The sequence below is a fragment of the Taudactylus pleione genome, unplaced genomic scaffold, assembly GCF_031769625.1.
Source record: "Taudactylus pleione unplaced genomic scaffold, aTauple2 ptg000082l, whole genome shotgun sequence".
NCBI lineage: Eukaryota > Metazoa > Chordata > Amphibia > Anura > Myobatrachidae > Taudactylus > Taudactylus pleione.
Window position 1 is genome coordinate 7,537,669 of NW_028284484.1, and position 144,179 is coordinate 7,681,847.

At 42.4% G+C, this 144,179-nt stretch overlaps 1 protein-coding gene across 2 annotated transcripts; it reads right to left on the reverse strand.

Annotated features, from left to right (window-relative positions):
• Positions 1–17,992: 17,992 nt before the first annotated feature.
• Positions 17,993–105,809, reverse strand: SKI (SKI proto-oncogene). Of its 2 annotated transcripts, none has more exons than XM_088468201.1 (7): positions 104,332–105,809; positions 33,910–34,029; positions 32,945–33,060; positions 32,449–32,714; positions 29,724–30,025; positions 27,122–27,352; positions 17,993–25,321 (listed from the first exon to the last, which is right to left on the reverse strand). In XM_088468201.1, exons 1-7 carry the CDS (start codon positions 105,235–105,237, stop codon positions 25,133–25,135), a joined length of 2,130 nt encoding a protein of 709 aa, XP_088324327.1. In that variant the 5' UTR covers positions 105,238–105,809; the 3' UTR covers positions 17,993–25,132. The 2 variants fall into 2 exon arrangements, with proteins under 2 accessions (XP_088324327.1, XP_088324326.1); XM_088468200.1 differs by having other exon boundaries at positions 32,443–32,714.
• Positions 105,810–144,179: the final 38,370 nt, after the last annotated feature.

Consider the following 144,179-nt stretch of genomic DNA (forward strand, 5'->3'; position numbering starts at 1 on the left):
TTAAAAGCAAGGACAAAGCACAAGGTTTTATCTAAGATTATAACAGGCAGTTTTTTAATTCCTGTCTAAGAGAGGGGCACTATAATATCCTGCAGACCCCACTGGCAGCCAAGGAGCTGACCCCTGTGTGACTTAGTTAAGGATGAGTTACTATGGAAAGCTATAGAAAAACAGACATATTTCTTTGCTTGTTCTTCATGTGAACTTTGGATTCATCCAGACATTATATTATGTTAGCTAGACAACCTCAATAACCTGTTACTTCAGCAGCAGATCTCTGATAGGGCTGGGAATGAAATCCCGGCTGTCGGGATGCCGCTGGTCAGAATACTGACAGCGGCATCCCGACAGCCAGAATCCCGACACCCATAGGGAGAAAAGGTAAGTGTTTTCCTAACCCCTACCCTGACCCGCCTTCCCCAGTGCCTAACCCTAACCTCCATCCCATTGCCTAAGCCTAACCTCCCCCTCCCCGCACCCTAAACCTAACACCCCCTCCCCAGTGTCTAAACCTAACCTCCCCCCTAGTGCCTAAACCTAACCTCCCCATCCCTGCACCCTAATCCTAACACTCCCTCCCCGGTACCTAACCCTGACCCTCCCCCTAGTGCCTAACCCTGCACCCTAACCTCCCCCTAACACCCCGATACTTACCTAAATAAAAAATATTTCAGGAGTTTGAAAAAATATAATTTTTACATTGCCTCAGTTTAATACAGCCAGGTATGATAAAACATATTATATATATATATATATATATATATATATATATATATATGCATTATTGTTATTATTAATCTTTTCAAATATTATATTCAATCTGTGTGGAAATGCACAATTTTTTTGTACCAAAATGGTTATGTTTCCTAAGCTATGCCAACTGAGTCACATTTCACACTTATGACCCCTTGTGCCAGGGTGTACGGGAGGGAACATGTAAGTGTGACGAAAGTACAATAAGGGCATGTTCACCCAAAATGAGTCCCATGCTGAACATTAAAAAGAGTCATATGCTTGTCCCTTGGTGCATAATATGAAATGACAATGATAACAATCGGCTGCCACAAGATCTGGAGAGCACATATTTTTTATTCTCTTGTAGGGGGCGTAGCCACGTCTACACTATTTGGTTCTTGTGCCTTCCAGTACCCAGGCCTGTCCCCGATCTCTACTCCCCTGGTCACATCTGATTATTTGTGGGGGATATCGCCTGAAAACCGCTGCTTGGAAATATTATGGATCCCCATATGTAACAAGGACGGACTGCAGCAGATATCTTTGATATTTGCCGCCGTCCCACCAATTTCATTGGATTCTATGGGGGCTACTTTACATTTGGATTTACCAAGTTCAGTAATGCCCTCATTCAGCTCAACCATTGCAAAGGAGTGGCCACTCTTGAGAACTGTGATTGCGCTATACAGTAGATTACAAATTGTGTATGCAGACTATTGAGTCATGCATGCCCAGAACCAGCATGTGCGGGGGAGGAGCTGCATCTGCAGGGGGAAGTGGGTTAGCCAGCAGGGGCGGAGAAGGTGGGAAGTTCATGGGGTTGAGATGGGAAATGGGGAGCTCCCCAGAGGAAAGGTCGAAAAGATGTATCTTATCATCTATACTTATTTCACTGTGTTGAAGATGGAGAGAGCTACTTCTCAAACTCCATATTGAAACCTCCAGGGAGGCTTCACTCCCTTACCAAGATGGCCTCCGAACCTGCTCGGTGAATACAGAAATACACAGCGCATAAAGTAGGATAATAAAAAAACACAATTGGTTAAATCAAATTGACTGAGTTACTAATTAAGTCACCTGTGCTCCACCATGGTTATCTCTAAAACCTGAACTGTTGGGGAGAATTCAGGAACCTCATTCTTTAGTGCAGTAGTAATATTACGTTACAATTCAAACCTTTTTTGCAAAGGTTCCCAAATTCCACCATTACAGTCCACAATTTAAGGATATCCATGCTTGTGCACAGGTGACTTAATTAGTACCTCAGTCAATTTGATTTAACCATCTGGACTCAAGTATGGATATCCTTAAAAACTGCACTGTAATGTCGATTTTGGGAACCTCTGCTTTATTGTATAAAAAAAAGGACTTAAATCACATACAGAACATGCAGATGTTGCAATTATCAAAGAATAATTATTGGTCTTCCAGATTAATTGTACCTGATCAATGGTGAATACTTATGTTGGGGGTACACCTATATACTAGAAGTATTTAGAATGTTTAAAATTAAAAAGGGTAATTGTTGTCAAAGTTTGACAGCAATATGAAAGATAGACACCTCTATATCCTGCACAGACTCCTACACTTTGGGGTAGATGTATTAAGTGTCAATATGGGGAAAAAGTGTATGTATTAATGAGGGGTTGGACTATAATTGACAGGGGTGCTACGTGGCCCGGTTATTATCAGTGCTGCTATCTAGAAGGTGCAGCTATCGATATTGACAGCTGCAACTGTCATTGTCCTATCACCACTGCAGGGACAGCACTGTCCCTGCTGCAGCGGCTGCCGGCCCCGAGGGCTGCACACGGGACTTTGCGATGTTTGCGAGATCTTGCGCATGCCCAGTTGAGCCGGCTGGGAATAAGCCACAGTGCTTCAGTACTAGGCTATTGCGCTGTGAGCTCAGCCGGGGATTGCTGCAGGGGGGAGCTGTAGATTCACTCCTCCACTCCGGCAGATGAAATGTTCTTACATCTCATCGCAGGTGCTTCCTGCTTCACCTCGGTAAAGAGGCGAAGCAGGAAGAGTTATAGCGGCACGATCTGTGCTCCCATAATACATATACCCCTCTGTCCTAAACTGCACTTCATTACTGACCCCTAAATATGTTTCAGCACCTCCCTACGCTACATCACTACACTACTTCACTAACTCCTATATACACTGCACAACTTCCCAAACCTATAATACTGCATTACATGCCTAACATTGTATACCTTGAACTAAAGTTGGGTACACACTATACGATATATATCAGATCGTATAAGCTAAAGGTGCCTACACATGGTACGATGTTGTTAGCGATCCAGTCTCATAAACGGTCTCCCTAGAACTCTCCCTGGCAGCTCCAGTGCACGAAGTACACAAGGATGGTTCTAGGGGCAGGCTAACAGGGCCGTCGCCCGGATTGACGGCTCCTGGAGGGCGCTGTTGAGTCTCCTCCCATAAAAAAAAACCTGTCTCTAAAAGACAATCTTTATCACAGTATTGGCGGCAGCAGCAGGCCCTAGCCGCAGCCGCCACCCGCTGTTCCCGACCCCACTGTGCCTTATCCAAAGTTAGATTAAGGGGGCACAAGGGGGCTAAGTTGCTCCCATCCCTCCTCCCTGACAGGAAGAGTGCATTCATTGCACTGATTAGGTCCGGGCTCCCCTGTGCTTGTACTGCTGCACTGCAGTAATGATGAGGCACAGATCACGTGACCCGGCACAATAAAGGGTTTTTGTTTTTTTTCCGAGCCTGCACTGCGCGTGTGACGTCATGAGCGCGCTGAAGAAAAAAGCCAGTGAGAAGCCTGCAGCCGTGAGGAGGAATAAAGATAAAGAGAAGATTCAGGTGAGGAAATGACACAGGGAGGTTCTGGAGATTATGGAGACAGAAAGATGGTGATCTGACACTATAAAGACACACAGAGGGGGAGGGCTGACACTATAGAGACACACAGAGGGGGAGAGCTGACACTATAGAGACACACAGAGGGGGAGGGCTGACATTATAGAGACACACAGAGGGGGAGGGCTGACACTATAGAGACACACAGAGGGGGAGGGCTGACACTATAGAGACACACAGAGGGGGAGGGCTGACACTATAGAGACACACAGAGGGGGAGGGCTGACACTATAGAGACACACAGAGGGGGAGGGCTGACACTATAGAGACACACAGAGGGGGAGGGCTGACACTATAGAGACACACAGAGGGGGAGGGCTGACACTATAGAGACACACAGAGGGGGAGGGCTGACACTATAGAGACACACACAGGGGGAGGGCTGACACTGTAGAGACCAGGGCCGGCTCTAGGGGTGTTCGACCAGTGCGGTCGCACAGGGGCGGCACCCCTCCCCAGCATCCCAATTTCAGCGGAAGTGGCCCGCGTTTGGTCAAATCGGGAGGCTGGGGACCCCCAACACCGCAGCTGTGCGGCGGTGCCAGACCCCTGGAGAGTGGATGGATGCCGCCGCGCAGCAACCATTCACTGATGGGAGAGGCTGGGGGAAGCCCAGCCAGTGACGGAGTGCTGGGCTTTACCCCCAGCCTGACGTTATTTGGAGGTGTGCCATGCGGGCACGCCTCCAAATAACGTCACATAGGGGGTGTGGCCTAGGGTAATTAGGTCACGCCCCAAAATTCGGGTGCACGCGGCTTCGCCGTGCGCGATGTTAGGGCGCCAACTCGAGGGCCAGCACAGGGGGCTCCAAATCCTGGAGCCAGCCCTTATAGAGACACACACAGGGGTAGGGCTAGCACTATAGAGACACACAGAGGGGGAGAGCTGACACTATAGGGACACACACAGGGGAAGAGCTGACACTATAGAGACACAGAGGGGGAGAGCTGGCACTACAGACACACACACAGGGGGAGGGCTGACACTATAGAGATATACACAAGGGGAAGGCTGACACTATAGACACACAGGGGGAGGGCTGAACCTATGGAGAGATAGAGGGGGAAGGCTGACACTATAGAGCAGGGGTCTTCAAGCTTGGCCCTCCAGCTGCTGTGGAACTACACATCCCAGCATGCACTGCTGTAGTTTTATCATGCTGTTATATCAAAAAGGTGGCAGTGCATGCTGGGATGTGTAGTTCCACAGCAGCTGGAGGACCAAGGTTGAAGACCTCTGCTATAGAGAGACACAGGGAGGGCTGACACTATAGAGAGACACAGAGGGGGAGTGCTGAACCTATGGAGAGACACAGGCTGAGCTGACACTATAGAGAGAAGCGGGGGGGCTGACACTATATGCTCTATAATTCAGGCTATGGAGGCACAAAGGGGGGCTAGCTGAGGCTATAGAGATACATTGTGGTGTTGAGGCTTCTGGAGAGACACAGGAGGGAGTGGAGGCAAGCTGATGATGCTAAAAAAGACAAAGGGCGGAACTGAGGTTATGGAATATGTGGCAGGATGAGACCTGATGGGAAGAGACTGTTGGAGAGACACAATGGGGGAAGGGGCTGGAGATTTTCCACAATCTTCACAATATAAGTAGGAACCGACTGGGGCACAAAATCTTCATTAGGACACAAATTCTCAAAAAAAATAAAATATATATATATATAACCTCCGTTATATGATGATGACATTGGTTATATTCCTAAATAAACAGGCATCTCCTGGACCATATGATTTCCTACATGAAGAGTGAATACAGACTTAAGCTATCGTCTGGCCAGGGAGGATCAGATTGTTCATAGGTTCCCCATTGCAAAGTAATCACAAATTAGGTAAGGCCGACTGGCCTGTAACTAGCAGGGAGGGATGGGGGCCCCCGAGAAACATTAGTGTACTCGGCCCAAAGATTTTTATTGCTGGCCCTGCTACTGTCTGGGGACGTTTCTGTTAGTCTCCAGCTTCCGTCCTTCGCAGTAGTTGCCGTGCTGCTGCTAGAAGTGCTGCTGCTGGCAGTGGAGGCTGGAGATATTCAGAATTGGTTCCCACACTGCCCGAAAAGAGGTTCTGGAGTCTGTTTTCTCCCCAAACACCTCCCTCCACTCCCCAGCTGCAGAAGAGCAGGTGGAACGATGCTGCTGCCTCATGGAGATGCAGAGGGGGAAGCACACACAGCAGGCAAAGTCAAGGAGCAGTCCTTGTAACTATATATGAATATATATGTACCTATGGATATGAGTGTATGTGTGCATATGGGGCATTACAGTGTGGCATAATGTGTAAGGGGCATTACAGTGTGGCATAATGTATAAGGGGCACACAGATGCACGCACAGGTCTCCCTGATCCGTGCGTACATCTGTGTCAGCCATCACATTGTTCACCGTGCATACACACGGAACAATGTGTGACATATCGTGAAAGACAGGTTGCTGTTCTTTCTGCATGTAGAAGAGATCAGCGACCAACGACCCACAGGAGTGCGCATCGTATCGTTGTCGGACCCACACACTGCACATTTTTAAACAAAATGTTGTTCCAATCAGTTGGAAACGGCCATATCATTTATAAATCGTACCGTGTGTGGGGGCCTTAAGACTAGTAGTGCCACTGAAAAACATTGATTTCTGACATTTAATAAATTGTTACTACAATACCCACTAGAAATGGTGTTAGGATGAGTCCCAATGCTTTCAACATAGGGCTGTTTTTTCCTAGGGAAGAGACACACATCCCCGTGGAGAACAGGCTGGGACTGTGTAACATTGTGACAGGGGGACCCGGCACTGTGGGTTTTCCTGTTATAGTGTCAACAGCACAGGATCATAATGTTGAGCAGTTGCCTTGAAGGCTTGTCAAACTCAATGAGGCGTCTTGTGAGCCAATTATGTGATTTTTAATCCATTCATAATGGCTTCCTCTTTTGCATGTACACCCCACTGCTTCAGAGTCTCCAGGATGATAGTATTACATAATGCAATTGGACAGGGTATCCAACCTCTTTAAGGAAAGCCTAAAATTCAATTCTAAATAGTTGCCATTTTTAAGGGCCAGTAACCTTCCAAATTTTCTTTGCTTTATTTTGTCTAGCACAATATAGTATACAGGTTAGATAAAATGTTATATTATCACTATATTACCTGTTCTTTAATTTTATTGTTTATATGCCTGACTTTAACACAGCCCCAATGACATCATATATACCACCTCTATATCCCACACATTGCCATTAGGCCACAGCCCCAAGCTACTATATAATGAGAAGATAATCAAGTCTTAATTAAATTTACAGGATAGCTCTGGGTAAAAGTTAGCAGAACAATGGAAGTTTAGCAAATTTATATAAGAAAACAAATACACTGTTGGAGTCCCTTTAAAATATTGATCCTAATCGTACACACACAAAGTGTTTGTCATTGGGACGCTTACCACAGCCCAAAGTTATGACATCACTCCTGAGGTGTCAGTACTCTGTGTGGGCTTCATACAAATATTTCATGTAATTCTGAATACAATGCTTTTAATGATTTGTGAGTGTCTCGAAAATTAACATAACAGTTTTGTTTTTATTTTATGTTCTTATTTTTCAGTCAGATTTTGTTTCTTAAACAGTTGCAACACGTCACTGGATCCTCTGTTGATATTTTCCATTCAACTAATTTTAAAATTGTTGTAAAGGAATACAAAAGTTGGTAACAGCAAGTACAGAATAACACCATATTTTAGATTTTTAAGCAGATATAGTTTATCATAAACATCCTATTTTTAAATTATCATCAAATTGTACTCTAGTACCCATTCTATGTACTGTATATAGCATAATTGTCATATTTTCAGCCTCCGAACTACTGTATTATTTCCCATAACCCACTCTCCTCTCACTGACCTTGCTAGACCTCACAGGCTCTTCATCTTATGAGGGCCTCCATTCATAAAACAAAGATCACATCAAGAAAATCTATTTTAAAACACATTTATTAAACGTTTTTACCACAAGTAAAATTACACTTTTTTTTACTCTGCAATATACAATAGGAAATTATTGGCCAAGATTAGCCGGAGGCTCTTACAAGCTTGTCCTATAAGAGGACCAAGATGGTGGAAGCCTCATGACTCACAAAGAATCATCCTTCAAGCACTCAGGAGAGGAAAAACCCCCTGTGGAGGAAACCTCTGGGGACCCTTGGCATGAAGGACTGCCCCTCCCTCTAGGCACTAGGCACTAGGAGGCTATGCAGAGTAACATTATCAAACGTAATCAAATATGAATATGTGAAATTGAAATGTACAACACACCATACTAATAGCTAACATTGGCTGATGTCATTAATATAGCTCCTGTCTACATCTCCTGACATTACCCAATTTACATTCCTCGCAAAGCTGCGCAATTTGCTGAAGAGGATGGTCATCCCCTTTTGAGAAGCACCAAATTTACCCCAATGGCTAAGATACAGCGATAGCTGCGCTGTCCTGCTAGAATCTCACATGATAGAAGTAAACAAGCTCAAGGTCATATTTTAGGGTAGTCAGGCTCCAAGTCTGCAGGCACATCCAAGTGAGGCACATTTGTCTCTGACAAGATACTTACCTCACCCGGGCATCTTTCACTCAGTGGTCTGGGTCTATATGAGGAATATATCAGGTTGCAGAATATGTATAGTGAGTATGTTAATGACAGCAATAATTAAGCTATGTCAGTGTCCTGGGTGTGTGAGAGAGGCAGCAACAGCCAAGAGTTACCATTATGATATCACATCATGACCTCACTGATGTTCTATATTTCATAAAGGAGACCACATAATAATCGCTACTGATGTGTGATTTGTTATTATTCCTCCATCACCACTGCTTCCCACCAAAAGTCTCTTTTACTACATTCGATCACCTCTTTCTTATTTAATTTATCTGATGGTTTTTCTACTTTCAAATTTTCAAGACTGCTACTTGGTCAGAAAACAATCACAGAGAAAAATAATACAAAAAAACACAATTAAAATACTGTTTTATGCTGTTTATATATTGAATTCACATTAGCCACTTAACTGACGCTTATTCCGGCAAAACCGGTCAGAACTTGCCGGGTCTACAGGAGAGGCCGGGGAGTCAGAGAAGACCCATCCTGCACATGTGTAGAACGGATTTCCTCTTTAAAAACACATCGGGGTGGTGCGTTCGCATCCCATGCTACCACGTCATTTAAGTGGTTAATAGTGAGGCAAGACTTGCTATTTTAGCACCTCTATTCGGTGTGAACATAAATAAGTGAGTTTTTTTGGCAGATAACCAGTGTTAGTTCAGTGTGCGATGTTCTGACTGATACTAGCTGCAAATTGAATCTCCCCCATAGTCTCTGCGCAGTGGTGGTTCTAGGTGCGGGCAAGCAGGGCTATTGCCCGGGGCGCTGCAGCCTAAGGGCGCAGCCGAGGTGTCCCCGCTGGTACCATTTAATTAGATTGCACCCGTCTGTGCTTGCCTGAGTCCCAGAATGCCAGGCGCGGCCGGCAGATGCGATGACATCACAGAATACGCAGGGGAGAGGCAGGCAACCAACCGGGACACACAGAGCAGCAGCGCAGCGGTGAGTGTCACCTGAGGTCACCACCGGCCACTGATAAATGTGCTTGATCAGGCAGTGAGGTGACATTTACCTAAATCCCGGCTGAACAGAGGTGACGGAGGCGCATGATAGTGTGTAGTGTCCAGGAATCCCTTTTCAGTGGGTATACAATCGGGAAACCTGCTGCCTTAATACCGACAGCCGGCTTCCCGACTGTCATATCCCGGCGAGGGTGAAATGCCGGGCGTCTAGATGTAGACGCTTGACATTTTCCCGATGCCGGGAGACCGGTGCTCGGCATCCCGATCGAAGGGATGCCGGGCGCCGCGAGCGGACAGCCGCGGGGGGGAAGGTTGGGTTTAGGGCACCCGGGGGGGACTTAGGGTTAGACACCCCCCCGGGAGGGTTAGGGTTAGGCTAGGGGGAGGGAGGGTTAGGGTTAGGCACCCCCGGGGGGGACTTAGGGTTAGGCACCCCCCCGGGGGACTTAGGTTTAGGCAGCGGGGAAGGGGGGGTTAGGGTTAGGCACTTAGAGGGGGGATTAGGGTTAGGCACTTGGGGGGAGGTTAGGGTTAGGCACCCCTAAGGAGGGTTAGGGTTAAGGGGTTAGGTTAGGTTAGTTTATACTTACCTTAGCGACGATTGGGATTTCCAGCGCTGTTGGGATTCCGCTGCCGGGAACTCTGCTTTTGTCGGTCAGGTGCTGCTGGGAATCGAACCGCCGCCTGTATTTCATACCAATTCCATTCAGTGCGTCACCAGCTGGCCCTTTTTTCTGCTAAAGCCCGCCCTGCATATTGTGTTCCCCGCAGTTTTAACTCCGTGAGTTACTGGTGGAATGGAGTCACTCAGGCCGTGCTAGAGAAGCTAGTTACCAGATGGTGAGTACATCTTCAAGTTCTTCATACATATGATATGATGCACCATTTGGAAGGGTTGATTAACCGAGGACAATTATTTAGTCTATTTCATCAACAATTATTATACAGACTTTGGAATAGTCTGTAATACAGCAAAATTCACCGCTAAGATTCATCACTGATTGCATTATTTCGGAGGATGTTTTATTTGCTGTTTGTCATGTATACTGGTATTAACCTATTTTAGTTTAATTTTGCTGCTATTATGTAACTGCCCCCCCCCCCTGTGTGTCTAGGACTCACTAGTATATGTGTGCACTCCACCCACCTCCCTGTGTTTGTGTCACCCTCCCCCTTGTTGCTATTTAATCAGTATCTGGGTGCCCCCCTCTCCACGTGTCTCCCCTTACTCCTGATATCAGTCTATCCCCTGTGCCCATCATGACACACTCTCCCTTTTGCTCCGCATCCTTCTGCCATGTATGCCCTTTTCGTCCCTTACCTCCATCCTCCTCATCAATAGAGCCAAAGAATCTAACCGCCATCTATAAAACTGATGGCAGTAAGATTCACCATGCAATCTGTGGATCCTTTTGATCCATCCCTGGCCACTTTGTGGTAAGAAGCCTATAGGCTTCTATATGAAATGCCATCTGTAGGCAATGCCGTTTTTTACATTGATACCGTATGTCCTGCCCTATGAAACATCACTTTTGTAAGTGAAGTATGGGGAAGGGGCGCCGTAGCATGCACATGCTCAGGGCGCCATGGCTCCACGATACGCTTCTGAGTGCTGCACACTGTTCGCCATTTCCTCACTCCCTGCAGCTGCAGCGTCTGCCCACTGTGACCGGGCTGCCTGTCAGTGTCAGAGAGCTGACAAGCCAACTTGCTTTCACTTGTTTACAAGTGAACTATGAACTAATCAATCATCCCTGTGGTGCCTGCCCTCAGGCCTCCTCTTTGCTCCTCCTCTTCCTCTTGGGTTGAGAGACTGAGAAGAGACAGTCACAAGTGTCAGTAAGTAATGGTGTTGTGGTCTATACCCCATCTTTCTCTATAACGTGTCTGTGTCCCACCCTACACTACTACCTGCCTGGGGGTTCCCAAAAATGTTGCACACAGTGTTTTTTTACATAGTCGTTACGGGAGGGGGCATTTCTCTATTTGACAGTGGAGGGGGAAGGGGGGGCAGGCAGAAGATTTGCCTAGGGTGCCGCGATACCTTGCATCGGCCCTGGCGAGACCACCAACACCTGCACCCGAGTCATTCAAACTACAGCAGCATGACTAGGCACCGGGTCATTCACACTATAGCAGCATGCCAGGGCACCGGATCATTCACACTAGGGCCGCATGCCAATGCAGATGGGTTATTTACATTAGGGGCAGCATACCAAGGCTCTCAGGTTATCCCACTTGGTGAGCACCCTGGTCATGCACACTAGGGGCAGCATGGCATAATACTGCATGGCATAATGTGTTCTAAGGGGCACTACTACAGTGTGGCATAATGTGTATAAGGAGTACTACTGTGTGGCACAACGTGAATGGGCTCTGTGTTGCATGACATACAAACTCTGACGTGGTGCCATATTCACAAACTGTGGTGCTATTCCCAATCCCTCCCAGTCTTCCAGAATGCTGGTGGTGCTGGGCGTGACGTCGTCGCACATGGCATTCTGAGAGTGTCCTGGGGAGCAGATGGAGCAGCGGTGCATCCACCTTGTGCTAGGTGTGTTTCCTAAAGTGATGAACGGGGCGTGTCACAAAGCCACACCCCCTATTCGGGAACACGGCGCGGGTCATGTTTTCAAGGTCACCCAGCAGTTGCACAGGTGTACTCATTACTCACTGACACTTTTAAAGATCCACAGGTGCAACTACTTATTTCACCTGTGATTCTGTGAGGAGACTTGGAGTTTGGAAAACATGCACTGTTTGGGGTCCTGAGGACCGAGTTTGAGAACCTGTGATCTACACCACTGGTTCTCAACTCCAGTTCTCAGGTGAACTTGAAGAAAGGCACAGTTCCCATGCAGGATGTGCCAAGTTGCCTCCGGCCTGCCTTAACAACTGCATTAGGAGGGGAATCGAGAGTGTGATTCCTCAGAGAGGCCCCTCAGGTGCCCCCCTCTACATTTGGCCCACAGATGCAAACACTTCAGTTGCCTCTGGGAGTTCTGCCACTGTACTATACACTGTAATGCATCAAAAAGTAATTTACAAGACTCAATAAGACAATCACATCTGATCTGTCCAGGTGTGGACTCCTGACCAGGTGTGGGGCTCTCAGTGTGACGCTAAAGCTCTTACAGATCAGTCAGTCTCCAGTCACAGGTACAGTAGGTGCAGCAGGCCCCTCTGCCTCTCACACACACTCAGGGGTCTATTTACAAAGCTTTGTTAGGAGATAAAGTGAACGGAGAAACGGTACCAGCCAATCAGCTCCTAACTGCCATTTTTCAAACACAGCCTGTGACACGGCAGTTAGGAGCTGATTGGCTAATACCATATCTCCGTTCACTTTATCTCCTAACAAAGCTTAGTAAATAGACCCCACAGTCACATATGGACCTTACTGACGCTCCCTCTCTCTGCACTCTCTGTTGTTTTGCCCATTTTGAAAAGACCTTCGGGGAGAACAGTCTCCCATTGGTCCAATCTCTTGCATTGCTGATCTCCGAGTTAAGCTACAGCTGGGTCCTAGCTCCTGCACTGTTTAGTGGAGGAGTTCATTTACTGCAGGGGTGGCCAGACTTTTGGACTCAGTGATCTAAATATAAAGCTAAAAACCTTTTGCGATCTAGCGAGCCCAAAAAATGGGGCATGGTGTTTAAAAAATGAGAGTGACCTCGCAGCAAGGGGAGTGGGGTCTGTCCTGCCAAAATAACACATAGTATCCCCTATTCAAATGACGCCACTCAGTAGCACAATCTTATTCACATTACACCACATAGTAGTGTCCCTTATACACATAATGCCCACAGTAGTAGTTATCCTTATACTATGTCCACTGTAGTAGTGCCTATTATGCAGGGCCACCATCAGGGGTGGACTGCAGGGACTCCAGTCCCGGGCCCGAAGAGAGAGGGGGCTCGGGTACCAGAGGTGTGGAATGCAGTGATATGCGGTACTGCACGTCACTGGTGAAATGCACCAGGGGTAGCCAAACAAGAAAAGCGTTTCGGTGGCATTTAAACATGGAGCCGGCCGCGAGCCAATCACTGCTCGCTGAACGGCAGCCAGCCAATCAGCAGCGGCCGCTGCTGACTGGCTGGCTGCTGTTCCATGAGCTGATTGGCTCGCGGAACTGCAGCAGCCGCTGCTGATTGGCTGGCTGCCGTTCCACGAGCTGTGATTGGCTTGCAACCGGCTCCATATATTAAATGCCACCTAGACTCCTCTTCTCCTCTTCCCTGGCTGCTGCCGATGCATTCCACCAGTGACATGCGGTACCGCAATCACTCTGCGCTGGCTGTCCTCTGAGCTCCCAGAGTCACGGAGATGGCTGAGTGTCCAGGTGAGTTTGGAATCTGTTGTAGGGAGGGGGTGTCTAATTTATGTATTTATATATATATATATTCACACACATACATGTGGGTAAGTGCTGTTACATTACTTGCTGACACTTACATATAATTTACTTTTAATTTAATATAGCTAAGCACCAGAGGCTATATATATATATATATATATATATATATATATATATATATATTCACACATACAAAATATCTTGTGCTTAGATATATTACATTAAAAGCATGAAAATAGAAATGTCAGCACAGCAAGTAATATAACAGCACTTACGAACAAATAGTCTGTGCCCCCAATAGGTCCAGCCCTCCTTGTCTCTCACCCCCGAAGTAGCTCCACCCAGATTCACAGTTCCGCCCACCTCTGCCCAATATCCAGGGGCAGGGGGCCCTGCCTAATTTGTCAGTACCGGGCCCCATAATTTCTGATGGCAGCCCTGCGTTTATGCAGTGCCCCCAGTAGTAGTGCCCCTTATCCAATTCCCCCTGTAGTAGTACCCCTTATGCCGTGCCCACAGTAGTAGTGCCCCTTATGCAGTGCCCCCAGTGGTAGTCCCCACTCCCTTGTGCAGAACTTATATGTCTTCACGCTGGGCAGGCTGCTTCACTGCACCATGCTGTCACTCTCGCTGCCGCTTACTGAATCCAGCAGGCGCACAGGCTACTCTGATCTCTTCAGAGGCGCATGTTCAGTGGGAGCGCTGGCCTCTGAAGTGACCAGAGGCTAAATCCAGGTAAGTTGGTCGCGATCTACTGGCAGTAGCTCGCGATCGACGTTTTGGCCAGGTCTGATTTACTGCATCTGGACAGATTATAGCCAGAAGCACCACGTGTAGCCACACTTCCACAGTGACGTAGGTGGAAGCCACCAGGAGGTTAAGAATCCTGTAGTCTGCTGCTTTCTGATCCTCCTTGCCAGCAGCCACCTCCAACACTGCCAGTGCGGCAGACGGCCACTTCTGCCTGCCGCAATGATGCTTCCCTCACAGTTAAAGTGGTCGGATGCAGGCCCAAATAATTCCATAGTGCACTCTGGGCCTGATTCAGAGCCGGACGCTCTGACAGGGCGCTCGCTCTGAATCAGGGCCGGCCCTCTGTTTTTTTTAGAGCGACCTCCTGGCCGCTCGCATAGCTGTGGGTGACCACCCACAGCTATAGCGAGCAGTCAGGAAGTTGGTCGCGATGGTCAAGACCATCGGGCTTGCGACGAGACCCTTGTGGTAGGGTCTCGTTGCCGCAAGCCCAAGAGTGCTTTCGGCTTAAACAGAGCCGAAAGCACTCCCACTGACATCACTTGTGATGTCAGTGGGGCCGGCCCCAGACGGTAGGTGTTCCCATGGGAACGCCTCCGTCTGGGCAGCCACGTCCCCGGCCTGCCCACCAAAGGGGGCGTGCTGTCACTCAACATCGACAGCACGCCCCCTTTGGTACAAGAACCGGAGCGACGGCTTGGCCCTCACTATCCGGGTCTCGCGCATGCGCACTGGGCCATCGACCCGCTTGCGAGCCGGTCTGAATCAGGCCCTCTGTACTAGAATTATCTGTAGACCAAGACTGGTTGCTTACGTGCAATATCCCCTTTTTCCCATGCTACATTATTTTTTTTCATTTTACTACACGTCCCCATTCCCTGAAAAAAAAAAAAAAACTCTTAAGGCAACGTTTTTACTTTTACTAGGGGAGACGTTTTCTGGAGTAAAATCAGCAATGCTCTAAAGCAGGCCTGGCCAACCTTTGGCTCTCCAAGTTAGCCAGGCTTGCTCTAAAGTAACTTTGAACTGGGTGATCTTTTCTAAAGGACAAAAATATTTTTACGTAGACGCACACCCAAAAAAAAAAAAAGATAGTGGTTAGTCTGAGAAGAGGACGTGGCCTCACGGCCAGGTGGCGTGGGGACTGTCCTATCACAATCGGGACGTATGCCACTTAGAGCTTTGAGCCAATGACACATAAGCTAACAAAACGTATACATTTTAACATGGTTAAAGGGTGTTATGAATCTCGATAATGTACCAATTACCCCCAGATACTCTACATCTGCTCTTCATTCACATGGAACCACTGCCCACCAGCCTATCACTCACATGCCACCCTTGCCCACCAACCTGTCACTAAATGTTATCCCTGTCCAACAACCTGTCACTCACATGTCATCCCTGCCCACCAACCTGTCACTAAATGTTATCCCTGTCCAACAACCTGTCACTCACATGCCACCCCTGCACACTACCCTATCGTTACTATACATGCCCCCTGCCCTGTAGTTTCCTCTCAAATGCCGCCTCCTGTCCATCAGTGTGCCCTATAATGTCCATCACAGTTGCCTGAATACCTGCTCAGGATTGGCTGTAATAACTCTACAGATTAGCTCCTCACAGCTGTGATGTTACTTTCACTGGAGAAATTCCAAGTGGCAATTCCTGGGTCTGGCTGGCCCCCTTAATCTAGCTCTGGCACCAGCACAATGGAGGCTACCACCTCACCCATTAAGAATTAGCCAGATTCTTACTGGCTATTGCTATCACTTTTTATAACCAACAGGGACAGCTGCAGTTTCAGCAAGCAAATAAGAATTGTCCAGATTCTTATTTGTTGCTGCTGTTGGATGTCACCACGATCTACGGTCGAGTGTCTGCTGTCAACCACAATCTACCAGACGAGCGTCCACGAATGATGCTTTGGCAACCCCTGCTCTAAAGTGATCAAATCCTCTAGCAATTCAATACTAAATTGGAATAGGGATCGATGTCAATATCACACTAGAGAGCATTAGAACATTGCCAGGCATTGTTTCTATTCATCTTTTTGTGACATTGAGGGAGTATTTCATCACTTTAGAATATCTTGGATCTCTGGTTGGAAAGCCACAGCATTCTAAAGGTGGCCATACACTGTGAGATTCAAAAGTTGGTCAGATCAGTTATACGATTTCCCTTGAAAATTCTTCCCTTCAAATACAGGACGATTTGTATTTAAAATGCAACTATTTCACATAAGACCATACGAATTGATCAATCACATAATGTGTGTCAATTCCTACACGATCAGTTGAGATCTCTCTGCAAAAACATCTGATCTGCTATCCAACTAGACGGCGACGGGGACGCGCATCGGGGTCGCAGAATACTCAAAACACAACTATTTTCAAATAATTGGTCTGTCCAACCTGTAGAAACTGCCAAATCGTGTGATCAATCATCCAGTGTATGGCCAGCATAAAGGACCCTGTGATACAGTCCTAAGAATATCAATGTATACTAAGAATTTTCATAAAATTTATGTTTTGCATAGTTACAGCCCAAATAACGCACATACTAATAAATATATATATATATTTATTAGTAACAAGTAGCAATTTTGCTATATAGAAATTTTGATGTGCACTATTATTTTAGTCTTTATTAACTTACCAGTTTATCTCTCCACTTTCAGTGGACTTCTTAGTTTTCCTTTTTTTTTTTTTTAATGCTTCCTCGAACTTTAAACTCGTTTCAGGGAGTCTGCAATGCCAGACGCAGAAGTGCTTGGAAAGTTTTAATGTTTCTGAAACACTGGTTGCATGCCAATCGAACAGGACAAAAAGGATTTACAGATGTGCACGGAGGATTGCACAGAAGGCCTTGAAAGATTGAATTTATATTGTGAAGACTATTATTTCTATCACAAAGGACTCACACACTGGCGTTTGACCATACATCCGCCTGAGGGGTGAAGCCTTGCGTTCACTGCATGGTGAACACAGCTTGACGTGTAGTTAAAATAGGGATAATTGATATATGGCCAATCAAAAATAATACAAGCAGTGTTCATGATCGGTCATGTTTGGAAAAAAAGAAAGCGTCATATAGAGATAAATTATTCTTATTTTAACCCATGTATAACCTCAATTCACCATGTGAGGAACAACGCAGGGCAATGTGACATGTGGAGTTGCTGAAACGCCAGGGTCTATGCACCCTAATAGCAGGCAGCCTTGGAGCATCTCATGTACACCAAGCTTATCCCCCTTTGTATTCTATGCATTCATAAAGAGGACAGAGGCGGGGGGCACACTGAAGGATGAGATAAGTTCCATGGAGATTAACCTCCATCATTTAATAGGTCAAGAAGGAATTCGCATTTCCCAGCTGTGTAACAGAGTGAGTGATTTTTATTGCCACACTTCTTTATTACCATAAACCTCTGGTCTTCACTGTCCGTTGTTCAGCTGTTGTTTAACCACAACAAGATGACTTAGGGGCAAGTATGGATTGACAAAGTGTAGTCAGACATCTACAAAACCCAACAACAAAAAACAATTTCTAGCAAACAACCATCCTGCTCTTTCAATGTCCCCTAATATAAAAAAAAAAAAAAAAAAAAAAAAAACACACATGCAACCTTCTTTTCTGGACAAACATTTTATTTTAGGTAATGCATCTATACACTGTACATTCAGTCACTGTGGTATATAAGCATAGCTATTTTCATACATAATCTCATAAAGTCCTTTATTTTACAATATTAACTGTGTGTGATGGAAAAAGATTTAAAAAAAAAAAAAAAGGGTAAAAAAAGGAAAAAAAAAAAAAAAAGGAACCAACGGTACACAGCGAAATAGATAAATATGCTAAGCTTTCTTACTTTTTTAATCAGGCATTTATAAACAAGAGCGCATACAATAATTACATAAAAATAGTTCTAGAATAGTCGAGTAAGTTTTTTTTAATATTGTCATTAGCAGCAGCATAGGATAAAAATAAAAAAGAAATAAAAAAAGATAATGTGTTGAAATGATATTGGCTATAACATATGTAGATGTTTTTCTTCCTCATTGGAAAAAAAAAATGTAATTCTTGTGAATTTTTCTGATACAAAAAAACTCCCTCTAAAATGTGAGAAATGATGGGGGGGGGAAGCAGTTTTATAATACAAATACTTTACAATGAAAATATGGACAAAAAAATGTGATGAAAAAAAAAAAAAAGTTAAAACTACATTTAGAAATTGCAAAAATGTAATTTTGTTTTCTAATAGATTCTTCATAGTTAAAACACAACCAATTAAAACCAGACAATTAGCAAGTAATAAAGAGCATTTGGAAAGGGGGAGGAAAAAAACACCATAAACACTAATAATACAACAGTGTAAAATTAAAAACAGAAAATAAAAAAAAATATTTACAAATAGGGTTTTTTTTGTACAATTGGCTAGTTTGATGTTTAAAAGTAGATTATGATTAAGAATTATCTGTTGGATAGATATGAATGTTATTGCTGTTGGTTTATGTTTCCCTTTATATTTTTTCAGTATAGAAACATTGTTATTAAATTGAATGTACATTTATCAAAGTAATGCTTTTTAAGTAGGGAGAGAGTCGCAGGGTCCGCATGAATGGGTAAAGCGGTTATAAGTGTTAAAGAAAATAATTCACGGCAGAGCTGCAAACAGTACATAGGAATTACACAAATCCCTGTGCTGATAACAAAACACCCCTACAGATTTGCGGTTCACCTTCTCTTGAATGGAAGCATGCTCTGGACAGAACAGTTTTCATTCAATGTACAGGCCCCTAACTTGTATGATATTTGCCTGCTGGTTTCCTCAGTTCTACGCCACCGGAAGAGTTTGTCCTGATCTAGAATACAAATCCTCAGAGCATTCTAGATACTTTGTAAAGTTAAAATGCGAGTCTAACATTGTAAACACATTTTCTGAGGACATATCTGAGCAACTAATAACAAACAATGTGGGTAGCAGCAAAACTGTTAGTAAGGCAAACAAGAGTATATGGTATTTTAATAAAACTTTACAATGGCTTTACATATCATATGTAGATCAGATAGTGAATGTGATTTGCAGATGTCTTCAACTTTTTGTAGGCGTCGCCTATGAACCTCAGAATAGTGTAGTAAGATTTAAAAAAACAAAAACATCTATATATAGGTGTATTACACTGGGGTAAAACAAATTCTGGACGACTGTAATTAAACGAAAAAAAAAAAGTTTGTAGCATAAAATAAAAATAAGCACAGCTCTGTCATCGTGCGTTTCAGAGGGTTACACCACAACTTTATAAAAATAAAAAAAAACACTGGTAAAGCAAAAGAAAAGCTAGTATCTTACATACACATGTATATATTAGCAATAATGTAAAAAGATCTGGCCGGCCGTAGAGATGGCCTGCCTAGTGAAACAAATAATGGCATTTTGACAAGAAAACATCCTGTTTAAATCCAAATGTATCTTGCAGGAATTCAAGTGTTTTGTAAGCTGCTGATGATTACAGCAAGATTATGGCTTTTGATTTATTTTAAGTGAGATTCCCCCCACCCCTTCCACTACCACCACATCCCAGATAAATGCTGTTTTTAAGTATTTAAGAATACTGCTGCCCTGTAATGAGGACCCATGCAACGTCAGACATGTAGAACGATCCAACAAAAGAGGCGTTTTTCTTGCGCCTTTTATTGGCGTAACTTGCCCTGACACTGGTGGGAAAGATTATCTGAGAACTGATGCTATAAACGGATTTAAAGGCACAAACATCCACAAGGAAAGAAGGCACGTTATATAGTGTCCTGTGGGTATGAAAAGTCAAACTGATGTCAAAACTCAAAATAGTGGCTTTATGGAGAATACAAGTAACTTGAAACAAAGCGGCCACTTTAGCAAAAATAGCTCAGATTGTAGGCTCAATACCCAGTTCCGATAATGCTAAACCAGCACATATACAACTTGGAAAGGCGCTCATATTTGAAAAGTATATATCACATACATACATAAAATATATATATATTTTATTACACACACACACAGGGTCATATCCAACTAGCCGCGGTAAATTACCACTGCTAATTAGCTCGCTCTGGGCTGATGTGTCCCGAAAAATAATCCACGATAAGTGCCGTTTTCTCGCCCAAAAAAGGGGCGAGAACACACGTCCGTGAGCTTATCACGGCTCCTGTGTGTTAACGGGCGAACTATCCTATTATTTCACCCAAAATAATAGGATAGGGAAATAAAAAAATACAGGCGAAAAATCTCAGTTTTTCGCCAATCATGGGGATCAATTAGCGCACGAACAGTGTTCGGGGCTAATTGGATATGGCCCATAGGCATTGTTAAACCAACAGCATGGGTCTGCCTGTGTAATCTCTATACTCTGCTGAATATGTGCACTGCATAGCGGAAACGTACTATAAAAACAAGACCAAACAGCTGAGCTACCAAACAACTTCACTCCCCCTTGAAAACCAAAAAGTCAGTGTAGTGGTACAGCTGAAAAACCAAAAAGGTGGTATGATAAGATGTACTATTTAAAAAAAAAGCCTTTATATACAAAACATTACTAATGCCCATACTAGATTTATAAATGTGGCAGAAATATCCATCTCATGCATTGTTTTAACTCCCCATTTTAGTTATCGGAAAAAAAAAAAATATATATATAAAAATGTAACCCCCAAGTTAAAAAAAAAAAAATGCAGACACCATAATCACTTTTTTTCTGCATTGCACTTTATAAAGGAGAAAGCATTAACAGCTGCAGGATTTAATACATGCAAATGTGATGCAGGACCCTCCAGTACCAACGGCATCAAGAAAGCTGCTCAGAGGACTGTACAATGAACCTTATTGTAAAGAGGTTACTTGTTGGGGAAACATGACCTGTAGCGCAGCCTTTATGTAAATACATTCTATATGTTGAGGAACCCACTAGCAGCAAAAGGGCGAGTCCCACATAGATAGTGAAATATAGGTAAAAAAAAATCAAAAAAAAAAAAAAAACACTTGAGACACTGCTTCATTGCATTGTGTGTGCAGTAATAGGTCACTAACCCAAGACAAATCAGTGGATATTATCAAAGGTGCAATGACAGAGGAGGCATAAAAAAGTAAATAGCCATGTTAGTGTACTCTAGTAGAGTTTAAGAATGGCTAAGAAAATGTACACCTCCATAGAGTTTGAAAAAAACACTGGACTGTCAGGCGACATTGTGCTGCTATTACCAAGGCAAGTAGGGCATCCATTTTGGTGCCCATCTGGAAATACTTGCATTAAAATGGCCGTCCTGAAAGTAAACAAGACAATCTGTTGGTCTCTCTCCTAAGATACTTCCTATTTTAAATGTTGGTTATACCATTTTTATATGTCTCGAGGCCCTCCATTCAACAAGACAATCTAAAAAACGTAATATACTTTTAGGGATCATGTAAGGAGATTCTCACGTCTGAGTTGCACTGCACCTTTGAAATGAGGCAAAGGGTCGTTTGTCTACCTACAAAAAGGTGCACAAATAGCCTCCAAAGATTAATTTAGAAAATAAGTCTGCTAAAAAGACGAGGGATGAAAAGAAAATGGGTTTGGTGATAATTAAGACCATACCTTTGCAGTCTCTTAAGCAATGCATCAGTTACTTAAGTCTTTTTTATTATTATTAGTTATATGTATTGTTTATTTTGACTTTTTTTCATTAAAGAATAGTTTGTTTTTATTACACTTTTTAAAAGAATTGTTAGTAAACTTTACAATAGAGTATAAATATTTCCTGTACATATGTAGCGTGAAAGCCCATTAGGTATTTAAACAACTGTTAAAATGAAGCCTGAGGACGCCTCATGGACACACTATTAAAAACAAAATAAAGCAGAGGAACCTGAAGTGGTAAACAAGAGATGTTTTAGTAAGACGTTTGATCAGATAATGGTTATCCGATTACAAGAGCTGGACCAGACAGAGCAAAGGTTGGCAACCTATGGTCCTCCAGCTGGTGTTGAAGTACAAGTAACAACATGACCTGTGTACTACTGTGAGACTAAAGAGCCATTTGTTAGCAGGGCATTCTGAAATTAGTAGTTCCCCAGCTGCTGGAGATGCCTATGTCCCGGTCCATGTTATAGAACGATTGCAGATGAAGCCCTAACATCCACAAATCACAACTTGGCCACTTTTCTGGGTTATATCTTTCATACACAGATGGCACCTTCAAACGTTCAGATTGGAACCTTTTCATAGACACTAAAGAGAAGAAGTGTCCTTCCTTACACAATCACTTTCCAAATCACACCCTAACATTAATTTAATTACAAGAACAGTTACCCTTTCATAAAACAGTCCAATACAACACATGTCAAACACCCAGTATGGTTTAGTTGGCCAAGTCAGTACCTAAACTCTTCAACAGGCTTTAATTGCAATAGGGTGAATCAGCCAGTGAATGAACACTACCAGTGAATTAACATTTTCAGGTTTAATACAGTAACCTTAAATTTTAGTGTATATAATCTTAGATTAGCTCTATTGACTATGTTTTATTGATTAAAGTCATATTATTCATTTACTGGACTTGTCTGTTCATTTGCTAGCATGTTCATTCACTGGTAATTTCTACACCTGTTTTTTTTTTTTTTTTTGTAAAATTGTAACTATTCCACTTAAACTTTATAACAAAAATGTATTTTGAAAGTCTACATAAAAAATATTTTGAGACATGTGTCATCAATATTACTATGTTGTATCTTCTACATACACCATTCCACTGAATATGAGAATTCCCTTGACCGGTCATTCACTGGATGATTCACCCAATAATTAAATACTCCTAGAACCATAGCTGTAACTTGAGTATAGCACACTCTCTTTTAATGTATTTTTTTAAATAAAACAAAATTATGCACAATGATACTTGCAATGCATCTTGCCCTTTGTGTATATACTTTGGGCACCACATCACAACACAGAGCAGTAATATTGATAGACATTACTGATTTGTGTGTTATCTTGAACGGGGTATAATTTATGACAAGCACTTAGAAAGGTGATTTCACTATTGCACGGTTATTGTTGGAATATGCAATTGCCTTTGTAAAATGCAGCAGTGAGTGTCAGCAAAGTTATAATGTATATTTTGTGCATTCTAACGCTAACATACTGTATACCCGTCACAAAGTGGTGTCTGTCAATGTGAGCTGAATGAGTATCCACGGAACTTACATCTCGGTAACTTCAATGCTACATAAAAAGGTATGCCTATACTTAAGATGTGAGGGCAAAGACATATTGCATAATGTTTATTGTGCTTAATGTGACTTTCTACATTGAGTGCAATATAGATCAGCAACAACTGGAATGAAGAAGACAGTGTAACCAGTCCAATAATCTGCATTTAAACATAAAAATGTATGAAGCTCAGACAATAAATGAAGGTTTTGATGCCAAAAACAAAACAAAAATTATAAATCCTTACACTGGAAAATGAGATTTAATGTGTGCAGATATACCCAAATTACAGCCATTAGTATGGGATAGTTATCTTCAGCAGCAAACAGGTCTTTGCATCACCTTAGTAGCTGTGTTAGCAAACAGTTGAAAAACATCAACACATACATGAACTTGAAGATTAAATACTGAGTCACGCCAAAAAAAAATAAAAAAAAAAGTAAAATATATATATGTATAAAACAAACAAGTTGTAACAAAATTTCTGAACCCGAAAAACTGTTTAGATTACTCACTGCTCTTTTCACAAACATTTTACCTTGTGTGTGTAAATTCTTTGTTCCAATCTCGCTTTGCAAAGAGCCATAGGAGCACTATGTATTCTCAGATATCTCTTACCAATGTGGCGGGATTTAAAAACACTGGTCAATACTGCTAAACAGTTTTATATATACATACATATACTGTATTTATGCATGTATATATACACACACACACAATATTATATATATATCTTCAGTTTATGTAAATATATATATATATTTCCAGACAACAAAATCTGATAGAGAAGCTACTTTATGCAGTTGAGTCTATAATTAACAGGGTTCAAAATTAATGGCTTTTGCTACCAATGCATTGCACAGGCGACATGAATATGGCGTTGAGACTGAGGGTGGGTGGGTGGGTTGGTTCCAGCGTACGGAGGGAGGATTTATAGAGTCGTAATAAACCCCAAAAAGCTTGTAACAAGTCAGTTAAAATTGTGCATTAAAGTTTCAGTTTCGTTATACAAAAATCAGATCCCCCCCTTCTGTTTTCAATATCGAGTCTTCACAATGTCCTCATCATTTTAATATATTTTTTTTTTATATTAAATAGCTTATAAGAAAATGTAAATCTCAAAGTGTTCCAGGCAAGCTTAAGAATGATTTTAAAAAAAGGACTGATCATGCTTGCTTTTATATTTTAATCTTCGACTGTCGTAAGCTGCTGTTCCATCTTGTAGTTGATGTGTAGAAAAAGAAAAAAATTGCGAACCTAAACGGCTCTATTTATAAACACTCTGTCTGAGGCACAGTAAGATGTTGTGCTGTGTGGGTTCAAACGAGGCATAGTTCAGTGCTTCTGTTGTATAGGGTAACTCTCATTCCCCTCCGATTCTGGATAAAGTTTATATTTATGTGTGTGCGCTCAATGCACACACTCCATACACTCACACATGCACCTATTCATGCATACATCGGGCAACCTCCTCCTCTTCCTGTGCATATACGTAGAATTTTGTATATGAATAGATAAGGTGTGTTTTCTTTTCATTTGAGTCTTTTTGCTTTAGTTTTCAATGTCTTTTCGTGTGTGTTCGCTGCTGGAAAAGTTGCCGGGCTTGACCCAAAGTTGTTCCTGTAGATCTTTCACAACTTTTTCTAAGTGTTCTCGGGCCTCCCGCTCGTGTACGAGATCTGTCCGCAGCTTATCTCTGTCGCTATCTGCATGCTGTAGTTTTGCTTGCAGTTCTTCTATCTGAAATGGGCAAGATGGAAAAAAATGAAATATTAAAATGTCAATCACTGATAAAGATGTAATATGCAAGCATGAGATATTTCTACGTAACATTATAACAACTGTTTGTTCTAGTAACCTTAAAAAACAAGGTCTTTCAAATCACCAGTTGAAAGAAAATCTTAGGACATTACAATTAATGCTATATTGAGTATGTTGTAGGCTCAACCAGTGCTCATAAAATGCAGTCTATAAACTTATCGAATAATTTGTAAATTATTTAAGGAAAAAAAGAAACAAAAATAAAACAAATAAAAAAAAAACCTGACAACTTATTTCTTAACCTAGAGTTGCAAATAACTCAAATATTTTAAAATTGTATTCCTTCAATGGAATATATATAGTACCAGTATCTGGACTCCTTGGTTCTCTTATCTTGCCATACCGTTTACCAGGCAAATAGTAAATGTTTTTGCTTCTCCTTTCACTCATGCCCTGCTCAGGCCGGGCTTGCCCCACCCCCACTCCCTCTACCTTCTTTCTAACCCCTCCTCCTTCCTCTTTTCCTCCTCCCCACCCATACCCCTCCTGTACACCCCTCTTTACCACCCCATACAAGATCTATTAATTTCTTCTCGTCATCTTGGACCAGCCCCTTTTCCCATTGGTTCCTCCCATTTGTTGTAAGCAAGTTGATTTGTATTTTGTTCTCTTGTCTCAAGCATGCCACCATACTGTTACTGGACATGTATATCCACAATCTTGGTCTGTTCTTGTATATTACATACTGCTCATTTTCAAAATAAAATTAAAAAAAAAAAAAAAAAAAAGTATTTAATACTAATTATTCAAGCATGACCTTTATAAGCAAAGGAAGCAAACTGAAGGACGCTGCAATGTGGTAATAAATACAGCCTGCTTATCTTTGGCCTCTTTCTCTATCCGTTATAAAAGGATGCTGGTTAAGTGACCCTCTTCTGACCTTGACGGAGGAAGCTGCGTGTCCCTGACTGCAGCCTGTCAAGTAACATGGAGATAATTCTTTCACAGGGTAAACTGGGAGAAAGATACACTTCACTTGTTTTCCAGTTTTCATTTGCAGTATTGTGCCGTGCTCCCATTGGCACTGAAACCTTATTCTAATTTTGGTGCATGTGGGTCGGAGACACAGTGGTGCTTTAAGCTGTCAGGGTCTCACTTGCCTGAGCATGTGCTCTGCTCCCTGCTTTATGGCTTAGACAGAAATAGCATGTACTGGGGAAGCATATGAAAAGGTAATGAATATAACCTGCCTGAGAACAACTGGGTTAGAGTTTTTAGAAAGCTGGAGGCTAGGTTAGAGAGTGTACCTTGAGGCAGTGTCACCAGGGAGACAGGCAAGGCTGAACTCCCCAAGGTGATTGCAAGCTAGAAAAACACTGTTAACAAGCCAGGATTTACAATCAGCACCCAGTTAAGGCTTGGCATTTTATACTCTGTAGGAGCGAGCTGCTGGCAACACCCATTGTACAGTTCTCACTCTAGTAATGTTTAGTCTGGAGGCTTCTTATCAGCTTGACGCTGGGGAGGAAGTATACATCATTTCCTGGTTTGGCATCTATCACATCAGCAGAATCAGTCTACTCCCCTTCCCGTCATTGACTAAGTATTTTCAAAGAAACGCAAATGTTCTCTTTTCGTCACCCTATTTTCACTGCTGGGGTCTGGTTATATCATGAAAAACAATTGTTTTTGCAAACAGATAGCTCATGTTAATATGTACTCTAACACGGACAATCAAAAATAAAATACAATAAATCGAAATTTAAATGCTCTGATTACCTGGGCAGAGTATTTAGTCCGTATCCGGCCTGCCTCGCAGCCCTTGTCACACACTCTAATCTGTCTGGCCTGTTCCAACTCCCGTTTAAGACGTAAACGTGACTCATTGGCTTCTTTCATTTTCTTCTCGTTCTCTGCTCTTAAACGTTCAATTTCCTTTCTTAAATTGCGTTTTGCTTCTGTTGCTTCTCTCAACTTCTCTTTCTTGGCAACGCGGAGGAACTCCAGCTCCTGAATGACACAGAAGGAATGAGGAAAGATACTTAGTACGGACTAAGAAACAGCCAATAGGGTAAACATCTAAAAGGATATAATAGGAGCTCAAATTGTAACCTACAAAAAAAAAAATTTATATATATGAGCTTACAGAAAAATAATACTATGAAACAGTAATGAGATTTAAAGGTAACAACTTAGTACAAAAAAAGTAATACATAAATGTAAAAAAAAAAAAAAAAGCCATATTTGGTTAATACACTTTAATCCCTACATACTGTAAAGCCTTAGGCAATCAGTGGCTCTTGAGCTTATGTGAAATTCCAAGGGGGTCAATTTAGTCAATATATGCCACAATTATTGGGGTTTAGGACTTTTGGATTTTTGTATGCTGTCCTATGGGCCTGCAAACATAAATCTGCAAGTACAGGGCGAGATCAGGCCGTGATGGGGCAGAGTTGAGGTGCCACTGGCGTCGTGGCCACAACGATACAATGGCAACTCGCCCCCTCATGGCTAATTGACACCTCAAGCTTCAATATAAGCTGGACTGTTCACTGGGACATGTAGTTTTACAAGCTCTGCAGAGAACAGGGCTTGCCTACCTTCAACATACATCTGTAATCGAACTCTACGGAGAGCAGGATAAAGATACCATAAAGGTATCCAGTGCTAAAGTATTGATTACATGGGGAGATAACTCAATTGAAACTGTGCCAGCAAGAACAACAAATGACGAAGTTTGACTCTTCCCAATATATCATCAGGTTCCAAAAGAATTCAGAGAAAAGAGAAAAATAAGGGGAGGATATAAACAAAACCAGAAATGAGACTTCCTCTCACTCACTGTTACCAATATGCACAGCAACATATTTCTGTTAAGCAACACCCTGCAGCTAGGTCATGGGAAATCCTTTTCCCTTTACAATAATCTGACATCCCAGCCAAGTCATTGTTAACTTCACTGCACTCTTGACTTTCTCTCCACCAAAATTAGGAACTCGGCAGCATGGGGAAGGAAACTGCAACGATTCATCTTGCAGACAGCAGGGAACAGAACAGTCTCCTGTCTGGGGCGCAATCATCGTATCTCACAGGTGGACAATGTACAACAATATAATAATAAAAAAAAAAAAAAAGGAGGAAAATTAAAAAAGATGCAACATCTGGTCCCAGCTGTGATTCAAAATGTGCCACTGCCTCCAGCTCATCCTACCAGGCAATGGTTTCCATGGTGGCTTCCTTCCCCCTTCGTATTGGCTACCCCAGAAGGGAATGGACAGGGACGAGTCATAAATGTGTAAGCCTTCGGCATCCCGCTGGTATGGATACCGAAGGCAAGGGGCGGGGGGAGGAGGAGTTTGATGGGAGGGTTAGACACTAAGGGGAGTGTTAGGCACTAAGGGGGGAGGGTTAGGTTTAGGGTGTGGGGAGAGGGTATCGGTATGATATCCCGGCTGCCGCATGGCCGGGAGTTGGAATCCCAGCAGCGGCAGCCCGACAAACCAGCAGAGCCCGGCAGTGGAAGCCCGACAGCGCTGGAAATCCCGATCGTCCTAAGGTAAGTATCTACTAACCTAACCCACCTTAGGGGTGCCTAACCCTAACTCCCCCCTTCCCGCTGCCTAAACCTAAGTCCCCCTGGGGGGGTGCCTAACCCTAAGTCCCACCCGGGGGTGCCTAACCCTAACCCTCCCTCCCCCTAGCCTAACCCATACCTCCCGGGGGGGTGCCTAACCCTAAGTCCCCCCCGGGTGCCCTAAACCTAACCCTCCCCTCCCGCAGCTGTCCGCTCACGGCGCCCGGCATCCCTTTGATAGGGATGCCAGGCGCCTGTCTCCCAGCGTCGGGGAAATGACAAGCGTCTAGATATAGACGCCCGGCATTTCACCCACGCTGGGATATGACAGTCGGGAAGCCGGCCGCCAGTATTAAGGCAGCCGGCTTCCAGATTGTATACCGGGGAGGGGGAGGTTAGGTTTAGGCAACAGGGAAGGTGGGTTAGGATAAAAAGGGGGAGGATTAGCATACCGACCACCAAGTGACGGTATGTTAACCCTGTCGGGATCCAGGCATCGGGATTCTGACCGCCTGGATCCAGTCTATCTGTATTTCATACCAATTGCATATAAATGGATTGGAAGATAAAATCTTCAGAAGGGGACACCGCTTCAGGTTAAATTAAATATGTTTTAAAAAGTATATTTGATATTTGGAGATTTTTCTCTGGGGAGAAGGGATTTATGCAGGTGAAAATCAAAGGCAATATTACAAAACAAGCAGAGAGGATCCCAATCAGCAGAATCAATTTTACCACCAGATCTAAAGTGAGACCAGAAAATTTCAATCACCAGATGGCATTATCTGGTAATGCAATATTTATTACCTGTTGAAGGCTCCGCTTGGCCTGTAAAGCAGCATTCAGTTTCTCTTCCTGTTTCACTCTCATTTTGACTACTTCGTGAAGGAACTTCTCTTTGGCTTCCTTGGAATCCAAACCACTGTCCAGGGCTTGCCTTAGGTGCTCCAACTCTGCCTCGAGTCCGCTGCTGTGGAAGTCACTGTGAGGCGTCACCTCAAATGAAGGGTTGATCACAGTGGGGGCTAACATGCCTGGGGAACTTAACTCCTTGGCTGAACTTGAGGATGTGAAGGAAGGAGAAGAGAGCGAGGAGAGTGAAGAGGTAACTATAAGGAAAAATAAAAACAAAAATATCACCAAGTGATCCTTGCATACTTAAATTCAACAGGAGTTGATCAGTTACATATACCTTGCATCTGTACTTTGTAAACTGTGACAGCAATTAAAAAGCAGCTCTTAAAAATATTTTATAATTATATATACACAGTACTAGTCAAAAGTTTAGACACACCTTCTCATTCAATGGTTTTTGTTTATTTAAATTATTTTCAACATAGTAGATTAATACTGAAGACATCAAAACTATGAAAGAACACATATGGAATTATGTTGTAAACAACAAAGAGTTAAACAAATCAAAATGTTTTTATAGTTTAGATTCCTCAAAGTAGCCCCTTGGAATGGTTTTCCAACAGTCTTGAAGGAGAGTTCCCAGAGGTGCTGAGCACTTGTTGGCTGCTTTTCCTTCACTCTGCGGTCCAACTCATCCCAAACCAGCTCAATTGGGTTTAAGTTGGGTGATTGTGGAGGCCAGGTCATCTGACACAGCACTCCATCACTTTCCTTCTTGGTCAATTAGCCCTTACATAGCCTGGAGGTGTGTTTGGGGTCATTGTCTTGTTGAAAAACAAATGATGGTCCCAGTAAGCGCAAATCAGATGGGATGGCATGCCGCTGCAGAATGCTGTGGTAGCCATGCTGGTAAGTGTGCCTTGAATTTTGAATAAATCACCAACAGTGTCACCAGCAAAGCACCCCCACACCATCACACCTCCTCTTTCATGCTTCACAGTGGGAACCACACATGCAGAAACCATCCACTCACCTTCTCTGCGTCTCACAAAGACACGGCGGTTGGAAGAAAAAAATCTCAAATTTGGACTCATCAGACCAAAGTACAGATTTCCACTGGTCTAACGTCCATTCCTGGTATTTCTTGGCCCAAACAATTCTCTTATTCTTGTTGTTCATCCTCAGTAGTGGCTTCTTCGCAGCAATACGACCATGAAGGCCTGATTCACGCAGTCTCCCCTGAACAGTTGATGTTGAGATTTGTCTGCTACTTGAACTCTGTGAAGACTATGTGGTCTCTAATCTGAGGTGCTGTTAAGTAACGGTTTCTGAGGCTGGTAACTCTAATGAACTTATCCTCTGCAGCTGAGGTAACTCTTGGTCTTCCTTTCATGGGGCGGTCCTCATGAGAGCCAGTTTCATCATAGCGTTTGATGGTTTTTGCAACTGCACTTGAGGATACATTCAAAGTTCTTGAAATTTTCCGTATCGACTGACCTTCAGGTCTTAAAGTAATAATTGACTGTTGCTTCTCTTTACTGAGTTGAGTGGTTGGTGCCATAATATGGATTACAACGGTAGTCAAATAGTGGTGTCCACTGTGTACTAACTCTACATCTGCACAACACAACTGATGGTCTCAAAAACATTAAGGCGGCAAGTAATTCCACAGATTGACTCTTGACAAGGCACACCTGTTAATTCAAAACCATTCCAGGAGACTACCTCATGAAGCTGATTGAGAGAATGTTAAGAGTGTGCAAAGCTGTCATCCAAGCAAAAGGGGGCTACTTTGAGGAATCTAACATATAAAACATATTGTGATTTGTTTACAACATAATTCCATGTGTGTTATTTCATAGTTTTTATGCCCTCAGTATTAATCTATATTGAAAATAATTAAAATAAACAAAAACCACTGAATGAGGTGTGCCATTAGAATATATATATATATATATATATATATATATATATATATATATATATATATATATATATATATATATATATATATATTCCGCAACCAACTAGAAATATATATATATTTTCTATCCTGCAGACAAGGAGTACATTATATCCAGAGAAAGCACTCTAGGGAGTGCCTATGGTTTATAAACAGGGGAGGCAATATGCATGCATCTAAGCAATGTACACAAACATCACAGAGCATTACAATATTATTAGTACTGTCAAAATATAATCTTGTATGATGTGCAAATCTGCTCCTAAAATATGGGCAATAAAAATTCATCACCAGTTCCTCCATATACTACAACAACCTATCATAGGGCAAACATTAGGCAAAGTGGGATGACCTGCATTTGACCTAAAATGATTAATCTCCCAGGCAAGGTGATACGGCTGTAGAACAACAGCATAGATTAAGTGTTGGAACTCAACTCGTAAACATAAGCCATTTAATCTTTGATCTGTAACTTTAATTTCATCACCCACACTCCATGTTGTGTAAAGCAAATATTTATAAGATTGCTTTTTACGACGTTCCCCAAGATGATGCCTGTACAGCAAGATCAGCATGCCAGTTTGGGTGAAAGGTCAACTTCAGACAGAAAAGAGGTCAGCACACATAAGGGCTTCATGCCTGTTAAAACTTTGGACAACAACTGAAAAAGTAAAAAAATAAAAGTAAATAAAAATAAATTCAACTCACACTTACATTCTTCTCTACTTTCCACTTCAATCTCTGTTTCAGATTCTTTCTCTTCCTCCCGGACTGTTGAGGGAGGCGCTGGTGCCTCAGGAGCTGGGGGCAGTTCTGCTGTGGGCCTCCGTTTCCGGGACTGGGCAGGGCTTCCAGATGCTGGAGTGCTTCTTGGCACAGCTGGGGCACATAGTGGGCTTGTGATGACTTTTTGTTGGGCGGGGGGTGTCAGAGCAACATTTGGGGCAACCAGGTTCTCAAAGCTCTTGTAATTATAAAAACTGGCAGAAAAAAAAAAAATATATATATATAATTTTATAATTCATGCTGACTGCATCAAAAAGCGCATATATTATACAGAGAACGTTTATGTAGGGTAAGTAGCAGTAAGCAACAATGTGATACTGTATTATTGTTGTAAACATGCATACACTAGGTAAGTAATCAGAGATGCTGGGGTAACAACAACAAAAATAAAAAAGAACAAAGTAAATAAAATAAATGCCTTTACCTATCTCTGATCAGGGCAGGTAGATGAGTTGAGAGCTCCTTCTCATTTGCTGAAATGGCGGGGGACCAGGGCCGGAAAGCCGAGAGACGCTGGCGTTGGTGCACATATCCCGTATTCTATGGGGGACAAAAAAAAAAAAAGACCATCAAACAAAGCATATAAAAACATCGCTACCAACAAGTGAACAATAGGAGCGCGCTATTAGCACAAATGTAAAAAAAAAAAAAGATCACCGTCACTGCTAAATATTCCTCTTAAAAATATAAGTTCAAGCTGTTTTCAACAAGGAACAAGACAATTTTTGCAACAACTCCACAAAAAGGAAGAAAGACAAATTAAATGTTCACAATATGAAGAGGATACCACGCACTCTGCATTGATCGTGTGTTACGGCACTAGACGTTCAAGTGGCAGCCATGGGACATTAAAAAGAAATGGTGATGTTATTTGGCCGGCTGGCTTTTTCACCTGTGCCTTACACCTGGCTGGACACATGACAGCCTTTCATTTTTGGCTGTGACTTGTATCCACATTTATTATAATCAGTCTCTGTTTTATGTCCCTTGATCCCTCCTTAGGTTGCCGTGTTGGCCCTAATTGCTTAGCAACTTGCACTGGAGAGGATGAGCCGGATTACATTTAAAACCCTGTGCAGTTGTTGCCTGCCAATAAATAATATGAAATTTGCAAAAGATCCTGTCGGATTTATGGGATGGGGACTTTGGAGCGTGCAGAGTCCCTGAGGCACTGGACAGTCACTTACCTCATCCCCTACATGTGCCAAAACACTTTAACAGAGCAGGAAAGACGCTTTCCAGAGCTAGGTAGACATGGCGTATCAAAGGCACACTAGAGCATTGTTTCTATGACAGCTAGAGAAAACACCTAATGGCACAACTCTCTTTTCCTTCCTCATGGTGCAAAATCATGTTACATAAGAGTGTGAAACAGCAACACACACTTACTTTACTGGAGTTTGACAAATTCCGCAACCAACTAGATGATTTGTCTTTCTCGGTGAAGCTTGGGGAGTGGATGATTGAGTCATCGACTTTTGTCTTTTTAGCGGCAGGCTCAGAAGAAAGCTGAAAGAAAAAACACGTACCATTTCTGATTAGAATACCTCAACTGTGCTTAGACGAAACTACATAACAAGTTTGACGTTCTATTAAGATTTAAATTTTTTCAAGTTGTATTTCTATAGAACCTACATATTACGAGTTCCTACAACAGATTTTCAATCATTATTAGGCCCCTTCCCAAGTAAAAGTAAAGACTAAGGGAGCGAATCAATTGTTATTTGGGAGCGCAAACGCAGTAGGTGCCAATTCAATTGTTGCTCCGTTTGGACACCCGTGCCACGTGTGCCTGCCAAAAAGCACGGGTTTTCCCTTGTATAGTAGCTAACCCTGTCTAAAGTCCTGTTTTGGGTGCCCAAACTGTGTAGAAGAAACCCCTGTGCTATGCCAATGTAACAGCCAAGCTGGTTACATATTTCAATGTTCAGTCAACAAAAAGATAAAATGGGCAGCCTTTTATAACAGACTTTTTTTGTAAAGCTGGCCACACACTAGACCAACTTTCATCCAACCATCCAACTAGTTGATTGGTTGGAATGAAAATCTGGTAACGTATGGGAGTAACTGATGATCAGCAATTTGCTCCTAAATGCCAGAAAACAGATGAAAATGGTCGTCAGACAAGTTTGTTAAATGTTTGATCTACACAATTTGTTCACACAAGTTTGTCTGTTTTCTGGCATTTGGGAGGAAATTGCTGATTGTCATTTGCTTTCATACCTTACCAGATTTTCATACCTTACCAGATTTTCATTCCAACCAATCAACTAGTTGGCTGGTTGGATGTAAGTTGGTCTAGTGTGTGGCCAGCTTAAGACACTATTTCAGCTCACCTGTCCAACCATATTTATTAAATTCACAAGCCACACCCAGATAATTGACTACCTAACATTTTTATACATAGCAAAGCTACAGAAAGATAACATATCCAAAATACCCACAGATGATTGGACAAAGCAAACAAAATTTCCTGTAGGAAGGTCTTGACAAAATTTTACGGTTTCTCTAGACAAGAGCTGAATCTCCCCAACTAAAATCATATGGTGCTGTAAGCTAATTGTGTAACCATTAAAGGGTTAAATATCCTTTGCTGGCAGTATGATTTTTCACCTAACAGAAATAATTTTTCCAAAAAGAGTGGTGACCTTACAAGACGCCAAATATGACTTCACTGTGCTACCGATTTTAGCAATGACGGAAATGGAACTGGTCAGAACAAGTGCCCCCTCTAAACCCGCCCTAAAAATGACAAATGTCTGATTTTGCCTGCACATAGAAGGAATATTTTATGTGGTGTCAATCAGGAACAGCATGAACAGCGAAGACCGTGTTTATTTGTAATGGTTGTTATGCAGATGACTTCACTCTACCACAGCTGCACTGGATTCTGGGTAACATGCCAAAACCTGCTTTGACTTTTCCACAAGTGGTTTGACGCTTGGACTGTAAATCACCCTAAAGCATAGAAAAGACCTCTTGGCAAGAGCAGCGTTCTCTTCAACACACACTGAGGTAAAACTACATGGTGACTTCAGCAGGTGCGGAATTTTTTTTAAAACTCTTAGAGCATTTATTAATGAACCTCAATACCAGCTGCATATTTCATATAGTAATGCAGTGATACAAACGAATACGCCGCTGGTATTCATTACTTACCTCGTCCATTAGGTCCAGCGACGCCCCCCTCCTCGGTGGCATCCCTTGCTCACATACTGATAGCCTATCGCTGCCAGCGATGGGCTTCTATGTCACGTGCGGCGATCAGTCTGCGCATGGCTTTCACCCAGCAGTGCCTGAAAGGCTTAACTGAAGCCAGAAAGACTCCTGCCAGTTCCCCATCTAAAGATGGCGAGATAGTTACAGTGACAAACAGCGGTAATCTTAGAATTAATCTGTTTCAGAGATGGCCGCAAGTGTCCGATGTTTTCAGTCTGCGCATGTGTACGAGTTGTACTGCACATGCACCTCGATGATTACAGCCAGAGACGCAGAGCAAATCTGGATGCAGAGAGGTGGACCAGTAATGGGTGTTTTCTGGCGTTAACAGGTGGGCGGCTGGCCAGACACGCTCGTGTCGTTGTTAGCGACTTTTTCGACAGTTGCACTGATTCCAGCAGGCCTGTTCAGGCGGGCATTCTGTGCCTCAATAGGGCAGGCGCAATGTTCAATGATGCGACTTTTTATGCAAATCAGCGGATTAGTGCCGCAGCTGGTGGACTCTCTGTACAAATTCCATCGACTGTGCATTAGCATAAAGAAAGTGGTGGCGGCATTAGCGGTTACCTGCTGAATAAGGCCCACTGTGTGAAGTTGGAGCAAGACAGGATAATCAGACTTGAAGGCCATGCGGGATGCTATTTGGAAATACCTAGGAGCTTTTAAGAGTAAAAGAACATGCTAGAGCAAGCAGACGCAGGGATTTTAGGAAGCAAGCCTAAACAAGCTACAAGAAGAGCCTCTTCACCAGAGGAAGCCTGATATGAAATGGTTGGGGTCAAATAAGTTTACAAGTCTTGGTTACTGGCTTCTCAACGCCAACTATAATTACGTCTGCGTTGTAGATAATAGCCATGCAGACCACAGCGAGCGAACCCACATTTGAACCAATGACCTCGAAGTGGAAATCTCTATATTCACAATGGCAGATATTCACTTTCAAGGGAACCCTGTTATTAAACCAGAAACAAGTCTTGTGTTGGCATTGATGGGGACAACAGTTTTAAAAATCAGCAAAAGTGGTTAATGATCCAGCCATCTTCAAATTCAAAATTTCTGCTAGGAATTATCAAGCTTTTGGATCAGAAAGGATTGGAATGAAAAGTGAATAACATACTTTTACCTAATTCAAACCTAAATCAAAGCAAAAAAAAGAAAATAAAAATGTAAAATCGGATCCACTCCTCTCAATTTGCAGGGGCAAAGCTGCTGACTGCTGTCATAGGGCACTGATGAAAATGAAGACACTGTACCGGTGAGTCACTCGTTTAGCACCCCCAAAAGCCTGTCACCCACCTAGGTTCTCCTAGTAGTAGTGCCCTGGCAGAAGGTCTTAAAATGTTACTATACATCTCTAGCTATCTCTATAACCATTTGTTACATATACTCTTTCATAAACCCACTTTTGGGCGATTCAATTCTTTTATAGGACACATTAACTAATGGGTGCCCAAACGAGTAATTCAATTGTTACTCTGTTCGTGTGCGCATAGATACATTTTTGCTCGCCGTCTCAAGGGGGTGGCAAGCAGAAATGTGTGAGAAGTCGGAAATCCATTTTGGCGCCCAAAACGGTACTTTAAACGGGTTTAGCAGTTTTGCCCAGCTAAACCCGGTGCTGTCGGGTACACACACGTTGCATGGGCGTCCTAACAGAGCAACAATTGAATTGCTCCATCGGATGCCCATTAGTTAAGGCGCCCGATAAATGAATTGATTCGCCCCCTTTGGGTGTATCCTGCCCTTTTTGCACACAAGTCCAAAAATTTATCCTGAAATTGCACCAATATGCACGAAGCATTATGGTTTGAAGTTACCAACATGGAAGGGAAAAAATCCTACAGCTGATGTAAAACCTGTAAGAATATCAAAACAATTAACCAAAAAAGTTCAGCAACAGCTTCTGCGCCGTCACATGCTAAAAGAATGAGCCCCAAAAAATATTTCCAGCTAAAGCGGTTATATAGACACAGATCACATTTTTGTTACACCATTGCTGCAGTTGGTACAAGAAATTTGAGGTAACTTTCTTTTTTGTAGACTTAGGGTGAGGTCTTCCTGTTTCGGTACAATCTCATGAGCAGTGAAAAACTAAGAGGTTCTCACGAATAGAAAAAAACCCACAATGCCAGGCGCCTGTCTGATACAGTTTTTTCATTTATTTGCTTAATGCAAACCTCAGAATTGTAGACTTTATTTTTCTTCCTCTTAAAGTGTCAAAAAAGTGCTAGACAAAATACTAGTTGGGTAAGTCAGCATTTTTTCAGGGAAGGAGTCCAACAACTGTGACAGATTGACGGAGAAGGTACTCCTGTTATCTGGAGTACAGGTTTTGTAGCCCGCAGTTGCCGCCATCTGTGTGATATTTCATAGCACACGGGAATCAGATTCCCGGGTCTACAAAAATAAAAAAGGAATCTAATTGAAAAGAAAACACAAAAAAACAACCTATGGTTTTGAATATACTTTTGTTCTTTGAGAAATTAATGATAAACTCCACAGGGAGTAAGAACAAGTAATCAAATGAGAAAAATCCAGGAATCTGCCTCTCTGAGGAAGACACAACATAGCATGCAGCTGCTTCCAGGCAAGCAGTGTCTGGATACCATTGTACTAGACAAAACAGACTTCACCACTAAACTTTGAGAGGCAGTATGTGTAATCAGAGACACTCGGTGTCTGAAGTGTGGATGAGACAGTGAGAGAAAACAATGGCCCTATTTAAAATGATGTTTCCTGATCTAGAGCCCCCTCACGCACTTTGTGCTCCACTCCTGGTTCTTTTGTAGAGATGTATGTGTAGAGAATGTATGTATGTATATAATGCAACTGTAAGCTGGCAGCATTCCTTTTCCACTGCTCTAGCTTAAATGAAATATTCATCCATAGTCAAGTGTGACTCAAAACAGTACAGTTTCTAATCAGTCAAGGGAGTTTCTGGCATTAAGCAGTTCCACTAAAGCAAAATATACCAAAGCATACAGAAGAAGTCAATAACCTATGAATGCAATTTCCCTTAAAGTAATGGAGGCCTAAAAATAAAAATGATGCAGCAAAACTGGAATAGTTCAATGTCTTCTAGGAATTTACCACACTGGAACAACTTGTAAAATGAAACATTTTTATTTGCTTATTTACCAGTATGTTTTCCGAGAACAGATGTGCTGCATAATTGTAAGCCATGTCCTAGGTTACAACGAGTAAACAAAAGAACAATTCAACTTTCTCATTGGACAAAGTGAACCGTGACCCCTTTAACTCACAGATTAAAGTGCACCTATCACTTACTCAAAGCAGACAGTGACGGAAGTTATTTTAGGACGAGTGTTATTTCTTTGAGAAACTGTACAAATACAGCAGAGTATTGTTTTCATAGAGGAAGCCATTTATTGATTAAAAAAAAAAAAGGTTTCATCTTGAAGTTGAGGTGCAGTGTGCAGTCTGTTTTCACCAGGCACATTAATGCCTGCTACCTGAACTGCCCTGATTCACACACTGCGGAACTGCAGACGATTCGTAGTCGCTTGCAACTGATTACACCTCTACTTGCGTGAGTGTAACTGGAGAGGTTGAGGTGTGGCAATGGGGCATTTGCGCATAGGATGAGAGCCACGGGAGTGCAGACAGTATTGCGGCTGTTTAGAGCACATATTCTCAAACTCAGTCCTCAGGACCCCAAGCAGTGCATGTTTTCCAGGTCTTTTCAGAGAATCACAAGGGAAATAATTAGCTCCACCCGTGGATCTTTAAAATGTGTCAGTGAGTAATGAATACACCTGTGCTCCTGCTGTGACCTGGAAAACATGACCTGTGTGGGGTCCTGAGGACAGAGTTTGAGAACCACTGGTTTAGAGGTTGAGCATACGACTTCCGGCTGATCTCAGACAGATATCTTGAACCAAGGATAGGACTGGTTTAAACGTATGGTGTTAAAGATGACTGCTACTGATTTATTGGGTGGCGCAGCCACCCCTATAGATGTGTGACTCCCTAGTTCTACGGCTGCATTAATACTGCTGCAAGTACGTTTGTGTGATGTTTTAAGTAAAGTCACCAGTAAAAGCACCAAACCAGACTCACAAGGCGCCCAAGGTGCTCACAGCCACAAGACTAGAATAATCTGCACAAATCTGAATTCTATTCCACCCACTTCTTTATTGTGACTCTCCCCTGGCTCAGCACTGGATCTCTCTACAATACAATATATTTTTTTTTTTTTACATAAAAGGAAGGAAATAACAGCCTCTGAGTAAGCTGGAGAAAATGTGTGATCTCGGTTGTTTAAGTTGAGTCACCATTGCTAAATCATAACCGGGTCAGGCAGAGCAACCACCAGAAATAGTTAGCTGGTGAGCTGGTATGATTGCTGGCATCAACTAGGTTCAGTAGTTTCAACCCACGCAGGGAGGCTATGCAAACCTAACCCATGTCCCTTGTACCGAACACACTGATTCTTGAAACACATATGCAGAAACATTAAGTTCATGCAATTTTGGATCTTTAAAAAAAAAAAAAAGATGAGCTGCAACTCCCAGCATTAATGTAGTGATGTCTGCAATTTGGACGTTGTTAGATAGCATAAGAGACAAGTTGCCTTTCCCCTGGTATAAACGCACAGTATGCATACAATTTAGTGCTGTGAATGCTAGAAGTGCAGCAGTGAAGGACCAATTTACACACAGCAGTGATGTGATCCACGTCTAACCTAAAAACATTTAGCTTGAATTGGAGGACAGACATCCCAAACTAATCCTGCATTACTGTAGAGATGTGGCGCCCATCTTCACTGCAGTCAAGGAGACCTGATGGTATCATCTTTGGGAAGTTAGAGTTGTAAAGTGATACAATCATTCTGTTCTGCAGTAGGAAAAAATAATATCCCCAAACAGAACTGCTGAGAAGCCCTGCATTTAATTTGTTTTACCTGGTTGTACAGCTAATGGACATTAAAATGTATTGATTTGGGATCAACAGAAGCCAGTTTAACCTGCATTACAATCTTGTGCCTTCCCGAAAGCATTAACAAATTACACACTAAACTTCATGCTTCATATATTTACTCTTCCCTCTGCTTCTGGTCAATCAATACATTTCCACAGCTCAAAACCAAAGCAGCGGTTTACATTTAAGAAAAGAAAAAAATAATAAAAAACTTTTGTGGTTGGAACTTATTTTAGCTCTTAGTGACCACCCAAGGAAAACATTCCATCATCTAGATTGGTTATACTGGGGCCTTTTACGTAAGGCCCGTGTGGCATTTTTTTTTTTTTTTGGCCAATGCTGGCCATCTGACACTGTGATGGGACAATAAGCAAAGTGCCTCCAAACACTGCATTATGTATAGAGGCCCTATCCATTCATAGCATATAGATGGGTGAACGACAGTCGGGTGGATCGGACAGGTTTGATAACTAAACCAAAGGATTCACAACATTTTTCAGCCATTTTCATGCTGCGAACGATTATGGTTCAGGTCCAGAAATCGAACAATAATCCTTTAAACCAGTTGTTTGGTCAGCTGGTTTGCGCAATTATCATGCAGTGTATGACCCGCTTACAGCGTATTACCCAAGAATGCCATCTCAGACCTTATATTCATAATAAAAATCACCATACTAATGTAAAGTCAGGTATTTTCTTTTTGCCAGGCTGTATGAATTCCATATGGGAATCGTTATGCAAGCGAGAGGAGACAGTGCATGGAGTATATAAAATGCAAATGAACGGTAGTATGTGTTGGACAATAAAGAGGTGTAATAACCTATTGATAATGAGAGATCGCTTGCAAACTCTACAAATGCATTGAAAAAAAATGTTTATTTTCTCCTCTTATTTGACATTATTTTGAATTGCAATATTTCACTGCTAATTAATCAACAAACAAAAATTTTTTGACAAATTTGGTGAAAAAAGAAGTCGTCATTTTTGCTAGAAGATATGGAGTATAACGCGGATTGGGGGGAGCAACAACAACAGGTGCATAAGCAGAGCAGGAAAATCGCAGCAAGCTTAATTACTTTAAATTGTCATGACTTCAGAAAACTCCATGTGGCTCTGACAAAGCTGGTCAACCAATTACAGTCTTAGACTTCCAAAGCCTCTTTGGCTGTCTTCTGGAACATCACGTGTGCACTGTGCAAGATGCTATACCCAGGGGGGCGGGGCAGGGGGGGGTTAACAGAAGAAGCCTAGCTGCTAGTCTCCATGCAATTATCCTGTGTAGCACGGAAGGATTTCATTTTGCCCTGTGCTTAAAGGGATGTAACTTGTCTTAACAGGGCTGTGGGAAAGCATTTAGGTGCTCACTGCATGTTCTTAAGAGACACATTGAACAGCTTCTTAAAAACATACAGCATGCTGAGGCTCGTGGGGGATTTAAATGGCAGTCTTGCAGGCGCCTGGATAGACTAAAGACTTAACTAGTTTATTTCAGAGGGGGACATTTAACCAAGAAGCTGCCAGTGAGAACGCTCTCATGTAGAACGAAGACAGTCTAGTGTAAAATCATATGTAGTTTCGGGATAGTACATAATCATACAAGCTGTAATAATTTTGAGCTATTTTTCTCGTCAGATTTTGAATGGTCAATAGCATACTGATGCAGTGTTGGAGAAGCCCAGAGAGACTACATGCTCATCTGTAGAAAGGGTTAATCTCCTACATGGACAAAAGCAGTCTCCGGTCACTTCCATAGGGCCATGTGATGCTTTCTGGTCGCTTGCTTACAGGTTCTCTTGATGCTTTTATTACGGAAAATAATGCTAGGGAATGTCATTCCAAGGTTCAAGGGGAAACACGATTGTTAAGCAGATTTCTCCGCGATGAAAGGATTTGCTCAGGTCAATGTGGTGATGAAATCCCAGACAGATCGTTCAGTCCTTGCAGGTCTGCCTGCCGTATTAAGCCTCTCTTTTCAAGACCAATTACATTTAATGTCTGCTTCCAGGGCCAGCGGAAGGGGGCTGATAATGCCAGGGAGGTTTCTAAGTCTTTTACAGCAGACATATGCTTGCAGAAGGGAGATTCATTAAAAAAAAAAAAAAAAAACAGGGACAACTGGAGGCCATTCGTGACATCCCAACTGTTCCTGGACCTGCAGCTAAAAAGATACGTGCTCTATTCTCGGGAGTCACAAATTGTGTTCTTGTGCTGTCATAGGAACGACAGCTAATATTACCTCTGGTGCAAAGGCTTCAACTTTGCCAAGACTTTTTTTTATGTACTATAATTAAGAGGGTGATGCCCAGGTAAATGTGTTTTTTTTCCACTCTTCACGATTTGAATAAAAAAAGCTGTCACTATGCAGCCAAATCAGCACTGCAGCAATACACACAACTAGGGGTATATTTACTAAAGTGCAGATTTTTAGAAGTGGAGATGTTGCCCCTAGCAACCAGTCAGATTCTACCGATTATTTTCTAGAAGGTGCTAGAGAAATAAGTAGAATCTGATTGGTTGCTATAGGCGACATCTCCACTTCTAAAAACCCGCACTTTAGTAAATATACCAAACGTCAGTTTCTCTAAAAGCTCATTTGTAAAACGCACATATGCTAGATAGTGTGGACTTTTTGAAATAACAATTTAAAAATATCTGCAACCAAGGGGCAGATGTATTAAGCTCTGGGAAGTGATAAAGTGGAAAAATTATAAACGACCAACCAATCAGCTCCTAACGGTCATTTTTCAAACACAGCCTGTAACATGACAGTTAGGAGCTGAGTTGCTGGTAGTTTATCACTCTCCACTTTATCACTTTCCAGAGCTTAATACAAAATCAGTCTCTGGTCTGCCTGAACTGTAGACTGTACTCTATGTACCACCAAATCAAACTAGGAAATAAACTACAACCACCATTCTCCTCAATGAGCAGAGATCCTGAGTGGAAGGCATGCATTACTGCACTTGGAACAGAGTCAAGTCTGAATATTTGTAGAATTATTAATACTACATCAGAGCCTCTCTCACACTTGTGCGTGTTTCACGAGGAATGCGTTCACCAAGTGGCTTGTAGTACAACAGCTAATAATTTCTCTGAGCGCAAACCTCAGGGGAAATATGCTGTGCGTGTTTACATATGACCACCTTGAACTTGGGAGCCAGAGATGCTCAACAAACAGACCCACCCTATGTGCAACTGCAAACATGACTTCACAAACTTGCTGAATGGTCAGGACAGTGTAACATTCACTGTCCTGCAGAATTTCTACCTGAAAAAAAAAAAAATTAGAAAAAGGGGATTCAGTTAAAAAGGTCCAAGATCCCTTATCTGGCATTTCTCTAAATCTGAAAAAAAATAAATTCTTGTTGAGCATAAATGCCGGAAAACCTGCAAACAAATCAAAGTTAGCCTAGAACAAAAATGTCACGTGTAATATGTTCTACTGCGACGAACCTTAAATGCATACAAGAGTGACCTTCTTTGGCAACTACAGTACAGAGTGATCAGACAGCTAAAAAAAAAATAAAAACCAGCAGAGTCTGGTGAACTCGTACCAGACAGCTACGTGTCTGCAGTAGCACAATCCAGCTCAGCGTCAGCAAGCCTGGTGGGTTTATTTGTACAGCGCTCTTAATAAGGGCTGATTGTAATCGACCAGCATTAAACATGTTGCCCAACGTGTGATCTCAACAAAATCTGTTCTAGTCTTAATGTGGGGGCTTCTCTCAATAAACCCACAGTGTCTCCTAGACTATAGAGGCACCATTCATCCTAATATTACTGGAGGTTCCTCTGACCCCCTTTTTGGTAAGGGCTGTGTAAATGCATTTCCTGAGGAGAAATGGGCCAGCCATAAATTCTCTCACATCAATGCCGCTCTGCTAATGCAGTGCTGAGGTTGTAGCTTCTCCCTGTCCTCTCTTTCCACTTTGCCTTATGTCAAATCAAATTACATGAACAATCAATTTTTCTGTCTAGCCATTTTTTTCCCGTACGCTCGCGCCTCGCGGGGGGTGAGGAGGAGGGAGCTGGGTGCCTGGACACTTGCCAGAGATTTATCAATAGGCAGTCTCCACGTGTGGTGGAACTGCATGGCGACAATCTGTCCCCTCTCTACTTACTACCTGGCTGACGTCCAAGCCTCACACCTGCTTGGCTACAGTGAACCACACTCAAAAGTTTAGTATGGGGAGTGAAAGAAAATTAGGCAGAGGTGCACCGAATGAGCGGAGGAGTCCAGCGGTCAAGAGGTACATTATGCAGAGGAGTCACAGACCGCGTTCTCTGCAAACATCGAAGCTCCATGTGCTTCAATTAAGCCATAGGGAAAGTACAAACTGGAAAATCTATAATTATGTGGGAGTTTCCAGGCAGACCAACAACGGTAAACCAGGAAAGCAAAATAGTGTTGAATTAGCTTATGAAAGGGAAAAATTATCCATTGTATTCTGCTATTTGGTTACTTCTGATCATTTATAACCGTGTTTCCCAACCTCGGTCCTCAAGGCACACTAACAGTCCAGGTTTTAGTGATATCCATGATTGAGCACAGATGATTTAATCAAAATAACTAAGGTACTAATTAACACACCTGTGCTCAAGCAGGGCTATCCTTAAAATCTGGACTGTTAGTGTGCCTTGAGGACCATGGTTGGGAACCCCTGATTTATTAGAACAGACCTCAATGTACATGTGCATACAGTGGCAGGGGTAATGGGGCAGCAGTGTACCACACTTATAAAAGGACATTGAGCAAAGTAAAAACACAAATATCAAAGTTGTCTACAAAAGAAAATGAAATAGAAGGGTTAATGTGTGTATGTAAAACCAAATATACAGAAGGAAAAAAAGGAAAAGTTAAAGTGCTTCCCTTAGGGAAATTATAAAATATAAAGAGAAATTATGAGTTAGAAATACAACGAACCATGGAGACAGAGGGGTGAGCAGAGGTCAGAGCCTTTCAGGAGCACTCTAGTGGGTGTGCAAGGGCCTACAGAGACCGTTCAAACTCATCAGGGTCACCGCAACCGTGTTTTCCAGGCTGGAGTTCAGCCTGAGGTAAATGGCTAGACAAGGGCCAATAAACACCGCCGCTCTTTTACTAAAGGAGGACCCTGATTCTTAAGTCTTTGTTCAAGTTGATGACCAGACACAATATGCTTGGTGGGGAAATTGGGCCTTACAAAAGGCCCTGTGCAGGATTAGTGCTCGATTGCTCATTCACCGGGCATATTTCTAGCCATTCCAGAAGGTGGAGTGTGGGGCTCTGTGAGAAACCTTTATTTATATGTTCAAAGGATTTAAAAATAAGACTAGGCTCCCAAAATACTTTTATTTTATTTCCTTTGAATATGGAATCACAAGATAGATAAGTTTTTGACCTGAGGAAGCCAAAATTAATGACATATCCAAAGATTTTTTTAATTGTTATTTCTCCTGGGAGAATAAATTAAAAAAAAGTGTGCCCTTGTAGAATATTAACAAATATATATTAGATCAGTGGTTCCCAAACTCTGCCATTACAGTCCACGTTATAAGGATACCATACTTGAGCACAGGTGACTTAACTAGCACCTCAGTCAATTTGATTTAACTATCTGAACTCAAACATGGATATCCTTAAACCCTGGACTGTAATAGGGGAGTCTGGGAACCTCAGTATGAAAGTCGTGTGGCTTATTAGCATAAAATGTAACCTTTTTCTTGACCAATCCAGACATTAGTTAAAGTGCTGGATTCAAAGTTGCATGCAAACTAGATGATTTATGTACATATCGGATGTCTTGAGATCTGCACATGATCTGTACTGCGCAATGGTGGTCGCGGGGTTTTGGGGTGCAAACCTCAGAAAACCCCTCCTACACCCTTCGGTCAGACCCCTAAAAGGTAAACTGCGTCACAAAAACGTTTAAAAAATCCTTTAGATCACCCAAAAAAGTACTTTCATTTTAGAGGCGAAAAAGTCCAAAGATAGGGGACAAATTTAAAAACTCGTGAAATAGACTACAGAGGGGTCCCCAAGTATGCCCCAGGTTAAGTTTGCAGGTGTTTTTTTTTTTTTGCATTTTTTAAAACTTCACTTTAGCAACTTAAATATGCTTGCACCCATTTTCGTGTACCCCAAATTTGCTGGGACTAATTATTTTCTGCAAAAAAAAAAAAAAAAAAACTGCTAAATGCTATTCACCACTTATGCAAAGATGCTAATTAGCAGCTATTGAGAGCATTTAAGTACCCCAAATACCCCTGAATAGGCCTGCTGAATGTATCTATAGTGATCCCCAATGTCAGTGCATTTTTTGGGGGGTGTCAGGCTGATTTCCACAAATCTGACAGCACTTTTCACATGTTACAATTTTGCCGGATCCCGTTATCACAAATTTCTAATTGAATACGGCAATAAGCAGGGAGGCACGCGATACTTTTTCGCATTGAAAAGCAGCGATGTCAGCGAAAAGTCCAGCATGTGAAAAGTATGGGACTTTTCGCATGGAATTGAATATGCCCCTATATATTATAACAAACTAGACTAGGAAGCCAGAAAAGGGGGATGCACTAAATTAAGCAACAAGGGCAACTGAGCAACACACACTTTAGAACAGAGGGGTGATCAATGTGAAGGGCTCATTTAATGTGGTGGAATCCATAACTTCGAGGCCATCGTTCTTCTAGTGCAAGCATCTAACTGGATGGTAAAGGGTTACAGCAGATTTCTGCACATAACACCAGTATATTAATTAAGTCCCTACAATTTTTTTTGTTTTTTTTGTTTTACAGCCACAACAAAAAGGAACCTTTTATTTTCAGCAATCCCAGTGGAGCCGGTGGCTGTTCTTTCAAGCTTCTGAGGCTGTTTCACATCAGACATTCCAGTGACATTACTTGCCAAAGTTGTGGGGTGTACAAGTTAATAGAGTTTTGGCACGGTGCCCTTCCTCACAAAAGGATCAATATGCAACAAGCAAGCTTTTCCATTCAGGATTAAAGGAAATGTTGCCCAAAATGAGAACGGCAGAATGAAATACAGGATGTTGTGGTCACAGCACTTGGAAGATTTATATACTAGGAATCCAAGTTAATTAAAAGAGAATGTTTAAATATGAACATCAAGGAAGCGCGACTCTTGTTTATGCTCTGCTGCTTAATATATATTTTGTAAGACAAAAATACAATAAAAACAGACACAAGACCATCAAAACTGGTTGACCAGTATCACATACCATGACCAGCATGCCACCTTTTTATGCGTTAAAAAGGAAAAAAAATTGTAAAGCACACAGGGATGGTTATGTGATCATTTCCACTGTAGAATGTTGCTGTATCTATTCCAAGAAGTTGGTCTCATGAGATTGTTCCAGATCTCGCAGAATAGACCACAAAGAGGAAAACTGCACACAAAAAAAAGCAAAATCGGTCTTTTCCCACCACAATCAACTCATTTCGCCCCTTGTTGCAGTAGGATTTCTTAACACATGGACCAATCTGGCATCAGCAACATTCCTGACCCAATTCGAAGGGTTTATAAAGATGTATTTCTCAGACAGAAGTCTTTCCTATTTTAGAATATTTCTGCAACGTGTGACTTTAGACTCTAGGGTGTCTACAGACATAAATATGTACACTCATACATACCCCAGGTGTTTAAAATACCTTATTAAATTATAGAGAAAATACACAGCTGGGTGCTAGACAGCGGTTGTAGGACATTTCGTCAAGGTAAAAATATTGCCACATGCCTTTTCATGTGGGAGAACAGTAAATTCTTACTACAGCCTTAACAACTCTTCAACTCAGACTTAAAAAATGTTGTAGACAAAAAAAAAAAAAAAAAAATTCCACCATACAATCATCTCTGAATTTACATTCAAGATTTATCACTTAATATCCTAACCCCAGTATGCTGCAAGCTCTTTCAATTATCTGATACAATAATAAAAAAAAAAAAATCCTCAGAAAACAGCAGAAAAATTACTTGAGATTTGTTTTTTCTTTTTTGTAAAATAATAAAATTATACATAATTTGTGGAAAGGACAGGGATGTGTTTCTTTTTTCTCAAAATTGTTAATGAAACAGAATTTAAGGCTATGAAGTGAGAGTGAGTTTTCAATGCAGACGATATAAGGGAAAAAATATAAAGATCAAGAGAAGATCTACAGATTAAAGAACGCGTTTAGTTGCAGAGGATATCCACCACTCTTCTGAATACCGTATATCTGAAGTCAGACAGAGGACAGAGAATGACCATAATGATTATCAGTAGTTGAAATGTCAATGCATTGCAAATAATCATGTATGTGGCTCCAATTGGATAGACACCAAGGCTGAACCAATAGGATGCCACAGACCCTGCAGACCCCTTATTGCAGTATTTCACTAGCTAATATACTGTAGATCGAATGCTGTCCTCTTCATGCTATCACCCAGACCAGTATTCAATACAAGTAACGTACATGTAATTATAGAAATTTTCCATATAACAGTATTGGTTAGCCGTAAAGTGATGTCTATGACAAAATAGAAGCCCATGTTATGCAAATACTAAATGTGAGGCTAGAATATAAAAAAAATGAAAAAGAACCTTCAAGAATGTATGGGTCTGAGGTTTGGTTCAGGGAGGGTTGATGAAAAATACATTGTAAGCCAATTATAGTGAAATATTGGGATTCCAAATTAAAGAATGGAAAAAAAGCATAAAAAAAAATAAAAAAATCAGTGTTCAAAAAAAAAGTTGGTATGATAACAACTGTTCAAATAGTGCAGGTACACATAAAAATGCTTCAAGCTCTTCTTTGACTTTCACTTCTGCACACAGCCATGAATATTATATGTGCTTAGTTCTACCCGTTAGGATTTGTAATTAAATTAGACTAAAAACAGGAGATGAATTTAAGCACTGCAGGAAGCATTTGTTGGGCAGTGATTAGAGCAGACTTCATTCATGAAAGTAGATTAGAATACCATTTTAAAATATCTAAATTAGAAGGTGTAAAGGGTGTTAAGTCAATAATCTATGCAAACAACTGTTTTACAATACACACAAATACAAGTCCCATTAGTCTACAATGTACAAATAGACATTTGCATAACCAGCCACCACAATGTATAGAAGAGGAGGGAATGGAGAGCATGACAGCCACCGAGACCAAATGCAAGTAAAAAACTGGCATGACAACATTAGACGTGCCAAAAGCACCCTAGAAACAATTACTGCTCACAGTATAAGCCTGAATAGCAGCACAACTTTGACAGCACACATTTATTTACCAAATAAAAGCAGTATTATTGGTCGGACAATAATTCGAGGTTTGACAATGAGAGCACCATCAGCAACAAGAGCAATGAGAAGGAAGTACATAATGAGAGGGGTAGCATGGGCCGTTCCTATTAATTTCATTACGCACGACTAGTACAGATAGGACTAAGAATAATAAATTCTAGTGCCGGACAAAAAAACGCAACTCAATACTTCAAAATACTGGCAGATATATTCATAAATTGAGGAAATAATAGCTTTCACGGCTGACTAGTAGTAAGGAGGTACATTTTCACTTCATTACCCTTGCTTAATGTAGGAACTGCAAGGAAATGTAATGTTCATGATCAGGTTTGTCAGGAGGTGTTTAGCATAGACTATGCTTTCATGTGACACTTCCCTAATGGGCTGTTCAAGGAAACCACATTCATCAGGTCAGGGCCACTCTGAGCAGCGTTCACACCTTGGATGTAGTGAGTGGGCTGTCCACTAAATCATGTGGGCCCACTCAACACTGCAGGTTCTCCACAAATTCCTCATGTGGATTCAACACTACAAATAACAAAGTGAACAAAAACACACATTCAAACACTAACAGAAAGATAACACCATTATGAGAAAATATATCTATATATAATCAGCTGACGTGTACCAGTTTGCTTGTATACAGCTTGTGTTTATGAGCAGACTTAGGGGTCTATTTACTAAGCAGTTAGGAGAAAGTGATAAGGCCAATCAGCTCCTAACTGCCATCTCACGGCTGTGTTTGAAAAATGACAGTTGAGAGCGGATTGGCTGGCACCTTATCACTTTTTCTCCTAACACTGCTTAGTAAATAGACCCCTGAAAGCTTATTGTTACCCACTCGCTAGTAAAAACACTGGTATCCCCGGTAACTTAATAGGCAACACTGTCAAGTTTGCCTATAAAGTTAGCATTGGTGCCACACAGTAAAGGGGCCAAGGGTTTAATGTCTGAAGTTTTTTGTTTATCCTTGTGTTCCCTATGGGGATTCAATTCCAACCAGAGCAGTGTGTTGATTTTACATCTTCTCCCTACATTTGAGTTGATTTCCGCCCACAGTTCAACAACATACTGGAAGGCTAACTGGCTGCTGACTAAAAAGGACACTCATATAGTATGTGTGTGTCTGTGTAGGAGAATTGTTTTAGAAATGTATATAGAAAAACACATATACAAATGCAAAACTTGTCAACGGCAATTAATAGTCAGAAAACCTAGTGGGTATCCGCTTACATTCAACAAATAGCACAAATTCATCAAGAGAACTTTTCCGCCTAGTGACACATTGTCGTTGTCCTTGACTTTGAAATGGGTAATGAACATCCATAAAAAGCGCGTATTTGAGTCAATGGTTCCTACTTGATAAAGAATCCCTGTAAGATTTTTCAAGTAGACACACAATACAAAAGTGGAGGCCTCCATCAGCTTGAAGTTTTTGAATAAAGCTGGAATGAATAGAACAAATGAATAGTTGTTCAACCTGTCTGCCCGATTTTACGCCCCATGTCGGATTTGCTAAAAAGAGGCGCTGGTCAGCTTTGCCTGGGGAGAACATGAGAAAAGAGGAGCCAGAGGTGAAGAAACACAGGGGGATAAAACATAAAATAAGGCCTAGAAGTAAAAAGTGTATTTTTTATGAAAGAAAAGAATATAAAGCCTATAAATCAAATCAGCGTTTTCTGTTCTTCATAATCCCTTCTCAATCATCTACTACACCCCCCCTCTCTCCCCTCGACGTCTCTGCCTCCACCGCAGCAGCAGAATGCTGATCTGTGCGTCTTTTGAAACATTAACATTTAACAGAGATTTTGTGTCTGCTGAATTCCAAGAAATCAAAATAAACTGCAGTCTTGCAAAGCTTGCCAGGCAGAGGCCTCTGTTTACCAAAGGGAATGTTTGCTCTCGCTCTTCAGTGACGGCCTCTCTGGGGTCTTCAGTACACCTTGGTACATGACGCAGCTGCTTCAAATCACAGGATGCAAGTGAAATTTTTACACCTTCTGGAAACAGGACGTGACTGTGAAACATTTAACCGGAGAACAGATTCCAAACTGCCCATGTACATCTTTTAGCCACTTATCAATAACATGCAATGGTTGGCTCAGTTTAGTAAGAGAATTTTTGGTACACTGTGTTTATAGTACCAGAAACTTCCATATATGAAGAACGGTACAAAAAAAAATTAAAATAAAAAAAATGCCTCATTGTTATACTAGGTACACACTATATGATCTATCGGCTGATATATCCTCCCAATGCAGATAGGAACGATATATTGTACACATTGTACAGTGCGCACACCCGATCACTGCCATCGTTCATTAATTCGTCCCATCTACTGTCCTGCACATCCGATGGCAGGCGCGGTGCTGTTACATGCATGTATCGATACACTGCGCCGTCGTACACCGGATTATGTAGTTTGTACAGCGACGCAAAGTATTGTTGCATCGGATCACACCATTGAATAGTGGGTATCCATCTTGATTATCATAAGCCCTTTTAATAAGCGTGTCCAATGAAGGTCTTTGAGTCGTTTCCCTCCAAGGGCGGAATTCAATTGATTACGCAGTCCGGATCTCCCGTCTAAAGTGGCCATTCAATTGCTGCCGTTCTTCGTGCTGATCGCGCCCATAGAGGTCAGGTTTAGCCGCGTAAAGCAGCTAAACCCGACCAAAGTGCTGGGCGCGATCGCGAAAAGTGATGTTTGGGCGCCCAAACGTCACTTTTCGCACATTTCAGCTCTCATCTCCCAGGGGCTGCGAGCTGAAATGTAGCGCTTGGCAGCTGATCGCGCCCGACAGGAGCAAGAATAGAATAGCTCCGTAGGGCGCGATAGGGGATGAAAACAAATGAATTCCGCCCCAAGTCCTTAAACTGTGTGAAATGATGTTCTCCCCGTGTTTGCGTGGGTATCCTCCGGTTTCCTCCCGCGATCAAAAACATAGTTATAGTTTAATTAACAAAAATTTACAGTAGTGTGCGTGTGTGTCCATGTGATAGGGAATAAAGATGCTAGGCTTCACTGGGACAGGGACTGTTGTGAATGACAAGTATTCTCTGTAAAGTGCTGCAAAATATCTATGTGCTATAGAAATAATAATAATAATAATATTTTATTTAAGTTATTATTATTATTAATAATAATAATAATAATAATAATAATAATGCATTGTGGATTTGTTTTTCTGTTTTTGCCAAGATTTTTTTTTTTAAATATGCTGTTTATAAAGATTCATCTGCCTAACAGTCTATTTTTCATGTGAAACTCTAAAAAGGATTTCCAGAAATGATCAGAGGGCATATGGGAACCATGTAAGCATCTTATTTGGCTAGGTAAGGGAGTTAGCTAAGGGGGCTGTGAGGGGCTCAGGAAGTGTTCTGGGTAATAAGAATGATGTATATGAGATCTGCAGGAGCATCTGGCTCCAAGACCAGAGGAATATATTGAACCCTACGTTTGCTGCTAATCCATCACCTTTTTATGGCCAAAATAAATCCTCTCATCTCCCTGAAATGCTCAGCAACACACATCATGGAAACGTTCTAGAAAATGAAAGATCATTTAATGACGAGAAACTATCCAAGCCGTTGGATTGCTGTAGAAGTGGGGGAAAAATTGATTTTGGACATGGATCTAGGGAAAGTGCATGCTGCGGCGACTATTCTTACATCCAAATATAAATAAATGTTATTTAACGTACTAGCTCAGCTGCAAATTTACTGGTTCTTGGGAACAGCATATAGCAGAATAGAGGGAGAGTGTAATAAAAACAAGTACAGATGAATATCTTTAAAATTCAACATCTGAAACCGAGGAACAGTGTGTTCTTAGCCAAAAAAAAAAGCACAGAGACAAAAAAAAAAAAAAAAGGAATTGAAAGACAACATTGATTCAAGGAAGAAATAATTCTACATTTGTTCCCACCACAGAGCCATAATTTATAACATGCTAGGTTCCAAGGGACAAAATTACAGAATTATTTTTCAGAAAATCGTTTAAGCAGCAGTATTTCATGTGGTATATACAGTCGTTCTGAATAGGTCACAAGTGGAAGTATGTTTTTACTGTTTATATTGCACATGTATATTTAATGCATGACTATGGCTCTTAAGAGGTAAGGAAGACAATCTAATGATTAAGTTCGGCACACGTGCTATGCAGCTTTGCTGGCATGGAGTCGAGCACAGGGTGTCTCATTGCACGGAAGGTGGCGCCTCTTGAGTGCTGACGGCTTCGGCAATGTGACGCAATACAAACTTCTGCAAACTCTGCAGAGGATTAAACATATTGACCCCAAAAGGCAATGAATCTGGAGCCCACATATTAAAGAAAAAAATAATAATAATAATAATGCGTACACCCCACTGGAAAGCATCTACCACTAACTTAGCCAAATCATATTACTTTTTCTGCTTTGTGGGGTTTTTTTTTTTTTTACCCTCCCCTCCCAAGTCTGGCATCCGGCTTGTTTTTTCTTCTCTCCATAGAAACAGACATAACAGAGACCTTGAGACAACTTCATCTCATGAAATGAAGAGAAAAAAAAAAAAGAAAAGAAAAGTACAGGCCCATCCAAACCAGCCAGGCTTATGACAGCTTGCCAGCACACATGACTTGCAGAGGTAGTCTCCAATTGTTTCCTCTTCTTCTCCATTAAAGTAACATTCCGTACCCTAGCTTTCATCCCATTTAATTTTCACCTCATGGACATTTGCATAGCAGATGAAACACCTGCACCATCATTTTCTCTATTTGTGTGGTAAAAAAAAAAAGAAAGAAAAAAGTCTTAGGGGTCTATTTACTAAGCAGTGTTAGGAGACAAAGTGAAAAGTGATAAGAAAGTGATAAGGTGCCAGCCAATCAGCACCCGTCATTTTTCAAACACAGCCTGTGAGACAACAGTTAGGAGCTGATTGACTGGCACCTTATCACTTTTCACTCAGTCTCCTAACACTGCTTAGTAAATAGACCCCTTAATGTCCCAGTCAAAATTGAAGGAGTCATCATAAATGTTGGAAGCATATAGCAATAGTCTTCCAACCATAGCAATAAGCCCCAGTGCCGCCAAAAGTTTCGGTGGCACTTAGATCCAGGACAGTGGTCTCAGTCAGTGTAGTTCGGTCTGCCACCGTTGTGTCTGGTTTAGCAGCCAATGAGAGTCAGACAGACTCATTGGCTGCTGCACCAACGGTCAGAGTCGGGCTGGAGCTTACTCATGAGCTGCACCTTCCGGCTCCTGCAGTGGGTGATGGGAGAAACATCATGACATCTCTCCCATAGTGCCGAGCGGGAGGACGGAGGAGCGGACGGCGGCGGGGATTCAAGTAAGTATTGTGCCTTCGTGCTATATATGTAAGGTGCACTGCATAGGGGGGGACCACTACTAGGGGCACTGTATAAGGGGCACTACTGGAGGCACTGGATAGGGGGACCACTACTGGGGGCACTGTATAAGGGTGCACTACTACAAGAGCACCACATAAGTGGCACTACTATAGTGGGCATTGCAAGTACTACTACTGGGGGCATTAAGGTGCATATGGAATGGAAAGGAATGCTCCCAGAGTGACGAAAAATGCTGGTGTGTCATGTTAACATGAACCCATTAGACAGTTTTCTCAACTTGCCCTGGGCTCCATATACCCTAGTTAGGCAAATAAGCAACCCACAAGCCAAACAGCTGGATGTCACCCAATTAGGCCTTTGATCTGGTCACCGAGCTAAAGTGGCTGAATCTGCCCAATTGTATTAATGCCTGGTACCTAAGGTAACCACACCAAACAAGTATAGTTTATTGATGATCATAAACCTCATTAGCATTTTCTACTTCATATCCTGAAGTCTTTCATATTCCCACCACACATAAAAACGGAGCCGTCCTGCTGAAAAATGCAGCAGAATCCCAACATGCCACTTTCATCATCTAGCTAATAGAGAAGAGTTTGCGAAATTAAAAAGAAATGAGTTATATGAAACAAGAGCAATAATTAAAACAGTCACAGATAACTATAGCAACGTTCCACAGACATTACTTCAAACAAAGCTGTTGGTAATTATGGACAGCAGGTGTTAGTTTGCTGTGAAGACGTAGATTTTTTATTCCTGACATTGATAAAATAAAACAAAACAACCCAAAGCCATTAACAAGACACAAAGCATTGACTGCAAACCAGTAATAGGTTTTAGTGATATGTGGATCTACAGCTTTCACTACAAGGCCCAGCATGCCCTGCTTACAGTCCAACCACAGCTGGAGAGATACAGGTCTTCTACATCTTCTCTATAGCCGATAACAGAGGAGGAATCCAAAAACCGGTGTACGCTTGCATTGTAAATTACACTTCTCTCCAGACCTGCAACACACCGTATTAAACACAAATGGCAGTGTGCAGGGTGGAAAGGGCTGTCTAGAGTAGCACACCTCTCAGGTTTGCATGATGTCCCTGTGCCTGCGGGGTAGAAGTACAAATCCCATTAACTGAGGATTCTCCCTCAGACATCAGAGAAGGCCCTCCAATCATCAGAGAGAGCTTCGTGTTACATAAGAACACCTTAGAATAGTAGCACACAAGGGTCAAGCGGCTCAGATGTTAATTTATTCCGACTGACCCAGGGGAGGATTAAACGCTTCATTGTAGTTTCTTGCACTGAAAGGTTTACAAGAAGCAAAGCACTGAAGGAGCACAGGATTGTGCTCACAATTTAAACAACAAGGACCAACATCTTCCACCATGCCTTGCAACATTTATTGGCAGGAGGGCATGCTGAGAGTTGAAGCGCCACAGCAAGAGCGCCGCAGGTTATCAACTGTAGTAAAAACAGCGGGGCGGAATACATTTTACTTTCCATCCCTTCCGAGAGGCTTCCAAACCATCTCTAGATGCATGTGTATATGTTCCGAATTGCCATTCTGCTGGCCTCAGAGATAATGACTAGCATAAAATTGCAGACACTTCTGGACAGAGCAGCCCGTAAAATGATCTTGGACTTTTAATGTTTTATGACGAAAGGCGCCCGGTTGTGTGAAGTTGTGGTTCGACTCTTGCATGAAAGCGTGCGATTCAAGGGTTTAGGAGATTTTACATGGCTAGTTCTAGGCTTTATTGTTAATGCAGCATGTAAGGAAAATTTGTTATTTCCTTCTCAGAAAAGCTTTGATGATCCAGAACACAAGAGTTTGTTTGAATCCTGACAGAAGAACAATTCAAGAAAAAAGCGCTATTTGCAACACAGTACACGATGCACAGAAAGGACATCTTGCTTGCATGACTAGAAGTTATGTTGCACTTTATGGAATTATGAATGTAGCTTGTTTTTCCTCACGCAATGCTGCAAAAACAAAAGACATAGCTGCTTCTCAAGCAGTGCTAACCAGAGTATATGAATGCTTTCAAATTCTAGGTCTGGTTGACTACATGGGCCATGACGGTGGGCCAGCTTCGTAAGAGCATGGTTGCTCAAGGTGATCAGTTATTTTCAAACCTATTAGTGCCTGAACGTCAATGGTTGTGTAGAACAGTTAATGGCTACCATACATAATTAAGATTCATTCACAGTCACACAGGTCGATTACATTTTACTATTTGGTTGCATGGAGACTATCTATAGACTGTTTGCATCCAGCCTCCAAGAAATATACTAGGAAGCAAGTTTATTTCATCAACAGGCGCTCTTTCTTCTACTTGAGGCAGGACATTCTTGATTTAAGTCCATTAAACCACTGAAAGCAATAAACAAAAAAAGTCTATGTTTTATCCTTGTTCCATCTGCTTTGTCTAGAACATAGCATTATTCCACCAATTCCAGACTGAAATATTGTTTATTTAGCTTACGTTTGCCTAAACAGGAAGACAATCGTCTCGGCGCTTATGCATTTAATAGTACAACTAAGTTAGGGCAGAATAGAAGACAGTCGGTCTCTAATCCCTCAAGGATAAACGAATGTTTCATGTTTAGTACAGTACATGCATTGAAACTTTATTATTACAGTTTTGCACCCATAGAATTGGCCACATCACACCTGCAATTCTGGTGCATTTGTCTTCCGATGAGGAAGGCGTCAGAACATTTGTGATGGCCAGTATTTATTTTGTCAACCTATACCAGCTTAAGGAAAGCTACTAAGGATTGAAAAACAGAAAAAAAAAAAAAAATGACTGACGTCATTTTGTTCTTGACCAGGTCTTTCAAAAAGGCTAAATATGCAGAGAAAGTCTACTGTCTCCAGACTTTGGATGGACCAGTTTGAATTGGCAACCAAGCAAATTTCCACTGATGCGACTCCTCCTGCACAACTTATTCTCCCATTCTGCGGACAGCTGGGGATGTCATTAGAGAGAGAAAAAAGAAGAGGCATTTCCTGCATTTTTTTATTTTATTTTTCCACATTCTTGGCAATAACTAGGGGGAGAAAGATAGCAGGACAACGTTTGGCTCAGAACCAACAGCACTAAGGGGCCCCAAAACTGCTGCAAAGAAACACAAAACGTACTTTTCTACTAATAAATCCTATTAGTCCCTATTGCCTTGATGGAGGATTATTGGCTATTTGTGAACCAGTAATGCTCTACCATTTGCCTAACTGACGTTTTTCCTAACCAAGATGTTGACCAGCTAGCAAGCTGAACTTCATACTTATTTAGCTAGGTTTATAACGAGGTGCTTAATAAACCCTCATCTCATAGCAACCGGTTCAGTGTCAGTAGCGCATTTCATTTAAGTTTTTTAAACAAATAATGCAGCTTACAGCTTGATAACATTACCGAAGCACTAATTATAACCATTTTAACCTTCAATGTAAACAGGTTTTAAAAGCCTCAATAGAAATGAATTGACAAGACACGATCTAAATTCTGAAGATGATTGCGTTCATTCAAAAGAGCAGAATGATTGTTACATTACTTTAGTGCTATAAAGAAGAAAAGTTCTACTTTAAGATCTCATTGTAAAATGAAGGCAGAAGAGCGCAGCACTCTGGGAAGACATATAATCTAACATTCTCAATGACACTGGAGACTAAACAAATTCCTGCGGTAAAGAGGCTTTCTCACTCACTAACAACATTCCTCTTTCCCTTCTAGACTGTATTTATATTACCGCCTTTTTTGCTTCTCAAGAAGAATAGCTTTAATCATGTTTAACATGCAGGAAGATAGGGACCTCTTTTTAACATCTTGTCTTAATACCGTTCTTCTAAACAGTCCGTACAATATGCAATAGAAACTGGATGCGAAAGTTCTCATTGTCATAAGAGTTGCTCTATGAGATACAGATGGATAAAGGCATGCAGAGATGCACTTAGCAAGTGAAATCTATATGGTAACACGTTACCTACATAAAATGTACCTCAAATTACGTGCGCCTCGTCGATTCTTATGTAATCTATTTAGAGGATTTTACAATGAATTGGCATAATAAGATGGAGGAGCCAGATAATGGAGTACGCATAAACTGAGACTGTATTGAGAGCTTCCATAGTAGTAACATAATGGAACTGCACACAACTAGGTTGGCTTTGGTTGAATAGTTTCTAAAATGTGATAAACTGAAGGGAGGTTGACCCATACATATGATGGGGGTTACTAGGTTACGTGACTATGAAGCCAGCGTGATCTGGCCGGTTTTGGCACTAAATTTAAAGCGGCAAATAGTTATAAGGCAGAAAGAGCCTTATATGATTGCCTCTTCACATTTAGCGGTGAACTCGCCTAAATCACACCGGTTCCGTTATCCCTAATTTATTACATAACCCCCAATGACTCCATGTAGTGTGATAGTCAATGGGAAAACTTAAGACCAAACGCGGCAATGTAAATAAATAAAACGTCTGCCCTATCAGTGTATGTGACTGGGCTATTTTACCGTATGTAAAAAGCCTGTGCAATAATAAATACCAGTCAGACTGGTAAAGAAGATTAACTTTGTCACTTTATTATTCATGTTCTAACCTGTGCAAAGATGCATTTTCCGAGCCCTTTCTATGGCAGACTACTGTACGAACACAAGGACACGCTGTCATGAAGGGGTCTAGCGCATGCAATTATTCTGCAGGTCGCTGGGGAGTGAGTGCACTTCAGCAGTGGAAAGGACATGTGTGCGCCCTGCACGGAACGAGTTACAATCTTCTTATATAAAGTATGTTTAGGAATGAGAAGGATAGGATTATCCCACTCTCATATTGATTTTTCTTCTTTGCTAAATTGCTATTGACACCTCCAATCAGACCTTGTTATTCCTTTGAGGAAAACAATCTTTCCTCATCTTTAAATGGCCTCTGTTCTCGAAGGGGGCGACACGAATATGTACTTGGCAGGAAGCAGGCGATGGCTTAATGCAGTCTGATTTGGAGACTATTTACTGGGTCAGATCATACTGCGCACACTCTTTCTACAGATTATTCCTCCTCCCAGGGCACAGGAAAAGTAGGTATCTTATCTGATGCATGAAACTATGCCACCTGATTACCATCAAAGAACACACTGATTAACACATTCTATTCCACAGCAAACAATGCGACCTATTGTCTCTCCATGTACATCCATCCTGAATGCATTCCCGCGAAGCAGCTTTTCAAAGTGGGTTATTGCTAAATATAATCTTAACACTAAGGCTTATATGCTGACCACACACAATGTGTAAATGGCCAGAATACAACTCAAAAGCTGTATTATGATCCTATTGTGAAAGTACGTTACCGCAGATGACCCCTAGTGTGCTTCAGTGTGGGGTGAAGACCTAACCGCAACAAGCCAAAAAGATCTAGCCACGTGGCAAATGGAGATGAGCCACCCACATGTTCTCCATCCTGCATGATTTACAAAAGGAGATACAAGTCCGTGTCTCTTTCTGGGCAGAAACTATTTCCGACAGACACAGTAACCTTAAATTAAAAAAAAATTAAAAAAAGGCCATATAATCCCTGTAATATATTTTGAAACGACAAATTTGCAGTTACACTTTAATGAGTGCCCCACTAAAATTCACTGTTCTGCAGACACCACTTAACCGATGCTTTTTCATACATGTGAATTAGACGTGCTGATCTTTTACTGTAATCCTTAAAAGATCTTGCCCGTTGAACCCCCCCCCCCGCCACACAACCCCCAGATCACTGCCATTTAAGAACTAGCAGAGGAAATGAAAAAAGCAGTAATCCTAAATGGATGATTTTTCGGCACACGTATGCACGTTCTTCTCTTGTACGTCCCAGCCTGCACAGATGCATTATTCATAGGACTTCTCTTTGTGAGGGAATTCAGTACTTGCATGCGCCTTGCCAGGGAAGCTCAGAGAACGAGCCAATTTCAGTGGCAGAGCAGGTGGCAGTCAGGTGGAATCAGAGGCAATGGATAAGACACTTCCTCTTTTGCCTGTCTCGAGCTATTGATCCACTGCTCCTTCACTGTGCTTTTCAAGCAGGTGCTGGGTAACCATATGCTCTAGGGCAAGCAATGCTGTTCATCTTTAGCCGAAGAGCAAATCTCTTTCCTACAAAAGAAAAGCCTCAATGCTGTACAGTTGCAGAATGGCGAATAATACAAAAAGTGCTTTGATTTTATATTTGTACCTTAAATTTCAACCGGTAACAAATCGCAGATATCACAAATAGTGCAACCTTGGTCGTACTTAATGATTGCCGAGGGGGTGGGAGACACAAATACAAAACAGTATGGCATTGAGATTTTCTTAATACCCTCTGCTCTAGGTTAAAAAGCAGACATGATGGAAAACAATGCTGAGTCGGAAGAAGATCTTCTCATGGTGAAAATATATCCGCTCTATAAGAGTGGGTCTGGATCCATAACTTAGGAAACAATTCATTCATTTTTTTAGGTATATCATGTATTAACTTGTCTTTGCTCACTTCACATTCCCTGTGTTTCCCCCCCCCCTTCAACATTCGCTCTGCACAAATACTATTTACTGCATCGCAAGAAGCCCAGTAACCAATTATAGAACGCCACTAGAGTCAGTTTCTACACACAGGACAAGTGGGTGGACAAGATATTCAAGTTCTCCACGTCTTCATTAAGGCACATGTCTACCTGACGCCCAGTGTGGCTATATTAAACAGAGCGAAGATGGCTAGAATATACCCTAGACTAGACACCTAATTGATATTTATACTACAGCGATTGTGCCACACAACATACCAAAAAAAAAAAAAAATTGTGTATAGCAAAAATATTAAATAAAAATGCACAAAAAAAAAAAAATTTAGAATCAAAGTAGATAGATAAAAAGTTTCACCGTAAGGTCAGTACAAACGTCAGTGGGCCAGTTACCAATTTTAACGTGGAAACTTTGGAGGCAGCATCTCTAGTAGAGTAAAGCAGGATTTGCGCTGTAGAGAGTTCATTGGGTATTTTTTTTTTACTTTTTTTTAGCATTTTATGTAGGAGACAGGTATAACCTCCTGTCATTAATTGACATCTCCTGAAACACTTTTTTTTTTTTTTCTTTCACCCAAGTGCACAGTGACTGTAAAAATTCCGGCCTGCTATTTGCAGGCAAGGTCACTGTGAAAGGGCATGGCGGAAAGCCAGAGTGTTTTTCAGCTGAGCTGCAGGGAGGGGAGGAACAGCTCAGGAACTCAATTATAAGTTTCTGCAGTCTAGCCAGGAGGCTGGGAGCCCAGACTGTGGCTGTTCTGTCCTCTGTGCCCCCTCCTTCCTCTTCCTCCTCCTCCCCACCACCTCTACACGCCTCCTCCCTCTCCTCTCTCTCCACAGTCTGCCAGAGTTGTCTGCCGCCTGAAGCTGACGCACGCTGCACAAATACTTAAAGCTGTAGTATACCAAAAGGCACAGAACAGGATTTAAAAAAAAAAAAACCCACACAGGCAGGCCGCAGTATTGAGTTCAAGCCTCCAAGTGGTGAAGGAGCCATTTGCACACTGCGATCCGAATATATACACACACACACACGCTGTTATCCTGAAAGGGAGACACGTTAATACAGAATACACGGCTTTTATAAACACACAGGGTCAATGTCCTGTACCCTGCTAGAAAGGCCGTGGTACATGTACTAATACTTTGGCAAACAGTCAAAGTTGTTAGATGAAAAAATGGCAACAGAAAGCCCTGTAGGAAATTTCTGGGCTAGCCTCTCGTGCTGCTTTTGTGCAACTGCAGTTCAGGTTAAGCACCCAAGGGTGTTATAAGGTCAGGTACAGAATGTATTTTGTTAGGTAAAGACTGACAGTACACAACCAGGGCGCCACTCTTAGACACACAACAATTGTTCACACTTAGCCTTTTAAATCCCTGACTGCTTAAGGTGCGGGCTGCTTTCAGAATTCAAAGAAGCACATCAGTACCCAGGGCTGACCGACATGAAGCAGGAAGCATAAATATACTGCAGTGAAGTCTGGCTTCAGAAATAAGGCGTGTTGTGCTGCTTATAACACAAACCACAAGACTACCGCAGCTGTGTTTTAGACTAACACACACACAATTCCCTTAGTAATATTTCCAAGACAGCCAGACCTTCTGGGAACAAAGGTTACAGCTGAACTGCAAAAGAGGCAGCATTATTATTAATATATATACATACATATATATATATATATATATATATATATAATGTGATAACGTAGATCTCACGCACAGCTTCTGGTAGAAGACCAGACTTGAATAAAGGGTGTGTGTATTTGTGGTGGGGTGTACAGTTCTTTAACATAAAACAGAACATTTCACACAGATTTTTTCAAGGATCATCTTCTAGACCAGTGTTGGCTAACCTCGATACTCCAGTTGTTGTGGAACTATATATCCCAGCATGCCCTGCCACAGTTTTAGCATGCCCCAATAGCAAAACTGTAGCAGTGCATGCTGGGTTATGTAGTTCCATAACAGCCTAAAGTGTCAAGGTTAGCCAACACTGTTCTAGACCTTACAGAGCCCTAGATACAAAAATTATGCTTTGGGATGATCCAGAAAGACCAGAGTTACTGCTTGTAAATCAAAAAGGTTTACAACAGTGACATTTCCAGCTAATAGACAATGTTAGATAACAGATTGCAAGTCTCATTGCATGTGCATGCAACAAAGACGAATATGGGCAATATTACTCTGGCTTTGCTAACTTGAGCTCATGAAATGAACTCAAAGTTTGAAACATACACAAGCTGTATTTTAATACCCCCATGCAAGACCCCCTCCTTAGTCTTAAGCTCTTCGTAAATATTTAGCAAACAAAAAAAAACAAAAAACAGAACTGTTCTGGTAAATGTTATATAATTGACACAGCCAGGTGACCAGATGGCCGCAGATTACACTGAATATTTCCAGCCGGTCCCGGCTTACAGCTTCATCCACTACCTAACTGCAGTAGCACAGCTATAAGGCCAGTTACAGGAAAGTGCCATGCAGAAATAAGCCAGCGCACACTTGCTCTAGCCCGGACATGGGGTATCAATGCATAACCCATAAGACACCGGGGACACAGTGATTCAATTGCGCAACCACCTCCTACTACAGATAATCCATCCAGAACTAGATGCTGAAGACCTTGTTAACAGCACTGCAGGGAAGCGGGGGATGGCAGCTCGACTGACTGCACTGCCACTAATAAGAGTAAAGAGCTGCCGGGTGTACCCAGGAAATACACTTTCAGTCTGTCTCATCAGCATGTTTTTTTTTTTTTCTTTTCTTCCTCTCGACTGACCAAATTTATGGGACATGGTTAGGGCATGAACTCAGTGAATGAGCAGAAGCAATACAGGAAGCCTCTTTTTCCCCTGACGGGTAGCAGAAAAAGAGAAAGAAAAAAAACTACCTGAAGGTGTGGGTGGGCAGCACTACTTCTGCTTTTCATAGAAATGGGGGAATCTGGGGGCTGGCCTATTACCTCAATTTGCATAGGGTAACAGTTCTCACACTAATCACACTTCAATGACCCATGGGTTCTGTTATAGATCTAGCTAGATTAATGCATTTTATTTATTTACATTTAAGATCGTATGACTGTTTTAGGACTTGTTAAATGTACTAAAACTGAAAGTTAAAAGCGCATCAGTTTGCATTAAACGGTAACATATCCTTATTACCTCATTTTAATTATGGGCAAACATACTAGTAATGCCACATGTATATTAACGAACAGACAATGAAGTCCGCACGGATCGCAGTTATTGAAATATCAGCTACACAAAAGGAGCAGCCACTTTTGAAATATTGAGATTTTGTATACTAACATCGAGACATCTGACCAGCAAAAGTGCCTTATTTTTTTTTTAAAAGGAACAATCTGAGTCGTGCAAATGATGCAATTTTCCTCAGTGTTACGACCCAGATGTTTTGCGGTTTATTGTTGCAAAAACATACTTTGTGGGGTATCTGTCTACCCACACTGTGGTTTGGTTGTCTGCCTTGCTTCTGGTCAATCACAGCAAAACTGACCTCTGGCCTCTGCCCTCTGCTTGCTCTTTGACTAGTTCACTGTCCAGGCACCCTGAGACATTAGTTTTATAGCCGTAATTACTGTTTTTACTGATAAATCAAAGAGTTGAACAGAACAAGCTCAGGGTAGGATGACTTCATCTTACACACAAGGGTCAGGACAGAGCAAGCCTTGGAATCCATGGTTTAATAGGTAAGAGGGGATTGCAAAACAGGAAAGTTTCAGAACGAAGCCACAATGATCAATGCTCAAGGAAAATATGAGCCGAAACCAATGCATGTTCAAGCCTCATTTGCTTATACAGTGGATGATTTGAAAATTAAATAATTAGTATTATCTGGTTGTGCACTGGAATATAAAACTAGTACATCATCACAAACACGGAACAAATGACAGCAAGCCGTGCCACTGATTGCAGCTACAACACAACAAAAGCTATTACCCCAGTCCACTTCCAGCAATAAAACTCCTAACTTGAAAACACTAGTTTGTCATGATGAAAAATCACAGTCCACGGAAAAGCGACGGCTTATGCTTGGACAATGAGGAGAGAACAGCGTTGCCTCTAGCAGGGTATAAAATGGTTTCATATGTGAGCAGTCTCCAGCGTTCCTTTGCCATTGTGTCATTTGGAAACCATCTGGTTAAGGATTCTCTTAACCCAGGGAGGCTATCCAATGTGTCTCTCACATTCCACAACCTAAAAGGGGATATTTTTTTTTTATTTGTCTTTTATGTGAATCATTCGATGAATGAGTGTTCAAGAGAAAAGGAGGGTGGGGTCAGCATAAAAGTAGGAAGTATCAGCAAAACAGCAATGTAACAGGAAATACTTGTGACCAGAAAGAAAAATTGCAGACAGGACGCTGCCCTGTGCAATGTACGTCAGTCAGCAAGTCTCCCAGATTCATTTCACAGCTAAAAGGGATGTATGATTTGAACTTGATGGAACATTGATATAGCACACAAGTAAATGCCTTAACATTAAGAAATTGTTACAGCAACTGTGTGTCTGAGACATTAAAGCACTAATAAAACACAGTTGCTTCATTGACTGGTACTCTAATATTTTTGCTCATTTCCTGCCTTACTTCCTCTACCAAGGTAACCTATATTTGTCTAAAAATTCTTGACCCACCAGTTAATTTCTTCAAAACCACAAAAAGTAATGCCGGTGTGTCTTATGCTGGGTACACACTGGCCGACTGAACAGCCGATATATATCGTGGGAGTGTCGGATGGTGTGTACCGGCAATATGTCTGAACGACATCGTTCACAGACACATTGCGTCAGCTGTGCAGCACAGCCAATGCTGATATATTGGTGCATCGTACTGTGTGTATGGGCGGACAGCCGACCATCCGTACAATTGCTGCAGAGGCTGCCGGTGATTCACAGCTGAACTGGACGGGCACATATAAATGCCTGACCAGTTCTGACATCGAGTAGGACGACAGATCGGGTGGCTGATCAGTCATCTTAGTGTGTGCCTGGCTTTAGGATTGAAAACCTTCTTTAACAAAAGATAGCAACCTTTGACACAGAACTGCAGCACTAGTGCAATAATTTGCCCTCAAAAATTACCTCTTCGTTTCAAGGAGTCCTTGGCTTTTAACCAGGAATCTCCTCTCTAGATTTCTTTTAATGCATTCATTGTAGAGAACTGTACCATACAGATAAAAAAAAAAAAAAAATAATAATCCTGTTTCTTGTATGTGTATATGACTTAACTTCATGCAGCTTCCTAAAGCTGGGTACACACCTTTAAGATCAGTGGCTGATCGGGTTAAGCTCTCCCGATCAGTCGTGTAGTGTGTCCCCAGCGTGACCCCATCAACTATCTGCGGAGCACCATACACACTGTGCAGACATAGCTCAGTGTATATGGGCTTCTATGGGATCGGGAGGCCGGGCCCACAAATATTAAACTGCACATTAGATGCCACCTCCCTATCCCGACCGTTGCAGAAGCATCATAAGCAGTTCATTTGCTAATGCGCATGCAACCCTACAACATACATACCTATACAATCGTCGGCCCTATCACCCGATATCAGGTGATCGGGCCAAGAACTGTATAGGTGTGTACCCAGCTGTAAGTTGGGCACACATTGAGTGAAGTGTACCCAGCTTATAAGATGGGTACACTTATAAGACATATCGGCTCCAGAACGATGTTATGAATGACAGAACAATCATTCGCTTTGTCCTTCATTACATTGCATGGCCCTGCATGCAATAGTCAGGTTTGATGTGCAGCACATCAAACCAGACGTTGCCTGCGACCGCGGAAGTGCACATATCGTGCGTACACACTGCACAATATGTTGTTCCGGTTGTACCCACCTTAAGAAGTCACTCCTTTGATTGACAAAATAAATAGGGGCCCTTTATTCTTAAACTGGTTCTACTGAACAGAAAAGACTTCAAGAAGTGTTAAACACAAGTACACAACCACAGGCTCTATGGCACTTGTGTGCATTTCATAATAATGTGATCAATATTTTTGTGCAACAGACTGTTACAAACATGTGTCGCACAATAGTAATGAAACTTGCCGCACAATAATAACGATCACATTATTATGAAGTTGCCACAAGAGCCATAGAGCCTGTGGTTGTGGAGGTATGTTACGATGTACTCGATCACTATCACTTCTACTTAAAAATGTAAAAAAAAAAAAAATAGCTTTGACTCTGAAAAATTAGGTTGGGGTGTTTGATTGGATTTACAGGCCCTCGTGAAAGGGTTCATATTTGCAGAATAGAACCTTCAGCTTAATTTTGCACCGTTAGACCTTACCTCCCCTCCGAGAATGCACATAAAGTAGAATTTATCCTTCACACATCTGGCCATTTAAAGCTACATGTTTGCTCTGTTCCCAATGAATGGTGCAATATCAGAGACTGAAATACAGATGGTTATACTTAACTCAGATTAAGTTCATAATGGAATATAGACAGTAAAGATGAGCTCATGCTGTGTCCATATACTGTCATGGTTGCTGATCCCTGTTAAATATAAACAGCCAGGCATTTTGGAATGATGAATGGTTTCTGTAACACACCGCCTAAGGAGGCAGGTGTACAACCTACTAGTAGAGGGATCACTTTGCTTCATCTTTCCACACCAAACCTAAAAGCTATGTAGGTTAGTTCAATATTTGGTCGGCTCTGTACTTTCCACATTCCAATAACGTTCAGACATATTAGTCTTTCGCAGAAAACGGCACGCCAAGATTGTTGGCATACACAGTGATAATTCAGAAACTGCTATACATATCTGCACTTATATTAAGTCAGGCTCGGTATCCCTGTCTTGAAAAAGGACTGGCCGCTTCTGGCAAATGTTTATATAGATTTCAAGTATTCATGGGCCTCATCCGCAGTGTGGTTTATGAAATGAAATTGTGATGAGTTTTCTACATTCCCTGAGACCATGAGGATGTGCTAGGAATGTGAAACACAAGGTGGGCGTTCATGACCTAGATTTTATTTTTAGAGTCTAGTGTCTGCACTATAAAGCTAACTTTACAAAGCACAAAAAAAGGACTTTGTCCCAAAGCACAACAAGCTTTACAATAAATTATTGATGTGGTTCTAATGTGATATTATGGTTACTAGCCTTTGGGAGCAGGGGGAGGTGTAATAATAGGGTCTGAGGGCCTGATTCATTACAAATTGCAACTGTGATTGCGCATGCAATCGGCCGATTGTTGCGTACTGCACATGCAGCCGGCCACTGCGATCAGGACTGCAACCGCAGCAGCAACGCAGACCCATCGCAGAATAATTGACAGGAAGAGCAGTTTGTGGGAGGTGTCGGGGGGGGGGTGGTCGGTAAAACGCAGGTGTGCCAGGGTGTTTGAACACCATTGCAGCGGCGTGCATAAATTAAGACACTGCGATGCCTTACGCAGCCTGAGCACTCATAACGTGTGATGGAGTTCGCAATTCCTGTGTAAAGTCAGAGCATCTGCAAGGGTGAGTCAGGCTGAGATGGTACTCGATTGTAACGATGGTTTTGCAGTCTTGCTAAACATTGCGGATGTGTGTAAGGCAAAGTGGGCGGCCTTATGTTGTGCTGCGACGTCATAGCGATCGTAATGGATTAGCATACAAACGCAGTTGAACTGGAGCATAATCATAGTTGCGATCGGTAGTGAATCAGGCCCCGAGTTTGGGAGGGGGTGTAGGCGTGTATTACTTGTAGCACTGGGTGTCACCGACCCCAGTGATGCTACTGGGTTAACATGCGTTACCAGTGGACTTACTACCAGCAAATGGGCTTGTCATTGAATAGCTCCGGGCGTTAAAGCACATGGCCAAATGAATCTGGCGCTAAGAGTTTTTGTATTTATACACACCATGTTACTATAAGATAAACAAAGCACATGAAGTCTATATTTAAGTAACCAGCAGCCTAAAGCTAAACAAAAATTAAAAAAAATACAACATACCATCTCCAAACTGTAGCCAAGGAAGGGGCGTCATTTTGTCAGTTTAATTAAAGGTCATGCATAGCTTACCTACCACTTGCACATTAAACTGTAAGCCAATAGTGTTCAAAGAATGTATAAGCAATTCAATGCAAGCAGGTTTATAGTACATTTTTTAATTAACCATTTGTGACAATTAGGTGCTTATTATTAAGAACAACATAGGGGACAATACTACTAAATCATTTTATTTCTTTGTATGGATCTGGAAAACTATCATGGTAATCAGTACGCCCAAAATGAAAGAACACAAGTCGTATTGATAATACTCTCCATGGGAGTGGACCCAAATTGCCTTCTTATACAAGTATCTATGCGCCATGACACTGAGCATAATATGGCGTCTGAGCTAGAAATCGGGTGATCATTGCTTTACTAATCTCTTTACAGAGAGAAGAAATAGAACAATCAAACGAACACATAATCTCCTTAGATGGAATTCAATTGTATGCGATGTTGAAGAGCGCTGGGAACGAAAGCTATTCAAACCGCGACTAGAGGATTTCTGCTCACACGCACCTGAGGTGCAAGTAGAAATCCAACTTAACTAGTGCCGCAACAGCATCGCGCCTGATACTTCAGTCAGAAATTGCCATTTACCGTGACTTTACCATTCTGGGCGCTGAATCCTGGCAATATTCAACATTCGCATTCAATGAAAGCAAAAATCCAGTTTATGCTGGTGTTCAGCATTTGATTATTTCCTCACTTTCACTACGATTTCTCCAGTTACGCTGTGGGTAATGATGGCCAGGAGAAACAGGGCTACTACTATATTAAAACAGCAAGAGGACAAACCTGAAAACATAGCAGCCAGCTCCATGGGTGTCATCATCTGTGCTGGAGCCACATAATCTGGGTTGCCCGATGCATGGCATTTTTTATAGTCATATGGGTGGGTGTATAATGCAAGCACCAGCAGTCATTTTAAAAATGTGACTCCTATGCCTGAATACATTATCACTGCTAGGGAGAAATGCCGTCTAGCAAGATCCAAATATGTTTTTCTAAGAAAAAGATAATGTCCAAATTCTGGGGAAGCCAGAAGGAGGAATTCACTTTTGTATGATAGGGGTTAACTGTGTACCTGAGTGAGTGTGCAGGTGTGCTGGACAGAAAACATACATCAAGTCTTACCTGTTTGCCCACATCCAGCACAGGATTCAAAAATAATAATAATAATAGAACATGAAAGAGAAAAGAGGCTTTGTTAGAACTTGCAATGAGATCAAAATGTACTAGTGAGAGAAAAAATATATATATTTTTACCATATATATATATATATATATATATATATATATATATATATATATATAATGCATGCACACACAGACAAAAGATGATCAATATATATGCAGATAATAGATATATACAGGGGCGTAACTAGGTATTTGAAGGCCCCAAAACTTTGTAAGGGCCCCTGTTTGCTACCCAAGGGTGAAAAACAACTTTATAGAACACATGTAACCAACAAGGAAGATGGGCCCCCCTTCAGCTCAGGGCCCCATGGCAGCTGCACATACATACACACCCATGAACAGCCGAGACAATAAAACCTTTAAAGAAGCGGCATAAAGTGCAGAGAAGTTATAGTATATCCATAATGGCGGCACTCAGGAAAAAAAGACAGACTCGCAGGGTGAGTGACCAACGTTTCAATGCTGTATTGGGTAGTGCATTTTCGTCAGGATGCAAGACAAAAATGCACTACCCAATACAGCATTGAAACGTTGGTCACTCACCCTGCGAGTCTTTTTTCCTAAGTGCCGCCATTATGGATATACTATCGATAGAGAGAGATATATATATATATATATATCTCTCTATCTCTATCACACACACACACACGAGCTAATATACTATACATACACACACACACACACACACACAATACACTCATCAATTTGAAAAATAAATTGGTTATAAATGGATACCAAACAAGCCCTTAGACACATTAAAAGCACTTGTGAAGCAGACATGTTGGAGGAGAGAGATATAGCTGCCCCAGCCACTCTTTGTAGTCCTGTCAGTCTTATTTGTGGATTGGGGGAAAGTATTTTATGGGCTCCTTGAAAGGATAGGTAGTAAAAAAATAAATGAGTAAGATGGCTGTCCTTTGGACAGAGCTGCTGTAAAACAGATAACACAGCTGACCTGTCTGATGCCCTTAGGCAGGGTCACCACAAGAACACAAATGGGAGATAAAACAAGAAGAAAAGAAGGGGCTGTGAACTTTTCAACTTTATCCTTTAAGATAATATAAACAGGAAAGTAATAGGGATTTTGGATCATGGCTGGCACCATCAGTGGTGGTCATAAATGGGTATTAGGTGTTTTGACGCTTAGAACCAATAAGGGTATGAGTTTGTGGATCAATAAGATTTCCATTCCATTGTAAGAAAGGAATAAAAAAATTGGTGAATCAGGACAATAGCCACTATTCCATTCATTTGCAGACTGGACAGTACCATTATTATGTCAAAGGACAAACGAAACACAAAAAAGGAGAAAAGAGTACACAGTCTTCTATTAAAATAAATAAAATTAGTTTTTCTTTATTATATAAAAGTAGAGAGACTTACAAAATTCTGCTCAAATGAACAAAAAACTAACAGTACAGTAAAATAAAAAAAATTAAATCTTTACAATACAAGAAGGTCACTAGGGTTTGCCAAATTGCTCCTAATAAAAAAAAAAATAAAGAAGAGCTGAAGCCTTCAAGTCAAAATACTTTCCTGACAGTTCTGTTCTTTAAACAGTGTACACTCAGGAAATGACTAGACAAGCAGTCAGCCACCTAGATCACGGAACTTCCCTTGTGTGTAGTTTCCTTGCACGCTCCGTTTCCAGACGTCATGTCCCCATCTTTTATAAAACACCATTCTCACTACTTCAAATTATTTTATCTAAAATTAATTTAATCGATTACACCTAAATTTGTTGGTATTTGGTTTTAAAATTTACAAACAAGAGGAGATTCTTTATGTAGAAGAAGTATGTGCTTTTTATCTGCAAAATAGTTTTGATTTTTGTTTTGTTTTACTACAATGCATCAGTGACAAGCAATGTACAGCATTTGTGATGGGAGGGGTGATGGACAGACACTTTCAAAAGTTTGCATTTCAAAACCTTTAATTGCTAGATACCCGGCCACCACCCAGCAGGGATTTAAACTTTCTCTTCACAGGGAATATAATCTTCACGGGCTATGTAGTCATGGAGTGCTAATTTACTCATCAAAAAGAGTTAATTCTCCAGGCCTGCTGGTAGGTGTATGAGTGACAATTGTCCTATGGCTGATAACAGCCCCTAACACTATTCCAGATAATGAATTCTGACACCAGAAAAGGCTGTGACAGGGGTAAGGGGAGCAGTGAAGGATTAAATATGCAAGCTTTTCTCATTTGCAAATGTTAACTTCGAATTACTGAAATTTGCAAAGTTTTCTCGTTAGAATGGATTCTGCTTCCAATTCATTGCGATACAACTGGCATGGGGGTGAGGGGGCTATACCCCTCAAACAACCATAAGCATTTATAGGATATATTTTAAAATGCTATTCGGCCTTACAAAACACATTGTACCCCACTTGGACAGTTCTGCTCTGTGCCATTTTAAAGTTTCTCAAACAATTCTGCAGAATTTTACTATTTTTTGGAGTTGTCCTCAAAAAAGGTCAAGAAAATGGCAACTAGGGACGGAGGAGTTAAACATTCTTGCACGCTACAGCTTCACATATGGAAGAACTAGTCTCTATGCAATTAGATAACACCCTGTGCCAATTCTGCAGCTATGACATGCCAGTCTTAGGGACACTGCCATATGCTGCAAACAATTACCATGCAATTATTCAGACTGTCTTATGTGTCACCACACAATGGATAGAGTTGGGCACAACCAGAAAATCACACAGAAGCCAGTTCCAGCTTTTAGAATTCAAGCTACAAGAGGAACCATTAACCATGAATTGGATAGTGCCAATAAAAGTAGATGTGACAAAAGTTAAGCAGTTTGGTGTAGCATCAGAATAAAAAGGATAGGGCAAAAAAAAAAAAAAAAATCACAAATGGAGTTTACGGTTTTACCACCACTACATTTATCCAAATTCACTTAGGCTTGGCAATGCAAATCGCTATCACAAAATTAACATGGAAGGCCACAAAGCTGTTTCACCAATTAATAGAGCACTTAATAAAAATTGGTTTAAGTATATAAAGTCTTTTATCAATATAAGGTTCAACCAACAACATAACAAAGGGTGATAACCGGAGTATGACCTTCTACAGATACGCACAATGGATGGTTACAGTTTTCGAATGGAGCAACAGTAACGGGAGGCTGGGGGGGTGATTCAATTGTTTTATTGCGCCTGATCTCCCGTCACTTTATAGGAGCAGTATTCGCAACCTCAGGAGGGTGGGAGCAGAAAGGTAGACGCCGGTGGCTCTCTCGCCCTAACAGAGCAACAATCGTACTGCTCCATCAGACATCCCCGTTAAAGCCGCCAGTGCAAGCAATTGAATTCTCACCATTGGAATTTACTCCCCATGAGATGGCTGGACTTGGGAACATATCTATAGTGATCGTTATGGAAACGCTTTAAGGCTAAATGTTTATACACAAGTCAAATATACAGTAAACATAAGGAAAATGACATTACATTGGACACAAAACAGCAACGATTTACTTTATTGTAACCAGGGTTTCCATTTCTTTGACTAATTTGCACTAGAGTGATCACTGCTTATACAGAATTGTCTTTTAAGGGTTGAAGCACCAAGATGATTTTTGACTGTGTGGAGATAGATAGATATATATATATATATATATATATATATATATATATATATATATAAAAAAACACACAACCATACTACCTGTACTTAAAAATTAGTTTATTTGCACTCACTGACACCCGCAGAGATGTTTCATCAACGTAGATGCAACTGCTTTGTCCAAGAAAAGAACAAAAATAATTTTCGCAGGAGTTTGTGGCATAATAATACAGAACAGATGCAGATTTTTACTTATTTGAAGGATATGTGATTTTAATGCACAAAACAATTAACACACATTAATGCAAAGAATCAGAATAAATGGACCACAACTATTTAAATATCTGACCAAATTTAAAAAAAAAAAAAAAAAAAAGGTTGACAGAAAGTTTGTTTTTTTGTACTTGGTCACAAAATCATTGACTCAATAGTTAAAAGTGCATTTGTCCCTTACAGTGGAGGCAGCCATTTTGTGGTGTAAAAAAAATAAATAAATATCTTTACAGCATGAGCCCTTTTGTGAGGAGGTCACAAGAGGTATATATTGACAAATTAGTCCCTGTAACCAATGTAAGTGCTTAAAGAAGCAAAACTGGGTGTCTCACAATCTTATTTAACTTTCAGAACAGAGCACAAAATAGTTATTGCACACAAACCCCCACGCAGTCCAGATTTAAACTAAATTGTGGATCATTCAAGTAGATTAATCATCAGATGCTGCCTTGACCAGTGTCCACACTGAACAGACAAAGCTAGTCTGGGAAAAAAAGGGAGGACAGAATGGGCTGGGGGGAGGGGCCAGCAGTAACCAGCCATTTGCAGTCTTGGCATTCCAGCTCCCTTTTACCCACTTGGCCTTCCATCTCAAGGGGGCAGGGAATGGACAGTCTGAACTTTTGACCCACTCTGTGCAGGACAGGAGTTAAATAAGATCCATAAAATGTTGTCTGCTAGTGACAACAGTCAGCTGTATCCCTCATTCTCACCACAACCCTCACCCTCCCCAGACTAGCCCTTAAAAAAAAAAATCATCATCATCAATGTGTATTGCCTTGTTATTTTATGACTGCCAGATGGCAGAACCTGCCCCCTTGTCACCCAGTGACTGTCTGACCTCACGTAAAACTGAAGGCTATGCCAGTGGACAAAATCTTTAACAATGATTGTCAACCATGTGCAAATAACTTAAGATGGCTTTCTAAAGACCAAAGCTGGTCGCACAGGGTAATCGGACATACTAACACAAGGCATCGTTGAGTTTGCTCCCACGCCTAGACACTGGGAAATTAGATAAAACAATAAAAATAATACATATTTACACACTTAAGGGGAGATATACCATACCTTCGAGAGTGAAGATGCCCATATCAACCAATCAGCTTCTATCATTTTATTTCTGCTATATAAGGGACAGCTAGAAGTTGATTGGTTGTTAGGGGTGACTTGTCAACTTTCTCTCTCTCAAATGGGAGGGGGATTCAATTCAGCATGAGTTTTGCTGAGACTAGCGGATTGCTGCTCACACCCTTCTGAGGTGCCAGCAGAAATCCATGCTCACTAGTACCGTGGGGCTAGTTGCGGCGTTACCATGTGCTGTAAGAGCATCGCGCCCGGCACCCAAGTCGGAAAATGCAGTTTACAGAGACTGGGCATGAGCTGAAATGGGCGAAAAGTGACGCGTGTGCGGGCCGAAACGGCACTTATCGCAATCACGCCCCAGGACTTTGGTCGGGGGTAGCCGTTTTATGCGGCTAAACCAGACCTCTATGGGCTGTATCAGCGCGATAATCGGCATCAATTGAATATTGCCCGGTGATGATCTGTCACTTTAGACGGGAGATCAGGCACGTTAAAACAATTGAATTCTGTCCTAAGAATGTTTATATAGGAACAATACAAATAGCACTACAAATCTCGACACAGCCACTATTGTGCAACTTAAAGAGTACAGCCTCAGCTGAAACCTGTAGCTGTCAGCGTTGGTCCAGGGGAAGAAAGCCCAAGGAGGATGTGTATTTGGTGTGCAAGAGCAGTAGGTGATGAGAACAGTAGGGAGGAAGGCCCTGCTCATGGAGCTTACAGTCTAAAGGGAAGGGAGAGACAAGCAAAAGACATAAGGAGTGAGGCAGTTTGTGTGCGTGTGTGTGCGCGTGTGTGGGGGAAGAGTGTTCCAATAGTGGCGGGCAGCTCGGGAGAAACCTTGAATTCTGGAGTGAGATGTTGTAACCAAAAGGGAGGAAAGGTGACGGTCATTGGCCGACCAGAGAGGGCGGGAGGGAGTGTGTAAGGAGATGAGGTTGGAGATGTAGGGAGCTGTGTAGTTGGAGAGGGCCTTGTACGTGGTAGTTAGGAGTGTGAAAAGGATTCTGTAGGGGAAGGGGAGCCAGTGAAGGACTTTGCAGAGAGGGGAGGCAGATGTGGAGGAGAGGAAGACAATATGGTAATCTGGAGAGATGAGACAATAGCCATCAGAATTAGGTATATCAATCACCAGAAACTAGTGACATCACTGAAGATCTATTAATGCTTCTGAATCAACGCAATTCACCTACATATAATTTGTAAATGTTTAATAAAACCAGTCTCTCTGATGATTTGACCACAAGGGGCGCTGTTTCATTGGAGTTGATGACTGAAATTAAATCCTCAGCATAGAAAACTATCACAGATCATTCATTGTAATGCACCAAACAAGTTGGGTTCTCTGTCTAGATTATTTACTTGATTTACTGAACACAAAACAAAATTGGAGAAAACTCTACTTATTTGCACTAAATGGTAATTTAAAGTTGATAAATAGCATCAACACCGCCACTGATTAATAACTGAACAAAAAAAAAAAAAAAAAACACAACTAAATGAACAGCAAGTCCCATATCTTGCATCTACAGCGCTCATCACATATCCATCGGGATCACATTCCTGTGTCTTGAGTTTGCATTAGGACTAATACAAACATGAAAAAAAATTATTATACATGACCCTTTCAGAGACCTCTGCTCAGCAGCTCGCCTTATCTCTAAACTATATAACCTAACCTGAGGTTTTCCTGGTATGTAGAGAATGATTAATGCCAGACTAGGTCTAATGTTCTCATCTACTGTTCTCTATCATTTTCTGTATGGATATGGCTACCAGTGAAGCCTAGCTATACGTTTTTTTCCTTTAATAAGTGCCATGCAACACGTATGCAGCATACCCTCTTCCTGTAAGACCACAACCTTCCTAGTTTTGCACACAACACGTATGTCTTTATGTAGCTCTCTGACGCCCCACCTTGGGAGAGAGACCCAGTGAGGGTGCACCTGTTACACAAATCTTACACTACCGTAGCTCTGCAGGAATTGTCATGTCGTTCATACAAACACCACTTACTACAGTGTAAACATCACATGAAACAGTGGATGCAATATACAGTCTAAAGCTGGGTATACACCTGTACAATCGTCAGGCCGTTCATTCCATTTTAACTCGTTCATTCGACACAAGAGAGAGTCTGTGCCTTCGATCATGTAAAATCTGCGCCCTGACAGATTTTAAAAGGGCAAAATAAGCAGCACCAGCTAAAACAGCATGTCCTGTGCCTTCCCCACCCACGGGCAACAGTGTCCCGCGGGTGTGAAAAGCAGAGGTGACCTATCTCCGCCAGGTGAATAGATGCCGTGTGCATCTATTCACCCAGACACGCCCCTAAGTGTTACGAATTGGGGGCGTATCACAAGGATACACCTCTCCCCGGTCAGCCAGGCCTCTTTTTCAGGGGGCACGCGTGCCCTCGGCATGCACAGAAATTCCCTGTCCACGCCCTCAGGCCCGGCCAGCAGTCTAGAAGGACCACCATCATATTTTGACAGACAAAAAACAATCTAAAATCAAAGGATAACATCTTATGTGTGGTTTTATATTCATCCGATTCAATGGTGCCATATCGGACCAATAGTGAAGTGTGTACGTACTGCCGAAAGTTCTGCCTATGCTGCCTTTGTGCCCCTTTTCATACAATATCCTAGACATATGGTGGTCGAACATCGCAAGTAAGATTGCATAGATGTGTACGTGTGTATCGGCACTGTGGTCAGGACTCCCGAACATGAGTGAAGTCGATTGAAACATTGCATCGAAAGAGTGATCATAAAAGGTGTATACCAAAGTCCTTCTTGAGTTACAGTAAATGTAGTTTATAGAATCTAGCAAAGAGTTCTTCAAAAAGGGGATGTAGTCGGGATCCTGGCGGCACAATCCCGACTGCTTGCATCCCAACGGTGTTAGGTTTGGAGTTAGAGTACGGGTTAGGCACTAGGGGGAGGGTTAAGCTGCAGGGGAGAAGGGTAAGGCTGTGGGGAGGGAGGGTTAGGGGTACTTACTTATAGGCGTCGGGATTCTGACTGTCGAGATGCCGCTGTCGGTATTGTGACAGCCGACATCCCGACCGCCTGTTTCCCATCCCCAACCCCTTCAAAAAAGGTATTCATATCTGAGCACGTTTGGATGACTATTGGCCCAGGAGCTAAAAACAGGGATATCCTTAAAGTCTGTACTATTGGCACCTCTGATCTGAAGTGTACATCTTGATCCTGCAAACTTGCATTTTGTTTTCTACCCCAGCTAATTAAGTTCTGGAAGAATAAACAGTATATTAAAAAAAAAAAATAATGAAATCAAATTATTTCAATGAGAGGTTTCAACCATTGACTTTCTCCTTATTCAAATGATTTATCACCTAATATCACTCACAAAGGTTTCTATTGATTAGCAGTCAAATACTAAAGCACACTAAAAAGCACACAAATGGTCGTAAACAATATTTTATCATTGTATGCAGGTAAATCCTTATTCTTCAGTGCTATTAGTATGAGGCCTTTTGAAGTAGTTATAACTGTACCCATGATAATTGTAGCACTCGCCAAACAGATTACAGATTGCTTTCAGTTCCTGTTCTATTAGGAGCATACTTGCCAACTCTCCCTCATTGTCAGGGAGACTCCCTGAAATAGCAGCAATCTCCCTGTCTCCCTGAAGAGTCTACCAATCTCCCTCATTTCACCTTACCCCCATTATTACACGGTTATATAAATAAAAAAAACAGATATATACATTCAAATGGGATCATTAGTATAATTTCCCTGCATTGGTTATAAGGCACAATGATCCCTATGGTTACATGTATTTTCTGAGAAGTATTAGTGTGTTTTCATCAACAAGTAGATCTTACTAACTGCTTTGGGGCTCATTTACATGTGGATATAAGTCAGTATTATGACACGCCTCTCAGATGTATCAGTACACGCCCACTTTACCGCCACGCTCATAGGTGCTGCTTTCACAATCTCCCTGAAATGCTTTTTCAAAAGTAGGCAAGTATGATTAGGAGTAATACAATTCCCACTCTTATAGAAAATCTGAACATTTTGTAATGCAAACATGTCTTCCCATATGTAACTGCCATAGACATTAAAGAACACCCAATGCCTACACAATGCAGATAGTAGCAGCCTCAGAGTAGGTAGCTTTTGCGCTTTAACTTTGCATGAAGGAAGGACTGCCAGATTTTTGTAGCTTTCTATCTGTACATAAGTGAATTTTTGTTTCTAGAAAAATCGCTTAAAACGGAAAGACTAGGAAAGATACTGGCTGAAATTAAAGGTTTACAAGCTTTCAAAAAGGTAGATTTTCACACATTTATTAATCTTCACCAGCTTCCACGTTCCCAAATACATGCCGAATCTACTAAAACCTTTTCCCTTAGCTTTAGATCATTTGGTCAATCCATGCCCTCACTTTCTGTTTCTCACTGGTCAGGAAAGATTTAGCATTTCCGGACTAAAAAAAAAAACAAAAACGGGAAAGCATGAGTCTCTACCAGTGTTACTGGTGTTTTTTTTTTTTTTTAGGCTATTCAGCAGGCCTGGGCCATGTCACTCTAATGAACGCCTTGCACCCCTCTGTCTGCTGAAAATGTGCTCCAGGCACTGCTGTAAATCCCCTGCACAAATAACCCTCCCCCCCATGCATATTTGCCCCCCTTGTCTGACTCTCCAACATCTGGCCAGCAGAAGGGACGAAATATCCGCTTATATATTACACTGATGTAATTTACATCCCAATACAAAACAAAAACCATATGAATAAACTGACTGGAGCAGAGAAGGCTATACGTTTAACCCCTTCAATCCCACAAGGGTTCGCTTCATGAGAAGATCTTGAAGAGGACGGTGTTGGGGTTACTTACCCAGCGCAAAAGGTGGAAGACAGGATTTGCATAAAAAGTGACCCAAAATGAAAGAGGCGATGGCAACAGGATGTAAGAAAGCACACAACTATTTATTATTAAATGAGCAAGAGAAAGAAAATCATACTGGTTATGACTGAAGGCAGGATTGAGATAAATAAATAGAAAATATTATATCACACACACACACACGTCCTCGGTCCATCTACAGGAGTCAGTCTCACCACTGACAAATGACAGTCCTACACATCACCATAATCACAGGTTTCAATTCCTGAAGGAGCAACAATGATCTCAGCATGGCGACAAAAAAAATTTAGATCAAACAGTACAGTTCCCGTAGGATTAGATGTCTATTATTACTCAATTTACAGTTAACAAAACTCAAGACAGAAAAAAAAAGAAAAAAAAAAAGTCCCTTTTCTCTTCAGAATGGGGTCTCGGGAGCTCAGATGTAAAAATCCCAGGTCTTTCCTCTTGTTTATACTATAGCGATCCTTGCCTGCCAAAATACATGTGAAGTTCCCTATGGCAGAGGAAGTGATGGTTACCTGGGTGGACCTGTTAATCCCTAAAGCAGCTTTAGATTTAATTATATTCCACAAAACCTTCCGGTCTACTGTGCAGCGTGTTTTAATAGAGTGCTGAAGGATGGGGCAACAGGGTTTGAAACAGATAAAATAAGTGGGTGGGGTTGATTGTAGGAGATTTCAAAGATTGCATTCTGAGCATAGATAATTAAACTAAGCAGCCACAAAAAGGAATGTTTCAAACAGAGCAGACTGTCACATAGCTGCATCATATTAATCTAAATACACACAGATTACCTTTATATATATATGCATACACATAATTACTAAGGGCCTAATTTAGAGTCGGACGCAGATCCTGCTAAATGCTGTACATTTGCACCTGGACAAACCTTGTTGCTATGCAAAGGCCATTTTTTTATGCTCAACATTAAATAAGGTATGTAAATTAGTATGGAACACTCTGCGGCGCAGGCTAATTCAACTCCACACCCCTCAATTTCCTTCCTTTTGGTTCGCTATTGAAATGGGAATGTCTTACAGCAAGCCAAGAGGGGAAAGAAAAAAAAAATGAAACAAACTTTTGTTTTAAACTCTAATCCTCATAACTGCCTCAATGTGCCCCTTGCAAAAGAAATAGAACAAATCCTCCCAGACAGCCTCCAAGAGGAGATGAGAAAGCTGCCAGATTGAGACAGCTGCCTGAAATGACCCCTTCTTGCTCAGAAGACAGTTGCATAAGCTGGTGAGGCGGACTTATACAACTGCTGGGCGTCAGAAGCGGGCACTTGGCTTTTTCACTATGCCAAAGGTCATGCTGCACAGAACAAGTACCTTTTTATAATAAGCCAGCCTTGCAGACTAATTTCTATAGATGTACAGGATGCAGGCAGACACTATTTAAGTGTCCATAAAAGTAAAACCATGTAGTATTATGGGTGGAACTCTATTGTTTTCTCGCACCCACAGCTGCCCTCTAAAGTGATGGGAGATATTCAATGGTTTGTGCTGCTGGGCACGAGTGGCCATTAATTATCGCACCGAAATGCCAGGGATTAGCCGCTCAAAGTGACTAAACCCATGCTAACTACTGGGTGCGTTGCGTTGCCCAAATAGTTTGGGTGCCCAAAAGCCTAGAATTTGGCCGAATTTTTGCTCGTCACCACAGGAGGATGCGAGCGGAAATCATGGGTGCCCGTGGCACTTGCACCCAGTGTCGCAAACAATTAAACCCCCCCTATGTTTTTTCATAATTTGCTTATGTATTGTTAAACGGACCACATTGTGGGCTGAATCACAACCTGTTACAATGCCTAACAACCGGTCACAAGAACCAGGAGGAGAGAATAAGGTATAGATAGCAATGAAAGCAATAAGCCGCAGAAATGCTCTTAACAGAAGCACTTTGCGACAGCTACAACACTCATTTCACGTTGCACCTCATGTGAGGGTACATAGAAAAATTAACAATGTTACTCTACCGTAATTCCGAGTAATGTGACTACTGCACAGCCCCCTTAATGTTGGCTTCCTACCCCAACTATATCACTGATGAAAATATCTGCATCCAACATGAGCAGCACGATAGAGGCAATTTATGAATTGTAGGATCCACAACTACTTGGGTCCTGGATTTGGCTAGAGACACAAAAAAAAAAAAGTTTTCAGTAATTTACATGGGATTTTCTAACCTGAACAATCCTAACCAAAAAGGGTATGCAGGCATTGTGTTTGTTTATTTTTTTAAGTTCTATAACATTGGTACTAAGTCTAAGTACTAAGTCTGATAGAGCTGAACTTCTACCATTATTTTTGCAAACTATTTCATGATACTGTTAGGGCATGTGACGAATCAGCCTATTAAAAAAAAGATCACCCCCAGATGCTACCTAGCTTAAAGAAAAGCTCAATACTGTTTCCTGGGCCTTGAGCAATGTACTTTTGGTCATTTAATTAGTAGATACAGCGGTTATGTGGGGGAAGAGAAGTTTTGGTTTAGAAAGTTGAATCATTTAAGAAAAAAAAATATATTTTTTTTTTTCAGCAGCTACAGGCTGAAGGAGTGCACAAATTGGGAATCATGAGTGTGTGTGTTGTAAGTTTGCCTGTATTCCTACTGTAATCACTTGAAGGTTCTTTAAATTACATCATTAATCACTCCCCGTTTACCACACACAGTCTGAGGTACTCTTCTAAATAGCAATTTTCTCAGCCGGAAATGTCCATTTGCACAGGATAAAGACAAAATCCAAAAACATGCGAAACATGGAATTTACAATTCATCTACTTCAATGCTAAAATCATATGACACCTACAAAATAGACAACGACACCACCAGAATTAAAAAAAAAAAAAAGAAAAAAAAAAAAGACGGACAGCCATATTGGGTGCTTAAGCTACATTCTTGAGATGCTACATGCTTGAAGTTACCAGGCATGAGGTATAAAATGGCTGCCTCAGACGTGAAAGGGCGTTGGGTTAACTTTAAAGAGGCGCCAATAGACTTGCTGGACAGAGAAGTCATTTTGTGCACTGATGCTCTGACTTTCTATAGAAGTTGTGTTTGTTTTCACTAGTGTCACACAAATCTACTGTTATGGTGTATACACGGTCAGATTTGACAGATGAACGATTTTACCAACGATTTTTGACTGCATTAAAATGACTGAAATTGTCCAAAACAGACTACAAACACATCAAATGTCAGATATCGTTATCTGACCATCGGGAACGCGAATCGTTCAAGGCTCACATGTCAGATTATCCTTCAGATATGAATGATTGAACAATTTTTAAAATCATTATCATTCAGATCTGAAGAAAAATCTGACCGTGTGTATGCACCATTACTCTATAATTTGACACGTGCCTTCTTTCTACTTATGGGAAAGGAGATAGAAATAATTATCTGGTCTACACTGAAGCTTGTATGTTAATCTACACTAGACTGAAGTAGAAAAACTGATCAACTATGATTGGCCCTACATCTCTACTCACTATACTATATAAAACAGGGGTAGATTTATCAAAGCATGGAGAAAGTGGAGAGAGATAAAGTACCAACCAATCAGCTCCTGTCATTTGTCAAACACAGTCTGTATAATGACAGTTAGAAGCTGATTAAGGCACAGTAATTAATAAACGCCCAAAGAAACAATTGAATAAAAAATAAGATAGATACATTGGAGAGAAAGTACATACCAATCAGCTTCTGTCATTTTACAGGTAGTGTTTGAAAAATGACAGGAGCCGATTGGTTGGTACTCACTCTCTCTCCAATGTATCTTTCTTATACGGCGATTCGAATGTTTCTTTAAGGCGCAGTAATTAATAAATGCCCAATGTTGCAATTCAATTGTTTTTGAGCGCCCATTAATTATCACACTTGTCGTGCCCAGACTGGGATTAGCTGTGTATAATGGCTAAAGTCCTGGTTAGGGTGCCCAAACCACAGACTTTTAGCACAATTCTGCTAGCCTCGTCAGGAGGGGACTGTTCGCACCCGAACGATGCAATAATTGAATTGCTCTGTCGAGAACCCGGAACTGACGGCCGCCTTTGCCAACAATTGAATCGGCCGCTAAGCTTTGATAAATCTTCCTCAAAATCCTAAACATGTCTAATAAATAACAAGCATGTTGATGCAAACTGGCAAAATAAAAAAAAAAAGTTATAGTTTGGAGGTGCTCTATGGAAATAGATCTCCAAAGAAAAACCCCATGATACAATTAGAGTGTTATGTACTAAAGGATGAAATGCTCTAAAATGTAGGACCCGGTGGGTAATACCATCTTTAGATGGCATTACCCAATAGAAGCCTATTAGCTTCTAATCTGAACTCCCCCTAAGGATGCCAGAGGGACTCCTGGGTAATAAACCTGGAAATCCCTCTATCGCAAAGGATAATTCTCCTTTGCGATTTTCTAGGTACATATCGGCGAGATTATCTCTGGTATATACCCAATAAGTGGCAGAATGTACAGCATTGTGGATGCGATGCTTAATACATCCCTCCCTTAAACACAATTTTTTTCATGTATTTTACATACAAACGCTTATGAAATTAGTAATATAAAACACTTACTGCGGTAGATCAATATCAATCTACCAGATACAGATGAAGGTAACCACCACAGGTCCTCTACTAACAGAAACCCTACAATATTCTTTTTTTGCTTTTAAATTAGCAAAAGCCTGCCTCACCCCTCAGCTTTTACTAAGGATAGGGAGCATTGTTTCACTAGGTTTTGCTTTAAAGGAAAGAGATTTTTTTTTTCTCCCCACTAAACTTTCTGAACCTTATTTCCATCTCGCTGACACTGCATTACTATTAAAACCTCCTCCAGCTGGAACCTAGAGCATTGTCTTGAACGATTTGTTCCAGTAGAAATGAACCCTTGGAAAGGCCAAGCTGTGAGCACAAGTCAGTGGGCGCTCTCTTTATACCAAGTGACTTCCAGGCAGCTATAGGCAGTATCCTCTTTTCTAGGACCATCATTTGGGCTGTGGTGGGGGGAATGGAGCGACATGACAGTTGTCGCGTGGGTTTTGTATGAAGAAACATCCGTAACCATTGTGTTGGGAGGGGGATACAACAAAGTCACAACAAAAAGCAGAGTTTTTACTAACAGTACCAAGATTGGAATCCAGAAAAATCAGTAAGAACTTCCACTGCAACTTTCTAAGTCAAACTTGTATTTTTCTGAAGGTTTCACCTCCTTAGTGGAAACTAGCAGATCATAATTTTATTTTAATTCTGTTCTTTGCATAGAACCTCCTCCATATGTTGGTCACACAAAAGACACACATTTTCCCACAAACTGGACACAACTAAATAAGGAGCTAAATGCACAACATCACGCAAAGTGACCTCATAGCTGGCATCACTGCGTTATAAGAGCCAATCATAAGGATCCTAACAATTTTGGCATCATAGGGGCCCAACCACCCCATATTGCAGCAAATGTGACTAAAGCTCTGTATAGACAGTACTTTGACAAGACAATTTTACACAGGCAGAAAGAGGGAAGATAAAGTATTTTGCATCATAAATACCAAATGCACATAATTGCATTATGAAACATCAGGGTGATATGATTTCACACACAAGAATGTGTTTTATGACACCTTTAAAAACCACACAAGAACATGACAGGATTAGATCAGAGATGGCGAGACATTCAGGAAGGACTGCTTGTGTGGCAATGAAATGTCTCAGACAGAAGTTACGTCATCAAAGGGGGGAAAAGAAAAAAAAAAAAAAAAAAGATGGGGGGGGGGTTCTAATATGCAAAAACAGACAGCAGTTCACAGCAAAGGAAGGGGTTTTATACCTAATGATGTTGGCGCTAGGAGATTTAAGAGAGGTTTATTGTAGCCATTGCTGGATCGGAAAGAAGATAGAGTTAAATGCTGTTTATGAAATATCCGATGCATTTTGACTTTACAAGTGACACACTGACCTGCCCACACTTGGCTGGTCAGGCAATGATCACCATGTGATGTGCAGACAGCTACAGTCTGTCAGAATTCCAATAGAATACAAGAGACTCCACAAACAATAGTTCCCCTGAACTCGGCAGGCTACAGAGAACTCCATCAACAGCTGTAACCTGGCCTGAGCCCTGCCTTTTGTGTGCAAAACAGTGACCACTTCACAGTCAGCGGACCTCCCCTGCCTGGAAAAAAAAAAAAGACACCAAGTGACCACCCTACCCCCCTGCTATACAATAGTAAAAAAAAAAAAAACACACATGCTGGTGCACAAATCTGCATTTGGAAGAGTCTAGACCTCTGCCACTTCACTGCCACTGTGTCATAGCATCAATTATTGCATCGTGTGTCTGGTTAACAAAACAAAAAGATTGCAAGAGGCTGACGTAAAAGGAAGTTAAACAAATAATTATAGGTGAAAGTGTTAGCGATTATTAAAATAAAATCTGTTGCAGTTACTGTAGTTTTCAGTGCTAGTAAGAAGATTTACATGATCAACTCAAGTATGTCAGAACTTCACGGAGGCAGCCATTTTGTGAACAAAATGTGAACACTGCCCCACCATTCAACATACATTTGCGACATCTCTGGCTGACACGGAGCTAGGGACATCAGTGAGGCATGAGACTAATGGAGCGTACACACGGTCAGATTTGTCAGACTTGTAAGATTTGTCAGATGAACGATTGAACGATTAAACGATCTGAACGATTTGAACGATTTTACCAAAGTTTTGAACGATTGAACGATTTTTGACTGCATTAAAATGAATGGAATCGTCCAAGTCTGACTGCAAACCCATCAGATGTCAGATATCGTTATCTGACAAACGGGAACGCGCATCGTTGATCGTCCATCGTTCAGGCATGTCAGATATGAACGATTTTCCTTCGGATATGAACGACTGAACGATTTTTAAATCGTTATCGTTCATATCTGAAGGAAAAATCTGATCGTGTGTATGCACCATAAGGGTCTCTCTTGCCTCTGTGGCGTTACTCGTTAGCAGTGACTTTATGCAGAATAATGGCAAAGTCCACAAAATGGCTTTCTACACTGTAATTGAGCGATTAACACATCATAACTACTTGAAATCTGACATCATGCATTTAGTAATAGATCCGCTCCGCAAACGGCACTCTGCATCAAAAAAACTAAAAGAAAAAAATTAGTAAGAGGGACACGCATTTAAATTCTGCGCATATATGCAGACCTATGAAGAACGAAAATTCCTAAGTTTAACATTGGTCTTAGTTTTACAGGGTATACTTGCAGTTGTTTAAAATACACAGCCACGCAAGTGGAAGAAATGCTAGTTTCATAAATGTATCACAGCCAGGGCCAAAGATCCATTAAGGTCACAGATCAGAGCGTGTGTAGTTAAAGTTTAATCTGTACACTCAGCATCGGGAGCTAACAATTGTACAGTACGTCCAATCTCCCTTTACAACACAGCGATATTTGCTTGATAGGACTATGTTAAGTGAAGACAAACACAACAGATGTATCTAAAAATATCTCAACGTAACTTGATGCATTTTGACTTTACAAGTGAAGCGAAGGCAGATGATTTGGAGAGTGAAGAAAAATGAATGGCTAACGAAGGACAATGGTGTCAATATAACACCCTCAGCACATTCTTAAAGCAAGGTAAATGTGCTTTAATGCTGATAGTCCAAAATAATAAATGTAAATGCAGGAACTTGCCCCCACACACTGGCAAATGATTGCTTTGTGTCATTTTGCACTTCATAAGCAATAACACTAAGGACATTATAATGTCATTCTATGGGCGGAATTCAATTCTTTCCAGCCCCTATCGCGCCCGACGGAGCTATTCAATTCGTGCTCCTGTCAGGCACGATGAGCTGCCAGCGCTACATTTCAGCTCGCAGCCCCTGGGGGATGAGAGCTGAAATGTGCGAAAAGTGACATGTTTGGGCGCCCAAACATCACTTTTCGCGATCGCGCCCAACACTTTGGTCGGGTTTAGCGGCTTTACGCGGCTAAACCTGACCTCTATGGGCGCGATCAGCACGAAAATCTTGAACAATTGCATAGCGGCCCGCGATCTCCTGTCACTTTAGACGGGAGATGCGGGCCGCGAAAACAATTTAATTCCGCCCTAAGGGAGAGTTCTTAAAGTACATAGTACAGTATGATGCACGTCCAAACTCAAAAAATAGCACAAAGTACAAGGTTTAGTCCATGCTGTTAGCAGGCATTTTGCAAGTCTGTGTACAGGGGAAGGGCGAGTGCAAAAAACACAAAATACAGTTCCACATTGTTTCAACTTGTAATGGCCATTTACACACCTACTGTTGTGTTCAGTAAATGTTTCTTAAGTATAGGGGCCCATTTACTATCGAAGGATCGCCACGTTCCTGTGACCCTGCAACCTGGCATTGCAGGATCGGTGAAATCCAACATGTTGGATTTCACGGATTTGCTGATCACGATTAAAATAAGATTATGATTGGCACATCGGTGAAAATCAACATGGAGAATTTCATAGATCCTCCAAAGTATCGCGGAACATCAATGCCCGCCGCTCTGCATTTCCGATCCCATCACAGAATCCAGCGATGCGTCGGTAGGTGTATGGGGGCTTTATGATTTGACAAATTGCACATATCATTTACTCAAAATGGAGGCAGACATGTTGTAGTATGAACTTTGTCATTTTGAAATGCAGCCACCCACTGCAATTCACTGAGAACCAGCCTCATGACTGAGGCATTTATGTCGGCTCATCCCATAAAATGGCCGCCTTCACTGTGAATAGTCAATGGGTGCACTTTGCAATGAAATCATTTCTTTTGCAAAAGTGAGTGAGGTATGAGAGCGACACTCACAGACACGACAGACCAGTCGAGCACAAGAGGTCATTGCTCTTTATTTGTAATGTGTATTTGGAATACAAAAGTACCAATTTCCAAAATGTGCTCCATGAAAGTGTGATTCTGGCAGGCGCGATACTTTATAGTATCCTTTGCTCTTAACTGAATTCCCCCCTGTGTGTCTACAAACATCAAAACTGATCTAATTTTAAATTCTCTAACCATGTCAGAAACCTTCATTCTTTCTTTCGAGGTTCCAAGAATAAAAACATCTATTTATGATATTGTTTTTTCTCCATCTGTATTTACAATTAAAAGACATTTACCAAAAACTAGTACTGTGCTGAAACCAGCAATATTAATAAAAAGAGGAAGTTAGAACAGACACTGTGGAGACAGCAAGCTGCCTTGTTATCAAAAGAACATCCGTCAGATGTTATATTTAAAGACCAGTTATGTTCTACTCATTACATCAAAGACAAATAATTAATTCACAAAATGGGGCTGCTCACTAACCTACAAAAATCTGTATATTAACCTTAATCTTGGTAATAAAATATCAAAGAAGGATACCCCTACCTGTTATATCACTTGTAACAATTGTTACTGGTAAGGTAACAAACCAACCAGGAAGGAGTTGGAGCAGGCAAGTGAAGGCTCGGAATGACCGCCAGTTGCCCATCACTGCGCTAAAGCTTTTGGCTTTAGTACATAAACGACATGTACATAACACCACACAATACATATTTAAGCATAATTATATAAACTGCCTTCTCGATCCTCTGCACTATTCTAAGCTTGAGAAGTAGCCAGTCATCTATACTGTCAACAAAGCAGAGGGCAGTCCAAGTGTCTCAATAAACAGGGCGTAAGAGCATAGAACAGCCTTCAGGAGATAACGCCAGTCCTTGTTTGTGAAGGAACCGAAGAACTTTTCCTTGTAGCGCAGCACAAGGGAGGAGGAACAGATTACCAAGGGAGCAGTTAAGTTTTGTTTACCATTCTCATGTTATTTCCAGATACTTGGGTTACATCCTGTAGGAGGCTTAAAGGATGCAGCCCTGTCATAGGACATACAGGAGATTTTGTTCTCTCTCATCTATTCAAAATGTTGTTGTAACTGCTTTGCACCTATCATTTAAAAAAGAAAATAGTTATAGGCCAGCGGGAAAACGAAGATCAGAGTAAATTGAAAAAAGAGCTCCCAATTATAGAAGATCATGATGTATAGTATTGGCTGAAGTTGCTAATGGATCCACACGGTACAAAATAAGGACAGATGCCCTACTATGGTAAGTAGCCATCAAGGCTTGGAATTGATCAGTATCCCTGTAGTCAAATGGGAAACTCCAAAGGAGACAAAATTTCAGCATTATGTTGGGAAGTCCATAGTTTTTTTCCAGTCACAACTCCCATCTAAACGGGCAAGGAGCGATTCAATTTTTTGTGCCGCTGGTCTAGAGTTTCGCAGGCGCCCATTACTTCTTGCGGATTTCTGCTCGCAGGTTCCTGTGGGGCATGCAGAAATCCGACCCAAGTAGGGTTTTTGGGCACCGTAACTATCGCACCAGGGTTCTGGGTCTTTTGAGACGGGATCACACGATTTACGCAGCTATTCCCCTGCATTTTGAGCGCAACATCCGCAAGAAGTGATGGGTGCCCAGCGGCGAACAATTAAATAGTTCGATGGGATCTGCGGAGGCGAAAAAAACGATTGAATTCTCCCATATATTTTCAAAATGAACACTTTCTCCAGTCCTACAATGCAAGGCATAAAGCCCCCATGTGACATCAACAAGCTGCAGTGAATGAGGGCAAGGAAAATTTTCAACTTTTAAAGCTTATAGATGCACCCAGAAAGCTCGGGCCACTGAGCGGTCAGATATCGGTACTGTTGGATTATATAACAATTTTTAGAACCTTGTAACGGCAACAAAAGGGAAACACAGCTGCTGTAGCCATCACAAGTACAGAGAGACAGAATTAAATCTGACAACCACGTATGTTTTCATCAATGCCAATATTTGCAAAACAAAAAAAGGGTAGAGAAGGGAAGGGAAAAAAAAAACCTGTTGCCCCTTCACCTTTTGAAGCACCAGCGACTTGTCACCAGGCCTTGCACCTCCTTTTCATTAATATTCAACAGTGTAAAACAAAAGTGGACAAAAGGGATGGGTCACCCCTACACCCAGGGAATTCATTAATTCATTCAATTTTTCAATTCACCAGGCACTCAGATTCAATCGCGTGAATCTGGAGAGAAAAGCAGTGACCAGCGTTTGGCATGGCTCCGGGTCACGGAAGGGTAGCGAAAATCCCACCATAAATCCAGTGTGCTGTGACAACCAGGGTCCCCTGATACCTGGGGGACATTGTGAGGGCAGCAACTATGAGGGGCCCCAGCATGCACACCACAGAGAGAAACTGGCCAGAATGTCACCCCTGTTACTCAGAAATCTCCACAAAAGGCCAAACAGGAGATGCAGAATGTCTGAAACATTACAGGGAGAAATATACTTTTCAAACAGATCGTTCTTATTGTTTGTCTTAACAAGTCAATAAAAATATGTTAAAATAAATTAAACAACGAGAGATACTCACAAACGGCATAGAGAGAGATTGAGAAAGAGCGAGTGGAGAAAAAAAGTTAAAGTTAGGATATGTTACCATATGCAATGAGATGTGCAATAAGTATTCAACTTATGTACAGTAATAAATACTGCACTTTACCACATCTGATTCAAACTGCATTAATGTGCACAAGGCAGAAGAAACAGTGAGCACAATGTAAGCTTAACACAGGATTTCTGGAGTGTGGTAGATTCATTTAACCCCCCCTGAAGACTCCCAAAGAGACGGCCTAATTTCATAATTTAGAGAAAGAGTCAGGAGCAAAAGAAAGGGACTGAAAAAGAGAGATGGACAGACAGTGAGGACTTAAATTAGGCATAAGAAAAGGGACAATGCTGTCCCTTCTATCTCCTGCTGTTATTTACCATCTGGGATGTTAAAGAAAGGGTGACGGTTGTGTGCATCTGACAAGTCTGAAATGCAGCGAGTATGTTCAGGATCTATTTATTCCTGTGAGCAGGCCATGTGTCAGTGGCCCCTTAACACATCAACAAAAAACAAGCACCGAGAGGCTCAGCACGCTCTCCTGCATGGCAACCTGCTGCTTTGCAGCCCGGCAGACCAACAAGTTTTAGAATATCTGCAAACCAGTGGCTGACACAGCGTGATGGGATTTTAGTGTGACAATAGCTGGTGAGTCACAGGTTTATCGGTCTCCTTCATGGAGTGACACTGGTACTGAACTGGAAACTCCCCCATGATTAAGCCAAATGATTTTTGAAGAGTAAAATTTCCTTTTAAATCTACAATTACATACTAATTATTACACCAGGGATGGAGAGTCCAACCGCTCTGTTCAGACCTTCAAGTGTCTACCCCACCCACTCGCACTGCAATGGTTAACCATGAAAAGATGATGGAATATTGACTAAGTGTCCTCACTGCCTGCCCAGACTAGCTGTCTGCTGACTAGAGAATTTCTGACAATGTGGCTTCTGTAGACAACCCTGCCTGCACTTGTTAAATTATTCACAATCCCCATCCTATGAGAGACTCAGACGCGAGAATAAGACCTCAGAACACGTACATACTGAAGAGAATTTACACATCTACATATGACCCTTTAACCCCTTCTTCTACAGTAAGGACAGTTGTGCACTAATGCTGCTCCAGATTTTGGGCTTTGAGGAGCGTAATTAGTGTTCTCCTCAGAAATAATGGCCGAGGTTCCCAGAAAGAAGGAAGGAGAGGGAGGGGGGGGGGGGGGCAGACAAATGCCACAAAGCCTGTATTAGAACCTGTGCTGTGTAACTTGATGTCTGTCCAGGAAGGGTTCCCCAGACACAGCAGAGAGGATGGATCCTGTTTCTGAGGTAAATGCCCTTGTATGCAAAGTTAACTGCGCTGTTGGAGACGCTTTCCACAGAAAGACAAAAATATACTGGAATGGTGGGAGGGGGTGGAGGGAAGTGATCATAAACAAGTTATTTCCAGATTCATAAAGAAAAAAAAAAAAAAATGCGCCTCAGGAAATCCCATGCTAATAAAACAAGATATGCCTCGACAACAGTTGCTCTGGTAAAGGCTCATGAATCTAAAGATTACATCATACAGAAATTAGAAAGCACATGTACTTCAACAGAGAGAAAACTATAATGCTATAAAGGCTCCTGACACATTTGTCACTACTCATTTTTTTATTTGTGTGTGCCCGTTAGCAATGGGTGTCCGATGGAGCTATTCATTCGTTGCTCTGACCGGGGTGCGAGTGCCCAGATTTCTGCGCACACCATCCTGTGGTCATTTTAGAAGGCAGTTACGGGCGTCCTAAATAATTCAATTGCCCCTTATGTGTTACTTGTCAAGATCTGATAAATCATAGGACTCAGTGAAGACTTTATGGGGGGGGGGGGGAATTCAATTCAGCGTGATGGTGAATAGCTGCAGGAGGGAGCTCCCGCAGATATTCAATTCAACACGCTGTTTGGGCGGGCAAAGGATTTCTTCTCGCAACCCCCAGGGGGTGCAAGGAGAAATCCAACAAAAGTGCCAGGCACGCAGCTGTTTGCCGGCTTAGCGCTAGCAGCTGCGCGCCCGGCACTTTAGTCAAGAGTATGCCGGATACAGCGCCTTAATACCCAGGTTAAGTCGCGAGAACCGACATTCCCTAACTTACCTGCTTCCGGACAAGGCACACAGCGCATTGAATTGAATTGCTGCCGGAGCTTCCTCCCAAGGCTATTCACCATTGCGCTGAATTGAATTCCCCCCATTATGTCCCAATATGTGGAAACACAGATTTCAAAAAGTGTGTACACTTTTGATTCGCATAGCTGTAAATGCAAAATAACTTAGGTGACCATATGAAAATATTTATACTAAACGCATTCATTTGGAAAATTCAATTGTTCGTACCTGGAGCTCCCATCTAAAGTGCTGGATGTGTCGTAGGCACCCATTACTTACCGTGCTCAAATGTACCAGGATTAGCCACGTAAAGCAGCTAAACCCGTGCAAACTACTGGATTGCCCAAAAGCCCGACTTTGGGTAGATGTATGCTCACCAGACATAATGGGCGCCCAGTGGCACAAACAGTTGACTATCGCTCATCATGTTAAATGAGAGCTGTGGGCGTGGTTATACAGCACCAGCATATTAATGGGGCTCTTAGCTGCATACTTATACTATACATAGGAATGGGTATGTAATGCCGGCTGTCGGGATGCCTTCTGTCAGAATGCCGACAGCGTCATCCCCCCTAACCCTCCCCACCCTTGCCCTCCCCCCCTTAGTGCCTAAGCCTAACCTCCCCTCCCCCAAAACCTAACCCCATGCGCGGCTAAAGACACGCCTGACTTGCCTTGTACGGTCTGGCGTCCTTCGGCGTTCCGGCTTCGGGATTAAGATAACATCCGTATTTCGACGCCTATCTAAAGTCCCTTGTTGGAATTTCAGTGTAGGTATTGACGGCGGTATCACAGCCGCTGGTCTCATAACTACATCCCCTATAGATAGTAGCCCCATACACGAACGAAATGAACCCAGACAAGGAACGTGCTTCACAGAATATGAAGAGTTTAAGAAAAAAAAAAAAAAAAAAACTACCTTTCTTTAAAAGATCATAATATGATGGAAGTTCTGGGAATTATATTTTAATTTAAAGAATAAGTTAAGGTTAATGTAATAAACAAAAACATTACTTTTTAAAGGATAGTAAACGCATCCATGCATTTTGTCCACCAACACCTTGAATTCTATAGAGACATTGTAACACAGAGAACAATGACTCATTCTAAATGTCCCCTAGTGTCCTTATTCATTTCTGTACCTATCCATCATCAGACTCCATTAACCATTACTGGTCATCTTGGTTGCACATTATTTCGCCAAACACGACGTACTGGGCTGATGAGAAGAAAAAAAAAAGGGCACAAAGGAGGAAATTCACAGCTTTCATAGGCATTCAGAAACTGCAGAAACTTCACAAATTAACAACAAAACTGTGAAAAGTGATTAAGTCGAGGCACTTCACACATGAACTTAAAACTGCTAATTAAAAACCTCCCACTTAATTGACTATATTTGCATACCACTCAGCCTAAATGGATAATTAAAATGGGGGAGACAGGAACATACCTAAGATGGGGAAAAAATGAAGAACATCCCATTATTTTATCCTTCTTCTAAATGAAGTGGTAAAACATAACAGTAAAGCACATCCTCTGTATGCGATACAAGACATCAATGTCCTAGAATCTGTGTGAATATAGAGTATACACATACACACATTTGAAATTCAAACAGATTATGCAAAATAGGGTCTAAAAAGCTCAGAAACTTCAAAAGTTTTTAGCTAAATGCCTGTCCTGTGAAAACCAGTGAATAGTTTGAGCCTGTAATAGACAAAAAAGGGGGGTATTTAAAAGCTGTACATTTCCAAATGTTTTCAGAGACCTTTTGAAAAGGGGCAGAGTTTTTGACCACTGTCCTTTCATCAAGCTGCACTGAAGACTTAACTCCTGCCTTTAAGGACCCCTGTAGATCCAAGAGTGTATCCTATTAAAAGCCCTTTTTTTGTGTGTTAAATTCATTCTGCGCATTGATCAACACCACAATCATCATTAGCTTAAAGAGTAGGACATGTATCGGCAAAAGCTAACAACACCAGTCTAATAATCTTGCATATAGCTCCAGGATGACTATGACACTGCTATGTCAGGATCTCCCTGCTCTCTTACTATCTTTCTTCTGTCTTTTTATTTTTTTTTAAATGCTTTGCATATAAAACAGGACCCCCCCCCCTCACCCAACAGGGAGCTTACTTCCTCCCCCTTAGACAAGCAGCCCATTCAGCAGAAATGGAAATCCCATGATGCACTGCAGCAGAACAGCAAGGAAAGATAAAAAAAAAAAAAAGTTACAATACTGCAGTGAGGCCGTTACAGTTACAGGAGGGTGACCTACACTGAGCTACAGCTAGCACATTCTAATCATCTATCTACATTCCGAAGAGAACTCTTTGTGTGGCCTTAAAGTGTGACTCTAATGACCTTATTACAGAAAAATCCAGGCAAATTAGATGTTTTTTGTAGGTCTCAAACTATATGCCAATAACGGTTTGTTAACGAACATGAAGGTTTGAAATTTAGGACTATCGTGTCAGTGCTCACAAAGGAGAGGAAAAGGACAAAGTTAGAATCAGGAGAGCTAGAAACCCACTGAAGAATTCTGTGTGCCTCTGACTTTGCCAAAACATTCACATGCTAATGGGGCCCATTTATGACATTTTGGAGCGCCACAGGAATACTTACATGCGTCACATTTTACGGAGTCAAACGTTCACCTTCTCTTGTAAAACTGCTGTGAACCACTCTATATTTCACACATGAGAGTTACCACCTCCTGCAAGCAGAAATGTTATTTTGAAGACACAGAACGCCAGCTTGTATGGTTGCAGAGGTGGCACTCATACAAGAGTGAGCGACTCAACTGCCCCTCCTAACCACATCACTGCACATGGACAACAGTTGCCCAGGTTATAGAGCAGCAGTTACCCACTAGATAAGACATTTTGGGAGCGATTCAATTATTCATAGCTCCCATACCTCACCTTTAAATGGATTCAATTGTTTGCACAACCAGCATCTAGCGACTTATCCCATTCTAAGTGCTGGGCACGCTACAGCTAAGGAGCCCCCAGCAAAAATCCACGATAAGTGCAGCCGCAGGGCCGGTCGACTAAAACCATTGAATAGTTCCTGGTCACTTTACATGGGAGAGAATCAATAGAATTGCCTCCTTTGATTCTTCCCAAAGTTCAATCTTGACAGACATAAACCACCCTACACAAGGTGCTGCTGAAATGCATCTTAGTACAAAGGAAGTTTTAGATTGATAGATATCCATCTAATACACACACAGTGTGCATGCATGTTTAGCTCACAATTTACAGACTACTATTTCAAACAAGACTGCAGAGGTGCCTTTTTTCATCCCAAATGTTAGTCGCTGTTTATTTCCACCGATAAATATATGCCACTGTTTGGTGAGATTTCTACCTGGGTTGTGATAACAGCCATGAGGTTCCACTGACACTTCAGGTGTTACAAATGGCTGGGAGAGAGATAAGGCACTGCAGGCTTTGCTTAGCATTCAACTTTGCCCTCCTAGCAAAGCAAATGGCCTTTTCCAAGAATGCGAGAACATTGATGGCCAAACTCTTTCCAGTTTACAGCTGCTGGCGAGATACACCCTTCCCCGCCCCCAGCAGAGATTGGCTCTAAACTCCACTTGGCAGAGCTGTGGGTTCGGGTTAAGTTGGTACAGTGGTGTTTAGTCTGTCGAGCCATTCATGACCAGACATGAGCGAGCACATTCGGCATACCTGTTTAACATTAACAGTCAGTCTCTGCGGTCTCAGCCTGAAATTCAAGTTCCTTCAGTCAGTCAATCTCCAACTCTTTTGTTTGGGTGTTAAAAAATATAAATAAATAAAGGGGGGCGGGGGGGTGATGTAAACAGCCTACAGCAGAGATATGAAAGGGATGAAGGCTTAAAAGGACGGGGGAGTGCTCAGGAGAGAAAGGGTGCAGGCGGCTGAAGGCTTGGCAGTTATATTTACCAAATCTTTGTTAAGGTTTCATGGGGATTTAGATGTTTTAATGCTTTTATTGATTTGCTGCTTAAACCCCAAGATTAACCAGAAATAATACACCTTGTCCACATGTAATGAAGTGAATGGGGAACTAGATAGGTTGGCTTTATTGGTTTTGTAGGCATTTCTGGCGTGCCACATCAAGTCCTTGTTAACCCTTTGCTGAAGTGAAATGACTGTCATTGTATAGGACAGTCATTTCATGCAGAGCATGCTGGGACTTGTAGTTTCACAACACAGGGAGAGAGACAGGCTGTTCAGGTCTGGCTTAGACACTTACATTAAAATCCAGTTACATAAAGGGTTAAGGAAAACACATACATGAGTAGGTTGGGGGGGGGGGGGGGTCCTTATACTTTTAGTGGTCAGTATGTTCTGAATGGTTAGAACAAAGGAGAACTTCTGCACAGCAGTGTGTACCAGTTACATGAACTTGCCTGTATTAAGCCTTTACACTGTGGGAGAGTTGCTCAAGTCTCCTATTCCCAAAGAGGTCTAAATAAACTTGGAGTGTAGACGTCAAACATGTAACACCATACATACAAAACAGACATCAGTCCGACTAGAGGGACATTAACACTTAATTGCATCCATTCACACCGGCAAGGACGGACCCACTGCTAGCGCTGAGCCCTCCATTGCAAAACAGCGATGAATATCAATCTGTGCACATGTAAACAAATAGCCCACATAGCCTTTTGTAAGAGCATTTCCTTCATACATTTGTCTGTCACATTAAGTGTAATTGGTGGTTTAAGCAGTCTGTTAAAATTATCCCTACTGCCGTAATCAGCGTGATGTCAATTTATCTCATTTTATTTAATATTCAACTCTGTATAATTAACAAAGAATGAAAACGGTATTTCTAGCAATTTTTTTTGTCATGTCACAGTAAAACCCAGATTAACCCTCTATGCCTCTGACAGTGAGGTAGGTCTGTCAAATCTTCCAAAATATCCTACCAACAGTGTCCAATTACTGGACAGAATGACACCACAACACTCTGTATAAAATTGCATTTGCTTTTAAAATTTGTAATAGAAATGACTACAGAGCACACTTCCACCAGCGCTGAAAGGGTCAAAGTTACGGATCGCAAGAATGTTAGAAAGGAAAAAAAGAACAAAAAAAAAAAAAAACACCCTCCGTAATTGACCTGATAAGATAGGTCATAATACAATGCTCCAGTAGGCAGGGTCATCCTGCAATGTAGAGCCTGCACAAAGGCATTAGGATATTATATATCTACAGACGCAGCACCACTAGAGAATTAACGGCTTTGTACAATTCCGAGGTAGAGTATTCTTGAACAATCCCTATAAAATTACCAATCCACAAATGCTATTTTAAAATGATGAGAGCGAGAGACAATTTAAAACAAACTGTCAGCCGATATAAATAGTAACAAAAATGTATATCCGCCAATGCCTGAAAGACTAACAATGTTACTCACAACAATTAAAAATGGGCTTGCCCCCGCAACAGACAATAAGTATAATCCACCAATGTAAATTAGCAATAAATAGGAGACAAGAGATGTTTTTTTTTTTGTTTTTTTTTAAGAGCAAACTGAACGTAAATTTGGGGACATGCATGTGTTTCCACCAACCCAAGAACAAATGGGTTCATATTTCTAGAACCATTCAAATTCAAAATGCAAGGCAAGAGTTGACCGAAATGCTATTCTGTAAAGTGGCTGCGCGATCGGATTGGTCGGTGATGAAGTAACAACTCTGGCTGTGAACGAAGTGTGGTTTCTCCAGCAGACTGTTTTTCCTGAACAGTACTGTAAATTACCACAGCGAGACAAAGACAACCCACATTCCTAATCTCTGTGGCAATAAATTGGTACACAGAGCATTTGCACATTTATGCATAAAATACAAACACAACTGTTAACCTTCCACAACTAACAAAACAGCACACAAATATTACACAGTCTAAGGGGGCGATTCAAATCAATGCGAATTAAATAGAACCCCGCAAATAGCGAGCTCCCGGTTATTCAATTCAGTGCGCTGCGTGGTCAGAGAATGTCGGTTATTGCGGTCACCATGCCTTAACAAGGGTGTTAAGGCGCGGTAACCGGCATTCTCTGACCAAACTGCCGGGCGCGCGGCTGTTAGCGCCGCGCTATGTAGAAAAACAGCCGCGCACCCGCCACTTTGGTCGGATGGGAGTAACTGATGATCAGCAATTTGCTGATTCCAAAAATTCCAGAAAACAGATGAAAATGGTCGGCAGACAAGTTTGTTAAATGTTTGATCTAAACAATTTGTTCAAACAGCAGCATTTTGGAGCAAATTGTTGTCATTCGCTTTCATACGTTACCAGATTTTCATTCCAACCAATCAACTAGTTGGATGGTTAGACAGAAAATCTTTGCGTGCGTATGCAGCTTTACTTGCGTGCCTGTAACATTACCAACATTCACTCAGTGGCATCACTATTTGCTACTTGTACATAGGGACAGCTGTCACCAATCTGTTGTGTTCCCGATATTAGCTTTGAAGGACTATTGAACCTAGTCGTACAAGTAGTATGGAAGGCATTGGACAGGCAAGTGCTCCAGTCTTATTTAGTCTCAAGAGTGCCTAGCTAAATGCAACTAGTGCAATTTAGAGGATATACAGCACGAGTCCCTTTCCAGGGAGAAGAAGTGAGAGAAAAGGAAGGATAATGGGTAGGGGGGAGGAATGCCCAGAGGGAATAAAGGCAAACCAGATTTAGATCTATTGCGATAAATAGAGAGAGAAAAGATAAAAAAAAAAAAAAAGGGGGAGGACAAGGAAACCATGTAGCATTATGCCAGCTAAAAGATAATGAAAACATATTAAAAATGTGTACAGCCATTGCAGTCATTATTACAACTGCATTTTAACCCAGGAAGGGCTTTTAATTATTAATGTTAATATGCTTGTGTACACACACACGTAAAGAATGGCTGCTTTCATCCCAATGACATATACGTTTGTTTCATTTTTCCACCCCCATTGCAGAACGAGTTGAAAGATAATATCACAACTGCTACACTGAAAATTATATATATATATATATATATATATATATATATATATATATATATATATATATATATATATATATACACACACACACACACAAAATAATGTGCGAATGTGTGTACACAAACATACCTAGAAAATGTTGCTTCAACCACAAAAAAAAAAAAAAAAAAAAGAAGATCTCCAAAGTGTATAGTCTAAGCAATACTGCAGATCAAGAAGGGATGGAACATACATATATAGACTTAAACAGAAAACACCAATCTATTGTGGCGGCAGAGTCTGCATTCATAAGATAGCACAAAAATGTGCAGTCAAAGCAGGTTTCAAAACAAGCTGAGAATACAGGTTACTGAAAGACAGCCCATTCACAAGGTCAGGAGTTAGGTTGTGTTGGTTGGTCAGGACCTTATCACATAATCAGCTTTTTGGCTTTTCTATAGGAAACAGATAAAAAAATGCAAGAATATAACCCACTGAAATAAATAAAAAAAATTAAGTTATAAGTAACGAAATTCCATTGTATTAAACTCTGTGAAGGAAGAAACTGTAACCAGCTTGATGGCAACAAGAGCAGACTAGAGTCTGGCTTTAAATGGGTTAAACAATGTTCTCCCAAGCCAGTCACAAATGAGCCCATTCTTGCCAGACAGGACTATTCAAAGATCCTACCTCAATCCTCGATTAGCCGGGGATAGACAAGCCATTAAAAACGCATCCACCTCCAACTATGACAGATAATGTGCCTCATTAATGTTAACATTGCCACAATGGCTCTGACACACAGTTGTAAGAAACTCCCAGTGAAATTGGGAAGGAGTCTATTCACTGATAATAAGTGGGGGGGAAAAAAAGGTTTTAAGCAATAATGTGATTTAATTGGCCTCCCAAGTAGAGATTCGTAAATGCAACTTTATTATTCATCAGGAATAATCAGCCAGGAGAATCAAGATCGTCGCACTCATTTTATGCCAAAAGACAGTGAATAGCTACATCGAACTGGGAGGCTAAGCTGTAGTTACACAACTCCATAGGAGCAGAGTGGTCCCTCATACTTCAGAAAATTGTTACAATTCTGTAACAGGGCGATAACATCACAAAAGTTTACCCTCTTCCTTAGGAACACTAAAAGGCAAAACTACTTTCAAAAATGATGTGGATTTATAAAAAAAAAAAAAAAAAAAAAAAAAAAAAAAGAAGTTCAAAAGGATTAAGGTCAGACAATGTGTTTCCCAATTTACCAGGGTGAGAAAGATTACATAATGTATCTACAAAAATGTGTGGGTGCTTGTTAAGATATGGACAATGTAAATTCACACGTCACTAATGCAAACGTAATAAATATTAGGAATTATGAAAATTGTAAAATAAATAAAATATATATATGCGTTTGTCATCTCTAAGGACCTTAAGTGCTATCCACTATGTAGAATCGATGCCAGCTACCAACTTGCCTTACACACACCCTGGCATACACACAATTGAGACCAGACGCCGAACATAAACCGCTGGTGTCTGGACGGAGAGTCTGGGTGGCATGTCTTCATTCCACTGCCCCAGTTATGTATACACCACCTACACACAATGCTGAACATGGCCACCAGACTGGTGCCAGGTATCTAGTACACTGGACTGCAAGAAATAAATACACTTTCATTCCTAGAAAGAATTGATCATGTACAGACAATATGTAAGGGTATGCACCTATATATAGTAACATGTCTCCGACTAGAGAATCAGTCTAGAGCACATTTTTATACCCAAGATAAAAACATGCATTACATTAATAGGAACTGACACACAGATCTGCGGATAGGAAAGGTAGTGTTGTCTTGTCTACACGTAAAGTAGAACCAGACACAACACCTATAGTACTACAAAGTCCCAGGTACAAACACCTATATTACTACAAAGTTCTGGGGGAGGGGAAAGTGGACTCTCTGCACCTGTTCTGCAGATGTAAAATGACCACATCTGCAAACAGATACCACGGTATTTCTATACACTTCCGTCCATGATCATTAGCTGCAACCACAGAGTTTGTCAATTGTTTTTTTTTTTATTATATTTTCTTAGCATGAAGCAAAGTGCAACACAGACCCTGGAGAAGGGCTGGTGTCAGGTCACAATAAATGCCATGATAGGGGATCCATTTAATAAATGTGCCCTACAGATATCCTGGTCACCTTTACTATATTCTTCTATAAAAAGAAAAAAATACAGACACTGTCACATTGGGTTACCAGGAGGTCAACTCCTCTCTAAACAGCACTTTTCGTCATGCTCAGTGTCTCAACCTAGTTAACCCTCCAATAACAGAACACTGTCACCCAGTCCTACAATCTGGACAAATGCAAATGACACCTTTATAGCCTGTTATAACTTCTGCCTGAATGCCCCCAAACAAACTTGAACTGCAATTAACCTACCCATTGTAAAGAGGAAAAAATAAATACAAATCTATAACAGTGGGTTAGGTTCTTACTTCCAAATATAGTTTAACCCTTTAGCTGTCTAACTCTGCAGAAAGACCCACACATAGCGCTCTAAAATAAAAAAAAAATTAAAAAAAATATTTTATTCTAAATGTCATTTAGTGACAGCTTAGGGGTAATCACACCTAAAATCATGAAAGAGGTTTTTGCTCAAATGCCACCTTCCGTGGGCACTCACCCTTGTGGGTGGGTTCACCCCTTTCCCTGGGCACTCACCCTGGAAGGATTAGTTCTTCCCCTGAGCATACACCCTGACAGGAATAGTCCATTCCCCGGGTACTCACCCTGGCAGCTTTAACCGCACCCCTGGGCATACAATATGGCAGCTTTACCCTTACCCCCTGGACACTCACCCTGGCAGCTTTCCTTTTGTACTTGTTGCTGTAGTCAAACTTCTCCTTCATCTCCTCCAGCAGCCGGCCCAGCCTGGCCTGCTCCTCCTCGCTGGCATAATCCTGGGCCAGGAGGATGTATGCCCTCCAGTTGGCAGAGTCAAAGCCCCAGTGGCATGTCCGGTTCTCTAGTGCCTTGTGCGAGTGCACCACGAACTTGTGCGGCGCGTAGAGCAAGCGGCAGTCCAGGCACTGGATGCAGGGCGCGCTGGGGTTCCCGTACAGCTCCGGCACAAAGAGCCCTTTGCATTTGCCAAAGCACTCGTGGTACACCCTGAAGCTCTTCTCCGTCACCTCCAGCTCCAGCGATCCCGGGAAGTCCTTCTTGAAGCGGGGAGGGTAGCTGCCCCCGTACAACAGGGCATTGCACAGTCGCTCTGCGTCCGTCTTGGTGATGAGGCCGCAGGAGGGCGCAGAGAAGGGCAGGATGCCCATGACTTTGAGGATCTCCAGCTGGTCGGCCGTGCACCGGGAGCAGTAGACATGCAGCTCGTCGCACACGGAGTTGATCTGTTGCAGGCTGAAGTCCCGCAGCACAGAGTTCAGGATCTGGGGCAGGCACAGCCGCTTCTCCCCACCGACCACGAAGCAGGAGATCGTCTCCCCCTCCAGGATGGTCTCGCACCTCTCCGTGGAGCGGTCGGAGGGCATGAAGAGGGGCCCCCCGGGGATGACCGGTGGCGGCTGGACGGGCACATGCAGAACGGGCTCTGGCTCCTTGCCGCTGTCCTTCTTGTACATATCCTGTGCCCAGCGAGCTGAAAAGGCGGCCGGACCGCCCAGGGAGCTCATGGAGCTCAGGTGAAACTGCTCCAGCGTCTTCTGCAGACCTGGATGGGGCTGGAAGCTCCTACTCACAGTCTCCATGATAGAGCTTCCCAGGGGGGGCAAATCCAGGATAGACCAGGGTGTGGGGGCACAAATACAAATCAGAGGATCCTTCCTTCTTTCTCTCGTTCTCAACAACTACCAGCACAAAACAATATCCACAGCGGAGTTCACAGCAGCAGCCCCATCACCAGGCAGCTCCCAAACTCTCTGGAAGTGTGCTCCTTCCTCTGGGGCTGTGACCAGAGGGGTATCCACACCTTAATAAAGTGTCTACACGTGCCCAGCCGTCACCCCTTTCCTGTCCATAGCTTCTCAGGCTCTCTGACGACTAATGGTACAAAGAAAAAAGAAAATACTTAAAACCACAAAAATAAAAAAAACAAGATAGTTTCCAGAGGGGGGTTCTGAAGGCCTTTGTTCAGTTCTCAGGAGTGTTTCTTCATCTTGTTACACTGGTTGGTCCCGGGTGTGAAGGAGCAGAGCTGCACACCCATGTACACAGCCTGGCTGTCCAATTCAGAGTGCTCCAGTGCTTAGCTAATGCACTCTGTCTCTGCTGCTCCAGCCTCCTCCACCCCCTCTGTCTCTTCTCTCTCTCTCTCTCTCTCCCTTCCCCTCCCCTCTTTCCTTTCCCTTCTCCACCCCCTTTCTCTCTGTTTGTTGGTGTCTGCCTCAGTCATTGAATCCAAGCCAAGAATGTGACCAACTCCCCAGGCTGGCTCTTCCAGGAACAACCACCCCTCCCCGCTGGCTTCTTTTTTTTTTCCTTTGCTGCAAAGCGGAAAAAAACTTGTCTGTAGAAAGCAGAATAAATGTTATGGTTTGGAGGTAGGGGGAGTTTAGAATAAGGAAAGCGGTCGGGCAGGCTAAACTCTTCCTCTGACTAGAGGTCAAGAAAGGGGGTTGGGATGAGTTCAATCAGGTAATCGTTTTCATCTGTGCCTTTTTGACCCCAGCAGTCTTTTCTTGTAGGCAATTCACATATTTCAGTGTCTTTTATTTATGTTTATTATTTCTGGAAGAGGAACTATGCAGCGACAGGTCTTGTCATTTAAATATATTAGTGCTCTGTTTGTATGCACTGTATACTATAATATTAATATATATATATATATATATATATATATATATAATTATATATATATATATATCACATACATGTTGTTATTTATGTGGTGAAACTATTAAATGACATTTACATTACAAATAAAAACTAAATAAATAATAAAAATAAACATGATTAATCAGTGATAACGTCAATTAGAGCATTTGACTTTAAATTGCATCGTTGAAGCGAAGCTTTCTTATGGTGCATACACACGTTCAGATTTTTCTTCAGATCTGAATGATAACGATTTTAAAAATCGTTCATATCTGAAGGAAAATATGACATGTTTGTCAGATGAACGATGCGCGTTCCCGATGGTCAGATAACGATATCTGACATCTGATGTGTTTGCAGTCAGATTTGGACGATTCCATTCACTTTAATGGAGCATACACACGGTCAGATTTGTCAGACTTGTCAGATTCGTCAGATGAACGACTGAACGACTAAACGATTTGAACGATTTGAACGATTTTACCAAAGTTTTGAACGATTTGAACGATTTGAACGATTGAACGATTTTTGACTGCATTAAAATTAATGGAATCGTCCAAGTCTGACTGCAAACCCATCAGATGTCAGATATCGTTATCTGACAAACCGGAACGCGCATCGTTGATCGTCCATCGTTCAGGCATGTCACATATGAACGATTTTCCTTCAGATATGAACGACTGAACGATTTTTAAATCGTTATCGTTCATATCTGAAGGAAAAATCTGACCGTGTGTATGCACCATAATGCAGTCAAAAATCGTTCGTAGTTCAAATCGTTCAGATCATTCAATCGTTCATCTGACACATCTGACAAATCTGACTGTGTATGCACCTTAATTATGATATTTTATTATGCGAGGAGGAGGGACCCGTTTGTCGGAAAAAGGTAAGTATATGCGGGGGAGTGGGGGGGGGGGCTGCTGCTCGGAGGAGGTAGGGCAACTCTTCACTAGTCCAGAGCCATGGAGCCTGATTCAGATATATATGAACGATTATGCGCTTCAGTTTGCAACCAGTTCAGCGACACGCGTGCGACACCCCCATAACACACCTATCAGACGGACCGTCCCCTGCAGCCGCCCAGGAATGCCCAGTACATTTTCAAGATATGTCTGAGACCATGCGTCTGAATTGGAACTGCGTCTCTGTGACCATGGACTCGGGACGCACGCACAGTGTGACTTACACATGTGCAGTAGAAAATAGTCGCTCAACTGCGTTCATCATTGCGCCCGACTCAGAATAAAGCCCATGGTGTCTCCATCCGCCTTTGATATGGTCCTCTTAGATATGAATGTGATTATTTTTATTATTATCATTACTATTATTCAGTGCACATGTGATAAATACTGTACACCATACTTGCCGACTCTCCCGCAATGGCCGGGGGGCTCCCGAAAATCAGATGGGTGCTCTTGGCCCCCCTCAAGAGAAGGCAAATCTCCCATACTTACCCATACGTCTGTGAGGATGCAGCAATAGGGTGTTGGGGGGACAGCAGGATAGTCTATACTCTATTCTAAATTAATATAATGAATTGTCCATGGATCTGTACAGAAGTTAATTGGCAGCCAATTTGTCTATTATAAATTCTACAATTATTCCAACGTATTTTCTAATTCCAGCCTGAGCACAAATACACAGAAAAATACATTTTATCTTTGTTTCCTTATTATTATATATAATAATATTATTATTATATATTTTTATTAAAATAATACTTTTTCAGTAGCGTCAGTTGCCATAATTTGTTATACAAAATAGGAATTCATTTAGAGATTTTTTTTATTTTTTTTTGTTTTTTCATTTAGAGATTTTGATTACAGAGATAACAATTGAGGAAAATATTTTTAAATTCCTTTCTTAAACATTTTCCTCAGTCCCACACTTTCGGCCTGATTCAGAGGTGGATGCAATGTCGATTATTGCCACTGCGCATGAGTCACAGCTGCACTGGGCACGCGGGGCGATTGATTAGCGATGGCAGATGCAGTGAGGATTTAGTCACAAAGTGAGTGAAAGGTAAGTGACGTTTGGGGGAGGTAACGGGGGTAGCTGCAAAAATGCAGGCGTGTCGCCAACGTTTGCTGGGAGTTTCCTAGTCTGCACTGCAAATTCGTTTGCAGTCGGACTGGCTCTGGTGCCTTAGTTAGGACAGGCATTCTGGGAAGACAAGGCCTGACTGAGAGATGGACTAAATGGCGAATACGCACAAAAATCAAGAGATTGTGTGCCATTGCGCATGCGTAAAGGCCTCACTGCGCATGTGCAGCGATCGCACTGCGATTACGCACGCACAGGAATCCATCGCAGAGTAAGTGACAGGCTGTCAGCGTTTGAAGGTGGTAATGGGGAGTGGTCAGAAAAACGCATGCGTGTCTGACCGACTGAACCCCGTTACATGGGCGTGCATAAATTAGCCACTGCGTGCTCCTACGCAGCTCTGCGTGTCAGGAGAGCTGCCAAGGCTGCAGCAGGTCAGACCTGCTGCAAAGGAAAGATGGCCACTCGATATGTGTCGATGTTACTTATATTTACGTAGGGAAGCAACGTCGTACCCATGTGAGGAAGCAGCAGTGGCCGTCTTTATGCCAGATGTGCTTTGGCATGTATTAGCTTATTTTTGTAGCTGCGTTCCGTGCGAAATTGCAGCTGCCATCGCATTAGTGTCCATCTCTGAATCAGGCCCTTAATACACAACACCCAAAATGATAAACATGATGGTGACTAGCTACAAGCTCGTATAAACCAGGCGCGCACACAGATGTAGGCGCAATATATTCTTCCAACTCTGAATCAGTTCGTCTGTGTCTCATGGTCTAAAAGTTAAAGGCATTCCTGATGCCTTATGCATGTGGAATGAAGGTAAGGGGTTTACAGAAATTTTTACTAGATCTGGGCACCTCTGTCTAATACATAGCTGTATATGTTACAGTTACACAGTACCATGGCAACCATTTTATAGCAAGGTAAGCAAAGGAAAAAGTATGATGTCTAATATGCTAAAAATGTTGCTTATATCTGATGCGCTCTCGTTGTGCTATTGTACAGATAGTGAAACGACCTGCTCTGTGAAAACGAACCTGTTGCCAGAGATGGTTTACCAATTAGGCAATCTTGGCTTCCACCTAGGGTCTAGTGGGCATTGAGGGGAGGAGATTACTCAAACCAGTTTTTATGTGATTTTGAAAAATGGATGTGGGTTAGGGTCCAAAATCAGAGTCTTGCCTAAGACCCCATGGAGTTGTAATCAGTCTCTGCCTGTTGCCTACGCATATTGGATGCATCCATTTTTGGATTGTGAAAAATGTAGCCTATCATTTTTGCTAGGGACCTGTGAAAATACTGATGCTGCATGACTGAGACCAGACTTAATATACCCCTTTTACACTGCTGCGATAACCCGGGTTATTGCTGGGTCTACCCAGGTCGCAGCTCAATGTAAAAGGGTTCCTGAAAAATAACCCGGGTCAAGTGACCCTGCAATCCAACCCAGGTAGCTACGAGGGCCGGACCCAGGATGGACCTGGGTAATGGTGCTGTGTAAATGGCGCAACCCAGGTTATCTGACCTGGGTCATGCCTAAAATGAGCTGATTGGTGGCTGTGGAGCAGTCACCTCCCACTTTTTATGACCTCACAAGTTTAGCAGGGCAGACCCAGGTTCAGTGTGGATGGCGCTGACCTGAGAATAACCCAGATCGATGGTGCTGTGTAAACGGTGTCTGACCTGATTTGGAACCATGTCTGAAAACCCAGGTTGGACCCGGGTTTTTGGTGGCAAAGAGGTATTATACATTTGAGGTCCTGGTTCCTATTAAAGTGATAGGCTATAGATTATAAGGTCAGCGCTATATCAACATATTAACAAATACCAAAAAATTGCTGACTACCCTCTGTATATGTAATAGGTCTACTTTAAAATATTTCTGTTTCAGTATTCTGAACAGGACCCCACCACACCCAATAGTCTAGAACTCAAACAAGTAAAAAGACTATTACAATACAAAAGTAAAACTGAAAAGCGTTGTTGAAGTTCACATATCATCAATTGGGGATAAGCAAATATGGAAATTACAACACATCTGCACCCAGATGCCAGCCGCAACCATAATCCAGATCTCTGATCTGCTGCTGAATCTGATTGTGACAGTAATGCCCCTTACACATTATAGTATGCAACACAGTAATGCCCCATACACATTATATCCCTCCAGCAGCCTCTTACCCTCCCCCTCCAGCAGCCTCTCACCCTCCCCCTCTAGCAGCCTCTTACCTTTCCCCTATCCCCCTCCATGAGCCTGTCACAGTGCCTGCATCAGCAGGTGTTGATTTGGATCCGCACAGATAGGCAGCTGTCCGCAGCCCTTGAGAAACACAGCGCCGCCGTCATTCTAATGTGGCGACAGTCGCGAGCCAATCAGTACTGATTGGCTGCCGGTCCGTGAGCTCCTATTGGTTTGCGACCATTGCCACCTTAGAATGACTACAGCGCTGTGTCACTCTTTCAATGGCTGCTGTTGCGGCTGCAAATAAACAACTGCAGCAACCCAGGCCCCACGTCTCCTCGGAACGCCACCCACCCCACCCTGCTGAAGTTCTACACCCAGGGCATGTGCCCCCCTAGCCCCAACCCCCCGGGCCCCCTCCCCTAGTTGTGGCCCTCATATAGGCTATAGCAAAAGATGGCCTGAAGTAGTTCTGAACATCGATCATCGATGAGTGCAAACCATTGTTGGTTTGTATCCGATGGCGATGGTTTCAGCAGTCGATAGCAGAGAGCTCTGTGCTCTCCACTTTGCAAATATGCAGTTCCTGCTATGTGTGCATGTGCTGTCCCCAACCGTCGGTGGCAAAATTATTGATGGTTTTTGCCCGATGGTATGAAACCATTGATGGCTATCCCTAGTCTGAGGAGTACTTAAATATTGCGGAAAAGTCTGGTCAGAGAGTTCCATAAGAGGGGAGCAGGACAGGAGAAACAATTAGAGAGGAGTAGAGGCACAGCTCAGAGGCAAGTTTAAGAGGCGTGCAGGTGAGTTGCTTGTGATGAGGTCACAAAATTCGAATTATGCCACACAGAAGTCCCTTATTCATGTTATGACACAAAGTGGTGCCCCTTTTACACAATGCCCAAATTAGTGCCCCTTATACACAAGGCCCACAGTAGTAGTGGCCCTAATACAATACCCACAGTAGTAGTGCCCCTTACACAATGACCCCAGTAGTGGTGCCCCCATGCAGTGCCCTCAATAGTAGTGCCTGCAGTGGTAATGCCCACAGTGTTAATGCCCCCATTAGTAATGTCTCCTATAGTAGTGTCCCCCCTATAGATGTGCCTCCAGTAGTAATGCCCCCAGTAGTAATGTCCCCCTATAGCCATGCCTCCAGTAGTAATGCCCCCCTGTAGCCATGCCCCCAGTAGTAATGCCCCCAGTAGTAATTCTCCCTATAGCCATTTCCCTCAGTAGTAATGCCACCTATAGCCATGCCCCCAGTAGTAATGCCCCCCTATAGCCATGCCCCCAGTAGTAATGCCCCCTATAGCCGTGCCCCCAGTAGTAATGCCCCTTATGCCCCCCTATAGCCATGCCCCCAGTAGTAATGCCCCTTATATCCATGCCCCCAGTAGTAATGCCGCTTATAGCCATGCCCCCAGTAGTAATGCTCCTTATAGCCATGCCCCCAGTAGTAATGCCCCTTATCGCCATGCCCCCAGTAGTAATGCCCCCTATAGCCATACCCCTTATAGCCATGCCCCCAGTAGTAATGCCCCTTATAGCCATGCCCCCAGTAGTAATGCGCCCTTATAGCCATGCCCCCAGTGCTGGTGCTTCTGAAAAAAAAAAACAATTAAAATACAAACACAAGCTGCTGTCCGGTCCGACCGCGGCTCCACCACGTATCTATGGGAGAGACGTCATTACGTCATGACGTCCCTCCCATAGTGCTCTCTGCCGGAGCTCAGGAGTGAGCTCTGGCTTTCGGCTGCCGCTGCAGGGAGATGCAGCCTCCCTGCGGCGGCGGCTAGCGGGGGGGGAAAGCAGCGCTGTTTTTTTTATTTTTCAGAGTTTTTTTTTTTTTGCTTCTCTCCTGGGGACTCAGTGGCGCCCTCTAGGGGCCGGCGCTCCGAGCGACGGCCCTGTTAGCCCGCCCCTAGAACCGCCACTGGTCACAAACATATGAGTAGTTGGCATACACATTACAAGTAGTGTTTAATACTTAAAACTGCACAACCAACATTATTGCTGCAGAGTGCAGACGAAGGAGTGAATGTCAGGAATGATAAGAATCTGCAATGATTGCGGCTTCTAATTGGTCCTCCTGCTCATGCCTCCTATCTGCAGCATTAAACAGCCTGATCTTTGGCTGGAACTGTCAGATGAGTATCAGAGCCTCTGGTAAAATGGGACAGCTTCCAGTGATTCAGGAAAAGGCTTGTCTGCTCCAGGTGGTAATAAACATGGAAAAGGAAAGTAGATATTGTGCAAATTACAGACTGATCTCTTATGAAATCTGGACCTCAGAATGTATGCAAAGCTCCTGGCAAACAGAGCTAGTCCATTTCATCCCTCATTAATTCATCCTGATCAAGTCATCTTTATACCGGGTCGACGGGACTTTAACGACACTAGATGCACCATTTCCCACCTTTTTTTGGCACTATATATCAAACCCGTGGCTGCCAAGATTCACACCAACCTGAACATTCTTGGGACTGTGGTCCTGATTCAGAGATGGACGCAACTGCAAATCGCACGCAGATCGAGCGATTGTTTTCCATTGTGTATGCATTGCAGTGAGGGTGCGCAAAGGCAGCAGTGCGAACGCCCTGCGTTCACGCAGACCACGGAGGCCCAATGCAGATTGATTGACAGGAAGTGACCATTTGGGGGTGTTGACAGGGGGTGGTTAGCGAAACGCAGGGGTGCCTGGCCGTTTGAATGCCGTTACGTGGGCGTGCATAAATTAGCCACTGGAATTGCATACGCAGCTCTGCGTGGCAGAATAGCTCCCTGGCCTGTGGCAGGTCTGACCTTCCACAAGAATAAAATGGCCGCCGATGTACTTCGATGGTACCGATGTTTAAGTAGGTATGCGTAGTTGTACGCAGGTGAGAAGGCAGTAGTGGGCGTCTTTATGCTAGGGTGATCTTTGCTAACATTAGCATATTTTTTGCGTACGGAGACGCAGTTGCGGTCAAATTAGCATACATCTCTGCATCAGGCCCTCTGTCGGTACTCCCTCATACAAAATTACCCTTTATGTAGACAATGTTTTCCTGACCATTACAGATCTGGCAAATTCTCTCCCCCATCTTCTTAAAATTATTGATGAGTATAGTCTGCATTCAGATTACAAGATTCATTCTCAGAAAACACAGGACCTAGATATTTATTTTTCTGATATCATTCAGTTTGCTCTACAATAATGGTATCAAACCAAAATTAAATATTTAGATATCCATATTACCAAAAACATCCATCTACTGTACCAGGCTAACTTCCCTCACCTTTTATCGCAAATGGTATCTGACCTACAGCAGATAGATGGCCTGGTCAGTATATATACTGGAATGATAGGATCAGTGTGGTCAAGATGAACGTCTGCCTCAGTGTTTTATACCTATCAGGATCCAGCCTGGCATCAATTGCGACTTACCGAGGTGCCAGCTTCCTCTGATCAGCCATGCAGTCAGATGTCAGGTACGGCAGTGGATGGCCGCATTGTCTATTCTGTCCAGGGGTTGAGGACTCCAGCGTTCCCCTTGTGAGGTTCCCACAGCCGCTGTCACGGGCGCTGCCATATTGTTTCTGTCAGCTGACCGGACTTTTGTTTCTGTCAGCTGACCGGACTTTCCATCAAGGGAATTCCTGCTGTCAGTCAGCTGACTTCGTCTGCCTACAGCAAGCTACCTTAGGGTATAAAGCAGTACTCTGGGAAACAGGTGGCCTGAACAACTTCTCTACCTCTAGTTGTTGTTGCACCAGACCGCTGTTCCAGGCTCCATGCGGTTATATCTCCAGTGTGCTCTTCCTGTTCACTGCATAGGGCCGGCTCTAGGGACGTTCGACCAGTGCGGTCAAACAGGGGTGCCACCCATAGAGGGCGCACCCCTCCCCAACATTCTGATTTCAGCGGGACAGTACTTTCCCACTGTTCCACCCATGGGCCGAAGTGGCACGCCTCCAAATAACGTCACATAAGGGGGCGTGTCCTATGGTAACTAGGCCACACCCCCATTTCTGGTCATGCACTGTAGAGAGCTGGCACAGGGTGTTCCGGCCCCTGGAGCTGGCCCTGTCACCGCAGATATTCTCTAGTGATACTCTGCATCGGTCGGGATAGAATCCGCGCCTCTGGTTAGGTCTACGCCAACACCCGGTGTTAGCTATCGGTTCCTGTCTATGAAGAAGTCCTATATCCGTCCTCCTCGGCTGCTGCTGCCTTCCCTCCCAGTGACCCCCTATGTCCTCCGACTGAAGTTAACAAGGGCCAAGTCGTGACAATACCTTTCCAAACCCTTCAGATTCACATTCCTCCCAATGTATTTAGGCTCTTGTAGCATCATCATTCACATTAGTTTATTTGTGCCAAAAAATGCCCTATAGTTCGACTGGGTGTCTTTTAGAAACTACCACGGGATGGCAGTTTGGGCATTCCCAACTTTACAGTATGTGATATTACTTATTGGCTCAGCTGAATCAATGTTTCTTGTGGACTGTCCAACTTTTGGTAGAGTCTGGTCTGTGATTGAGGCTGACGTGCTTGGTCTCTGCTCCACCTCCACTTTGTGTGGCTTCCCCATTGCAGACGACCAAGGTCATTCCTCACACCCCCGATAATTCAACACTCATTAGCAATCTGGGACTTTGTTAATCTATGTTTTAGTGTGGCCCACTTTTCCAGTCCTCTTATACCACTTTTATATCATTCCAGATTCTCCGCAGGGTCACTCCTTTTTGTCATTTGAAGCTTGGTTGCTCAGTGGAGTAAGGTTATTAAATTATATCACTAGCGGATACTGCTTCCCTAATTGAACAAAAAGTAAAATTTTATATTACTCATACCTGTGTTTTATAATTTCCTCCAAATATGATACCTTCATAATGTCTCCAAGCAACGTTTACGCTCAGACCTCACTATCCACAAATGCTTGATTCGGCATTGCTCCTCTACCTACCTAGTGTCTTTACTATAGCCAGAACTTCCCACATCCCACTCATGGAGACATTCAAGAATCTGCCAGGGAACCAGACCTCTGAGTCTTTTGATGAGGAGAAATATCAACACCCAATTTTAGGTGACCCACAGCTATACGAGCGTCCAGGAGGACGCTCCATAATTATGGAGGACGGCCCTCATTCAGAGCGTGCGCTCTGCTCAGAGCGTCCGGCTCTGAATGAGGCCTTAGGTCCTGATTCAGAGCCGCTCGCACAATGTGTATGCATATTGCGTAAACAGTGCTAGCATGCCCAGTATTTCTTAGAGAGCGATCACATAGTGTATGCAGACACACACCAGCCTGTTTTAAGAAGCTCACTTGTGCACGTCATGTCCAGGAAGTGTATGCAACCATCGGTACATCGGGTAACATCAGATGCTATCGCAGCGCTTGAGGTTGACCATACCCTACCACAAGCACTTCAGTGTAAAAACAAGCCAGGTGACATGTACTATGATGCTGTCTTTTTAATTATGCACACCTCTAAAACACCTTTAAGATGCTCAGGCACGCCTGCGTTTGCACCTCCACTCCCCGTTTTTATTAGCCAGCCCCTGTTATCACCTACAAACGGCTTCCCCTGTCACTCAGTCTGCTGGGCTGCTATGCGCAGCGAGCGAATGCATTGTGAACTTTCGTTAAGGTATGCGCATGTGCACTGCAATGCATACACACTGCATATTATCGACAGCAGCGAGAGTATGCATCTTAGCGAGCGGGTCTAAATTAGCTCCTTAGGGCCTGGTTCACTACGCATCGCTATTCTGCTTATACGCAATGCAGTTGCTAAAATCAGTGGTGACATGTAAATGTTTGCATTCGCATTGCGATCGCAGCCTGACATAAGGACGCCCACTTCCCCTTACTCACATCCGTATACTTTGACAACATAAACAATTGGTAACATCGAGTAACATCGGACAGTTAGGGAAGCCCAGACCTTACCCAGGAATTGCTTATTTTTGCGCACGCTATGATGCCTCAGACGGCATTTGGTATCGCAGTGGATAATTTATGAACACCCCCACAATGGCGTTGAAACGCACTGTTACGCCTGCATTCGCCCGACCAACCCCCCATCACAACCCACACACGGCACTTACTGTCAATCACTCTGCCGTGGGTCTGCATGGCCTCTGTGATCGCTGTTCCGATTGCAGTGTCTGTGCATATTAATCGAGCGATTTCATGCGTATAATCAACTGCGTTCCTTGCTGTATCAGACCCTTATTTACTTTCATTGAAGGTATTATTGTCCCGTTTTTCCAGACTGTTTTTCTCCTGCCATTGGAGATCCTATTGGCCTCCGAACACAAATCAGGAGCTGATAAGGCTTATTTCAGAAGCCACCTGCAAAATCGCAGTAGATTGGAAGAAGCCTATCGCTCCCTCACTACAAGCAGCTCCACCCAGTATTTAGCATGTTTATAGTATTGATTATTTTTAATAATAACACCCTTAGCTTCTCTAAAACATTGGACCCCTGGACTTTATATATTATAGTTCATTCCCTTTTTGTTTGAGGCATTTTAACATTATGGGGGAGATGTATCAAGCAGTGTAAAGAGTGGATATTTGGTCTAATAGAGAAGTTGTCCCTAATAACCAATCATCTTTCAGGTAGCATTTATCAAGTAGAGTCTATAAAATGAAAGATACAAGCTGATCAGTTGCTATGGGAAACCACTGCACTCCCTACACTGCTGATACATGCCTCACTATGCCTGGCATATTATTATCATCCTTTGTGTATATGGTTCCACAAGAGTTCCGCAGCGCCTAGCAAAGTATATAAACAGTTGAGCAGAACAAGAGAACAGTGACTTACAGTACAAGACATTGCAGGACAAGTACATGGTATATAATAAACATTGCTGCAGTGGTCTTATCACTCAAATAAGTAGTAAGGTGGAAGAACTCAAGGGTTAGGTGCTGTTGTAAGGAGTATGGAGTAGATAAGTACTTCCTGGCAATTCAATACTCTTCCTTCTCGCTTGGATCTCCTACTTCTCACCAGTCTTCCCTCTCCTTTCCACCCCAGCCCCCATTCTCCCTGTGCCCCCCCACAAGTAAAAGACGTGTTTCTGTTTGTGACACTCATCTTGAGAAAGACACTGCAGTGCATCGAAACACGTTGTTAGTGTCATTTTAATCATGGGTACTGCATACCTATTGTGACCCACATTAGCACTCTACTGACATAACCGGGTTCCATCTTCTGCAGTGGATTGCAAATTGTATGTTATATGATATGCATGTCTTTGCCCTATTGTGTTTTAATTAAATAAAATATTTTTATTGCATTATCTACACCATCTAAACCCTTCCTTCTCTCCTGACCCTGCTATATATATCAGTTTGAGGATCTTGGTCGGGTATATCAGACTCTGTTGAGGACATAAAGAAACTGCTATATGTATAAACCATACCTATGCAAGTAAGCATACATGTAAGCATCCTCACTGAATGATGTACCGTCTACACTTTGGGTGCCTTTGATGGGAGTTGAACAAGATCTGGATGTGGATTGTCTCACCCCAGATTGACACAAGGGGTCCAAACTTTTGTATCTAAACTTTTGTATCTAAACAATATCACACTATTGTTTCTCCTTTGAAGTATTTTTGCATGCATGGATCGTGTTACTGAAAACAAAGGGAGAATGTGACATTTGAAGCTGCTAGAACAACCTATAGCGCAAAATTGTAAGATCGGGGTTTTTGTTATATTTATCCTGTATGTATAAGTAGTTGACTTATTTTACGGTCTTATTTTGTTGCTTCTGGAGTGCAGCTCCAGGGGTCAGAATATTTTTTGTATTGTCCCTTATACAATGCTTACGGTAGTAATGCCCCTTACACAATGCCCACAGTAGTAGTGCCCCTTACACATAATGCCCACATTAGTTTACAATGCCCACAGTAGCAGCCCCTTACACATAATGCCCACAGTAGTAGTGTCCCTTATGCAATGCCCACAGAAGTGCCCCTTATGCCATGTCCACAGTAGTAGTACCGCTAAAACAATGCCCAGTCAGGCATGGTGACAGGGGGGGACTAGGGGCACACCCGTGCCGGGCCCCGAGGTTCTGGGGGGCCCCGAGGGTTCAGGGGCACAAAGCACCTCTCTGCCACATGTCTGCGGCTTGTGTAAATTTGTAATTTTACCCATTGCTGCTCCCCCTCCAAAGTGTAACTCCGTTGCTCCGTTCCATCTCACTCGCCTGTACTGAGTGTGGCCGGCAGAGGTTGGATGCTTGGCCAGAGAGATGGCCCGGCGCAGGCACGCGGCATCATGGGTATGATATCATGACGCCATGCTGCTGCGTCGGCCCATCTCCCTAGCTTCCTTCTACATCCACCACCCATCAGCAGGGAGTCCAGCAGGAGCCAGCAACCGGGAATTAATCACCGGCTGTAGCTCTGGGCTGCACCGTCCTCCACAGTGCACAGTCTGTCCCAGCGGATGTTAGGGTAAGTGACAGACAGTGTTCATTTTATTTAGATTGACAATGTAGTGTGCCCCCCTAATTATACATATAGGCATATATAGATCCATATATATATATATATATATATATATAGATAGATATATAGATATATATATATACAGTATATATACATAAATATCTATATAAACCTGTATCCTGCTTGGTGGTTGTTATTACCTTATATATGTACATGCTGAAGAGGGTCACGCACTGTGACCGAAACTTCGAGTTACCGTATGTTATCATTAGAATAAATATAGACTAATTTCTTCTTTTAAAGCCTGGTGAGTGCCCCTCTTTTTTATTCTATATATATATATATATATATATACACATATATATAGATATAGATATACATACAGATCTATACTATATATGTATATGTCTATATATATGTATGTACTGTATATTTATATGTTTCTATATGTTGCTGACAAAGCGTGCTCCCATGCATCGTCAGTGACATCCTCCGTTGGCCCTGAATGCAGGTCCAGTGGGCGATATAGTTAGCTGGGGCCATGCTGCCGATTGCAGCATGGCCCTGGCTCTCACTGCTGGCATCAGCAAGGGGTCGGGGTTGAGGGGGGGCCCCAGAAATATCTGTGTAACTGGCCCCAATATTTCTGTTGCCAGCCCTGCCCACAGTAGTAGTGTCTCTCCCTACACACACTGTGGGAGCCGTAAGGTGGAGCTCAAGGGTGAGCCCCACCCTCCAGCTGCATGAAGGAGCCACCGAGCGCACGCTGGTAGCACAATATCAGTGGGCCGTCCGCAAATGGAGAAGGCGGTGGTGGCGCCTCTCCAGCCTGGCGCCTCCCTGCTGCGCCGGGCCAGCTTACCGCATCACGCCGGCCCTGTCCATTGTATAATCTTATATGCTGCAGGCCCCTCCTGCTTCTGTAACTAACTGTTCTACTATATAAATAAAATCTTTAAAGAAAAACAGTTAATAAAATGGACAGGCTACTAAAATGCTGTTTTTTTGCCATCAGAATATTATTTATCTTCATGAACGAGCTTCCGAGCTCTCTCTCTCTGCAAATTAACTTAGATTCCCGTCACTCACCCAGATGCAATAATCTATTTAAGAACAACCACCTATCATATGCTTCATATTGTTTGGTCCACAATGCTAGAAGATACACCATCTGGTTACTGATCAACAATATCCAAACAAGAGATATAATAACAGAGGGCTGCTTATTAGCCCCCCCCCCCTCCCCCCACACACACAAATGCATTAACATTCAGCTCCTAAAACTATTTTCTGTAGTGCCAGACACTACATTGGACACACATGACTAGTCACAATTTACCTTCATATTTACCAGATATGTGATGTTAGGATACAGTATGAAAGCCATTAGACTGTTAGATAAAACAGTTAATTCTCAGATCTCCAGTAATACACTAATATATTTCTTCTGCACGTCTAGTGCTTGACATGTACTCAATGATTGCTTTCTATTGAGCTGTTAACATGGATGAAAAGAAATTATAACATATAACTAAAGTGCCGATTTCTATTCTGTGTTGTTCTCTTGGAGGGGGGCCACACTGTTTTTTTTTTAATTTTAAAATATAAATATACAGATGTGTCCACATAATCTATCTTCCGTGCGCTACAAGTTATGCTACACATAATGCTGGAGCTCCGTGTGACTCTGTATCGCCGAGCGTCTTTTTGTGTGACTTTTTACCTTCAAATGTGTAATAGGTAGCACAAGCAGCTTCTGCTGAAGAAAATGGTATGCAGCATGCCGATGTTCTGTGTCGCTACCTATTACGCATTTGAAGGTAAAAAGTAATGCAAAAAGACGCTCATCACTACCAAGTCACGCCATGGCATGTATGACTTCGCCGTCGGCCAATGCTGACCATGCTCAGTTTCATGACCCCATTTTAGTGGCCACAGATTTGAGGTGTCAGTGATGGTTAAGTATGTTCAGATGTCAAACTCAAATTGAAAAAGGTGTTCTATTTAAGATTTCTATTTGGGTTAGTTTTAGCGTCTTTTGTGGCCGATTTGCACTATATTTCGGCTGCGATGACAAATTTGAATCCTTAGTAATTGTCAAGGTCCTGTTGATGTCTATGGCAAAAGGCTTCCAAGTTGGATCGATGGTCTATTTATCCGAAAACATTATACCGTCCAAGTTTTAGGTGTTCTCGGCCAATTTTTCCCTTTAGAATGGAACAAACTCGGACGATTTTAGCTTTTAGTAAATTGCGAATATGCATTTAACATGCGATTTAGCGCATTCTAATTCATTCGAGCTTAGTAAATTTACCATTATGACTTTTTTTATGTGCATGAAAATTGCAAAATAACAAAAATCTATGTGTATTTAACTTTTACTGGAAACATTGATGTCTCTTTATTGTAAAATGGCAGTAGGGCATTTCTCATGCATCCATGGTATGTCCAATCTCAGGTGCGTTCCTCACGTTGTGAATGCAACATAACCACCACTGCTATATAGGGTTAATTGGTGCAGAGAGGCTACGTTCATGACCTAACCAGGGTTCCCTCTGAACACTTGTGTGTTATTCTGACACACTTTCCATGGAGTTCAGAGAGCATGATATTTGCAGTGGTGGCTAATCGGCAATGATCTAGCGTAGAACGCAGCTGGGACAAGATGTTCCTTCACCTTAATATAGCATAGAAATACTCAGATAAGGTAAACAATAAGGAGGCTGATGGAGAGTTAAAGGCAAGTCTATTTGCTGAAAGTATCTTGTGTTTCTCACACCACACATGCTCTGATGCCTAGCTTATGCAAATACAGGTGATGCAGGGTCATACGTAATTCAGTCACATAGCCACTTGCGGCTCAGTGGCAGTAACTGGGCTGTAACAGAGCATTCTCCCATAGTTCTGTGAGGGGCTATACTCCCATAGTTCTGTGAGGGACTATACTCCCATAGTTTTGTGAGGGACTATACTCCCATAGTTCTGTGAGGGACTATACTCCCATAGTTCTGTGAGGGACTATACTCCCATAGTTCTGTGAGGGACTATGCTCCCATAGTTCTGTGAGGGACTATGCTCCCATAGTTCTGTGAGGGACTATGCTCCCAGAGTCCTGTGAGGGATTATGCTCCCACAGTTCTGTGAGGGACTATGCTCCCAGAGTTCTGTGAGGGACTATACTCCCATAGTTCTGTGAGGGACTATACTCCCATAGTTCTGTGAGGGACTATACTCCCATAGTTCTGTTGTGTCAGCAGAATTGTAGCTTCTGCAGAGTTGTGTGTACACGTAATTATGCCTGTTTTCAGAGATATTATTTACAACAAGGTTAGGGCAGTCTGATAATGGTGACAGCTACGAAACCAAGCATATGGATCGGGACTGTCCGGCCGCAGATTGGTGCACAACTCTTAATACAGGTGAATAGAGTAGTTGCATTGATTCATATTCAACTGTGCACCAGCCTAAAAGTACATTAATAGCACAAACACAGGTTACACAATGGACCAAAACAAAGGCTTACGCCAAATAGCCCTAACGCTTATTACACAATAGGAACCTGGGAATGACTTGTAATGCTCAGTCATTATTCTGCGCTGAGATTTGTTATCTCAGTCCCCACATGTACTTCTATCTGTAGATGGATGTACTGCGTCAGCACAAGCTCGTATAATGCTGCATAACCTAGGGAGGCAGCTACATTCATTACACTCAGACATCTATTCTTTTCCTGTGGCTTGTTTGCCTATTGTCCCTAAGGAACCTAAAGCTGGGTATACAGTATACAATGGTGCAATGCAATGTAACGATACAGCGGGTTGGACGATGCAATGAACAATGTATCGGGCTTATACACTATACGATTTGTACGATATATATCAGTCCGATTCGCGCTGGAACGATATATTGTACAATAACATTGTATAGTGTGTACCCAGCTGTAATTTCTTCAGATGTTTAGGGATGGTATATTCACATTGCTTAAGCTGTGGATTAGAAAGAAAATTTTATTTTTTTATCTCCATCACTTGGCAAGTCAGCACTGAGAAATCTCAGGAAGTCAGAGGTCCTTACTCTCTTCGTTGCCCCCTGCTGGCATTGCTGAAATCTGCATATGTGTGCACGTTTGGATTGTCTGAGACACACTGCCAGCTTAAAGGACTGTCCTGTATTTATATAAAGACTAGCGATAAATAAAAAAAAATCTTTAACCAAGTTGATGACAATGCACAGAAAAGGGAAGACATTTTAATGCTGGCCACTGGAAGGGCTCGCGACAGGGCTGTTGTAGCACAACACCTGGCAAAAGCTTAGGCAAATGCATGCATTTTGTGCCTGATTCAGCATTGATCGTATTATCGGGAATCTGCACGTGTGCAGGACCCATCCTACAAATGTGCAGAACGTGCCCTGCGTGATCTTGCGCAGACCCTTCTTTGCCTCTGTCTGATTGACATGCAGAAACATGTAAAGGGCGGTGTGGGGACAGGGATCGTCGTACCCGGAAACGGGGGCACGGGTCGGCCCCGTTTCCAGGAGGGGCAAGGCCAGGGGCTGTGTCTACAGAAGTAGTTTCCTGGCCTCGCAAGCCTTTGCTTACTCAGCTGGCCGGCGGCCCGGTGCCGTCCACCATCGTAACTGATGGTCGTGATGGTGATCCCAGCCTGCAACTTCGGTCGCAATGTTCGGAACGCAAATGCAGCAGGGGGTGTCATACTGTATTTGCATATTAGCAAGGATGAAATTGCAAAGCTTTCCGTCCGAAGCTGAATCGCAGCCTTTGTCCTCTGTGTTCAAAGCGGAATCTTCAAACTTCCCTGGAGCATGGTGTACCGTGTACATCATCAACGCTCAGCTAGAACTCCAACGAGCATTAACTTTGTGAACATTGCTCTAGTAAATAAAGCAAAACAAACACGTGACAGAAAGCGTGCATGCATTGGACATTCGCTTACATTATATATTGACATCAGAGATCATTTACTAAACTTTGTTGATGCGATTGATTTTAACACTTGTGTGTGAACAATGCTTAAACTATTGGCATTGTGAACCATACTGTAAACTGCCTTGTGGGAGGTTTACCCGCTTCTAACATGACCTGAATTAAGTATATGCAAAAGTTGAAGGCTTTTGAGTAAAAACAGTAAAGGCTCATTCAGACCTGGACCCGTTGAAGCCTGTGAAGTGCTATTGTGTCGCTACAAGCATAGGATATTGATAACAAAACACGACCGCACCTTCACACAGCACCTAGTAAAGTTCAGCATTTCCTACAAAGTCAAACATGATCGATTTTGTAGCATTTAGCTCAGTGCCGCATCTTTAATAGTGGCCAGTTAGGCTTTGTTATCAATGATCCCTTGCCTACGGTGTATAAACAGCTCTTTAGTGCTCATTCAGACAGGCATTTTTGCAGGAGCTGCTTTCAGCAGACTGTATACTGCATAGTTCTACAAAAAATATGTGGATGCAGAAGGGCGGACTTTCACTTCCAAAGTACTATTGAATATAGAGGTAGTCAAAAGAGAGTCTCAGAAAGGTGTAACAGAAACATACCCCTCCAGTGATCTACATTCCTCTACATCACCTAATGCTGATGCCATGGCCATCGCCCATGGGGCACCATCGTTGCTCCATGGCCCTTGCTGATTACTGCGTCATCAGGATGCACTTTCCCCTTTCGCACAATGTAATGGCATCGTAATGACATCAGGCCCTCAGGGGGCGGGGTGACACAGGTAGCTATTTAGTCCTGTTACAGCGCTGGGTGATGCGATACGTAATGGCTGCTGAGCGGCCCTCATGAGCATGCATGAGAATTCTGGAATAACCGTGAGCTGTGACTGAAACAAACTGTGCATGTGCGAATACACCGGCAAGAGCATCGGGATTGTAAGTAATCATAACGCCACCCTCACATGGCATGGTGTTACTTGACAAACGATGAAAAGTTCAGCTTTCATTGCTGGATAAGCTATCAGTGTACTTCGCTGCCATCTGTGTGGACTGCCTTTTTATTACGTGTTCAAGCAGCAATAACTCCTTTTTTCAGTGAAATAGCAGAAAAAATGGATTATCACCACTTGATTCATTCACCCCTTAATAACAGGCCACAGCACACCAGGCTTCTTTAATGCACAGAGGAGAATTTTAATTAACATTTTATGGATGTGCAAATCAAGAGCAAAGTACTGGAAAATCAGACGTTTCAGTCAAGTCGTGTGATCCCGACATTTACGCCACTTTCATGTTGCTCTGCTCCTCTCACAACCATTGGGACACGGCAGCTTAGTCATGAAAGAACTACCCGAAAGTGGGAACAAGACTATGAAGTGACTATCAGGATTTTCTTCAATAAACTATACACTGATCCGCCATAACATTAAAACCACTGACAGGTGAAGTGAATAACATTGATTATCTCATTACAGTGGCACCTGTCAAGGGGTGAAATACTGTATATTAGGAAGCAAGTTAACACTGCATTCTTCAGGTTGATGTGTTAGAAGCAGGAAAAATGAACAAGCGTAAGGATCTGAGCGACTTTGGCAAGGGCCAAATTGTGATGGCCAAATGACTGGGTCAGAGCATCTCCAAAATGGCAGGTCTTGAGGGGTGTTCCCGGTATGCTGTGGCAGGGCTGTAGCTAGGGTAGTGCGGCCGGTGCCATCGCACAGGGCACCACAGGTCAGGGGGCGCTGTTTGGGCCTGTCAAATTTCTGTTTATTATCATTCTCACTTGTAGCTTCCTCTTATTTCATCCCCAGCATCTCCTGGCCTCTCCTATCTCTTCCCTCTTCCCCCATGAGGCCATGGCCTTTTTTGGGTGTATTATGTCCCTTTGAAAAATGAGGGGGGCGCCAATGCTCTATCTGGCACAGGGCACCAGAAAGTATAGTTACGGCTCTGTGCTGTGATCCAAGGCAGGACAACTGGTTAACTGGCGGTAGGGTCATAGGGTGCCCAAGGCTCATTGATGTGCTTGGGAAGCCCACACTGCTTCCCAAGCACATCAAGATTCTGGCATTTAGACAGAATCTACTGTAGCGCCAGAGAGGACAGGGCCCAAACAGAGGCTGTACACAGGCCCTCTCCTCTCTTAAAATACCCCTGATTGACACATACCACCTACCTAAACATTGTTGCAGACCAAGTACACCCCTTCATGGCAATGGTATTCCCTGATGGCAGCGGCCCCTTTCAGCAGGATAATGCCACACTGTAAACATTGTTCAGGAATGGTCTGAGGAACATGACAAAGAGTTTAAGGTGTTAACTAGGCCTCCAAATTCCCCAGATCTCAATCCAATTAAGCATCCGTGGGATGTGCTGGGAAAACAAGTCTGAGCCATGGAGGCCCCACCTGCCAATTTACAGGACTTAAAAGATCTGCTGCGAATGTCTTGGTGCCAGATACCACAGGACTCCTTCGAGTCAGAGCTGTTTTGGTGGCACAAGAGGGACCTACACAATATTAGGCCAGTGGTTTCAATGTTATGGTTGATCGATTTAATTATCCCTGAACTTATGATATGACAAAGCACTGTACAAGATCTACAAACCTTGGTCTTCTAGAATATAGCTTGCATGTGCCACATTCATTAAAACATATATTTAATATAGCAAAAACATGTCAACGCAGCAACACATCTACCTCAATTGGCATTAGGTACAGTGATTATACATTTGAATGGCTTATCATCTAGCAATAATACTCTAATGCAGATTGTAATATTGTACAAATCAATATCTTAGTGGCTGTGAGTAAATTGAGGTAAACTATTGAAAACTTTTTTCTTCATGTACACCTGAGCAGAGGTTCTCATTTGTCAGCACAGAGGATGCGGTATAACACCCCCTTGTCTGACATGAGACTTTACGTTCACTTATGACACTGTTTTCATTCACTTTGGAAAAGACTTGATTCTGTCGGAACAAAATTTTCTGGTTGCTCTGTCTGTGAGCCCTCCCTCGTTTGCTTTGACAGCAGTTAGATGGCCTAGCACTTTCAGCTAGCTCAGTAATTTCATTGGCTGAATGTCCCTTGTGCATTCTAATAAGTGAGGGAAAGTCTTTCATAGCTTTATTAAAACAAACGGCTGCTTGTCGTAGAAGCTGCATGTACCCTATAAGGTCTGATGGATACACACAATTACCTAGTGTGCAACCTAGATACCGGCACTTACTATTTTCTGCATAGATCTATGATAGGTAAAGGAATTTCAGTAATACCAGAAAATGCATAAGATAAATCAGAAGATTGCCAGATAGGACTGGAAAACTTATTTTAATTCTATATATTATTGTTTTTGCTAAATAAAATGGCTTAGTAAAGGAGAAAAGCTTTGACAAGAAAATATTGCATGTTTATGGTGATGGTACACTATTATACTTAACAGTAGCAGAACTACTGTGGGTGGTTGGGGTGCGGCTGCTACAAGGATCCGAGGTGAGACGAGCCTGGCACTTCCTTGGCCCTCCAACCCTACACCAGGTACCCATTGCAGCCTCCAAGGCCCCTGTTCTTTTCTGGAAAGAGTAGACTGGGAGTCATGTTCAGAGTAACAAGCACCTGAAGCATATTTACATAACAGGGCCCATATCTGCTCTTTTAGAAGGGCCGGAGAGGCTTACAGTGCATCCGGAAAGTATTCACAACGCTTCACATTTTCAACATTTTGTTATGTTACAGCCTTATTCCAAAATGGAATAAATTCATTTTTGTCCTCAAACTTCTACACACATTACTCCATAATGACAACGTGTAAAAACTTTCCTTTAAGATTTTTGCAAATTTAATAATAAAAAACCCACTAAGAAATCACATGTACATAAGTATTCACAACCTTTGCCATGAAGCTCAAAATTGAGATGAGGTGCATTCTGTTTCCACTGATCATCCTTGAGATGTTTCTACAGCTTAATTGGAGTCCACCTGTGGTAAATTCAGTTGATTGGACATGATTTTGAAAGGCATACACCTGTCTATATAAGGTCCCACACTTGACAGTGTATGTCAGAGCACAAACCAAGCATGAAGTCCAAAGAATTGTCTGTAGACCTCCGAGACAGGATTGTCTTAAGGCACAAATCTGGGGAAGGGTACAGAAAAATATCTGCTGCTTTGAAGGTCCCAATGAGCACAGTGGCCTCCATCCGTAAATGGAAACATTTTGGAACCACCAGGGCTCTTCCTGGAGTTGGCCGGCCGTCTAAACTGAGTGATCGGGGGAGAAGGCCCTAGTCAGGGAGGTGACCAAGAACCCGAAGGTCACTCTGTCATAGCTACAGCATTCCTCAGTGGAGAGAGGAGAATCTTCCAGAAGGACAACCATCTCTGCAGCAATCCACCAATCAGACCTGTATGGTAGAGTGGCCAGACGGAAGCCACTCCTTAGTAAAAAGCACATGGGAGCCCTCCTGGAGTTTGCCAAAATGTACCTAAAGGACTCTCAGACTATAAGAGACAAAGATTGAACTCTTTGGCGTGAATGCCAGGTGTTATGTTTGGAGGAAACCAGGCACCGCTCATCACCAGGCCAATACCATCCCTACAGTGAAGCATGGTGGTGGCAGCATAATGCTGTGGGGATGTTTTTCAGCGGCAGGAACTGGGAGACTAGTCAGGATAGAGGGAAAGATGAATGCAGCAATGTACAGAAACATCCTGGATGAAAACCTGCTTCAGAGCGCTCTTGATGTCAGACTGGGGCGACGGTTCATCTTTCAGCAGGACAACGACCCTAAACGCACAGCTAAGATATCAAAGGAGTGGCTTCAGGACAACTCTGTGAATGTCCTTGAGTGGCCCAGCCAGAGCCCAGACTTGAATCTAATTGAACATCTCTGGAGAAATCTGAAAATGACTGTGCACCGACGCTTCCCATCCAACCTGATGGAGCTTGAAAGCTGCTGCAAAGAGGAATGGGCGAAACTGCCCAGAGATTGATGTCCCAAGCTTGTGGCATCATATTCAAAAAGACTTGAGGCTGTAATTGCTTCCAAAGTTGCATCAACAAAGTACTGAGCAAAGGTTGTGAATACTTATGTAAATGTGATTTCTTTGGTTTTTTTTTTATTAAATTTGCAAAAATCTAGAAAAAACTTTTTACACGTTATCATTATGGGGTATTGTGTGTAGAATTTTGAGGACAAAAATTAATTTATTCCAATTTGGAAAAAGGCTGTAACATAACAAAATGTGGAAAAAGTAAAGCGTTGTGAATACTTTCCGGATGCACTATAAGTGGCATCGCTGTACCCCTACTTCAGTTTTGGGAAGATATAATTAGAGTCATTTGCAGAGCATTTCAACTTATACAAGTGTGTCGAATTTTACGCTACGGTCATTCATCACAGCACAAAATAGGCTGTATTTTCAGTGTGGCCTGCGCAAGTGCTCTGCACAACAGCTGTTGGTCTGAGACTGAAATGAATGAGTAAAATAAAAATGCATATGTGCAGATTTTTAGCTCATCTTACTCCTACAGCTTCTTATGAGTGGGGTGGAGGAGTAAGTGGTGGACGAGTGTAGGCAGAGCATAGTAAGGACCTGACACCCATGTAGGCCTGGACGCAGATGCGGTTACACCTATTGGGAAGCGTATCTCTTGTGGGTGCAGAAGGGCTGGTGCTCTGAGATACATGATGATGCTGACGGTCAGCAGCACTAGATGGCCACTTGTAGTTGGCTGGCTGCAAGTTGACGTCTCTATCTAATGAATATGTGATTTGAGGGTATTTGTCTTAAGGTTTTCTGTTAAATATGGTGGAATAACCACATTGGGCAACAAAACCGTTTCATTGTGACAGCAGTCTGAAAATTGGCCTTTAATCGCCTCTACCAAGAAGTGTAGTGCACTACAGTTCACAAGTTCACACAATGCACATCCATAGGACCCAAAGAGTAGTATTGTGGTGAATATGTCATGTCCAATGCTAGCGACGTATCAGTTGATCTTGTTATATGCTGTTTAAGATCTTTGAACTGGGCGACCTGTAAGGGTTCCACCACATCAACATGCTCAGACAACAGCATCACAGAAATATGTCACCCTTAATAGTTATCCTTCTGCATTTAATATATAGATTCGTTTTCTCTGTTTTGTGTTTATAGTTAGTTCATTTTTATCAATTCATGGAAAATTCACTTTTACCATATAGCAGTTAAGGGACAATTCTCTTTTGTGCATAGGATATTTCATAGCATTATTATATTTTGTACATATAGGGTAATGCCACATCTCTTTGCTTTCTCATATGGTATCATGGGGCCTAAGTATACACAGTTCTTACTATTTTTTTGCATCTGGGAAATGGTAGGGATTGTAGGAAGATGAGGATAGGCTTGACCTCTCCTGGGGTACACAGTAGCACCTTGCATGCAGCAGCCAATTAGAAAAACTCTGTCGCTCCGGAGCTCGCTACCAAAGGGGCGGCTGTCGATGTTGATCGACAGCTGCCCCCATTTGGTAGGCGGGCCAGGGGGGGTGGTTTCCAAAACGGAGGCGTTCCTTTACGAACGCCTACCGTTTTGTGGACGGCCGCACTGACATCATCAGTGATGTCAGTGGGGAGCTTCCTGCTCCATCAGAGCAGAAAGCTCCCTGGGGCTTACGAGTGCCCAGACAAAACCTTACGGTCTGGTCGTAAGCCCCGATGGTCGCGATGGTGATCACCATCGCGACCATCAACCTGGTCGGTCGTTAAGCTGTGGGTGGTAACCCACAGCTTAACGAGCGACACGGAGGCGGCCGTTCAGGATGCAAGCGGCCGCCCTGATTCAGTGCGACCGCTTGCATCTAACGACCACCTCTGAATGAGGGCCTTAGTGTCTAACTCACAAAATAGCATTTAGCACCATACTTACATCACAAGCAGTGGTCTCTCTATAGGAGTCAACCTGCTCCCCAGGCAGTGAGAGATAGACTAGAGAAACTGACCCACCTTTTATAAGCCTCTCTCTGGCAAGAACCTGGGGAATATATATATATATCCCCCTTTGATAACTTCCCCAGTGCTTTTGTCACGGGATGTACAGTTGGATGTTTTGTCAAGTGTCCAAATGGACATTTGCACATAAAAGTGCTTTTTTATACGTCTTTTCCTGCATATGGTTGGGGCACAAGGCCATACAACTTTACATAAGCCCCTTGATGCGCACTGTTAGATGGCTTAGTTTTTCGTCAGTGTAGTGCCCAGATGCTCCACCCAGTGAATTGAAAGATTAATGTTTATATTCCACTCTTGAAAGATGCATCTGCAAACTAGGAGCCTGATTCAGAGTTCAACGTATGTCTGCTTGTCTAGAGTATCTTGCATGTTTTCACACTGTGCATGCTCTAGAACCAAGCACAGGAGCACTGAAAGGGGAGGGGGGGTACTTATTACCCAGGCCTAGGATTCTTGGAGGGGTCCAGTCCCCCTTTTGCATTGTTTTGTTTTTGTAGAGAGCGTGGCCATGCTTCCCGGGTATGGCAAGGCACTCTTCTGTACCCGGGCCCTGCGGCTGTCTCAACGTTGGTCACACTACATCGATAAGCAATCTGTACAATCGGCCTGATTCACTACGGATCGCTATTGCGATCGCAGCTGCAATTACGCACGCAGTTCTGCTGCAACAATAGGCTAATGAACGCAATTGCAAAGCTAGTATAGAGATGCCCAAAGCCAGCATGGAGATGCCCACTATCACTTTCGCACATCCGTAATACCTTGCAATCCTGTGTATACATCGGTACCATCGAGTAACATCGGCCCCTCACACACAATTACAGCAGGTCTAACCTTACGCAGATGTTACTAACCTCGTCGCATGCAGTGAGTACACAAGCTGCGTATGCTGTCGCAGTGGCTAATTTATGCATGCCCAAGTAATGATGTTTAAATGGACAGGCACGCCTGCGTTTCTCCGATCACTCCCCTGTCACCACCCCCAAACGCTGATCACTCTGCGATGGCTCTGTATCTGCGTAGGCGATCACATTGCAAACTCACCCATGTGCATTGCAAAGCGTGCGCAGTACGCACAATCGACCAATCTGCATACGCGGTTGCAATTGCGATCCATGATGAATCAGGCCCAATGTGCGATAAGCAATGCATGTAAATAAGATATACCAGGATAAAAAGAATAGTGACTAGCGAGATATCCACTGTATAAATAGTTCCACTAGTTGTTCATTCTGCCCTTGAAAATACCAGGTTAGGCAACCATCTTGGGCGCACTACATAGGTTACAGAGGGTTGGATGAGCAGTTCATAGAAGTATAACATGCAGTGGGAAATTACAGAGAAAAGAAAAAGCACAGAAGGTTGAAGTGGGTGGGCCTAGAATCTTGGTACATCTGATTGGTAAGAAGGGGGACAGGGGAGGGACAATCGGCTGGAGTAGCTTTTAGAGACCCACCGAAACTAGCCAAGTCACTAAAGGTGCATACACACGGTACGATATCTATGAACAATATGAATAATTATGCTATCGTTGAATGATAAATTGTTCATATCATTCTTTTTTATTCGGCGAACGACCTACGAAAGACCAACGATGTGCGTTCCCTCATGGCAGATAAATATATCTATGGTTGTATGTACATGCAGGCCAACTTGGTCAATATCGTTGTCAAATCGTTCATATCGTTCAGGTTTTTTTCTTTTTGGATCTGGATTTTTTCTTAAAAAATAAAAAAACAGCTAAAATCACATAAAATGGCCCTTTTTTTGTTCCTACTGTAGTAATAAACCTCAATAACATTTATTTCCACTCGTTTTCAGTCAATTTTGACCAGCTCACAATATTGATTTTTTTCATCTAATTAAAAGGCCAAAAGGTTGCATCCAGCTTGCTGGCTCAAAACTGATTGATGTAATTATTAATAGAGTTGAGGACTGTGCAATGATTATGGTTGGGAAACCCTTGAGGATTGAAGAATTGATAGTTGATAGTTGGTGCAGCCCCTGGCTGTAAAATTGATAATAAATGAATTAAACAATTCATTGGTGCAGCCCCTGGCTGTAAAATTGATAATAAATAAATTAAAAAACAATTCATCGGTGCAGCCCTGGGCTGAATAATTAATAATAAAAAGAAATTCATTGGTGCAGCCCCTGGCTGTAAAATTGATAATATATAAATTAAAAAACAATTCATTGGTGCAGCCCCAGGATGAATAATTAATAATAAAAATAAATTCATTGGTGCAGCCCCTCGCTATAAAATTGATAATAAATTAATTAGAAAAACAATCCATTGGTGCAGCCCCTGGCTGTAAAATTGATAACAAATAAATTTAAAAACAATTCATTGGTGCTGCCTCGGGCAGAATATTTAATAAGAAATTCATTGGTGCAGCCCCTGGCTGTAAAATTGATAATAAATTAATTAAAAAACAATTTATTTGTGCAGCCCCGGGCTGAATAATTAATAATAATTGAATTAAAAAAGTAAAAACAATTCATTGGGTGCAACCCCTGGCTGAATAATTAATAAAAATAAATTCATTGGTGCAGCCCCTGGCTTTAAAATTGATAATAAATTAATTTAAAAACAAATCATTGGTTCCTAAACCAACCATAACATTAATTTAACATTAACATTAATTTAAAATGTCAGGCAGCAATGCCGCAACCAGCACAAAATGGAAAGGAAAAAGGTGCAAGATGTAATAGTCCTCCCACCCTTATGTTGTATACGAAACAGGACATTCACAGTTTAACAAACCAATCATTTCAGTGACAAGGACTGCCAATTGTGGCTGAAATTATTTGTTTGTTTGGACCCCCATAAAACAAGCCGCCAATGTGCATTGGATGTGAAAATTATCCAATACACTAACTGGCTTTACATTACAAGTTGTCGTCATCCTCGTCATCCCCATCAGTGTGTACATCCTCTTCTTCACACAATATCAATTCATCCCCGCTGGATTCCACCATAGATGCCTCTGTCATTTTTTGATGTAATTGTTGGTCGAGGTCTTCCTCGTGGAATTTGTAATTCATTTTAATGAACATCATCTTTTCCACATTTTGAGGAAGTAACCTCCTACGCCGATCACTGACAAGGTTGCTAGCTGCACTGAAAACTCTTTCGGAGTACACACTGGAGGGTGGGCAACTAAAGTAATGAAAAGCCAGTTTGTGTATGGGACTCCAAATTGCCTCTTTTTCCTGCCAGTACTGAAAGGGACTGTCTGACATGCCTATTAGGATGTTATCTCTGAAATAGTCCTCCACCATTCTGTGAATGGAGACCATATCACACATAGTCACGGTAGACATGTCACTAGTAAGCAGTTCTCTCAGGCCCAACCAGATGTTTGTTTTTGGTGAACAATCTGCATGACCAGCAGGCATTCTGTAAGGAAGTTTTTTCCTGGCAGCTGCAGAAACTGAAGGAGGAGATGATGGCGTTTCACGTGCGGCTGCAGCTGAAATTTTTTTTTACCAGCTCTTTGCATAGTTTTAGATATTGGTCTCTTGGAAAAATAGTCATAAGGTAGGACTTAAACCTAGGATCCAGAATGGTCACCAAAATATATTTATCAGATTTCAATAGCTTGATGACTCTTGGATCCTGGTGAAGTGAATCAAGGGCTTGATCCACCAGTCCGACATACCTAGCGCAATCGCTCTGTTTCAGCTCCCCCTTCAGTTTCTCCAGCTGTTTTTGCAAAAGTCTGATGAGGGGAATGACCTGCCTCAAGCTGGCAGTGTCTGAACTAACTTCATGTGTGGCAAGCTCAAAGGGTTTGAGAACCTTGCACAACACGAAAATTATTCTCCACTGCGCTTGCATAAGGTGCATTCCCCCTCCACGGCCTATGTCATAGGCCGTTGTATAGCCCTGGATGGCCTTTTGCTGTTCCTCCATCCGCTGAAGCATATAGAGGGTAGAATTCCAGCGAGTTACTACCTCTTGCTGCAGCTGATGGCAGGGCAAATTTAACAGTACCTGCTGGTCATGCAATCTTCGACAAGCGGTTGCCGAATGTCTAAAATGCCACCGAGAGCATCTCCTGCACGCCCCTGTCATTTTTTTAAAAATGTTGCACCACCAAATTAATTGTGTGAGCAAAACATGGGACATGTTGGAATTTGTCCACATGTAATACTCTCAAAATATTGGTGGCATTGTCCGAAATCACAAATCCTGAGGAGAGTCCAAGTGGGGTAAGCCATTTAGCAATGGTATCCCTGAGTTTTTCAAAGAGGTTCTCAGCGGTATGCCTCTTAGTGAAACCAGTTATACAAAGAGTAGCCTGCCTCTGTATCAGCTGTCTTTTGGTAGATGTTGCTGCTGCTGTTGCTTTTGTAGGCAATACACCTACCCAATGGGCTGTCACAGTCATTTAATTCTTAGTTTGCCCTGTCCCACTTGTCCACATATCAGAGGTCAAGTGGACAGTGGTTACAACGGCATTTCTGAGGACATTAATATGTTTTTTTAATGTCCTTGTACAGACTTGGAATTGCTGTTCTAGTGAAGTGGAATCTAGAAGGGATCTGGTAGCGAGGACACAGGACCTCAATTAACTGTTGAAAACCCACTGCAGTAATGGGGGATACTGGATGCACATCTAATACCAGCATAGCTGTTATGGCGGCAGTAATCCACTGTGCAGCTGGGTGATTGCTGTCATTCTTGTTTGCTCTTGCAAACGATTGTTTGACAGTTAATTGTTTTTTGGAGGATACACTACAAGTAGTCTTCCTTATGGTCCCCTTCTGGGATGAAGATCCACTCACAGCAAAAGCAGCAGCAACAGGCGTAGTCATCAAGGATCCTTCTGAGGAATCACGGATAGGAGAGGAGTCAATCATGCTTCGAATAACAACATTGGATATAGCAGGACTATTCCCGATGATGAATGAGGATGTTGATGATGCAGGTGTTGGTGGTGGAGATCGAAGGCGCTTGGATCCCACAGGGAGGTAGCAGGTAGGTGACACTGGACTTGTTACATTTTGAGTTTTGGAACTTGGCGACATACACTTTGATATTTGCGCTCCAAGTGATGTAACAATGAGGAGGTTCCTTGGTGGTTTAGGTCCCTCCCTCTACTCACTCTTGCTTGGCAATGGTTACATATGGCTTGACAACTGTTGTCCGGATTGGGGTGGAAATAATTCCACACGTGAGAAGTGGATTTTTTTGTCTTTTGCCACGGCATGACAATAATGGGCTTTGGCTTTTTCAATCCATGGGGAACAGCTGTTGCCTTACTTACACAAAGGACATCCTCGGCATCAACATCCTCATCACCAACATCTTCATCATCAACATCCTCATCATCCTTAGCGCTTTCAACTACCAAAATATCCTCCTCCTTCATGTGCAATTCCACAGAAGCATCCTCACTGACTACGTCTGCAAGATGTTGACTGCCCTTCCCCACATTTACAGAGGGCACACAAATGTAGGAACTTGGAGGATTCTCCAGTACACTAGTATTTAGGTCTCGCTCACACTTGGCAACCGCGGACACACTTGCACTCTCCTCGGGGATTTGTGATTTAAATTTTCTCAGGACAGCGGAGCTGTCTTACTCTTCTTAACAACTTTACATTTTTTAATGGTACCACCACCACTACTTTTACAAGCAGAAGGGCTATCAGAACCAGCAGTCATCATAAATAAAGGCCAAGGCCTTATCCTTTCCTTGTCATTTTGTGTAGTGAATGGCATATTGCCAATTTTTTGTTTATCTAAAGGCAACTTGCCTTTCGATTTTGTTTTCTTTACTACAGTAGCTGTACCATATCCATGGCGTGACTTAAGCCCTGGGGCATGGGCCTTCATATAGGATGAGGAAGTTGACGGCCTTGCATTATCATGATGACTGCTGGTGGCAGCTACAACATATGGTTCTTGGCCTTGCTCTCCTGTCATGTGACAGCCCTCCATATTTTCTGCGGTCTTGAAGCAGTGTCACAAGCACCAATAGTGTAGCCAACGTGCGGTTACAAAATTCACACACGTGCAGTCGTGTGCACACAGAAAAAAAATAAACAAAAGACACAATTTTTTTTTTTCGGGTCCAAAACGTGGGCCCAGAGCACAGATTGATGAAGACTGGAGTCGGGCACCACTAGGTTGCAACTTGCACTGCTGTATCTTGTGTGACTAAGCCTAACACGCAAACACCGAAAAAAATAGACAAAAGACACTATTTTTTTGGGTGGGGTCCAGAACTTGGGCCCAGAGCACAGATTGATGACAACTGGAGTTGGGCAGCACTAGGTTGCATTGCTGTATCTTGTGTGGCTAAGCCTAACACGCACACACAGAAAAAATAGACAAAACACACTAGTTTCTTTTTTTTTCAGGTATAGAACTTGGGCCCAGAGCACAGATTGATGACGACTGGAGTCGGGCAGCACTAGGTTGCAACTTACGTTGCTGGCTGTATTTTGTTCTTGTGCGGCTAAGCCTAATACGCGCACACAGAAAAAAATAGACAAAAGACACTTTTTTTTTTTTCGGGTCCAGAACTTTGGCCCAGAGAACACATTGATGATGACTGGAGTCGGGCAGCACTAGGTTGCAACCTGCACTGCTGCTGTATCTTGTGCAGCTAAGCCTAACCCGCATACATAGAAAAAAAATAGGCAAAAGAAACTTTTTTTTTTTTTGGGTCCAGAACTTGGGCCCAGAGCAAAGATTGATGACGACTGGAGTCTGGCAGCACTAGGTTGCAACTTGCATTGCTGGCTGTATCTTGTTCTTGTGTGGCTAAGCCTAATACGCACACACAGAAAAAAAGACAAAAAACTATTTCTTATTTTTTTTTCGGGTCCTAACACGCTCACAGAAAAAAATTAGACAAAAAAATACACTATTTGTTTTATTTTTGGGGAGGTCCAGAACTTGGGCCCAGAGCACAGATTGATGATGACTGGAGTTGGGCAGCACTAGGTTGCAACTTGCGTTGCTGTATCTTATGCAGCTAAGCCTAACACGCACACACAGAAAAAAAATAGACAGAAGACACAATTTTTTTAGGTTTTCTCGGGTCCAGAACTTGGGCCCAAAACACAGATTGATGACGACTGGAGTGAGACAGCGCTAGGTTGCGTTGCTGTATCTTGTGCGGCTAAGCCTAACATGCACACACAGAAAAAAATAGACAAAAGACACTGTTTTGGGGGGGGGGTCGGTTCCAGAACTTGGGCCCAGAGCACAGATTGATGACGACTGGAGTTGGGCAACACTAGGTTGCAACTTGCGTTGCTACTGTATCTTGTGCGGATAAGCCTAACATGCACACACAGAAAAAAAATAGACAAAAGGCAGAACTTGGGCCCAGAGCACAGATTTGATGATGACTGGAGTCGAGCAGCACCAGGTTGCAACTTACATTGCTGGCTGTATCTTGTTCTTGTGCGGCTAAGCCTAACACGCACACAGACAGAAAAAAATAGACAAAATACACTATTTTTTTTTTTTTTCGGGTCCAGAACTTGGGCCCAGATCAAAGATTGATGATGACTGGAGTTGGGCAGCACTAGGTTGCAACTTGCGTTGCTGGCTGTATCTTGTTCTTGTGCGGCTAAGCCTAACACGTACACACAGAAAAAAAAGACAAAAGACTATTTCTTATTTTTTTTTTCGGGTCCAGAACTTGGGCCCAGAGCACAGATTGATGATGACTGGAGTCGGGCAGCACTAGGTTGCAACCTGCGTTGCTGGCTGTATCTTGTTCTTGTGTTGCTAAACCTAACATGCACACACAGAAAAAAAATAGACAAAAGACACTATTTTTTTATTTTTTTCGGGTCCAGAACTTGGGCCCAGAGCACCGATTGATGACGACTGGAGTCGGCCAGCACTAGGTTGCAACTTGCTTTGCTGTATTGTGTGCGGCTAAGTCTAACACGCACACACAGAAAAAAAAATAGACAAAAGACACTCTTTATTTTTCGTTTTTTTCTGGTCCAGAACTTGGGCCCAGAGCACAGATTGATGATGACTGGAGTCGGGCAGCACTAGGTTGTGTTGCTGTATCTTGTGAGGTTAAGCCTAACACGCACACAGAAAAAAAATAATAAGACTATATATATTTTTTTTTTCGGGTCCAGAACTTGGGCCCAGATGGACACAGCAGACAGCACAGCACCTGCCCAGATTGATCAGCACCAGCCCTAATGGATGCAGCAGACAGCACAGCACTAGGCCAGATGGATCAGCAACAGCACCAGCCCAGATGGATACAGCAGACAGCACAGCAGTGACAGCACCCGCTCATCTCTTATACCCTGCCCACCTATGTATACCCTGCCCACATAAACAGTCGGGAAGCCGGCGGACGCAATGCCGACCTCCGGCTTCCCGACTGCTGAATCCCGGCAAGGGTTAAATGACAGGCGTCGAAATCTCGATCGAAGGGATGCTGAGCGCCGGGCGCGGACAGTCGTGCACGTGGGAGGGTTAGGTTTCGGGCTCCCGGAGGGGACTTAGGGTTAGGCACCCCCTGGGAGGTTAGGGTCAGGCTAGGGGAAGGGGGGGTTAGGGTTAGGCACCCCTGGGGGGAGGTTAGGGTTAAGTACCCCCCCGGGGACTTGGGTGTAGGCAGCAGGGAAGGGGGGGTTAGGTTTAGGCACTTAGAGGGGGGATTAGGTTTAGGTACTTGGGTTGGAAGTTAGGGTTAGGCACCCCTAAGGGAGTGTTAGGATTAGAGGGTAGAATAGGTTAGTTTATACTTACCTTCTGACGATCGGGATCTCCACCTTTGTCGGGCTGCTGCTGCCGGGATTTGGACGGCCGGCGGTAAATCATACTGATTCCATATTTTGGATACCGTTGTTCACACTGGGAACCAACGTACACAATGTCCCCATCTGTGTCCATTGTTATATATGTCTAGCTTCATTTAGTGGTTGGTGGCTGTGTTTATTTGCCAAAGGAATATATATATATATGAATATTTTTAAAAATCATATGTTAACCTAGATAATAGGGAAGGTATATGCACACAATCATGTTATGACACAGAGTAATGCCCCTTACAGAATGCCCACATTATTGGTGTCCCTAATACATGTAATAACCACAGTAGTAGCGTCCCTTTCATTTAGCGTGCTGAAATTGCGGCCAATATACAAAGTCCACATCATTATTGGCCATTAGGAATGCACTCAGTATTAATGGCCTCAATAATAGTGTCCCCTGTAGTAAATCTTTTTAGCGGAATTAGTGTCCCCTCTAGAAATTAACCCTTGTAGTAGTGTAATTAACAAGATAACCTGCAAGTATATATGTTTTTGTATTCTGTTTTGTTATCATTCTAATAATTATTATTTTTATTAATTTATTTTCAGAAATGGCTGACAATCGTGAATTCTGGACAGGATTCCTAGATCTATACCAGTGGTTCTCACTCAGTCCTCAGGACCCCACACAGTTCACGTTTTCCAGATCACCAGGCAGGCACACAGGTGTATTCATTACTCACTGACACAATTTAAAAGACCCACAGCTGGAATTAATTATTTAATTTGTGATTCTGTGAGGAGACCTGGAAAATGTACTGTTTGGGGTCCTGAAGACCGAGTTTGAGAACCTGTGATCTATACCAAGCAAATGAGTGCCTTTGGAAGGTCAAGAGTAAAGAATACTCTGATCGCGACCTGAAATATAAGACATATTACAAATTGGTCATGTATAGTAGGAGTCTAAAGCTGGCCACACTCTAGACCAACTTACATCCAACCATCCAACTAGTTGATTTCGTTGGAATGAAAATCTGGTAAGGGACGAAAGCAACTGACAATTAGCAATTTGCTCCCAAACGCCGGAAAATAGACTAAAAACTGTTGTTTGAACAAATTGTTTAGGTCAAACATTTAACAAACTTGTCTGACGTCCATTTTCATCTGTTTTCTGGCATTTAGGAGCAAATTGCTGATCATCATTTACTCCCATATGTTACCAGATTTTCATTCCAACCAATCAACTAGTTGGCTGGTTGGATGAAAGTTGGTCTAGTGTGTGGCCAGCTTTAAGGAGAATGCAGATGTTAACTGGGTAAAAAGGAAGATCCAGAATTTCCATACAGTGTTCCCATGGGAGCACAAAAAGTATCCAAACTTTCCGGAGCAGGGGCCGATGAAGTGGAGAAGCCATCTTTATGGTATTATGACCTCCTCACCCTCGTCCTTGAGAAAGAGCCGGAGAAGTGACATGCACTCTGCATGGCGGAGTGCACAGTCCACTCTACAAAGCCATGATCAATTTTTTAATCTGTGATGTTGTATTATCCGGTTTTTTTTGCATGCTTTAAAAATTGATCTGTCCTATTTCTCCAACTCTTTCTTGAGGATAATGTTGAGTTGGTCATCCTACCAATAGTTTTTCTACTTTGATTCCCCCTCTTGCTGGACGTTATGATTCTGTATATTTCTTTGTGACTTCTGTGGACACTGGGCCTGATTCAGCAGTGCGCACTAGTGTACTGCTGAACAAAGATTCAGCATGTTTGGGAATCTGCACAGGCGCAGGACACATTCTGCGAGTGTCCAGAGTGAGATCACTGTACACCCTGCACCCATTATTATTAGAGATGAGCGTGTCTGGTTCTCTGAGAACCGGACCCACCCGAACTTCATGTTCCGAGGCGAGATCCGAGTCCGGCTTCAGTTTTCCCGCCTGACTCGGATCCAAAAACGAGGCAAAACACGTCGTCCTCCCGCTGTCAGATTCTTGTGGGTTTTGGATTATATAAAGGTCCCCGCAATCGGCGCCATTTTCACCCCGGCTGTGGAGAGAGAAGCTAGCAGACGTGTAGTCAGTCACTCAGTGTGTGTGTGCAGTCGGAGTCTTGGGCTGAAGGCTGCTACTGCGTTGTCCATAAAGGGGCTTAGGCTGCAGTATATAAAGGGGGGCTTCCTTCAGTGGGTGCTGCAGCTGCTGTGTCACTTGTCCTGTCAATTATCTGCGGCTGCTGCTGTGTTGTTATCCATCAGGCTAGGGCTGCAGTCCATGAAGGGGTGCTGTGTTGTCCAGGAGGGGTGCTGTTCCCCAGTGTAAAAAATAAAAGTACTTTTTTATTTTTTATTTGTGTGTGTGCATTAGAAACTTAGCTGTGCTATTATTGTTCAGTGACACTGCTGCAGTTTACCTTCCAGTATTTGTGACTCTGCAGGTGGTCTGTCTGCACTCGGGAGGTGTGCTCTGTTGTCCATAAAAAAGGGGTGCAGTGTTGTTCATCAAGGGGCTGCTGCCTCATTCAGGGGTGCTCTTCCCCAGTATAAAAAAAAATAAAAGTTAAATTAAATTAATATCAATCCACAAAAAAAAAAGCTGGGGAACAGGGCCTCAATTAACTGTCTAAAACCCACTGCAATATTGGCGGATATTGGACGCACATGTAATACCAGCATAGATGTTGTGGCGTCAATGATCCGATATGCAATTGGGTGATTGCTGTCATACTTGCTCCCCCTTGCAAAGGATTGTTTAACAGTCAATTGTTTTTTAAAGTACTACTATTAGTCTTCCTGGTCCCCTTCTGGAATGAAAATCCACTCTCAGCAGCAGCAGGCATAGTGCTCAAGGATTCTTCTGTGGCAAGGACTGATGTGAATGATTTAAATATTTTTTATAAATGCTTTCCCTCCTCCCCTCCACTCCTCCCTTATAAATTTGTTTCGGAATCAACATTTTTTATTCAATTTACTACTAATCAAATATTCCTTTCCCTGCCTTCAACTACATACATACTCCAACTCCCTCAGGCCTCTTGAATAATAAAAACATTTGTTTCCTGATGTGCCATGTTGGAAGTTGAACTGCCACTGTTGCTGCAATCTTTGACATGCAGTTGCTGAATGAAAAAATGTCCAGAAATGTTTATGGCCACAGACAGCATCTCCTGCATGCCCCTTTAATTTAAAAAAAATATTCTGAACCACCAAGTTGATTTAGTGGGCAAAACATGGGACATATTGTTCACTCATGCTCTCCCCTCCTCCCTCATAAATTTGGTTTGGAATAAAACATTTTTATTAAATTTACTACCAATCAACCCTTTCTGTCCCTGCCTTCAACTACATACATACTCCAACTCCCTCAGGCCTATAGATTAATGAAAACATATGTTTCCTTATGTGCCATGTTGGAAGTTGAACTGCCACATGTTTGTGCTGCCCACTGCTGCCAAATAGCTTAGTCAGCCAGCTACCTTGGTGCAAATTTAGGGTCTAAACCAGATGAAAACAATATTGTGAGCTGTGAGATGGTCAAAATTGACTGGAAACGAGTGGAAATTAATGTTATTAAGGTTAATAATACTGTAGGAACAAAAGAAGCCCAAATTATGTAATTTTAGCAGTTTTTATCAATTTTGGAAAAAAAAATACAAATACAAAACCAAAACACGCAAGGGGAGGTTTTGGCAAAACCAAATCCAGATCCAAAACACAAGGATATACAGATCCAAAACCAAAACACGGGGGTCGGTGCACATCCCTAATGCTCCTAAATCTAAATAGAAGTTGGCTAGCAACATATACGGCTAGAGGGCACAAGCACAAGGTTGCATACAGTGTCTTTTTGCAGCATATATCACAGTGCATACTTTTAAAATAAAACTTACCTTGAAATACTGTGACGTGAGGGCCTTGTATATGGCTTTACAGGTCTCGGGGATAATGATGACCAAAGCCTGGGGTGAAATCAGGGTGCCAAATTTAAAATCAGCCAAGGATCTTCCGGTAGCAAGGAAACGCAGGGTAGCCACCAGCCTCTCCTCTCAGCAGATATCGACCTCCTCATGTTAGTATCCTACCTCTGGATGAAAGGGGTCACAAGCCAAAGCAACTCCTGAAACGTGACCTCATCCATTCGCAAGAAATTCCGGTGGCAAAAGTGGCATGTGAGAAAGGGAATCACTCCGCAGCAGCGGAGGGATGAAGCCAAAGTTGAAGTTGATGAGTTGAAAAATTTAAATTAGAGAGGCATAATAAACAGGCAAACTAAACAAGACTCTTGAAGAACCAGAGGAGAAATTAATTTCCAATTTTGTGTAAAAGATTGGACAGAATAAGGGCGTTATAAAAGGTTGTATACAGGTGAGGCAGTGGCGTTACAAGAGGGGTGCAGGCCACACCCGGGTGTCACTTGCTGAGGGGTGACACCAAAGTGCAGACTCCCCCTCAGTGACAGTTCGCGTGCTGCACTG

Coding starts and splice junctions, on each gene's coding strand:
- SKI (XM_088468200.1), bottom strand. CDS start 105,237: ATGGAGACTGTGAGTAGGAGCTTCCAGCCCCATCCAGGTCTGCAGAAG. Junction 33,061..33,909: donor ATTTGTCAAACTCCAGTAAA/GTAAGTGTGTGT, acceptor TGTCCCCCATAG/AATACGGGATATGTGCACCA. Junction 25,322..27,121: donor GGACTAAATACTCTGCCCAG/GTAATCAGAGCA, acceptor TGCCCATTTCAG/ATAGAAGAACTGCAAGCAAA.